Raw genomic sequence first — 144,179 nt, 5'->3', positions numbered from 1 at the left:
TACTCCGACCTTTTCAGCCATATATCTCCCTGTTCAGTTAAATTAATAACCACGCACAGCATTAGAATGTAGATCAGCTTACTATTATTGTGTCATGAGTAAAAGTATGCCTGTTTCACTTGGAAAAACACAAATTACAGGCTCTTAAAACCAAAACAATGAGCTGAAAGATGTTAAAATTCTCTGTACGACTAAGTGGAACTGGATGATAATTCTCTCACTTTTCACAGCTTGGTCAGTGGCCCTTCGCTTTAAACTATGACGCTCTAGTGTCAGTTTTGCCAATTTCTGATTGTTATATATATATATTTATATATATATATAAAATCTCTGCATCTGTTTGTAGAGATCAACTTTCTCAGTTTGTAAAATACATATTAAAGAGTGAGGAATGAACTCAGTACAGCTATGAGACAAACGGATGTCTGCGCTCTCCCTGCTGACCATTGGATCTGAACTACTCAAGGAAATAGACTACGACGATTTTGCATGCACAAAGTCAGGACAGACGATGTTCTGCTCAAGGTAGAGCCATTTGAATCACAGAGCTGTTTTGGATTTGCATCTCTCTCTCTCTTATCCGCGCCGTTTCATCACTGGACAGCGCCGCTGCACCCACACGCAACAAACAACGCTGTCCATGGTCCTGAAACAACACTTTAGCAATGGTCTGGTAGGGCTGTACAGAATGTCATTTTTTACATTAAAGCTTTCTATTATGGATGTTGAATGAAGCTTTGAATGTTTGTCATTATATTTTGTGACATCATCACCCTTAATACAACACTGTTTTTTAATTAAATTAACTTTCTTTAATGAATATAACTTGTTAGTGCTCATACATACATAATGCCAACAAATATGTATTGAAACAGAATATTTTGTGAGATAAAAACGTGAATTTTGAAAATGATTACATCTATCTTTTTATCAATAAATGTTGACTTTTGGACTTTACAGCACTCTGGAGTTACTGGAGATGTTTGGATCACGAGTCACCACACAGTGTTAATACGGGTCTGGTAATCCCCATTACATACAATCAGTAACCTAACCCCGTCTGTCCCACTGGACACTGAACTGACGGATGCGCCTGCTTTCTTTCCTGTCAAATCTGAGGTAGCGCATTATCTCCCTGAAGCCGATTCCTTGACGTTGTTTCACTTGAGAAAGGTATTTCTTTGGACCGCAGTTCGCTTCACATCCACTTTCCTCCCGCTGTGTAAAACCCTTGTGGTCTCAGGGTTTTCCATTGGTGTATAAAATGTCCAGCTGGGTGAAAATATTCCACCAGGTTATTCAGCTCAATGACACTTTAAGTCCCAGTCGCCCTCTCTTCCCCCGGCGTGTGCCTCCGCCGGTTGTGCCTTAACTTCACCCTGTCAAACAAACACATAAAAGCACTCAAAGGGTGCTCCGTATGAAGCCGTGGGTGTGCAGTTGGGCCGGCTGATTTGAGATTGCATTCTCCTGGTAGCTCCCACCCAGTTGGATAGCTTTTTCCTTGTCTCCCGCCTCCTTGCATCAACTTGCAGCGGTTGAGTTTACGCTGAAGAACATGAATACATTTAATTTAATTAGTTTAAGTTGAAGGTGTAGCCACCAGTAACACCAATATGATAGTAACGGCTGCCGAATTAGTATTACCGATCTTGCCCTTTTTGTTTTATGACTCGAATGAGAAATCAAATCTGGATATTACAGGCAACAGACATCGCAGCTTTAACGTCATACAAACATATAGCAAATCGGGCGGAATGCACTCTCCCAAAGGCCAAGTGAGGGCCGTGTGGGTGGATGGTGGTCACTGTATTGATATTGAATACCTAATATGTTTGAATAACTTCACTTACAAATTAGCCTTGAGACCTATGGCAATTGATTTTGCTCATTGCAAAACACGAGAATAATAATTCTGAAGGCAAGACTGACTATAAATCCCCCCCCCCCCCCCCCCCCAAAAAAAAAAGGCTAATCAAAAAAACAAGACGCATAACAATAACTGGAGTGACTCCAGGCTTTTTTTGTACTGGAAATAGTATAAAGGTTAATATGACCTGCATGATAGGCACTTATAGTTATATAGCAGATGAGGGAGGTATATATATATATATATATATATATATATATATATATATATTAATAGATATATCATTATCGTCTAAAAAAGGGTATTATATTTGCTCCACATCATGGTAGAAGTGAGAAACTTGAAAGAGAAAGTGAGCTTTCAACAGTGGTGCAAACTGCTGGCCCAAGAGAGCCAAGTTCTGTCTGTTCCCGAACTCACAAAGAACCCCGTAATTGATCCTACTTTCATCTTGGTACAGGTTAATTTTAATCCTCTGCATGACCAGCTTGAATATATATATATACGTATATATATATATATACATATATATATATATATATATATATATATATATATATATATATATGTATATATGTATATATATATATATATATATATATATATATATATATATATATATATATATATGTATATATATATACATGTATATATATATATGTATATATATATATATATATATATATATATATATATATATATATATATATATATATATATATATATATATATATATATATATATATATATATATATATATACACAGCTCATCCTGTGTTATTATATCAGACGAAAGAAGCACACAAGGTGTGAAAGTAACATCTTGTAGGAGGAGGTAGTCCAAAGGTTAAGGACCAGCTCATGGATCTCAAACATGCGATGGTGGTGGTGAGGGGTGCAGACAGATGGACAAATATACATGTAGATAGATACAAATAGAAAAGATGAGGGGTATTAGCATATGATTCATGAGCTGGAGGACGCCCCCTTCCTCTGCATGCATCCATCATTCAACTCATCAGTCTGTCGCATGGTACAAAAATACTACAACGTGAGGTGAAATGCTTCAGTGACTAATGAATGTTGCATGTCTGAAGGACAATGCTCAATGAAGCTGGATTGTAACAAAAGCCGGGCGCAGACTTTTGGAGTTTTGGAAAATCCTAATCGATTTTGAAACTTCACAGGTGTTCTTCTCTCTAATCGCAAACATGGTCCTCTTTTAACCCTCCGTGGACTGAGGATGTGCTTCTACTGTAGTGATGCTTTTCAATGTGATAAAACAAAAAGATGAGGGTTAAACGAGCCTGGATGAGGAATGGTTGGATGGGAGGGTGGATGGGCGGGTGGGGGTACACAGTCAACAAGGGGTATCTATTCTTCAGCAAGAACTAGAGGTGAGATTTATTGTCGGTCAACATTAGTTGGCTATACTGGCTAATGTTAGCCTCAAGGGCTGGGATGTTTAGCATTGCTCTGGACCAAACATCGATCATGACCAAAGTCCCGGGCCAGATTTCTGCTCTCATTGTCGGCAGGGGTGAATCGAAGATAAATAGGTTCAAAACCGCTGTGGTCTCAGGGTTTTCCACTAGTGTATAAAACATCCAGTTGGGTGAAAATATTCCACCAGGATATTCCAAGCGTCAAACACTTCATTTCCTGCATCCTGATGAATTTGAATGCACTACTTTTAAGGTGGAAATGTCTTTTATGTAAAGGAAAAACACAAAATTCAGGCGCCGGCAGTCAATTCAAAATATAGAAGTATGATCACTGCTTTTTACCTTTATTGTGACATTGGCTTTTCTGTAAATTAAGTTGATAATACACACAGTGAGAGGGATGAAGCAGCAGCGTTTTTATTATCATTTGATTTCATATATATATATATATATGTTTCAAATACATTGTGCAATATTATGTTTTGACTTGATATTTCAAATGTGGGAAACTGCTGAAATATGCTTCTTTCGTGGTTCATTTTGGCCACTCCAAGTACCCGTACCGTAACACCACCAAGAGACAAGCATCAAAATTCAAGCGGAGGTGGTTGACCCGCAGTCAATATGTGGCAGGCGAGTGGCACCCGTCCAATAGTAGCTGCATCCTACAAATTTAATTCAGCGTTCGGTTGTACTAAGCTCCATCCTCTCGTTTTACTTCTGTTTACAATTTACGACAGTTTAGCTTTTGCTTTCATGAATTCTGCTCGTATCAATGGGATGCAAGCACCTTACATCGATAGTGAGAAAGTAGTGGGCTGGAAATATTTTAAGGTCCGGCCTTCCGGAAAACTTACATCTGCTGACAAATGACAGATAGCATAACAGGGTTTGACAAGTTACATTGAGTCTAAGGTGGAACATTTACATGAACACACACTGTTTATCAATCTGAGGACTAATTTGACTGAGACCTGACAGATTTGCCTTTCGGTGATGCAGAAGTTCAGAGGGAGTGCACATGAAGTCACTACAAAGGTGGGTGCAAACAGGAGCACAGTCGCTCTCTCTCGGTGGCACAAATTTAGACGGAGAAGTTTGCACGTGTTGAAAATGTTTTAACTCTGAACTTATTGTGGAGCTCATCCCTGTGGCGTTATGACTGGACCACACAGGCTGCATGCATACAGTTGGCGTGAACCAGGCGGCAACCTTTGGTTCTGCCGAGAGATGCCAAAGTGAAAGTGTCTTAAAACTTGCAGTCTCTCTACTAACCAGCACGGGGCGACTCCACTGGTTTCAAAAAGAAGTCTGATTGTATAAAGTCTATGAGAAAATGACCCTTCTTCTTACTTGATTCATTACCTCAGTAAACATTTATGGTGTCAAGCTCTAGTTTCAAGTCTTCTTCAATACAGCATGATGTTCATTTAGAGTCAAATAAACCATAAATGTCACGGTGGGGCAAAAACACAACAGGGGATGGACCCAAATGCAGATCGACACGGGAAGCATAAGGATGAAAAAAAGTGATTTTATTAAACAAATGTCCAAAATAAACTTACTTAGCAGGGGATTTAAAAAAATTAGCAACTGAAAATCCAACAGGCAAGACAACACGAAACAGGACCAGGTTAACGGACATGTGCACAAGAGAGATTAAAAGGATCATAGCAAGGAATATAGCAGACGAACCAACACAGAGACAGGTGAACACAGGGCTTGAATACACTGGGGAGTTGTGGGTGATTAGACACAGGAGGATTCAATTGGGGGCGGGGCAGACAATTACAAAGGCGGGAAACCATACAAAGGCAGGAAGTGAAGTGAACACAGGACAGAAGAAAGAAAAAAAAACAGGAAACAAACTTAACCAAAACCAAGATTGTGACAATAAAGTGGAGTATGCTTTGGGGCGGGCTTACTGTGATTGACAGGTGGGCAACGCTACGTCTCACTTCTCCGCATTCCAAATATGGTAACTTCCATTCATTGGTTGCAGAAAAAACAACATGGCGATGGTTTTCAATCCAGGATGGCGACAACGGAATCGCCAAACTCAAGGCTTCATAACGGCAGTCCACAAACCAAGGGGTGACATCACCATGACTACGTCCACTTCTGGTATACAGTCTATGGCGTGTACGTTGCTGTACAAAACCTCCCACACAAAAAACAACAGCATAAGTGAGTTCAGCAAAGAAATTATGACTCTTGTTTGATGGGAGAACATGGGGGATGTTGTTAAGTCCTCAGAAGGAGGAGGGACCAACATTAAAGATTTGTTGCTGTAGGGTTTGTATGCTCTCTGCACTCTCCAACGGCATTAAATCTAGCCAACGTTGCACATAATAAATCTTATAACTCGTTAAACAGCATTGCTAGTACGGCTTTAAAAAGTCTTGTTGAAAGTTATAAAGACATGATCAATGTACTGTGTATGATGTGTTTTCATGGCCCCTGTGAATCACGAAGGTCCTCGGTGCTAATAAAGATGATGCTGGAGATTTGAGCATTTTTTCACTGAACGTGGGCAGCCCTGCATCCTCCGACCAGATGGAAAAATGTGACTCAGGGACACAGTCACAAACCAAGCAGCGTACACATTTCTTTTATGTTAAAAACTGTGAAGAAGGCCACAGCTTTTAATTCCAACAATGAGCTGGACACTCCGTGTTCACATACAAAACTGAGAATTTACTCTATTTTTAGGAGTATGATCCCTTTAATGTCTTATGATTCCCAAGGCTCTTACCTCAGGGGGTCTCCCTTTAAAAAAACACCACTGACTCACTCGCAAAAACAAAACCCTGTGACTCATGCTTGGTTGTTATTCTCACTTCACAATCATGTCTTCGTGCACCTAACTAAATATAATTTTCTTTTGCTAAAGTACAAATATTAGACATGTGTAACAATAAGCATAGTTTATTACCTGTACATGTTCTCACTGTGCTCCACACAGTTCTCTTGCCAGCTACTTTACATGGGCCGGTTGCTCCAGTGCATAAGTGTGGAAGTTCAGCAACAAGTGGCAACCTCCGGTGTTGAGAAATGAAAGCCAACGCCGAAGTGCCAAAAAACTGCATTTCCTCCTAAAGCGAGTCAATCTCAAAATCCTGTAGTTTGTTGGACCTATCCGTGACTTTTTCGATATTTATTAATACCTCACCTTCATTGCTCCTAACTGACTCTCCATTGATACTGTTTTCATCCTAAACGCTATGAAAAAAACAATGAAAAGAAACTGAAAGTGTTAGTTAATATACACAAAACCAATAAATTGCATTTTGTGACTATTTCAAGACCTGCCATGATACTCGGCTGGTATACCAGCAGGGTCAGAATATATTTGTTGAAGAGGGATATGAGAAATCATTTGTGTTTAAATCATATTTACGGTAAAGTTGACCATAGCTTCTCGTTACATCCCAGCTCGCTAGGGGGAGGAGAAGCAACACCAAAACAGTTGGAATAGGTCAAATAAAGTTATTTATAACTAATTTCTAAGTGTATGCACTGTCAATCCAAAAAACTATCACCCAGTCTCTAGGTAGTTAACAAATACTAACTTCACCTCAAACGACAAACATCTTCAATGTTTTCGCCATAACAGTCCTATTACAGAACTCTTATCTATTGCATTTGTCATCAACATCATTCATATAACTGTTGTGTTCAACTCTAGTGCTCTGGAATGTGAACAGAGCTCTAACTCCAAGGAACCTGGTTTTATAGTGTGGCAACACTAATCTGCTTCCAACTTTGAGTCAAAACCATTTCATTTCAAGACAAGAATTCCAATAGAAACGCACTGTAAATAATCATACATAATGCAACAAAGCATGAACTATAACAGCAAATATCACAACCAGTCAACAGCCTGACAGCTTCAGCTGGCACGTCACATCGTTTCCTGTGAAAATCGAGTTGTAATCGTTATATCAATCACCTCCTCTTCTCCTTCCTCAACTCTCATTTCCTTTCCGTCCTGTGTGTGCATAATACTATGTTTGGAGTAAACTCTATCTCTCGCTGAGTTTGTTCGAAGTCATTGGTAAGATGACTTTAATTGTATTTCAACGGTTTACGGAGTCATTTGTGTGGCTATTCAATAGTTATAATGGGAAACATTCTCGGAGTAACATTCCCAACCTTGTAGAAGAAGTACAATGATACTGAATGCCCTCATCCATTTTCTTCGCCCGTCGTCTATTTATTCCGTATAATTAGCTTCTGAAACTGTGCATTGTACATGATGTTCCTTTTCAGTGATTCACCCCTTCTCACGAGCTGCGCTGTAGTTGGCCTTGAAGTGTGGGGGAAGACATACCAAGTAGTGTAAATGCAGACGCTGGGTGAGTTTCTCCTGACCAGCGAGGTGAATGATCACCCATGAGAAGTCCTTGTGCTTGGCTAGGCTCTAGCATTATCACTACAAAACACTATGTTTATGTGTGTTGGGGGGTGGGGGGGTAGTCACATGTCACATGCAGCTGGCTGTGCAGATGAAACTGTACCTTTGTCCGACTCAGTCGATTTGAAAACCATTTCTCTCTTCGAAGAAAGTGATCGATACGTATTAGGAAATAGAGGCAGAGTGAAACCGATAGAAAGAGAGTGAGACTGAGGTCTTTTTCTTCTTTATCTCTCTTCCTCTCTCTTTTGCACCAATCAATATTTTCACATTGACAAGGGCTCAGCTAACTGTGGGAAATGTGAATAGGCTCTCTCGTAGTGACAACCCAAAAAAGAGTTTTCAGCCAAACGCTACTGTTCAGCTAAGCTTTAAACATTCTCTATACGATATTCAGAGCATTAATATAGCAGCAAACAACCAATTGCTGTGCTATAATGTAGCGATATAGTGGATGTACTTGAGCAGAGAATGGGAGTGGGACCAGCCAAGGATCACATACACCTGCTTGCGTGCTTTCATGTCACTCATGAGCAGCTCCGTTTCATCAGGAGAAAAACTGCTTGCTTTTCCATTTTGCCGAATCTGCCACTTAAACAGCAATATGTCCAAAATGCACTTGCACCAATGAGGCCCAAAGTGTGCTAAATCTCAGAGTGTGTTTGTAAGTGAGGGGATCGTTTGTGGCGGTTGAGGGAAGGGTTTTGCATTATAATCATGTTTCAATCCATCACTTTATAGGTGCTGTGGAGAATTTCTCCCACCATCTGTATCCAACAATGGCATTTTACTAAACCCAACCAAGGCCGTGAAACATTCAAAACATTGCATAATGCGTATTTTCATCAGAACATTCTAAATATCTAATATAATATATCTAATAATATAAAAGAAAAAGAAATGAGTCAGGTTACTGTTTCTGTATTTATTTCTCTCTGTCATCACCACCCATCCGCTGTCTCCTCCCCCCACCTCCCCCTGTGTCTCTCCCCCTCAATCTCTCCATGTTTTCCAGTTGTCTTTGAAATGAGGACAGACACTGTAGGGTTGTGGGGGTGCGCCAGTGAGCTCCATAGAAAATGTATTAGCGGCTCTGATGTTGGCCAGCCAAAAACTGTGATTGCTTAAGCACTTTTTTCATGGTGAGATGTCAAATTGATGTGTCACGCTTGATGAAAGTAATTTGCACTCAGTTTCCTGTCCCTCTCTGTTCCTGTTATCAGCTGTGCGTGTGTGTGTGTGTGTGTGTGTGTGTGTGTGTGTGTGTGTGTGTGTGTGTTACTTGAACTACCAAGCCATCTGCATCAGTATTTATGCATTGAAGCAAAAATATACTCATATATTCATTCACATCTGGGCATGTGTGCTAGTGTGTGGACATGGCTGTGTGCCATTAATGTCTGTAAATACACACGTATATATATGTTTGTGTCACTGTGTGTGTGTGTGTGTGTGTGTGTGTGTGTGTGTGTGTGTGTGTGTGTGTGTGTGTGTGTGTGTGTGTGTGTGTGTGTGTGTGTGTGTGTGTTGTTTGACTCAGCATCACTTTCATGGTTGAAAAGTCTGAATCAATTTTTCGGAACCCATTTCCAAATCTGCAGAGGACAACTCTTCACAACAACTCCACTTCTCTCTCATGATTAGTGAACACTCAACGAAACATTTGTGATCTCTAACACAGAGACACACAAACATAGGCAACCAGAGAAAAGAAAAAAAAGGGTAAAAAGAGAGGCAAATCAGTGCAGCACAGCCAGTCAATGAGTTACATGAACTCTCATTAGCTCCTGCAGAAGCAGACTTAAGTCAGACTTAATCACTGTGGTAAGGATCCTGCAGCCACTCTGCTGCCGCTGCCACCAGCTAAGCTTGTCTGCATTAAAATGGGAGAGTGGCATTACTATGGATTGCCTCTTCTATTTTAGGTGTTTTTAAGAAAAGTGTTTACATTAAATCCAGGGTTGGTAATCTAGGGTAAAAATCTAGCAATAGTACGCTAGATCAAAAAACAATAAAAATGATCCAACTGAAAACCCAATTCAGTGTTTCAAACTTTTTTCGAATGAAAGTAGCTAGCAGCACTAGCTCTGATTATCGCTGAATCTAGCGAGAAGAAGTTGACAACACTGACAGCCTGTCCCTTCAGGCCTCCTTCCAAAGTCCCTCCCCAAAATGATCTTAATGTAGACAACGAACATACCCGCCCCATTAGGAGACTAGTGGCAGGTCTTGAGTCTATCAACTCCGATGTAAACATAAATTATTATTGTTTCATTCCATAGTAACCAAAGTAAATATTGGACCCAGTTTTCACAAGCCAGATATCTTCCAACCATTCTGACACTAAAAAGGACAAATCCTGGGAAAATGAACTTTGTTCGAGACCTTTCTCTGTCTCAGCAGCACACTTAACGTTGGCGAGCGCCCTAGCTAACTCATTTTCGTAATTCTACATATAGCTGTTAGCTGTGTACTATTTCAAACCATCGCTAGTGCTTGTAATGCGTCATTTGTTATAGAGTATATCAATTAGGTTACAGGGAGGTAGGCAGAAAACCCTTTTTCTTTATGTATCGAAGCATTTGATTTGTTGGTTGCTGTTGTGATGTTTTAGAAGAAGAAGACAACCAACCCAAACTCAAATGTGTACTTTGCAGAGTGTGTTTGGGTTTTTACCTCCACTGCATTACTTTCCTGTTTGATCAAACCTTCAATTCACACATACACAACGAGTGACATCTGTAAGGTTGAGGTGTTCACAGCCTCAACCTTGCAGATGTCACTCGTTTGATTCGATGGGAGTGCTGCCCCCAATAGCTGCCACAGTGATGTCGCATTGTGTCGGTATCAGACGCCGAGGGGCTTGGACGAAGCGTTGTATTTGAGTAGTAGGGAGTGAGAACGGGTTACATTTATCACAAGCATGTTGTATTGGATTGCAATGGACTGTAAATGGTGTCTCATTTGTATTGTCCTCAAGTAACTGGTCATTGTATTTACTTAAATATATTGAACATTACACTAGATCAGGGGTATTCAATTAAAATTCCAAAAGGTCCAGATTGAGAAAATCTCCACGTGCAAAGGTCCGGAACATTACAATAATATCTAATTTGCGCTATTTAGTGCCATATATATATATATATGGCACTAAATAGCGCAAATAGGGCTGAATTAAAGAATAACGGACAACTTTTTTTTTTGTAACTATGCACCGTTTCCTTTTAATAATCGTCACGGTCTCTGAACATATGAGACACACTGGTTTTAAACTGCCCGTGGGAAGAATTAACCTATAAGAGTCTGTAAGTCTGTAGTCTATAACCTGCCCTTCGTTCTCTTTCCCCATTCATCCCCACCAGAGAGTCCAATGAGGGCGATGTCCTCTGCAAACTTGACTGACAGATGACTGGATGTGTGGCTTTTGGTAAACAGGTAGAAGAGTAGAGTGGAAAGGACGCAGCCTTGAGGGGAACCAGTGCTGATTGAGTCAGCTTTAAGAGCTGCTTCCTGTAAGACAGGAAGTCAGTGATCAACCTGCGGGTGGAGTCAGGCACATGCAGCAGGGAGAGCTTGTCCTGGGAAGGTATTGAGGGTGGAGTTGAAATCCACAAACAAGATTCGAGCATAGGTTACTGAGGAGTCCAGGTGCTGGAGGACTAAGTGGTGGTCCATGTTAACTGCATAGTCTACAAACCTGTTATGTTTTTAGGCATACTACAAGGGGTCCAGCAGTGCGTCGTTGAGGGTTATGAGGTGGGACAGGACAATTTGCTCAAAGTACTTTATTACCACAGAGGTCAGGGCAATAAGTCTATAATAGTTAAGACCTGTGGTTCTCTTGTATTGGGGGAAAGGGGAAGATAGTGGATGTCTTGAACTTGGCTGGTACATGGTATGTCTCTAGTGTGGTGTTGAAAATGTCTGAATACCAAAGACGTGGATCAGCGCAGTGCTTTACAGTGGAGGGAGAGACTAAGTCGTGTTGCTTCAACCTTTTGAACAGCCTGTTAATATCCAATTCTAGTATGAAAAGGGTTGTTGTTGTGGTGGAGGAGGAGGGGGCCTCCGACATGGCCAGTATTGGAGAGGCCCAGGCCCCTGATGTAGAGGGGCCAGGCGCAAGTCATTAAAACAGAGGCTGGCTATTGATTTGCATTTACTAATTTGTCTAAGACCCATACAGAAACTGAATAATGTGCTTAGAGCTGATGTTGAAGTATCTCAGAGTGTAATCATAGCTTCTCTCACTGCCTTGTTGAACTCTTTAAACCGACCCTGGCCTCCATGTCCTCTTTTTCCAACCTAAGCTGTCTACGTTTAGCTGTGAACCAGTTTATCTTAGTTCTTCTTAGTTCATGCTCATGCTAGTGTTGTTAATTTGATCTTATTTAGCTAAAAGATCAGATGACAGATGTCTATCTAGGCTTTTGAATTGGAAAAAACAACAACTAGAAGTGTAATGGAAATAAGTACAAGTTGACGGATATCCTTATTTGTGAATGTGGCTTTGTATTTTCGCTGCTTCACTGCCTCAGCAGTCAGCTATTAGAGCAATGAGTCATCGGCTGAAGACAGAGGGACACATGCACACACACTACAATCATTTTTTATAAGAATATGCAAAAATAGCATCTTTCGTCTTCCTTTTTTTGGTGTGCCACTTTATGCTTTCTTTGACAGACGACAGTGCAGAGAAGCATAATTAATGGGGGAAAGACGGATGACATATGATGGGGATCCTGGGCAGATGGCAGGAAGGCATCTTAAATAACATGTTCAAATTCCCCATTGCGATGGCCATGTCCCCTGAATGTATGAATGAATTCATTTTTGAGCCTGTTTATGGCAGCTGCAATAATTGTAGTGTGGGTCTCAAATGCTCACCACTTCAGCACTGATATCCCTTTACATTGTATTCTATAAAATGCTGACGTTTTCGGTTGCGGCTTCCCTTTACCCGTTACTGAATGGGCTATGCCTAACATTAACAAATATCTTTAATATTTATTTATTTTATGTTTTTTCTCTACTTTGAAACATATGTACACTACTGCAACAGTATTATGTTGTACATGTAATGGTCAGTCAGTATTGAAAGAACTGAACTTGTTACTTGGCCTGAGCTCAAGGACTTGTTACTTGACCCATCTCCAAGGACTTGTTACTTGACCCGTCTCCAAGGACTTGCTACTTGACCCGTCCCCAATGACTTGTTATTTGACCCATCCCCAATGACTTGTTACTTGACCTGTCCCCAAGGACTTGTCACTTGACCTCTCCTCAAGAACTCCTGATTTAACTTGTACTCAAGGAAAGGTGATTAGACTTTACTTGATCTCAATGACTTATAACTTGATTAAACTTATCTCTAAAGACTGGTGACTTGACATATCCTCAAGGACTTGTGAGTTGACTTGACTTAAAGGATTTGCGAATTGGATTGACTTGTCCTCAATGACTTATTACTTGACCGGTTCTCAACATCTTGTGACTTGACTTGTCCTTAAGAGGTGACTAGACTCAATCTCAATGACTTGTGACTTGGCTTGACATGTTCTAGGAGTATTGACTTGAATTCCACAACTTGAGAACTTGATCTCAAGGACGTAAGACTTGACTTGTCCTTTAGATCAAGTCAAGGCAAAAGCACTTGGAGACCTGGGACTTGTCTTAACTTGACACATGACTTGTCCTCAATTATAACGACTCTTCTTTCAAAAATAAAGTAAAAAAATACAAATTCTTGTTACAACACATTAGGGTCTCAATAGTTCCCTGTCCTGTAATGCCTTCTAGTTTTAACATATTTGATGGTTTGATTGACAGCTATTTTAGGATATCACACTAATATATTGTGGTTTCAGTTTTGATGTTTTAAAAATTATGGCCTCTGGTTAATATTTTACCGAACCCATTTTACCAACATTTTTGCCAAAGTGGATCTAAATGTCAGAATAGAGTTCCTGCTGATCCTAAAAGCAGCTCCTGCTATTAACAGCGAGATCATTGAATCAATGTACAATATAATCAAACCTCCATTAATCTCTGTCTTTGGAGAGGCTGTGGATGATATAGAGGTGAAATTAATGCCTAAGATGTAGAATACAGAGTGGGCTCCGAAGTAAGGCGCCAAATCCTTGAACAGAGGAAGACATTCATGAGAGAAGAGGAAGAAAAAAATGCCTTTGATGTGCGGTAAATGCATTAACATTCTCCCATTTCTACCAGGAGGTAATTGGAGTGTTGGTTTGCTGAGGTTTAACTTTCAGCTGAGGGTTTTATGGTAATTGATTATTTTTTTAAAATAATAAAATGGTTTAGTGCCTCCCACCGATAAAAAGGCTTAATCCTTAATCCAAATGTAAACAAAACACATTTATCTTCAAAATGTGCGTAAACAGAGGAGGGACATGTATTTTAAGATACGATGGTTTGAAAAAGATGATGAGATATTTCAGTGTCTGAAGAGATGATATGGGAGGGGATGCTATCAAAAAGAAGTTTAATTACATTATTGTGGGATTGACTAATCCTCTCTCTCTCTCTCTCTCTCTCTCTCTCTCTCTCTCTCTCTCTCTCTCTCTCTCTCTCTCTCTCTCTCTCTCTCTCTCTCTCTCTCTCTCTCTCTCTCTCTCTCTCTCTCTCTCTCTCTCTCTCTCTCTCTCTCTCAAAAGCAGAAGCACATACTCAGACATGCAATGATTGTTTCCCTTCTCCTACTTTACTGGTACTAGTCTTTTACTGCAAAGGTCCTTTCCAAAGGTCAAAGGAATACTTTGATAAATTGTGCTATAAACCATTAGACACCAGCTTATTTAACACAGGTTTTACACAGCTGCCCTGAATCTTAATTGGGTTCATATCAGCCTCATATCACGATTGCAGAAAGGCACAATGCCATGTGGCTAATGCTGTAAAACGACTGGTTAACTTTAGGCCAGTTGTGGTTCAGGTCACAGGACTTTTCGTCCAGGATACCGCTGTTCGTGTCTGGTGTGAAAGTCACTCAGCACTCAGTAAAGTTACCAACCCTCTTTTCCTTGACCTAAGTGTTTTGTGTTGACTAAATCTAACTTCCTGTGAAGATGGAGGTCTATTTTGAAAAGACATAAAGTATGTAATTAGGGATTATTGACACGGCAGGTGGTAGAGAGGAACGTGGAGCGAAGTTTGAAAGGTAGGGCCATTGACCAAGCATTGCCAAGTATTTGACGCATTGTGGTGAAAATGTGTTAATTTAGGCAACAAAACTTACTAGACTTTCTTACGTTGCGTAAATTCAACGTTTTCTTTTGGTTTCACACGGGACACAAACAGCATTTTGTGTATTATAACCTTATGTACTTATGTCACTATTATACCATGTAACTGTCAAAAACAAGCGCTCACTATACTACGTCCCTTGCTGTGTACGTCCTTAACTGGTTTTAAGATCAAATATAAATCCATATCAGCACCCAGTTTATGTCTCTAAACTACAATACATCCAGAACTCAGCTGATTGTCTGCTCTCCCACACCAGCACCAGAGACCACATCACCCCAGTCCTTCAAAACCTCTACTGGCTCCCCAAACAGCAAAGAATCCAGTTCAAGATTCTCTTCAATACATGTAAAGCCCTTCATAACCTGCCTCTTCATACCTTTCAGACCTCCTGCACCGACACACTCCCACCCGCAACCTCAGATCCACCGACACCAACTTCCTTACCCTCCCTTACTCGGTCCACGCATCACACCTGGGGGGACAGGGCCTTCTCCATTGCTGCCCCCTCTTTCTGGAACTGCACAAAACAAAACTCTTAAAACTCACCTTTTAAATCTGCTTTAAACCTATGATGTTAGTTATGAATGTTTTTTGTTTATTACTGTTATGTCATCTCTCTGCCTTGCTTGTATCATCATTGCTTTTATTGTTTGTGTTTTTACCATGCAAAGTTCCTGTGAGTATTTTTTAAAGCGCAATACAAATAAAATGTTGGTACCACTTTATAATAACTACATGCTATGAAGCATTAGTTAAGTATGAGTAAACACTTAATTCATGATTTATAAAGCATTGTTCCTACATTAACACTCATTAGTATGCAATTCATAACAGTTATGATTATAGTTATATTATTATTATTATTATTATTATTATTATTATTATTATTATTATATGTAGAATATAGCTCTAACCAAAAGCTTGAAGCAGCAAACATGACACTTTTTGAAGTTAGAGTCATAATTTGGGAGCTCAAATCTACCAAAAATCTAACGTATTAGAACGGATAGAAGTGAAATGGCAGCTAAATTCAGAAAATGGCAGCAGGACAAGTGACCTATCTGAAGGCTAAACTGCCCCCAAAACAACACACACACACACACACACACACACACACACACACACACACACACACACACACACACACACACACACACACACACACACACACACACACAAATCCTGAGCATGGACATTGAAATATATAACCTGCTGCTAATCTTGCTTTCACCCATGATTCAAATTCACCGAGCAGCTCTGATTAGTGTCTGCAGCGGCCACCGCTCTGCCGTGTTCTTAGAACACCGCACAGATACTCACAGGCTTCTCTCTGCTTTGGCCTTATCTTATTTAGCTCGAGGCCGTGTGACACACACACACACACACACACACACACACACACACACACACGCACACACGCAGACTCTACAAACAAGAACACAGCCAATACAAAAAGCCTTGAGAGCATCATTTAAAATGCAGCAGATGGTGCATAGCGATGCTACAGCAGCTGAGCTGAAGGTGTAAGGCGGTGCAGCGCAGAGTGGATGTTGCATCCTCGCTGCCCCGGAGAGTGTAAAGAATGATGTTTACCCCTTTTCCTCGTTCGTTTACTTAACTAATGAGAACTTATTTTGATCTTGCTTTTCTGTTGTGAAGAGGCTCTCTCTCTCCCATAATCACCTGTAACTGCTACTCATCTCTTTATTTGCGGTGCAAAATAATTCAATATTAAAAATGTAAAAAAATACAGCGCTGGGGGAGGGGGGCAATGTCTCTTCAAAGTCCAGATACTTATGATAATATGTTGATTCTGCGCTAAAATCACGAGTCTGTCCTTTTTGCTAAATGCCATTGCAAAGAATAACTTAATGAGACCAAACAAAACAAATATGTTTCAAGTTTTTTTTGTTAATTGCTTGTAAATGTACAGTTTTTAATCTCGGAATATTGCCCTCCTCCACCTTTTTATTTATTGCAAAAGTCCTCTCTTTCCTTTGCTGACCATTTGACGATATGGACGTCAGGATTCACGCAAATATCACATTTAGGCTTGAAATAAAAATCCCTTAATAATTTTTAAATCGTTTTATTATTATCATTATTATGGAAAATTATTTCTTATTGGACTTTTATTTTGAACCCTGTGGATGAAGGAACATATTTTCCTTGTGAAACAGATTTTTTTTTTCTGGTTACACCAATAACCCTAGTTGTTAGCTCTTTAGCTAGTTGTTGTTGTGTTTGACTAGTTTGTTTCTGCCACATTGACTTAGAATGGCAAACCTAGGGCTCCTAAATATACAAGCATTTTATTAATCAAAAGATAATCATGTTACCTTCTTCAATCTGTTGTTTGTAATGATGATTTAATCCACTACCATGCCAGCTGTCATGAAAAACATGGTGCCTGTGTGTGTGTGTGTGTGTGTGTGTGTGTGAGAGAGAACCATACTGAGGTTGTTAATATTTACTTGCTGGAACCATGTGGAGCGGGTTTAAAGCTAATCTAAAAGGTCTACCTCCAACACCGGAGATACGCACTAGGAGCCAAATGGAGATCCTGCTGAGACATATACAGCACACACTCATAGCACAAATACACACACGTACACACACATGCACGCGCACACACACACACACACACACACATCCTAATCCCGTTGGAAGTGAGGTGAGAGCAGTTAAATGGGTGTCATGTGGAGTTATTGGAACGGTAACCTTTCCTTCAGGTATTTATCCAGCTCAGAACCCCTTTAGCCATTATTTATTTTAAAACCTGGTGTGTGTTCCTTCCATTGTGTGACGGGTCTTTGATAAGATTCTTTTATTCTGCTTTCTTGTTGATTTCTTCACTCAAATGAAATATGCTGTTTTTTGTTGTCCCCCCCCCACCTCTTTTGGCACAATTCTAGGTCTAGAGCTTCTTTGCAAAACTAGCTAGTTTAAAAAATATATACTTTGCTATTTTTTATTTTTTTTTGCATAGTATCTTTACGCAGAATGTTCATGTGTGGTTATGCATATTACAGCCTTGTTACAGCGGCCCCCATGTGGTCCAAGACTACATAGTCGCCTCTCCGGAGCGAATGCGGCGATGTAGCTAGTGTCCTATAAACATGCTGAAGCCACATCTGGATAGAGGATCTGACCCACTCGGAAAGCGATTTTGCTGCTGTCCGGTTCTGAACTCCATCGATGAGGCTCTTGCAGCTGTGGCGCTGTCCAGTGCTGATCCCACTGAGACACGAGGCTGCTCCAGCGCTGTCCGATGTAGAGCTGGATTGAGGATGACATTGATCCGTCCAGCGACGTTTTCCAAGGACGGTTAAAAAAATTCGGAAATGTTTTCACTTGATGAGGATGTGGTCAGTTCAATTGAATCTCACGTGTCGCATGTTGTTTAAGGATGTGCAACACGACATTGATGTCGGGTATTTTCCACTAATTAAAGCATGCATGCATTTGTGACTCGCCTTCTTGCAATACACCGTGATGCCATTGGGCGTGCGTAATGCTCCTGGCACATTTCAGACTTTCGTCAATACAGTGTTGTCAGGTTTATCAGCCCGCAAAGATTATTTAGATGACATTGTAGTCTATTACATTTTGTGGGATGGTCACATGAAACAACTTTAAGCAGTGTTTAGTCGGTTGCGTGATGTCAATTTGACACTTAACCTCGCGGAGTTTGAGTTTGGCCAGAATGCGGTGACTTTCTTAGGAAAGGTTGTGGGTCGAGGGCAAGTCAAGTTGATGCATGCCAAAGTCAAAACTATCCTGTTTCTCGACGTTTGGCTATTACAGATGTTTTTGTAAAAAATAATTTTGCTGTTGCTGCTTTTCTCACTGACTTGTTGAGTTCAAAAATGTGTTTTCACTGGTCCCAGAGTCGTTTGAGTGTGTAAAAGCTTTCAGGTTTAAAGTTTCAGTTCTCGTGCTGCCTGATGATGCTAGTGATGCGGGAGCAGGCGCTGTTCTCTTTCGAGAAGGAAATGATTGTTTGGAGCATCGGGGGTTGGGCAGCCTTAAGAAGGTCAAGGTTCAATTAAGTTTAAGGGTCACGACTCAATCCAAGCAATTTATGTTCTGGTACTGTAATTTGCTGGTGGCCTTTAGTGGTTAAGAAGCATAGCATACACTGTAATGGCTAGTCAATTGTTTTATTCCATTTGTTGCATGTCATACCTCCTCTTTATGTCTCAACATTTCCTGTCTGTATTCTGTGACCAAGGAATAAATGGAAACAAATGGGTTAAAAGTCATGTTAAAAAAAACAACATGATTTCAGTAAACATTCACATATTTTGTCAACGATTTCAATTTTTCACAACTTTCTTGTGCCACCATGTGCATATCTGATTCTACATGGGGTCCCGACCCCAAGGTCAGGAAAGTATGTCTGAACTGACAAATTAGTATTCATGGTTGGGTCGCCTGCACCAATGTTTAATTCACATGATGCGACGGTCAAAAGCAAAAAGGCAAACAGTCTGTGTAATGTTTGTGTTTGGGTCCTAGGGTGCATTCACTCCTTTTGGCTTACATCTCTGTTGTCTCCGATTACTTGCCTTCTGGATTAAATGGCATGAACTTTGAATATGTAATCAGATATTAGGTGCATGGACACACACACACACACACACACACACACACACACACACACACACACACACATGAACACAGAGTCACAGATCCCAGAGGGAAGGTCGAGAATATAACAGAGAACCCAGGGGGGCCTGAAACCACAACAAAGACTCAGGAAACAAGATGTGGTATTTTAATCTCTCTCTTTCGCTGTGTTGTGGCAGTACTGATTCCCCAGATTTTTAGCTGATCGGGTAGAAGCCTGTGTCCTAGTTCCCAACCACATAATAAAACAATATTTACATGGAGAAACACATCTCACAAGTGCCCTCACAATGCCTCTTCAATTATGATAGAATGCATCTTCAATAATAGACAAACGCCTCTTTGATATATAGGGCATGTGTATAAAAGGGGTCTTCAATGGAAATAAACTAACTAAATAAGGTTAGGTTATCTTCAGAATGCTCAAAATGACCCTCAATCACAAAAGTTAAGACCTAAAACCAGTTTCTGGCTAAAATGTGGTCTGAATTAAGTCAAGGAAGGATGAATGGTCTGGGTGTGTAATCCTCCACCTCTCTTACACCGTGAAGACAGGGTGTCATCAAACCCTGCCACACTCCCCTGACCGAAATAAAGTAGCCCTATGGAAAAACGAAAAAAAAATTATATATATATTTATTGAACAAGCTAGTTTTATTGAACAAGCTAGTTAAAAAAAGTTGTCCATCTGTCCCATTTAGCGTTCAGTTGCACTTAGCTCGACCTTCTCGTGTCACTTCTGGCTGCAAAAAAATGGCTCATTAAAACGGCAGTCCACAAACCAATGGGTGACTTCACGGTGACTAGGTCGGCTTCTTAAGTACAGTCTATGGATCAAATGCTACAAGGAGGTTTGGTTTGGTTCACATATACATATTCATACATTAATGGCCTCATTTATTAAATGAAATGACATTCTATTTTAGAAAAGACACAACACACACATAAGCAGCTTTGGACTTTTTTTCAAAAGGTGTTTTTTTCACTTTAAAGGAGCTAATTTAGCAGTCTGTTGTACACTAGGCTTCTGTATTCTCTGTACCGGAGGAACAGACATGAAATTGTTGCCGATCTTTTCATCTGACTCTAAGACAATACAAACAGTACCAATACTTCCCCACATGTCAGCCTGATCCTTGAATAGCAATAACTTTCATTACAGTCATTTATCAAAAACAGCTTCACCGCTGCTCCATAACGCTATTATACATGTTATGCACAACAGGGAGCGGATATTGCCAACCTCAGCCTCATGCTATCAGCTCCCTAGCAGCTCGGCTGTAGGTTAAGAGGCTCTGCTGCTGTTGAGGAAGGGCCCGAGCATTACTCATTCCCGCTGCCCACCCAGATTATCGATAGGGCTCTCGAGACATCTTCCCTCCTTAGAGCTCGGGAAACTATCTCATTATTAAAGAATAATTCCTCCAAAGCAACAATGCCTTGTTTAATTGAACGTGTCAGCGGTGGACGGAGGAGGAAGTGAAAGACAGGGGAGAGAGCGCCGGGCGACATGATAGCCTCCAGCAAAGCGCTGGGTCATGCAGCAGAGGAGAGGTTGCTGACTGCGATGCAATTCCCCAACACAAAGAACACCGTTCAATACCAAGGGGCTGGGGAAATTGATCGGCAGTGCTCTCCGAGGAGCCATTGTTATTCGCTTCCTTGTATTAAATGATGGAGAAAATAAGAGGAGATGAGATGGGGATGGGAGAGGAAGCGAGAGGCTGAGAGGAGGGTGGCTGGGTAAGATGGCGGGGGAGGAGAAATTGAAAGGAGTGGGGGAGGAGAAAAGAAATGAGAGGGAGAGCCATCTTTGAGGATAGAGGGATGTCAAGACACTGAGAAGTGAGGATGAAATAGCAATGCTGTTTTTTCAAAAGACTCCTCGTGTGTTGTTATTTCCAAATACATATAAGAACATCACCCGCACCTTTGAAATCAAACTGAAATTAGAATGTATTCTTTGGGACTATTATGGGACTAGGCTTCCACTATCTAAATAGATCCCAAACCTAAGATGTGCACTCCTAAATGTTGAATGTTATGGAGAGACAGACTAAACGGGATAAAAAAACAAAACAGTTTGTTCTAATCTATAGAGAAACCAAGCGGTGACGTCAAGTCCCGGGAAGCCCCTGCTCCTCTAGCTTTTGTAAGTTTAGTTTTTGTCATTGCAGACTCTCATTCAGCCATGTCTTTCTCATTTGTCAGAAGCACATTTTCTTTCCACATTCTAAGACAAATTGGCATCCTCATCCACCCCGTCCTCTTACACCTCGTCACCTGACTTCCACCTTTACTCCCACCATAAACCTTTTTAACCAGGCTGCCGTATTTGACAACTTGGGAGTGAGAACAGGCTTGTTAATATGAACTTCTACACCATGCTTTCTACACTGGTTAGGAAATTTGAGTAATCTAAAAAGGGCTTTGATGCAAGAGAGTTTATTTTTTTAGCAAGAAGTAAAAGCTCCAACACACCAGTGATGGAGGGGCCATGCAAGGTGCGATCGAGCTGCCAACCTTATGACTCAAGAACGACCCGCACCACCCACTGCCACAAAAAATAAAAGTAGACTGACTGAAACGTCCATAACCATGTGTGTGTGTCAAACTCATCGACCTGCCAAAAGATATTTTTCTCTCAGAACACTTTTAATCTGAAAGCTATAAATGTCTTAACAAGACTTGGCGTTGAGGAAATGTATTTCCGTCAGGTTGCAGAACTGTCTCGAGCAGCATGGAGATCATTATGAGATTAGACACTGATACCCTCAGATGTATCTTGGTTTTGGCCCACTGATGACACTATAGAATATTCTGCTGAGCAAGCATCTGCATTTGTTTTTCCTCTCATGTATGTTGTTGTTGTTGTTTTTGTTACCTGTCTGTAGCGTCATGTCTGCTCTCCTTCACCCAGGAGGCCGCAACACTATGATGAAGTAGGCTGAGGTAGAGAACTGAAGGTCATCTCACGTGTCAGCTGAGCTTGCACACTGCCATCACCATTTGGGTGGCTCATTTAAGCTGTCAAACTCATTTTGCTTGTGTTCAGCGCTGCTGGTGTTCATGCGTCTCTCGGCACATCGTCACCGCTCCGGCATCCACCTGTTACCCGTGGCAGAGTGGATTGATTCCTGTCAGCTAGAAATGATGGTGGCAGGGATACAAAAGCTGGATGCGAAAAAAAAAGAAGATCCTTAACAGTACTTGTCTGATATGGTATAGTGTATCACTAAGGGTACCATTCTTGATTAAAGTTGCTGTCTTGGTGTCACCGGTAAAGGTGGAGCAACGGTGCTATACTGTAAATTCAAAATTTGGATAATGCTCGTTTTGGATAAGATTACATTCATTTATTGTCATTTGCAGGTGCTGCAACGTATCCACATACAATGGTTCATGTTACATCCTCATTTTTTTGTGCGTTTTCATACAAAAGCCGGCAACAAGTGTAAATTTGTCAGTCTTTTCAAAATACATTTCAGTCTACATAGAAGTCTACTTAGTTAGGTTTAGGCAAACAGTCCCCTACCCTTGCTGAGGCCAAGGTTGCTTGTGTCATCATGCTATTGTTGTCCCGGCTGGAAACAGAGTCATATGTGTGCAGGGCGTATAGAGTTTGGGGCTGAGGCTGCAGCCCCCTGGTGTTTTTTTCTCCGATTTTGAGCTCAGCAGACACCTTGCTTCCCATTCTCAGTAGCTATAAAAGTAAATATATTGTAGGTATAGTGTGTGTGTGTGTGTGTGTGTGTGTGTGTGTGTGTGTGTGTGTGTGTGTGTGTGTGTGTGTGTGTGTGTGTGTGTGTGTGTGTGTGTGTGTGTGTGTGTGTTAGTGTGCACATTCACAGCTACTAAAGTGAGACACACTTCCTTCTCATTCTCACCCCTCTCTATCTGTAACACACACATTGGGGGAATGGCACTATGTGGTGTAAGCAGTTTCTTCTCTAAGAGTGGTCCAGGCTTTGATGTCACACAGCTATTTTTGTATGTGTGTGTGTGTGTGTGTGTGTGTGTGTGTGTGTGTGTGTGTGTGTGTGTGTGTGTGTGTGTGTGTGTGTGTCTTCAGACAGTGCAAGTCTGAATGCTCTTGTTATTTTGGTCTTCCCAAAGGCGGTACTTCACTTCACACTGACACTGCAGCATGTACACCAGTGCGCCTGGAGATGTACACCCGCTTTGTCCTGTACATATGAGTCCCGAGATGCACACGCACATGCTCAGTAAACAACGAGTGTCCTTGCCTTCGTCGAAAACCGAAGCCAAACAGGAGCTCAATAAACACACCCCGTGGATGATAGATGAAGTAATATTGCAACGAGGTTCCAACTGTGGTTAACAAATCAACAGCAACACACAAAAACAAACCTCAAAGCTATACAGAATGTAGCCGGAAAAGCCTTGGCACACACACAGACAAACGCACTTCTAATAATAAATCCACTCATGGTAATTCATAATGGCATCGAGTGTGCGTGTGTGTAGGAGGGTGAATGTGTGTATACGTGTGTTTCAGAATGTGTAATTAATTAACCTATTCCAGTTGACAACTTTGATTTAAATAATGGGAAAAGCTATATTTTTAGATGAAATGGAATAAGTATCAACCTCTTTTTAATGATTTGTTAATTATGTCATTTTTGCACGTTATAATATATGCTACCACATAACGATATAATACAGTAGGTACCTGATAGTTAAACTGTATAAACGTAGGCCACGTTAACAAACCTTATTTAGTCTGGTTGAACTGAACCCTTGAGCTTTTTCCCCCTTGATGTGGTTTGTTTGTGTTGGTGTGAAGGAACAACTGAAACTCTGGTGCTGACCAAACAACCGCTCTCTGGTCCGCATTAAACAGGCGGTCTCGGTTCATTTGTGGTGTGAACACCATTCAAAACCAATCACAGGAAGCAAAATCATTTGTTTAATATCGTTGGTCAAAAAAGGTAGTAGCCTATTTGCTACCCCTAAATTTGATGAATTTTGCTGTTTATCAGGCCACCAATGTGACAATAATGAACTTGCTAGCACATCCCGCAATCTCTAGGAGACACGTTCGTCATAAGGAGAGCGATGGATGGACCATTTAGACCTGGTGCTGCAGTCCCGCCTATCGGCTCATTTTCTGTAACCAGTCTTGCTAACTAGCCAGCCTGTTAATGAGTCAAATTTAACAACTTAATGCTTCATCAACAAGCTCTTGTCACAGCGCAGGAAAGCACATTTCTATCGCCAGACCGTTTTTCAGCTCATTTTCTGTATGTTAACCAATGTAGCGTGAAAGCATGGTGGAATTAAAAAGCTAGCTAGCTGACTAGCCAGCCGCTAAATGAGAATAGAATAACAACTTTGCTTCATTTACACACTCTTGTCACGGCATCGTAAAGCAGATTGGTATCACCAAATGACTGACAACTTTTTTCCGCTCATTTACTGCACGTTAACCAGCGTAGCATGAACACATGGTGGAATTAGCAAGCTAGCTAACTAGCCAGCTTCTCCTTCAATTCATTGAATCCCTGCATCCATCCGAAGGCAACAGGAATTTGCTGCGTCAGAGCACTGTGCCATAACGCACAGCCTTTCACTGTGTTTACATCATTTAATCATGTGCAAATGACACTAGGAGAGCTAAATGACGGCAATTATAAAAAGTTAAATTCATTCTAAAAATTACAATATATAGCACATATTGAGACAAATTTGTGATTTGTGATATTGGGCTATATAAATAAAATCTGACTTGACCATATATGTCATGCCTAGCTAAAAGATTTGGTATTGTGGGGTGTAATGATTATTGCTAGGAGCTGCAAGCTGGCCTTTATTTTTTTTAGTCATGCTGTGATCAGATTACTGTAATCCCTCATCACACTACATGTAACCCACTGCTTTTCGACCTGCTGTTTTAGTAAATGCTGAGGTCTGGCTCACACTGTAAACATTCAATGTAAGACAGTCATTGAGTCATGACAAAAAAAACACACATCTAGATGCACACACATCCAGAAACCCCATCAAAAATAGGTTACCTAAGAACAGATGCAAAGCTCACAGGAAATACAATTCTGCCACTGAAGCTTTGCTACAGAAACTGTGTTTGAATGTGACTCTGTGGGTATCATGTGCTTTTTTTTTACGACACATGTATGCATGCAAATACATCTGTGTGTGTGTGTGTGTGTGTGTGTGTGTGTGTGTGTGTGTGTGTGTGTGTGTTTCACCAATTTCAATTATTAGTTATGGTGTACTTATCCTGCATAAACAGATGAATGGTTGGCATGCTAGACGTAAAGCCAGAGGGATGAGGATGGCATGTGTTTGGGTGTATTTAGGAGAGAGAGAGGAACATAAACTGTGAGAGAAGGAGATAGTGAGTAGTAGTAGATAAATAGACAAATGCAAAAATAGATAGGGATAATGGTAAAAAAATGCCCCCCCCATGCGTGTGTATGTCTGTAACGCAATTCATCCACCCCAATGAACTGAACTAAAAAGGTGTAAACGCTCTAGATGTTCAAATCAACCGATTTAAACTTTGCTTAAACGCATTGACTGTGATGGTTTTCAAGGTGTATTTAATTGCAACATTTTAAAAAACAATTACATTGTAGTCTGAGATGACATTTTGCAATGAACCCTGAAACTCCAAAATATATTAAAGTGGATGGTTATCTTCAAAAACAATTTGTGTTGTATTTGTTGAAATTCTCTTGACATCAATCAATGAATCAAATGCTCTGACAAAAGAAAAGAAAAGAAAGAAATCCAATATCAGGCCCAATCCCAATGTCCCCCCTAAAGCCTCAAACCCTGAACCCTCAAGGACTTACTGATATCACCTGGTAAGTGGTTGAGTGTGAGAGACTGTGAGGGCTTGAAATGGTGTAAATAGGAATGGGACAGCACTTTGCTGCAACATATCACGTTACTATGCAAACGACAAAAAATGTGATGTATAATTGAGGGTATTTATTTTATATAATTTACTCCCTGTCTTCCAGGCTCTTTCCTCACAAGATGAGGTCATTTCAAATAATCTTTTTACTCTTTTTTTTTTTTAAAACAGCTTCAATGACAAAATCAAATATTTGATGAATAAATAAATAAATATCCTCTGATTTCATTTTTTTGTTCCATATTTAACCCTTAATGTTTGAGTAAATTTAATGTGACAAGCTGAACACACTTTTTAACGTCTCCATGCATCCACTGCTTACTTCGTGTTTAATGTCACATTGCAATGATTTGTGGGTAATTCCCTTAGGCAAAGTCAGCATCCTATTCTGACTTATGGAAAGGGTTCATAAAGGGCTCAAAATGTCTGCCAGAGAGCCTCAAACACTCAACGAATTGACAGTGGGACATCCCTAAACCCTCACGGATTTGCAGGAGTGCGCCTCAAAGTCTGTGAGTCCATAAGGGTGGAGATTGGGATTGGGCCTCAGAGTCTTCAACTAGTTGCTAGCTTGACAGCTGTGAGGACTGACAATAGCCGTGTTTGTTGTTTAGTTTCATTATGGCAATTTTGGGGGACAGGCTGTGTTGCAGAATTGATGACTTTCTTACTAGATTTAGCAAATTTTGGAGCTAGTGCTGCTAGCTAATTTCATTGGAAAAGAGTTGCCAATACTGGGCTAGGATTTTCGGATAATTTTTTAAAATCTATTGTACTCTTGCTAGTTTCTCAGAATTACCAACCCTAGCTTTAAAACTGCTTCCTGTTCTTTTGTTGTTTGTTAGGTTTATCAGAAATCCACTACGATGAAAGACACCTGTGTACTGGAGTGTAATGAACTAATCCCTCTATAAGCTTTCAAACTAGGGATCTACTGTGTCAGGTTGCAGCATTTAAAATGTAAGTTATGACTATAACTATGGATCTATTTCGAGCCTCATTTAGACCTTCACCATGATCTCCACCTTGAATGATGTCATCCCTCTACCTATGCTTGAGACCTAACAGCAACAAAGTTTAAACTTTGGAAAAGCTTGAGCAACTGCCCTCTGAACTGAACTACTTCTAATACTTAATTTCTTTGGTGTCTGATGATTCTCCTTTTTATTTGTCTTGTTTTAACCTCTGTTACAGTATGCATTTATCACTTTGCTCTTATAAAAACGGGCTCTTGCTATATGAGGATAAACTTAGCTCTTTTATTTTCTATAAGTGTTTTTTTTTTTTTATTTAAAACCAATACAAACAATTTTTTCCTCCTGTTGCTGTTCCTTTCAGATAATTGCAGGTGGCATAACGCTGACAAATCTTTTAATTTGAAGACATTGTGAAATGGAAACATTTAAATGTAAACAAGACACTCCATCTTACAATACATCTCACAATTCTGTCTGGTGGGGGGTTTGCACTCAGAAAGCTGTGAAAACGGATGTTGAACAACCTTGTCGGAAAGCAAGAGTAGAGTGCCCAAAAAAAGGCATTTATTAAAAAACGTTTAGGGCAAAAATGAAAGCAGGGAATTTTAATAAAACCCAATACAAGTGACGAAAAACACTGAACAAAAGAAAGCTGCCGACTCTTTTCTGCACCCTACTCCGATGAATGACATCTCACCTTCTCAACCTTACTTTAACCGAGCCTACCACCCGCCCAGGTAAGCACGGGGGTGAGCGAAACAGAGCCGGCATCCAAATCATTCAAAAATAATTAAATTACCATTAATACAAGGTTTCTAAGTTATTGCTGACACCACAATTCATCTATAGGGGCACTCATTACATACCAACGAGCACACCAAATATAACAGTATGCAATCCACTGCAGAACAACCTTACCCATCCCCCTAAAGTTTAACAGAGCCCAGTACCTTCCTGCTAAGAGTAGATACACACACAAAACTGAAACATTAGACTGAAATTAATAATTAAGCAGATGCAATAAAACCCTTTCACTTTTAGGAAATGGGGCCTGGTGAAAAGATAGAACCTTTTCTCCATAGAAATAGACATTTCCATTGAAATCGAGGTAGCAGGATGGTCAGAGTGGCGACATTTTTATGTGCACCGTTGACATTTCTGCCTTTGTAGCAGCCAAATTTCTGTAAAAACTAAATTGACTTAGGCAAGACTCTTAAAAATAAATAAATTAAACAACTTAATGCTTCATCCTGACACTCTTGTCACAGCTCCTTTTATGGCTCATTTTCTGTAACCTGAGTAGCATGAAAACACGATTGAATTAAAAAGCTAACTTGCTAACTAACGGCCAGCTGGCTAGTTTTTTTATTTTTTATTATACTATATGTATCCCCCAGCTCAAGAACACTTCGACTCAGAACACGTCCCAGTCAAGGATCAAACCGTCAACCCTCCGGTTCCCAGACAACCCTCTTAGCCCAGTGAGCAAGCCATTTCCTTTTGCAAGATAAATGACCACGGAAAACAAGTCAATGTCTGTTGTACTCTTATCCTATTTCTATGCTTTGCAAACTCATGATTACATTTGTAAATTCAATTATGAATCTATCACTTAAAGACAGTAAATACTTAAATACGTATATATAAGTATTAGATGGCAATAATTAAAACATATTTTAAAAAAAATGTATACTGTAACTGACAACTTTTTTGAAATATTTATAAATTTATTAATTGGTTATATTTAAACACTCAGTAGACATATGGTACCCTCAGGACTCCATTAAGCTGAAGCTGTCAACCATTGGTGACAGCACATGGCAGCAACACAGGAGGAACTGGAGGGTTACATTTCTCTTGCAAAGTTGATAAAGAAGTGAGTGATTGTCCATCACTTCACCCACAGGGATTTTGTTTGCTGATCCAAGACTCCAAACCTGTTCCCATGTTAACTACAGATGTCCACCTCTCCATCCTCCTCACTAGCTCTGCGGGAAGATTGAAACACACAAGCCGAAACCTGCTCACACAGGGAGAATTTCATTGTTGTAGTCTGGGTTGTAGGGTCTATTTTTGGGAGCCCCAGTCTCCGATTCAGCCCCAGGACTCTTTGTTAACAAGTAAACACAACCTCCGCAACACTACCGCCCACCTCCACAGTCTACTGTGTGAATTAGAGGCACACACATCACTGTATAATTCCAACATGTCCTTATGCAGCCCAAAATATGGCAGTGTACACAGTAGTAGATGGGTAGTTGTGGGAGTACAAATAAAAACAACTTTCAAGACAATCCTTTGAGGAAATGTAGAGGTTCAGAGTCAGTTCTTTTGGATTTCCCCTTTTCCCTGACATGAAAGCGACCTGTTTGGGAACAAACTGCATGCTCCCAAACACTGTGAGGTCTCAGTGCTTTGTAAAATCCAAAGCTGATGTAAAAAGATGCATTATCTCTTTGGCTCCTATTTTAAAGGATGAACTAGAAGGAATATCCTGGGATATGTATTTGTTTGATTTTATTGCCGAAAACAAACCCATACAGTTTTGCAGCTGAGTGCAATTTGCTCTCCTTGTGTTTCATTGCAATTATCCATTAGGCCAAGTATCAATGCAATAGAGGCAAATGCGTCAGTTGCGGGGGGTGAGAGTAATACTGAGCCACAAGCCTGCTGAGTCAATTCTGGCCATTCAGACCGGCCATTGGGTTGAATTTGGGACTTTTTAATCTCAGAGAACATTTTGAATCTTGAAAATTCAGGGTTTTTTCCTCAGAATATCACCGCCCCTAAAACTCTGGCCCTTATACGCCATCTTAAACCGGTCTAATGTTCAGTCCATCATGTATTTTACACTTGCAAATATGCAATTACTGACGGTAACCTTGATGCTGCCTTTCTGTTTTTAACCATAATTACTGGCTGTTTTCCTGTTTCAGATGAATAAGCTGTGAGAGCCCAAATTGGATTTTCAAGTTGAAGCCAGCCTCTCAGAGATTAATGACTTCACAAAAAGCCCTTCCATTATGATTCATATTATGTTGAATAACCTATTTCAGTATTCTATGTAAAGTTTAGCTCCCATCTGTCTGAGGATGAAGTGTTTTATGAACTAAAGTGGATAATGGAGTAATTGGTCTGGTTCCAACGCCTCAGCTGTAACTCTATTTATCCCACCTTTGGAATGTTTGCCATAATGAAAGTTAATGCTGGGTAAAACATGACACATGTTGGTTTCTTAATGGTAGTAAATGATCAGCTGAACACGGGCCGACACATTTTGAAGAAGAAGACGAAGCTTTGTGTTAGTTTGTTCCAGTGTCTGTTAATCTCAAGTAAAGAGCCAATGGATACTTCTCCCCACCACCTGCTTTAGTGTCACAAAGGGAGCTCTTGAGGAGGACTCGGACGCAGAGTAGAGGTTCAGCTGACAATCTTTTATTTCCAACAAAAATACACAGGGAAATCCCTGGAAACAAAAAAATCCTCAGAAGAGGGAAGAACGGGGAAATGCTCTGGCTAAACTAATAGAGCTGGGCAATATTAAATACGGGAAGCCAACAAAAACCTCTCTTAGCAAGAAAGAAGAAAATAACAAAGTAGAACAAAGTAGAACTAAAAATGCTCTGATTTAACTCAAGAGCTGCAAAGTCAAAACGGCAAAAGCCAAACCAAAAATCTCTTCTCGAGGAAGGTATTAAACTACAAGTAAAATGCTCTGATTTAACTCGAAGAGCTGAATAGTCAAAAAGGCAAAATGCAAAACCAAAATCTCTCTTACCAAGGAAACAAGAAAATAATCAGTCACTAACAAAAAGGCTCTGAAATAATTCTAAGGGCTGTGAAGCAATAAACGGCACAAGGCCGACCAAGGACTCTATAACAAGGTTCGGGACAGACAAAACTATGACTTGGACTTGATACTAGCATAGTGTGCAAGACAAAAGGACATGACACACTGGCACAGGACAAGGGGAGACGCAGACTATAAGTACACATGAGGGAAGTGGGGGAACAGGTGGACACAATCAGGAATCAGGGAAGACAATCAGACTGGTGACACATGAGGAAGGGCAAGGAACCTGAAACGAGAGGAGAGTTAATTTCCAAAATAAAACAGGAAGTCACAAAACAAACGTGGAGACAGGACAAAAACCCAGCTTGACATACAGGTGTGACATTTAGTGCCCGATTTGCTGTTTGTCCATTATTCCTGATCCCCAATACTCTAAAAAAAAAGGTTGGACAGAAAGCCCAACACCCCGTTGTCCAAAAACCAAACTGCCATTGTTCAGAAAGCTCAAAAATATGTAGTCTCTATGCAACAAACAAGCACATGGCGAATTATTGGGCAAAATGTCATCATCAGACCTTCCATTTGCATTATTTATGGAAAAGTATGACCTGCCCTACTATTGGTTTGCCAGATATTCTTACTCGAAACCTAACTAATCTTACTCCTAATGCCTAAATCTAACCAACCCAACCAACGAATTCTACATTATAATCAGCCATGTGCTTCTGTTTGTTGCAGGGTGTGCTCACCCTGCAACAAACAATGGGCAATGGGTGTTTGTTTTCAGGATAATGTGCTTCTGGGACAAACAGGCTATAGATCCAATGTTACATTTTTTTGGATGAATGGTCTGTCAGCACAATGGGCAGTCCTCCTTGAAAGCAGGTGCATAGACCGAGAAGCATTGTAGGGAAAAGAATAACTTTGTTTTTGTTTGCATACCTATTACTTCTCATTAATTGATTTCTATTCTACAGTTTACGTTAGAGTATTGTCCCCAACCAGTCCAACCTCATGATCCAATAAGGTCCAGAAGTAGAGCAACATAGCAAGCAGTCAAATGACCTGAAGGCATGAGACGAGGACCGATAGGCTACTTGTATTGTCGAGTTACACGTTATAAAGGCCCAGACATACCAAACTAAAACAAATACCTAGTATTGAATAAGGCTGCGCCCCTCGTCCCCTGTGTATGGGCCAAAAAGTTGAACACGTTTATGGTCTATTTGACTCTAGATGGACCATAATCTACTAAATGAACATCATGCTGTATTGAAGAAGACTTGAAACTAGAGATTGAGACCATAAACTCATGTTTACAATGTTTACTGAGGGAATAAATCAGGAGAGAAGTAGAGTCATTTTCTCATAGTATTCCATACAATCTGACTTATTTTTGCAACCAGGAGTCAGGCTCTGGTTGCAATTAGAAAGAATGCAAGTTTAAGGGACTTCTGCATTGGCTTCGCTTTTCAGACTCGGAGGTTGCCGCCTGCTGGATGTAAAAATGAGGTTGATGAAAGAACAGAGACTGACAATTGCAGTCAAAACAATGACCTCATTGAGGCTAAAAAAAAACACAGAACCAAAGGACATGACATGTGATAATTATTTTTCGGTTCCTCACTACTAGTTAACTATACAACTAAGCCTTATTACATCACACATAGTCATGTCATCTAATTTTGATATCAAAATATTGATGCGTTGTGCAGCTTTAAAGAAACATTTGAGCGGTTATTGCTATTCCGAGTTTAGGCTTCACCCATGTTCTTCTCTTCAGTGCACCTTTAGTACTCAGCCTTGATGAGTGAGCAGATGGAGAGGAATGACTTCTTCTCAATAAATGTTTCTGAGTTTCAGGCCATGGTCAAACAGCTCCTCCAACATGATAGCAAAGTAATATTTCTCAGCAGTATGTGTGTGTCAGGGAGTGTGTGGGAACTTGTGTGAGCTCTGCCAGCCTTGTTGTTAATGCAACAGTGTTGAAGGTCAGTTCAGCGTAGAGGAAAGGAACGTAACTTTAGTAATTAGCACTCCCACAGAGAGCCCTCCATCTGTGTCTAACCACGCTACACGCACCAGCATAGCTCACACGCTTGTAAGACTATACTTGTGAGGTCCTTCACTGACCGTAAACTATAAATCAAACTTTGACACATGGCAAAAGCGAAAAATTGTTAAATGATCTCAATATGGGTTTTCTTCATTTCTGTCAATAAAGAAATTCTCGAACTACACACAAAGTGCAAGCTATTCTAAAAAAAATACATGATGTAATTTAGTTTAGATTTAAATATTCCAACTTTTCAGGAAGACATCGTCTCAGGCAGTCTAGCTGATGTGAGTTTGCTTATTTGTTACTTGTTTGATAGAGCTATAAATAGTAGTTCACAGATATACTCAAGACAGAGAAACATTAGGACAATCAAGATACTTTTGACTTGCAGACATTTGGGGAACTTGTTTGCTGCCTTAACAGGAGTCGATTAGATCCCTGCACATTCATGGAGGAATTGGTTCTAAGACTTGTATTGCTAGCTCATGGGCATGAATAACACAGTACTTGTGTTAGTTTGTGGATATTTGATGACACACAAGAACATACATCAAGTGAGCACTATATAAACTGAACCAATACAATTATTTGAACTAGATTTTGACAGCCACAAAAGCCAATAATGCCGGAATCACCAAAATTGATATTGTTCTTTGGTGGACATCCTAAATTTGCCATCAATTAATTTCCAAAAAACGCATGACATACAGTGAAACCTTGTGCTTTTGGGGCAGTTACCAGCTTTGCCTGGCTGGTATAAACCAGTTTAGGACTAGTAAAGCTCAAAGCAACAAAAATGGGGAAAAAGGGGTGTAATGTTCAGAAATTTCTCAAACAGAAAGGAAGAAGGCCATAGTGGAGAAGAAGGCCACTGAGGAGAAGAAGCAGCAGCCCCCCTTCGCACTCTTTGTTCCATCAGCAAGCAGGGCAGGAGTCAGCAGGTCCAGGTCAAAATCAAAAGTATTTAATATTGTTAACAGAAGCCAAAACAATCACAAACCAAATGACACTACCGATAGTAAAATATTTCAAGAAATATGAGACCCCGTTCATACCACAGGACAGATTGATGTATCTGCCCCATGGTATGAAGGAAGTCTGATTCTCTCAGGGGACAAACAGCTCCTTTGCCCCCCCAGAGTTACATTCCTCAACCTATCGATCAGTTCCACGATTGGCTGAAGTCCAATGAGCTCCTCCTTGGATCCTGACCCATTGTCCTGGGCAGACACCTCTGTGAACTACCCACTTCCCCCGCAGATTTACACCTCCTGGCATTCCTCAAACCCCAATCACAGACACTCAAGATACATTCAATGATCACACTCCTTGGTTTAACACTTCCTAAGTAAACACACTGTGACACATAATAAAATGTCAGCTTTAAAACTTAAACTTCCTCACAGGGGGGATGGGAGGGGTGGAAGCATTCCACAAGGCTGCATGGCTAATTATTAATAAATCCAATAATCATGTTCTGTTATATGACATTGTGCAATGCACGCCACCTTGCAGTGAGGACAAGTTCCTAAGCTAGCTTATAAAACCACCGTGTCTCATTTTCACAGTAATAAGGCTTTTTATTTAACGAACATCCAAGAAGTGGCTTTCTTTCTACATTTTTGACAAATCATGCTCTGGATGAAACGTCTTTCTTTCTGTTTTGATTACAGTCGACTTAGTTATGTTGTAGCGTAAGTGGTAGTATTTCTTGTGTGCTTAATCAGTACAAAAAAAAGAGCCGTAGAAATGATACATTGTGGTATTACAGGGAGGGTATGACTAATTATTGGCTGGGCACAGTAACTTCTTTCCTGGCTCCATAATTAATTTATAATTCCCATATGTATGAGAGTGGTATTGATCTTCCTATCCAACTCTTTGCATAGCATTGCAATATAATGAAAAAAGTAGTGCGATCAACCCTTGCACCTTGTAGAAGTATTTGCCATGTAACAGAAGCAGAACAGAAGGGTGTTCTTGGCACCTTACCCCAGCACAAAACATCAACTTCCACAAAGAAAGACCTCATGTTGGTGTTTGGTAAACAGGGGAACCGAGGAGATAAAATTCTTTTATCAGATGACACACTCCTCACTCCTTTCTGGGTATCGGATCGCTCACCAATGGCTCTGATGTAAAAAATTCAGCCAATGGTCCATCCTGGATCTACACACATTTTAACACCTGTGCTGTAAAACAGTACCCAGAGACTCTTCAGAGACACACTCAAACACTCTCCGCCCTGCTGCATGACATAGAGAGAAGGGATTCGTACAAATGGCAGTGAAGGCTGATTCTTCTGTACCACTGGAGTCATTGCCAGAGGCTGTGAAGGTACAAGTGCTCTTTAGAGATGGGTTCATTTGCAGTCTTTTCTATCATAACAATGGAAGACGCTATAAATCTCTCCTTTTTGAGGCCCATATTATAGTGCATTAAGTTGTGTGTTACAGTAATATTCAATTGAACATTAGAGGAACTTTCATTTTGTGTTGATTTTGCCCCCCTGTGTAAAAAAGTGGTAATGTTTCCATGAAAGCAACCGCCTTATGTCATTAAAATATGCAGCTGCCAGCCAAATCAAAACCAACTCATGAGGAAGTTATCTGCACCTTAATTGCTAAATGTTCACCAGCTTCTTGCCAAATATTTGTTTACTGTGTGTTGCAGTGAGAACAAATTTGCAGGTCAGCGTTTTTTCAGCTGTCATCTTGGCTTTTTTGATACCAATGAACAGAGGTGACGATATTTGGACGGCGGAGGAGTGACGCAGAATCGTGGTATATGGCTCTGGTAGGGACCTGTCAATCACAAGGTAGCCCCATCCTATAGCATGCCCTAGTTTATCATCTATTTGACTCTAAATGTGACCATCAATTAGTAAATGAACATTATGCTGTATTGAAGAAGACTTGAAACTAGAGATTGAGACCATAAACTCATGTTTACAATGTTTACTGAGGTAATAAATCAAGAGAGAAGTAGAGTAATTTTCTCATAGACTTCTATACAACCAGAGGAGTCGCCCTGTGATGGACATTAGAGAGAATGCATGTTTATGCACACTTCTGCATTGGCTTCACTCTTCAGAACTGGAAGTTGCCGCCTGGTTTGTCACTATGAGCGACACTTATTAAACATGGTCCTTTGACTCGTTAATATGAAAATATATTCATTGGGGCAGTTTTAACTCGGCCTCAATACTCCTCTTCACGGACTCCGCTATGTTGCACCGCAATGTTCTAATATGGTCTATATTGTTTCTATTAAATAACTTAGACATTTCAGATGCACTCCTGAACCAGCATACACAGCCTTTAAATACAATAATCAGAACTCTAACTATCATAAGGATTACAGTCAGTGGACTTTTGAAACTGTTACATTGCTACTACTTTTTGATCTGGAGTCAGACGACCAGACGGTGAGATCCCCTCCTCTCAGCAGTGGCAGTGTGGGTAATGCAGTTTGACAGGACGGCCATCTGACACACAGAGGACACTGACAGACTGCCCGTCCAGCTCTGCAAGACAATGCAACCACACCTGTCAAGGCCCATAATGCTTAGCTGCATCTGTCACCCGCCACACCTCTCTCTCTCTTCTTCTCTGTGTCTGAGGATAAAACGATCAGTGACAGAAGGTGAGGGCAAAAAAATTGTGGAAAACAGAAGTTTTCGCGATGGTGAAAAGCAAGAATCAGCTCCCTGGGAAGTGTTCAGATGGCATTAGAGTTGAGAGACAAACTGGGTCAGTGAACAGGACTCAAAGAACAAAAACACACAGTGGATCTTAAAGGGACAGTGTGTAGGATTTGGTGGCATCTAACGGAACTGGATACCCCTCTGCTCACTCCTCCCTTTCCAAGACGGCGGTAGCGTAAGCAGGCAAGTGCATCACCGTGGTAACACCGTTCTCCTCGCTCAGAGACCATACTTAACGTAATACTACTTCAGGAGCTACGTAAGTCAGGCGGCGGCTGGAGGTACTACGGTTTTGATCTCTGTGACTCACTTTACAACAGTTTCACAAGCAGGGCGGACAACCATGGTCGCCTTCAGGAAACGCTAAAATGCAAAAGTCTCTTGCTAGAGCCAGTGTTCGGTTTGTCCGTTCAGGGCTACTGTAGAAACATGGCGGTGCGAAATGGCGGGCTCTGTGGAGAGAACCTACTCCCTATGAACACATGAAGGGCTCATTCTAAGCTCATGAAAACACAACGATTCGTAGTTCTAGATGATAATACACAAATTAAATCATAGTTATGAATATTATATATATAAGATCCCCCTACATAATGGGCCTTTAAACACAAAGTCACAAAACCAAACGATGCTACTGATGTTGTTTTAGTGCAAAGAGGCTGGAGACACTTTCTGAGGCAGTATTAAAAAAGGATTCTACTAATGGTCAACAATCCTACGGTTTATCTGCTTTGTCTTAGTACTGCTAACATTTTGTGTCATCTGGCGGAACCTCTCCGGCAAATAAGCAGTGAACCCTGGGAGCCGGTAACACGGTAGAAGGCTGAATGAATAATTAAATTAAAACATTTTTTTAAATAGTTTTTAACAGAGATTGGAAAGAAGACAATGACCCCTAGCTGCAACCATCTTGCAACCCTGTGTCCAGCCTGGACCTGTGGACAGTCAGCAACGTCTGGTCAGTGAACCTCAGGCTATGAGCCGGAGTGTAGGGAGAGAGGTCATCAGTGAAGGATGGGGCTAGTCCTTATTAAGTAACTGACTAACTGACCCTAACTCGACTCCTAGGCTCAAATGCAAGATAACCTATCATGTGGTTCTCTACTGTAGTTCTTGTAGTAACTGTGAATTTTAATTTCTTACAATCAGAACAGCTCACTATTTGATTTGTTCAACTGAAGCCAGAGAGAAGGGCCTAATAGGCAGAGATTCCTTGAAGGGTCAGGCGCCAACCTTCGGTTCCGAAAAGTGAAGCCAAGTGCCTTGCATTTTCTCTACTGGGCTATCAGGGGGCGACTATTCCGGTTGCAAAAAGAAGTCTGGTTGTGTAGAAGTCTATGAGGAAATGACTCTACTTCTCACTTGATTTATTCCCTCAGTAAACATTGTAAACATGAGTTTATGTTCTCAATCTCTGGTTTCAAGTCTTCTTCAATACAGCCTGATGTTCATTTAGTATATTATGGTCCATTTAGAGCAGGGTATATGCTTTAGGGCGGGGCTACCCTAAGATTGACAGGTCGCTAATACTTCCAGAGCCGTATATGGCATCTTTACGTCATTCCTCCAATGTCCAGATATGGTCACTTCTGTTCACTAGTTGCGAAAAAACCAAGATGGAGACTGCCAAAATCCAAGAACTGAATGCTTCAAAACGTGTGACATCACGACAACTACGTCCACTTCTGCAAGTTTGTGTGTAGCGTTTGGTTAGAATGGAAACCTGCAGAATCTCAGGCCTCGGTGTCCCATGGTAGAAAACCTCTGACCTGGAATAACTACAGCCCTCCTGTGTTCCACGTCAGTCCTGTCCAACAAAAGTTGACTCGCCGGCCTACATTCACAGTTTTTAAAAACAATTTGAACTCTCCACGAGTCTCAGTCACTATTTGTGCTGGCCCAGTTCACATAGAGGAAGTAACCAATATGCATCGGTGAGCTTTGGTCCCACGCAGAGCGAGATTAAGATGGGCTCCCTCGCTGTGAAAAGTGTGAAGAAGCAGAGTTTTTACAGACAATCCTCGGGTTCCAGACCGCTGAGCGCAGCGTGTTAGAGCCGCAGGACAAGAGCTCAATGTCATCTCACAGCTTTAGGAAGAGAGTTGGATGCTGGTGAGTATTTCAGGAGAAGAGAACAGAAATAGAGGGAAGTGAAAAGGTTGATGTACGGGAAGAAAGGATGGGTGGGGGGGGCGCTAATCCAAATACATCACCACCAGTCTGCACACGCACACACAAGTACACACACACACATTAAGAGGGGCCAAAAGGTTAGCAGTGTGTGCCTGGTTTAATTATGATGAAATACATGGCAGTGATGTGGACAGCTCCCAGGTGCATGCTGGGAAGACAAGCTGTCACCAATCTGTCAGCGGCTGTCTGCCTCGGCTCGGACGGACAGACGGACACACACTCGCTCACCTGCACACACTGGCCGATGTGGACCAAAAGGTAACGGCAATACACAATGCACATCTCGTAAAATGTTCAGTCATAAGTCAAAGCCACACGTGAGATGTTCCATTTCTATAGAAACAGATATCATATGACACGGTTGTCACGATTGCAAGAAATACACGAGAAGTGCTTTAATTTCAATAAGTTCAACAATAAAACCGTACTATTTTCAACAATTTGTTGTTCTCATTGTCACTGTCAGGCCAAATTCAATCTTATTGGTAGTTTTGTGGGTTTTTAGAATTCTCAACCAATGAACAGAATTAAAAAAGAGCTTGTGACTACATCTCATAGTTCCATCTGATTCTCAAACTGTTGGTGAACCCTCATTGTGACCCTAGGGGTGACTGTGACTCAGTGGTAGAGCGGGGTCGTCCTTCAATCAGAGGATCAGCGGTCCAAATTGTTCCTGTAGGCTGTGTGTGAATGGATATGAATGGTTAGTTAGAGTCCTGAATATCAGTGTAGGAATGGGGGTGAATGGGTGAATGATGACATGTAGTGTTAAAGCACTTTGGTCCGAAAACTAGAAAAGCTCTATACAAGTACTAATCCATTTACCATCGCTCCACCACCTCCTCCTTGAATGAGGTGCAGCACACAGCAGTGATGAGGCGATTTCATCTGACTTCTCCTGAGGCGGTTTTCCCCGCAGTTTCATAATGAACAAAAATATATTTTTTGACACTTCTTCAACAGCAGTCTGCGGGAAAGATTCAACTGTGCAGGTCGGGGATGGCCGCATGGTGTGGGAGGATCTCATCGTGGGACCCCTCGCATGCGCATTTCCTCTATGAGCCGCTGTGAGGTCAACTTGTAAAGAAACTACTCTTATAACATATGCATCAAACCGTGTCAACACCCTAAAAAGACAAGATTTGACAGTGTTTGAAACACAAACAAAATTTACATTTTAATGGCCTGGAGGGAAAAAAAACAGTGCTGCAGGGATGACATATCTTTGTGGGCCAATACTGGAAATTACCACCAAAAAATGATTTTTCCATTGGATTATGTGTTATTGCAGAAAATTTGATCTGTGGCCAGAGTGTACTTACAGAGTGTTTAGCAAAATAATCGTCACAGATGAACGCCACTTTGATGATTTTTGAAGCAAGAATGCAGTTTTTAAGACACATAAAAAGCTTCAGAATTCACGAGAGCGGTATTAGCGTATATCATATCGTAGAACAAACGTTCAACTTCTCTCTTTTATTATTAAAAGAAATATTACCTGACTTTGCGGTTTCCTCTCAGCTATGAGGAGCCTTTTTTTCTGTCTTTATGATCATTGTTTGGGTTTTCCAGCCTACAACTTTCCAGTTTGGGGTTCGTCTCACCTCTATCATCGTCATTTTAGCTACATAAGGCTATTTTTTTCAGTGAATGGATTCACTGAACACTTTCTGTCCAGCACCAAAAAATAAAGAGACAAAGTAAGTGACTAGCTGGTGAAATAAAAAAGAGAGTGAATACTTGACTTCAAATTAATGCTAATGTTGCATTGTTGTTTGCTAGATAAACATTTGCTAGGTAAATGGGCGACTGTTTGCTAACAACTTGGTTATGGCTCGTCAGTGTTGTATTTGCAGCTTTTAAGGTTGCCCCCATGTCGCTAAAGAATTCATTAATGCAGATTTAAGCCAAAAAAACCTGGATATCTGCTCCACCATTGTGTCCAGCTCAAAGCTGTGTACTACTTTGATTTGTGTTCTGTGCTGTCAAGTGTGTTGTAAAGCCAAATGGCTTATGTTTTGCCTCATTTAATGTGCTTAAATGTTTACAGATGGTTAATACTTTTTATGACGCCCAATGTCCATCATGCATTCTAAACATATGTATAATATTGACAGCACTGTATATCTATGGTACAAAGCATTTTATTATGACTTACATGGTTGAGTATCAGAATTCTTCATTGATATACATTAACAGTCAAATACACCTCCACCTTCTTCTTCCCATGTTCCCCTTGTAGTTATTATGCAGCTCCCGCACAAGAAGCATGTTATAACACAATGAAAAAGCATGATGACTGGAAGTAAATCTTTGATTTTAAAATACTTTATTTCATAAACAATATCTAAATTCAACTCCGTCGGGCACATACACAGTAAGGATAGAAAATGCTTGAATTGGAATAAGAGAAAACAACAATAATTGGGCATTCCTATCTGCTATCCTCGAGTGGCAGCTTACAAAGTGAGCTCCCTGTGTGAAGACGATGGTGAAGATCTAAAGAATGGCCTGGTGGTTAGAAAACTGTGCTACACATGGAAGATGCAGGTTTCAAGCTCCTGCCCTGCTGAAGTGTCTCAGAGCAAGACACTGAGTTCGTTCCAGCTGCAGGGACGATGACCTGTATACTGAACGGAGAAACTTTCTTTCTGGGAATCATTATACAGTAGTACCTCAATATTCTCAGACAGATCTCATAAATATGCAAATTATTCTTTTTTCCAAGGTCGTCAAATATGGCTGCTTGGTCAATGGCTGCGCCTCCAAACTGTGACTGTTGTCACTATAGTTGTGGCCGTAGTTATGGTGGAGGAGTCAGTCAGGAAAAGTGGTACAAAGACTGATAAAGTCTGCGTAGCGAGGGAGGTTGTGGTGTATGGCAGGGTGAAAAAACACCAAAAGTCAACGTTGGCTTGTTTAAAGTTACCTGTTTAAGTTAACTTACGTAACGTTACGTAAGTTAAGTTATTTTATATATGACCATAGTTATGTTACACAACATGACATAACATCGGGGTTAATGGCAGGGTCAGAAAGCACCAAAAGTAAACATTGACTTGTTTAAAGTTAAGTCCGTTACGCAACAGTACATACTCATATATCTCTATGCATCACTATGCAACAAGCCTACTTTATTTACCCAGACCAGGATCTTTTCCTATACCTAACCATGTAGTGTTGTTGTCTAAACCCCAATGTTGCTTCAAGTGAACATGAAAGTTTATTTCGAAAAGACGCAAAACTGACACTAGAGGGGCACGTAGCGCGTCGTAGTTTGAAGCGTAGGGCCACTGACCAAGCTGCCATGTTTGACGAGTAGTGAGTGAGAAAGTGTTGCATGTGTGTCTTACATCATCTGCTACAGTTGCTTTTATTCAAATTACAGAGAAAAACGGATCCACGATCGGCACCTTTCTGATCTTCTGCTTTCTTTACTACTTGTGCTGTCTTATCATGGTGTGGTTACATTTGGAAAAAAATATTTTGTTTAAGGTAGAGCATGGAGGCAAGCCTTTGGAATTTCACAAATAGACATAAATAAAATCAATTTCAATACCAAAAAGACAACATTTTGGTCCATGGTGTAAATCGAACTAGAAAAGATTCACATTGTCTCCCCGTCCTCAAACGGGGCTGTATAGTTCTTTTCATGTTGGAAGACCTTCACCTGTGTGGCTAGACTATCATAAATTACCTCTAATATATAGCCAAATATTGCAAATACTGTGCAAGATCAAATACACATATCTGTGCAAATAATGTGTGCTCCTTCTACTATAAAAGCTCGGACAGGTGTCAGTTTTTAGTTTGGAGTTTTTAGAAAAGTTTCCCACAGTAGAACGACACTAAGGACAACATTAAGAAGGCATTTGCTGTATAGAATACCTTTTTTTGCTCTAGATCATAATTCAATTGGAAATGCCTTTTGTTAAAGAATACACCAAAATGCACACGTCACAAAAGCCATAATGTTAGAAAGATGAACCCACAGGCCATGGACTGTGTGTGCCGTCCCGGGGAGAGGGGGGAAATATTGAGAACTGGCTGCTCTGGTGTGTCCCCCCCCCACCCAGAGCGTTCTCTTTTCTGTACAGTGTTATCCGTCCATCCACTTGTTCCCATCTGTCCCTCACCGCTCACCACTGAAGCTACGAGTTGGTGAGGCGTCGAGGGGGGGGGTTTGTGTGTGACTGAGAGTCGGTGAGCTGTGCCGTGCTGGACGCAGTGCTCCACCATGCTGTGCCTGAGACAAACTGTGCAAACGCTACTGTGCTCTTCTGTCCTCCGGGGCTACCGGCGCTGCTACCGTGCAGTAAGTATACGGTACCACTCCGGAGGAGGCTGTGGATGTGTGTGTGTGTGTGTGTGTGTGTGTGTGTGTGTGTGTGTGCGGTACAAACGTTGGCCAGGCAGTGATTAACTCGGGTCTTCGCTACGACCAGTCAAACTGTAAACAGGACTTTTAGTCTTCAGTTTTTATATACAGACGAAGCAAAAAAGAAGCTTCGACCCCCCCCACCCGCCCCATCATTGTTTGGCTTCACAGCGAAAAAAAAACAAAAAAGAAAAGTTAATCTTCTTTACTTTTTAATAACCGGTCTCTCAGTTCTAGACCCGAGACAGTGGCAGTCCGTGTATCCCGGAGGCTTCTTTCTCTCTCTCCAGTTGCTGATAAATCAGTTGTTATGAGGTAACCAAGGAGTAGATCATACTGGAACACAAGAGGAAGAAACAGGAAACGGTCAGCGAGTCAACACTGGCAGGCTGGATGTGACAAAGTGAGAACGAACAATAATCTGATGGCCTGCTTGGAGCATTCGGCGTGTTTGTGCGTGTGTCAAACATTTCATTGATCCATAGTTAGTATTTCTGCTGATTCATGTCCGTGCTGCTGTCTCATCTGCTCGCAGATTTAATGGAAAGTCTGTTTGTGTCCTTGGAAGTGAGAGGCTCAGAAGTGGACTTATTTATCTTAGTTGCTGACAGCAAACTTTCATGTTCGACGTCCCTTTGAAGCTTTTTCTGTCGTGATCTGCATAATTCAGAGTAACGCTGCTTCTCGGTCAAGATCGGGCCTGCATTAAAACAACACAAGGGGCTGCTGCATTGGGGGGGGGATGCAAAATGCTGTTCAATGTTCTATTATACTTGAACACAGGGTTTCTCAACTCTTGGAAGCTTTCACAGCAGCAACAATTTGATCTTATCAAGGGGAAACAGCATAAATTCCTTGTTCCCGTAATCTACCAGCTATATGCATCCACGTTGTCTTTGTATATTCCATTTGCCAATGCAACATCTTGCTGGATGGAGTTGCATTGCGCATCCCAGCTACGGCGATATATACTGGCTTCATCCAAACGAATCAGCGGGCTGCATTTCAAACAGAGCTCGAGGCGGTCTGGACGCAGCTTTTTGAATGTGTGCAGGCCGACATGAGCATGGCATGAAAAATGTCAGCTCCGTCATTTATTCATTTCTTTTTAAATGTTTTTTTAATTTTTAGGCAGCCTTCGAACATCTGGCCGGGGACAGCAGATGAAAACTAGCCTCTCGGGCTAACTCTGGCTCACCTACAGTTTCACTGTCGATTGGTGTGCATTGTCCCTGCAAAATAAATAAACAAATAAATAAAAAATACATTTTTTGACCAATTTTGTATTCATTTTAATTTGCACAAGGTCTGCAGGTGTGCATTAACAAATAACTTCTGTCATTTTGAAATAACATACAGCCATACCATTATGACTAAGACAGTAGAGGATACAGAAAAGCCCCTGGAACTTTGATCACTGTTTAACTCTGACCTACACCCTTCCCCATTTCTCTGGATTCCATCGGGGAATGCCGCAGACGGCAGGCGCGAAACAGGCTTCAATGTAGTTGGGCAACACTCTTCACCGTCAATGTACGTTCACTAAAGTGTATGACAACATTATGGAAAGGACACTATAGAGAAATAAAACATTTTTTCTTTACCTTTCACCTTTCTTTTCGTTATTGTGTCATGTGACAACGTTAGAAGCGTGAGTGAGAGTTAGAGAGAGGATGGCCGGTGTTGTCAGAGTTTGTTACTTTGGAGGACAGAAAGCGTAGCTTGGTGTTATGCAAGAGATTTTTGCTGTTGTGTTATGCACAGCTGTTGTTTTATTTGACGGTGAAGAGTTGCCTAACTACATTGAAGCCTGTTTCGCACCTGCCGTCTGCGGCATTCCCCAATGGAATCCAGAGAAATGGGGAAGGGGGTAGGTCAGAGTTAAACAGTGATCAAATGTCATGGCATTTAGCTAATTTCGACAATCTGGACGGGATGCGAGATTTCAGAACAAGACTTCTCCTTGAGCAAGACTTGGTTAGACACAATACTAAACAGACCGTAAAGAATTATGTTTCATTTCTCAGTCAGGTCCTTTCCATAAGGGGGATATGGGGCGACCGTGGCACACTGGATTAAGAGGGTCGTTGGTAACCGCAAGGTCGATGGATCGACCCTTGGCTGGGCTGTGTCCTGTGTCGAAGTGTCCCTGAGCAAAACACTGAACCCCTAATGGCTCCCCGGGTGTCTCTCACCAGCCCACTGTTCCCAAAAAGTTGGTGATGGGTTAAAAGCAGAGGCAAAATTTCATATATGTGTAAAAATGTATATGACAATATAATAAAATTTCATTTGATTTCATAATGTTGTCGTACACAATCTGAGCCTATCAGTGGCAAAAACAAGTATGTATGTATTTTGACGGTGAGGAGTTGCCCGAGTGACTACATTGCAGCCCGTTTAGCAGCTTACATCAGCAGCGTTCTCCCTCAGTACTGGACCAATTTTCAAAAGTTGTTCCCATTAGTTATTTAGATTAGAGGGCAACCTCCAGGTCAGAAAAGTGAAGCCAATGCAGAAGTGCCTGGGTCCTGGATTCCTTCTAATAGCCATCAGGGGGCGACTCCTCTGGTCGCTTGTATAGAAATCTATGAGAAAATGACCCTACTTCTAAACATAAGTTTATGGTCTAAATAGCTTCAAGTTATCTTAAATAAAGCATGATTTAGTAAATTATGGTCCCATAGAGTAAAATAGAAGATAAAGCAGAGTGCTTTAGGGCGGGGCTACCTTGTGATTGACAGGTCGCTACCGTAGCGTTTTCCCGTCTAGGAGTTGTACATGTTTTTGTCTTAGAACGTTTTCAGTTCAAGACAGTTAATTGTAACATTTTGATCGCGTAAAAATGTTTTTTAATCTCTCACCCTAACAGCATATTTAACACAGTAGGACTATCGACTGGGGTCCCTGTTGACCGCAGAAATAAATGTCATGCTGCAACAAAACCCCATCTACAAAGCCCCTTCCATTTGTTGTTAGCAAAAATGTCGTTTTTGGACCCCTTTACACTATGTGTTACCAATATTCTGGGATTACACTTTTAACCAAGCGGCAGCTTTAACATCTAGACAGAGAAGCAACAGCCTATTTTACAGAGCAAACAATGGGAACTGGCCTCAAAGTACCCAGAATGCAGCTGCCCTTAAGCTTTTTGTCGGAGCAGAGAGCCTCCCAAATGGAGAGAAGAGTTCAGCTCAAAAATAATGAGTGGAGTAAACTGCTTTTTTTTTACACCAACCAATCAAAAAAGGAGGCTATGTTTTTCACAACACAGAAGCTAAAATGAACAACTCTGCATTCAGCTTCATGGCTGTGTTCACACGCACAGTTTTACTGCAGAACAAATCATTGTGGAAAGCTTTATGTGAGAAGCAAAGTATAGAGCCTTTTTAGATTATGAGAAGTCCATGCACTTGTGTGCATGAGAGGCGCCAACTGAGGCAAAGTCTGCTTGAGTTGAAAATGTTCATGTCTGCAGATTTCTGTACTGTCTAAATCCCCTCACTGTCTGTGGCTGCCGGAATGCTCCAAAATTAAATCTAATTAAATCTGAATATGCCATAACAGACTTTACCATGGAAATAATTAATCATTAATCACTGAATGATATATAATGAGTAAAAGCATTAGATCTAACTTCATTTTTGGGGGGTTTTATGAATGAAGCCAACGTAGAGGTGCCAAAAATTGCAGTTCCTCGAACGGCCACTTGAGGCCGACTCCAAAACGGAGTCAAATCCCAATAAACCGCCATGTTAAAATGCTGAAATAAACAAGTTTACTGAAAAACAGTAATGGTCTCTAGAGCTCACATCCCCGTTTATGACAACTGTATGGGGGGAGAATTTGTAAATAACTCACCCGCTTCAATTCTATTAAGGGTTAAGGTTATGCATAATTAAGGGCGTGGCCACTTTGAGTGACGGGTGGGTGTCGTCTCCTTCGCTGCGTCACCCTTTTAATGAGGTATCATACAAATTGAAGATACCCTTTTTTTGCCTAAACATAACCAGGTATTTTTTTTTAAATTCACAACGTAACTGCATTAAAAAGTGACGTCAAGGAGTCCCGACCAAGTGTCCGTTTGTGAAGTGTTGGGAATGAGACCGGGTTGAATTATTACAACAGTGGATTTTCCCTATTTCAAATATTATTGCATTATTATCTACATCTTATCTTTTTGAATTTTTAGGTTTACACCATGACATAAAAAATGTAAAAACAACAATCCTTCCTGGCACGATTGTACTGTTGTTTTTTCATTTATGGGAAAGTTGCTACTGAATGCAAAAAGGAAGAGCAAAAGCTGATGAGCATCATGTAATGCAATGAGCATGTACAAAAACAAGCTGTAAAGCACACAGCGCTGCAGTGATTTCACATTTTTTTCTTCTAAAAGTAAACCATTGACCATGAGATGAGCCTTTGCTCCCAATTTGCTCAACATACTATAATTGACTTGATGAGAAACACAACGATCTGTGATGTTTATCTGAAAAAAAAATAATTGGAAAAGATTGCATGAAACAATAACCAAGCAGCCAAAAATCACAGATCGGGGATTCAACACTTGTCTCACTGAGCTGTGACTTGACAAGAACAGATCAGCACCTCACTGACAGTAACTAACGATTCCAAACGCTTGTGTTCATCCCAGAGGCCTTTCCGAGCTCCTAACACCTCCGTTAATCTCTGCTGGTGAGAGGACTGCAAATTCACAAGTATCCATGGCCAGAGAGAGAGACAGGAGAGGATACATGTGAAGGGAGAGACAGACAGATCAAGAGTGCAAGGCTGGCTCCTCCTCCGAGACTTGACCGCCTCCTGTTAACTCCTCAGAGAACCGGCTTCTTCATTAATAGATGGACTTGTAGCTCTTTAAATTACAGCTCCTTCGCTTACACAGCCTAATTAGACATTAACTAAACATAATGTATGCTAAAATATGACTTGTTATGTGAGAGGCTGCAGCAAAAAGGAATACTGACACTTTGGGAAGAAACATAATGCTGCTTAAGTTGCGAAATATTTATAAATATTTCAACTTGTTTGCTTATAATTTCACTGTAGTGTCTATTGGTTTTTAAAAAAGAATATAATAATAATTCCTTTTCTAAGCCTTATGTAGTTATGTTCATGTTCATATGTATACCAAAGGGAATAAGAACAATAGTAGAACCTCTGTCTTTGTTTAATTATGCATATTGAGTTGGGTTGAATGTTGTTCTCGTTAACCCACTCTTAGCTAACTCATTACATACTGAATCTTGGTCAGTTCTTCTCGATACAACTTCAATTAACTCCAATGTAAACCCATCCGCGTTGTTATTAGACGGTCAGAGCCAGTGACGGACGACAAAGAGTGAGAAAGTCTACTAAGGGGGAAGGTCGGGGTGGATGGACTTTCACCCAGGAGACCACTGTCCTTTGTGAAACCAAGTCAACGTTGTCTTATTTTACCTTAGTTTGTTACATAATGCACGCAGGACATTTAACTAAAGCCGTGTATGCTAAGTTGCGTAACAAGCATACTTATCTTTACCCAAACCACAATCTTTTTCTAAGCCTCAACAAGTAAACCAAAACAAAAAAAACGTAAGTTGGAAGTTTATTTTGAAGCAAAGCATATAATGAGCGGAAAGTGTATGTTTCCTGTGTACATGGCAGTCTATTCTGAAAGACACTATGAATGTAACGAACAAAAATGATGCTAGAGGGGAATCCGGAGCATCATAGTTTGTTATAGCATGTTCTAAAAATAGTCACCATGGAGCTCCGTCTAAAATTTTTAGTTGCTGTTCATTTTGAATGAAAAACGCTTGCATTAATGTAAATTTTAAAATGACAATCTTTCTTGTCATAGAAGAGTTGGGTACCCGGAGGCGCACGGTGGACAGCCAGGACCGCACTAGGTTTTCAGGTTCCGAATGGCGCGCCCCGTTGTCAGGTCCGTCAGTCATCGGAACAGGCCGTGGGACAACAACTCGTGGGTGGTGGGGGTAGAGGCGAGACAACGCAGTCCGACCGAAAAGGCCCGGACTAGAGGTTTGACTGCGGGCACGACACGCGAGGGTTGGATCCCCCCCTCGGTTATAGACGAGACTCTTTATTAGTTTCTTCGTGGAGAAAAAGGTTCCATTAGAAAGCTGGTGTCGGTGACAACAGACGGGGCTCCCGCCATGACGGGCCGGCATGCAGGCTTCATTATGCAAAGGTGACCCAGACTTCGACATTACCACTGCGTCATTCACCAGCAGGCGCTATGTGCAAAAGTAACCGGCTTGATCATGTGATGATACAAAAATATCAGAGGTGTGATACCTCTGACTTTCAAATGTTGAAACAGATTAACAGAAACAAATGTTGTATGTTTAAATATATCTGTGTTTCCTACCATCATTGTTGTGGAAATAATTATTAATATTTATTGTGAGGAATAATTAACATTGACATGTGATCAGACAGTCTCTTCACATATATTATTATTATTATTATTAAAAGGTGATCTGTGCAACTTTGTTATTCAGGAAGTTTGTATCAAACAAGTAGCCCTTCGTACTACTCAGTACCCTTGAAGTAGCTCTCAGTTTCAAAAAGGTTGGTGACCCCTGATCTAGACAATTGATCAAACATAGGTCTCCATCATCTTCCCCCCACACGGGAGGTCCTCTCCAGAGAAAACCCAGCATTCCCTGATGTTGCTGCTTCAAATTAAAAGCTTCAAAATAACAAAATAGCCAGGGACTTTTATTGTGAATAATTTATAGGAAATGAAATGTGTTCATCACGGAATTATCAGAGCTTTGTAAGTGGCTATTCTTTAACAAAACATCACTAATACTTCAGGGAGGAAGTGTAAGCAGGAGTGAAGAATTTATAGGAAATTAAATGTGATTATCCACTGTTTTCTCAGCGGCTTCTTATACCCAATCAATATCTGATCAGGAAGGTCGCATTGAATAGACAAGTGTGGACACATATGCGGTTACAGCTGAGTTCCGAACCAGCAGCCACGATCACAAAAAAATTATATTGAAAAGACGAGTGTAACCACAACGAGAGTTTTTTTTTTTTCAACCATTTCTGGTTGTTTTGCCATTGAAGGCTTTGCCACTCTATTGATCATGATTGAATTACAAATACAAACAACCTACTACCAACCGTCCAGTGGTGCTGGACAGCTACTTTTTGCAAGTTTATTGCTTCAGTAATGTTAACTATATAATATAATCTGCTACTGGAGGTGTTAATCTTTTTTAGTCAGCCAATGCAAGGGACTAAAAACATGGACATCATAAAAACATGCAACTCAAGTGTGCAAAGTTATTGTGTTTCTGCAATAACAGTTTTTTGCCAAAACCAAAAGTGTCTTCCCCTACCAACCTAGTAATGCCAACGGCGGCGTACATTTCAAATCCAATCTGGTCCATTGGCAAACACTCACACTTCATTGAACATTGTGATACAAGCGAAAACAATGCATGAACGCATTTGTTTCTGCTTCGCTGAAAAATGCCACATACTGGTCCACACCACAGCGTCTACACCAGTGGAGAACACAATATTCATGACAGACAGATTATCTGACTTTTAATGAATAATAATGTTAGAAATACACTCTTCATGTTATTTTTTTTTATCTTGATATTGTAAATTATTAAAGGTGTATGTCATAATTCCCTATGTGTGCAAAAAACCCCATTTCATATCAAACGCTTTCTTTTTAGTGGCAGATGTCACTTTTTTCATGTTCCATAAAATTTCAACATCTGTCCAGTTAATGAGCCGAGGTTAACCTTGAGTGTCTACGTGTATGAGCAAATAGAAAGGCCAGATTTTTTATGCCCGGTGAGACGGTAAGAAAGACAAGTACGATGAAAAAGGTTAGACCTGAAACCCTACAACGGGATAGCACGCAGGTAGTATCACACAACATGCTAAGACCATTATTTTAAGACCACCGGGGTTGGACAGGATGCATCTTGCAGGCGAAAAAGTACTCGTCACTGGAGTGCATTACGTTTGACACAGCATCTTCGTGTCAAAACACGATGAGTCCAAGAGTAGACAAAGGTAAAAGGTTGGATGGTAGAGGTCTCATTCTGAGGAAACATCCATCAGTCAGGCAAGGCTTTATTATCACCCAGTATCAGTGGAGCAACAGCTGGGGGAGGGTGAGACAGCACAGAGCTCACCTGGGGCCAAGGTAGAATAGAAACTGTGCAGACATGGGCAAACTAGCAGGGAGGTTCCCTTCTAGTATTTTAATTAAAAACAAATGTGTGCACTGGTCCTTTATTCACAATTTTTTGGGGATTATTTGTTGAGGAATTTAATTTATTCATCTCAGTACACAACATGTGTCGAATGGGTGAAATCATAGACAATGTATAAAGATGGACGTTATGCAGGGGCGTAAATATAGACAGTGCAGGCAGTGTGGTAACACTGGGGCCCTTTTGGGTTGGGGGGCTCTCCAACAATGTGTGTTGGGGGGGGGGTGTAAGTAAAAGTAACTAATTCGACTGTGAAATCCAACAAAATCCAATTGTTGGTCAAATATATATATATACGGCTTTCATAATATGGGCCCGCCGTAACTACCTTACACCGCTGAAGACGGGACAGCTCCTCAAAAGTGTAGTCAAAACATCTCCATCTCCCCCTGGTGGCTGGCTACAGTATAGGTCATAAACCCCGCCCACTCCATGTTAGCGGAACTGTCCGAGAGGAGATGTAACTTTAACTTTACATAACTGTGTTATCTGTTTCAACCACAGACGGTATATGAAGATCTTAATGCAGTCTATTGTTCATTCAGTCACTGACTTAGCAACATTTCCACTGACTTAGTAAGGTTAGCCACTGAGTAAGTGGACATGTTGGACCATTGTGTGTGTTCATATCCTAAAAATGTGTCAATTTGATCTTAAATTAATTCATAGAGATATTATAATTAGTTGTGTCTTCGATGGCGACTAGGTGGCGGGTGTATGGGCAGCACCTTTATACCGTGGCCCCACCCCTCTATCACTATGCGTAGACTCTGACTCCAAATGACATTACCAGCGCAAGCTGCCAGCACCCATATCCGGAATATTTTGGCTTGATTTTTGTACAGTGGGCGGAAGTGGAGAGGCGTCGTCCATCTTTATATACAGTCTATGGGTGAGAGTATGAATACATAGATTCAACCCAGGTCTGCGGGACGCCCTTTGAGCCTGTGCTTCTGTCCTCCTGCCGTGCCCAGATTGACAAAATCAATAGTGATAGAGTAATTCCAGTGGTTCATCTGCACCAGATAAGCTCCACTGAGCCAAACCAAAAAGGGGGTTTTAAAATCAACCATCACCCAGGTGTGGAGGCGAGCGCTCAGGTGGAGCTGTGTGTTCATCGTCTGTGAGGGCATGCACAATTTCATCATGTGCATGCATGGGGGTTTGGCGCCTGTTTGTGTGTGTTGGTGCGTGCAGTAGGATTTATAGTGGAGGTGTGAAGGGTCTTAAGGTCAGAGATAGGGAGAGGAGTGTGTTTGGTCTTGGGGAGCCGTGAAGAAGGGTCAGTGTGACAAAGGTAAGGAAACATAAAGCAGGTTTCAGGCCACTTCACTTCCAGTTCAAGTTTAGTTGAGTTCTTTACATACACCTACTGTATATATGTATATATCCACCATTTAATATTGGCTCACTGTTTATACTGACCGTCAACATCTATAAAAAAATGAATTGTTGCTTTTCAGCCAATGCATGACATTAGAATGGTCCAGTCAAGCCTGGTTATAAAAACCTTAATTTCAGCAAACAACTACAAATGTGTTACTGCTTATTGTTATTGTTTAAAGATATTCTACAACCTGAGATGTGATTGTCCAAGTTGTCTTTTAGTTATGATAATTAAAATTGCCAATATAAATGCTGAAATCTGGTTATGAGGCAACATCTCTAGAAGCCCATCTAGGAAATGAATAGAAAAGATATGAACAAAAAAATGCTTTATTGTAAAAGGCACCAAAGTTATTTGACCTGACCAATTAACCAGCTGATGGCCAGGGAGCCTTCGTTTAAACAAGCTAACATCATTATGCAACGTAAACATCACACCATGGTTAATATCTTGAAAGTGTTTTAACACTTAAATAGGAATGCCCTCTTGAACTTGATGGAATTGAGAGTGAATGGACCATCGCCCGGCTTTGTAGAGAAGTACCTCTCTGCTGCTGCTGCTGCCAGCGGTCTCTAACACAGCATGAGCTGGAGCAGGGCGGGATGGAGAAGCAATGGTATGAGTTCAAGATGAATCATGGTTTACCACATACCCCACATGGAGTGTTGAAGGGGAGACACTACCGGTCAATAGGATACAAAAAATAACTAATAGATATCACCATGAAATTATTGACAATAATATTTTTGAATTACACGTTTAAATTCTATGGTTAAATATATAAATCATATCATATGTGCTGATTTTCATACATTTACAGAACAGTAATCCGAAGAGTGGTTCGAATTGCTTTTGGTCCAATTATTGTTTAATTTTGTTGACATATTAAGAGTCAAAGGTTTTTACAAAGGGGATTTTGGATTTCTCATTCAATAAATCAGAAAATTATGTCAACAGCCATAAAATATATATTTTCTCCATGTTTTAATAAAATGTGTAAATCAGGCTATAAATGAGTATAGAGAGGAATGAAACTGAATGGTTTACTGAAAGTAAGATCTACTGAAATTCACATTTCTGATTACTTAAAGTAATATTCTTTTTTGTATTGCAAGTTTTTTTAAATGTTATGTTTAAATATTCAAATTAAGTATTATTGAATGCAAAATTTTGTCAATTAAAAAAATAGTATTTTCTTTCAACAATTCACGTAAGTATTGAAAATATATCATCACCCTGACAATATGTTGATTTTAAGATGTAATGCTAATGCTACTTTTATCAACATCAAAGAAATACACCCAACGTTGTCTCTTGTGTTATTTAATTATTATTTAAAGTATATTTAGCTTTTCTACTTGTGTGATATTGCTGTGATAAACATATTAACATCACTCCACCTACTGCCTAACAAGACATTGCATCACCAAACTGTTGTCAAATGTTTACTTGTAGCATTATCACACATGTACAAGAACAACTCAATGTTGAAGCTGCAATCCTTTTTGGGTAATAGACTAATATGTCAGCAAAAACCCTCTTGTGTGCTAACGCTGCCATGTCTGGCTACAGTTCAGAACCCACATTGGCTCCACAGAGTTGTCAAGATCAGTTTAAAGCTAAAATCCATGTAGTCACAACAGTCCTTCAAGACACATTCAGAGCAAACTTGACCTTTATACAGATCGAGATCAACTGTGGTGGCCCTATGGAATACCATTAGGGTCAAATTTTCTTAAAGTTACGACAAGGAACTTTCATTTTGTTTTGAATATGGTGCCCCCTGTGGACACAAGCGGTAGTGTTTCCATGAGCACAAGCGCCCCTTGTCATAAATATCAGGAGCTGCCAGACCCCCCTTTAGAAAACTTCCTCTCATTTTACTGCAGTAGGATCTGAAAGTCAGCCCAGCTTTGTCCTTGTTCTGGTACTACCGTGCTTCCCTTCCCTCAGGCTCAGCAATACGGCCCGGGCCTCCAGCAGCGTGGTGTTGGTGTCGGCTCTCATTGAGGCGGGCGGTGAGCTCAAGGTTCTGCAGCCACTGACTGACTCCGCTGTAGCTTCTCTCCATACCCCGGGAATCGGCACACAGTGGAACTTCCAGTCGATGTACAGGTCGTCCTGGATCAAGGGAAAAATTCCATAAACACCGCTTTGTCTTTGGCTGGTCCCATCTGGATCATCTGGAGGCCGGTGGAGCAGCAAGGTCGAAGCCCTTCTCCTGGATAGAAGAGGAGCTGCTGCCGCTGGGCAAAGGAGTCGGGTCGAAGTAGGCAGCGAAGCCGGATCTGGGTCTGTTTGTGGTGGGCTGGTCGCTGCTGGAGGCCCCGCTTGAGTGTGAGCAGAAGGAGTTTAAATCGTTTCACCTGATATCACGGGGAATCGGACCAGATGACAGGCATTAAGAATAACTATATAGAAATAGTCAATCATCTTGCTGATGCTCTTGTTTACTTATTTAGGTCATAAAGAGGCATCAGTATTAATTTAGATTGTTTCATAACCAGTTAAATGTTCCTTGTAGTAACTTTAAGAATAACGCTATTCTGTTTTCATTTACTATCATAGAATAAAAGGTGTAAAAAAAAAAAAAAAAAAGGATTGTACCTTTATGTGTTTCCATTGATAAGACCTATTAGAGGGATATATCCAGGTTCCACACACTGCAGCCCCCACATGACATGGAACAAGAATCCGGAGTGATTAATAACAGCATTATTAGAGAAGGACAGGAACATTGTGTGCAGTATTATCATGTAACAACATAGGACAAACAGTAAAACATTGCACAGGCAAATAACTATGTGCAATTTATAAAAAAACACCATAATTTACAGAATTGCATTATTCTGTAAAAAGTACACAGAATGATGAACATGTATCAATGTGTACCAGTTGTATCCCTCAGCTATCCACCTAAGCATTCTGGTAGTGCTTGTCAATGAAGTAAAGAGTCAAATTCTCTCAACATCACATGCATTAGCAGTAGTGGGCCTAACGGTAAACCTAGGTAACTGACAGATCAATATGTGTGAGAACTTGCATGTGATTGTCTGAGAAATGGTTACTTTATTCAGTGATTTGCACTCACACCGTTTTATGGGAGCTGAGAAATCAAACCTAGTGAAATAACCATGTGATAGAAATAGGGTCGAGCAACATTTTTCAAAATGTCAGAGTTTTACATTTTCACCATTTCCCTTCAAATACTGGTCTAATATCGTAATGTCTTCACATGTATTCCAATTATCGTCCCACAACTCCTGCCACATGCTCACCAGTAGAGATAGTAGAAGAAGGAGAGGACGAAGAAGGACAGCTTGCACCAGGCCTCCTTCAGGCAGAACTTGAGCGTGTCACCGTTCATCACCGATGCCGGGTCGTAGAGCAGCTCCTTAGTGTCCGTTGGGGAATGGAAGTACCTACCACAGAGGGCAAAGACCACATCGCGGGTAGTTGACCCGTTCCAGACCCCGGGAGGGGCGGAGATAGGCGGGGGGAGATGATGGGAGGAAATGGGGAAGAAGATAGTATGGAAAAAGATGGCATGATGAGTTGGGGGACACCATCATGCAGCAGACATGGGTGAAATAGTTGAATATGTTTGTGGAAATTCACCGTTTGCTAAACTGCTTTCCTGACCAGTTGTTCAATTGTTTGCTTAGTAAAAGTGTAAGGAATGGATTAAATAGTGTCTATATTTGCCCTAATGTTGGCTGCAAATGTTTGCATACCACCTTCTTTACATGTTACCTGCCACCAACATGGGACTTTCACCCAAGAGACCGGTGTTGGTGTCCCAAATGAACCTAAAAGTCAAAGTTCAGTTATATTAAATGACGTATAGGCTACACAGGAAGCTACTTTCTTTACTAAACCTAATTAGTTTTGTTGCCTTAAACCTTTTTTTGTTTTGTTTCCATGGTGGCATGTAATTTTACACTTTACGTGAAACTGCCATGTAATGTGTTATTTGTAGGCTGTGGTTATTTCACGCATTTATGTGAGATCACGTGAATCTAACCTGTGCATTGCTTGTCCAAGAATGTTTTTGTCAAGTTTGCATCAAAAAACTGTTATACTAAAACAAAATCCCAATCCAACCTCACATTTTTCTCAACATACTGTAGACTTCAAGCTAAACAGCTACTGCTACTCTTTATTTCCTAGCCCCAACTGTGAAACCTGCAATCTTTGAGGAGTACTGTGATTCGGTCGGACAGCGATGGAACGTTAACAATGTTTGTCTGTGCAGAGAACAGAGTTGAATACCATATTTCCACAGACTGCCACAGCTTGCTCAGGTGCCTAGGCTGTGGAGATGTGGAATTATATCTTTAGTATTTCAATCATTATGGGTAAACTGTAGACATCTGTGGCATTATGGAAGTGGAAAACAGAGGAAAAGTAAAGGTAAGATTTCCCCCTAAAGTTTGTGTAGGAAAAACTGACTGAATCACAAAATAACGCAAGGAGTGCTGAGGTCACAGATGGGGCTAATTATTTTCATGTCTTCATGGATCATCAACCAGTGAGGATCCTGAGTTCTTAGTAGCGACATGTTGCTTCGGCCTCAGTTTTTACAGCAGAATAATGTAAGCCTATTCCGATGGTTTGACTTATCTTGTGTCTGATTAAGTGTCTGAATGCATATTCAAATATATTTTCACCCAGGTCACGTATGTGGTTCTAATGGTATCAGGGCTGGGGTGTATTCATCTAAATCCAGTCAGCTCAGTAAGTGAATCACACCTCCAACTGCTGTGCATGAGTCAAACTATGATTTTCAATAACTCTTTATGATGAATTTCCAATGAAATGTTTTCTCCCGTTTCCAATTACAACCATTTATCACCTGGTGACTGATTTAAAACACGTAGAGAAAATCCACCCTATAATCGAATCAGCATTTGTTATTGCTATGCTCTTAGCATAATAAATATTTGTAAACACAAAAAGCTCTCTCATAAAGCTGTGTAAAATGAAGCTGTGCACTGTCACCCGAAGAGAAAAACCTGGCGGTGATTAATAACAGAGTGGGTTTGGGGAATTGTAAGATGTTTCCTGGAGCTTTTACATCCCAGCGAGACTTCTCACTGTGGGGCTGTTAGAATTCCGAAACGGAAAATATAACGTACGCAAAATGATCACTCAAGGAAAGTCACCATGAGAAAACAGGAAGAGGGAATTGCTACTGCTGCCTGTTGCTTTGAGAGAGAGAGCTGTTTTGTAATGATACACGAATGCCTCGTTACTTTTTATAGGGGGAATGGTCTTTTATGGACCCCAGAGCTGACACAAATGAACACGATGTTGTATTAATGGATAATTGTATATCAATGAAACAGACCAGTTGCATTGAGATAGTGGGAGCCTTTAGTCCACATAGGCCCATCACAGAAAATTTCACTCATTTAAACATTCAGATTATGTTTTGCAGGGTATGATGGGTAATGCAGTTCAACTACGAAGCTGCCACCATTATGCATGTGGTCTGTATGGTCATGAAACTTGCCAACAGGTGGTTTATGCATGTTCATACATGTACATTGGTTTTTCCACAAGTGTGAAATGATCATACATTTGGTTGCCATAAATGAATTATAATGTACATTTACTAATTCAGTTGGTCAATTAGATGACTCATGCATGTATGAAATCCTCAACAATGCACTTGAAAATGAATATCGATGTACTCTGAATGTGACAAAAGGGCTTTGTTGAATATAACTCCCATGTATTTCTACAGTAGATACATGCACATGTGACTGATGATGAGGTAAACAAAGTTAGCTAATGGTTAACAAACAGCGATACAATTAATATATTAACAATAGCAAAGCACTATTGACACCATTTGTTTCACAATTACACTGAGCAAAGCCAACAGAGATGTTTTAATGTTTTACCGGACCAATTGTCCCCATTAGTCAGTTGAACACAAAAACATGCAAAAATAGGGTCCAGGTTGAAAAATACTGAAGTTACCCTGAGCTGTGCGTCACATGCAGCCACTGCTGTTGCTGCTACTGCTGATCGTGTTGGTGAGCGATCCCAATCAGAGCTCCACACTGCAATAACTAGCTGCCTGTTGTTTCTAGAACAGCGACATGCACTTTCCCCTCACACATTACTCCCCCTTCATCACTCCCGGCACTTCGTATTTTGGAAACCTCTGTTCTGGACCTCACAGTGAACATGTCCTTTTGTGAAAATACTTTATGATGAACAAATAGTTGCTTTGAAAACTGTGAACTTAGTAACCAGGACATTCTTTCTGGAAAGACACATTTTTAATGTCATTTTTCAGTTGGTCAAGGACCACAAACTAAACATCAAAGAGATTGAATATCTTGGGCACTAAATACCAGACATGTCTGCATGGCTTCATAACGACATAGCACCAGAGTGAAGTGAGGAAGCCTTTGAGCACCACTTAACTCGAAAAGCTGTCATGGCCCTATAACCTTTCAAAAGAGTCATTAAAGTAGTGGTTTTCCACCTAACAAGACATCCTTCATAACAAGTTCATAACGCACATCTCTCAAGCTTTTCTCACCGTTGTGAATCTGGCCTCTTAAAGCAGCAACATCCAGAACCCTGCAGAGCATCACATGGACGTGTGGACTTACAAGCGAGTAGTCGTGCACATATACACACACCCATACATACATCTGTCACTCTCCTCTGAATCACCTTGTCAAAATTAGATTTCTCTCCTATCACTCACTCCTGACTCACCGTCTTGCCTCCCGCCATTTCCTCCTTCACTTTCCACCCTCCTCCATCTCTGTCTTTTCCCCTCTCTCTCTTCTTTCTCTCAGCTGTACAGGAAGCAACATCTGTAGCCGCTGGGCAACTGGCGCAGTCTCCAATTAATGAGACAGCGAGATATTTTTTCCCCCGTTTTTTTTGCTCTCTCCTCTCAGCCTGTAACTTCAACCAGCTGAACACATGAGCTTAAACCAATCAGACTGCCAGCAGTCTGTCTAACCCCAAAACCAGTGGAAAGAACAGCAACAAAGAGGAAAAGAGACAAAGAAGGAACAGCAAAGGAAATCTGGAGATCACTGACTGGTGACCCATTTTTCAGACATTGCCTTAAGATGTGTTAGAACACTGATATACTGGCTTTTAACCATGTATTTTCTTCAGAACATTGGTTGTGTACATCCTCAGGAATTAATGGAAAACACCTGCCTGCAAGGTTCAATTAGACATGTGCATGGCATATATCCCAGTCCTGATATATCTTTTCCCCCCCGTGCCAGAGAGCTCCTTGGTTGACCAAAAGTTATTTAAAAGACATCAATGCTGTTGCACTGGGTCACAAACAAATTTCTCCTGTCTGAGTAATGTTTGCTCGGAACTAAAGTGCTCAGTTGTTTCGGAAATTATTATCCTTTTTAAAATGAAACTATACAGAATATTTGTATTTCTGTCTTCACAACAATGGACTTAGGGCTGAGAGCCTCAAAAAAAGGTAGAAAAGTCGTAATATATTGAGAGACGGGTGTATTGTTTTTGTTCTTTTTATGGGATTTGTTGACACAGTAAGAGAAATACAGTATAAGTCGAGCTTTACCGTTTGAAATTAACAATAGAGTAACTTCCTTGAGATTTGCCAATTTTGGTTACATTTTCCATCTTTAGTTACATTTTACAGTGTCAGGTAGGGCAACCCTGTCTCTTACAAAATTTCATTCCCATACAACTAAATTGCATTCTCAATTACTATTGAACAGAAACACATTTTCTCCTGGATAACGGTCACAGTTTTAAACACAATTTAAAAATAAATAAACAACATTTGCAAATTGAAACACAACAAAAAGGCAAAAAAACTACTTGATTAGGTTGAGTAAAACATCGTGGTTGGGCTTGAAATACGTATTGGTTGTTTTATTTTGTTTGTCTGTAACATTATTCAGGTTACGAAAGTAAATTTAATGATGTCACCACTGACTTTTGATTTCACACGGGACTCAAACTTCTCCCGGGAGAAAGTAGTGTTTGTGACCCATCCATCCACACAAACTTCCCCACAATGGAGACCTCCGTTGAATATGATTAGAAACATATTTGTGACATGTCAAAAAAAATGTAACCTGGGGAAAAAAAGTTTCCATCCAATTAAATTGTTTTTCTGTTGTATGGGATCGTAATTTTTTAAGAGACCAGGCTGTCTAAGAATGATTCTGCCCTTCCTTTCAACATAATGGATATATTTTTTGATGTGAACAATGCTGCTTACTACCCTGTCTGTCGCTGTCTGACCCAAGCCCATTCATTCCAACTGGAGACAAAATTCTTTTAAAGTGTCATGGATATAAAGCTTCATTTTTAAAAAAGGCTACGCAATTTTACAGGTGAGCACTGTACATCTTTAGCAACTTTATCTCAAACTGGGACTATTTTTGCATGTGGATTAATACACGCTTGTTGCACCAGAGATTATCTAAAGCAGCTGAAAGCTGCATGGGAAACAGTCTTGGAAAACCTGTGTATGGGACTGCACACACACACACACACACACACACACAAACACACACACACACAAAAACCTGTACTTTTATCTTTTGGAGGACCCTCGTTGACCTTTACCCTAACCCTAACCTGAACTTAATTCTAACTTGAACATTAAAACCAAATCTTAACCCTCAAACAGGGCTTTGAAGAAGCTGCGACCGACCAAAATGCCCTCACTTTTCAAAAAAGTCCTCACTCTGCTGGTTAAAAACTTGTGGTCCTCACTATGTAGTAAGCACAAGAACACATACGCACACACACACACACATTACAATGGATTGCATAGTCACCTCCATGTGTTGTAGAAGAGCAGGGGGATGTTGAGACCCACCGTCAGCCACTCCTGGGCACACAGGAACATGATGCAGAAGAGTCCATGGATGGAGTACTCTGGTAGCACCAACTACAAAGAGACGCAGAACAGCAAAAGACAGAAGAGGAATGAGGATGAGTCAGAATGAAGAAAGTGGAGCAAAGAGCAACTGCTTATTCTGACTTAAATCACTGATGGAGCAAAATAACTTCATTTTTTTATGAGCAGAGAGTGAGGCACCAACACTTCTTCTTCTGCTTCTTTATTGCATTGGTGGTGAATAGTGTTACTAAATGCTGATACTGCTTGAATGGCATTTGCACTAATAAAAGAACTGCATGAATGAACCAACGCTATTTTAAACTTAACTAAAGGGCGTGTTGGTTAGCAGATGCCACATTACCATTTGCAATGCCCACTGGTAAAACATCTCAAGTATCATCATTAGCATTCAAATCCTTAACCTAGCCTATATTTAGCCACTGCAAATCTGTCTATCTGCAAGCATTCCAAATGGCTAAATGCCCCCCCCCCCCCCCCAACAAAAAAATCTACATTATGGAGAGCTTAGCTTCACAATGAACTGCACACACCGATGGCAGGGCTTCATCGTTATCATAATAACTGTAGGGCTCGGCCCTCAGAATGCAGGAAGCAAGGCTACCTCCTGGCAAACCGCAAGGGTGAGAATGTGTGTGAGACCAGTGACGCCTTCCCCCCCTCAAGCAACAAGGCCTGCTTTTGTTCTCCAAAATAAAAAGTTAAAGTTAAAAGAAGTTTATATTTGTGCTGTTTCATAATGATCCATAACAAAAGTTGGAACTTCATACACTTGCAGCCAGTTCGGCAATTACAAAGCTGTCTTTCCATTTCCAACTGAAATGTACTTTGAAAGGAGTTCAATGCCTTCTTCATTGACCATGATTTAAACATTTTATTTTTGGAATGGCTGCATACCCGTTACCTTTGCCCGTAGTCTGTGGCATGAAATGAGAGGTTCGTCATTCTTTAGGAACATTATGCGATGCTCTGATATGATTGCCATGCAAAAAATAAAGTTATACATTACAGCTGCACAAAGTGCTTAATTCCAGAATAGAAGTATTTTATTATTGACCAGAAGGTTTGTGGAGGCTACATGTTAGCAAAAACTGACGTTAGAATAACATTTTTATCAAAGCTTTTTTGCAGAAAAAATCTTTTGGCTGCTGGACACAAGGTTGATAAGAGCTGAAACAAAACGGCAAACATGCAAGCCATAAAACTAAAACACATTTTAAAGTATAGTAAGTATATTCTTGATTTAAGTGCTTGGACATGATGCTACTTCATGTCAAGGGTAAAACACAGATGTGCATGCATTGGAATCTAATCCCTACTTCATATTTTGATTCTTAGGCAGAAGCCCCCGGAATCGAAGCCAGCCCGTTGCGTTACATAATGACGCAGAAGGTAAGCACTTAAAATGTTGTGAAATGTCACAGTTCAGCACAGGCAACAAAACTACTTGGTGAGGGTATGAAAAAACATTGTGGTTTGAGTTAAAATAACACATAATTACAGAGACATAACCTCATTTGATTAACATCGGCAGTAAAAAATAATTCCACTTTTGGGTTTACCCGGGACACGGACACAGAAAAGCTTCACAGACGCTAAAGGTTGCCTTGCATGTCGGTATTAAGACGCCAAGGGCCTCTGACCAAGCGTTGGTATTTGGCGTCCTTGGAATGAGACCAGGCTGGCTCAAGCACCCCCACCCTCACCCCTCCGCCTTTTGTTGCTTTAATTCCCCTTCTTGTCTTGAGCATTGTTGAGAAATCCATGCAAAAGAAGCATTTCAATTCCTTATCACTATGAAAGTACACTTTTGAAGAAAAGCACGCATTACAGCGAAAAGAGAAAGCTTTTGAACTGCTGGGAGCGAGAAGATAGGAAGATGCAAGAAATGTAGATAAATAGTTTTCCTGACGCACAAAAAGAAAGTGAGGAAGCACACTTAAAAGCATATTCATCACTGGCGAGGTCTGCTGCTTATTATCATGCAAAATGCACTTATCACATTTACCTCTATATGAGGTATTTACTGTTCTCAAAAACTGTTCGTAGCTCTACCTATGAGAAGTAATGCATTACAATTTCTACCCAGGTAGTTGGATATGTCTTGTTGCGGTTGTAGGAAAATGCACACATTTTTGTATGAGGATGACATTGCTTATTTTCACTAAATCGTATCAGTTGCCTGGTTTAAGACTTTTGTTTAATAAGGCAGCGTCCACTGTGTTTCAGACATTCAGGTTAAAATCAGTTCAAGAGGCTTTAACATTTGCTCTAACACCAAATATTTGATTTTACATTTCTACCACCAGCAAAAGTCTCTTTAGAATCTTAAAAAAGAAGAGACGAGTGAATAGATAAGAGCGTGAAAAGCTGAGTCCAACTGTCTTCTATGAATTATGTCGCCAAAAGAACATGCTACACTATCTGCCCCTGGTAGAAAAATTGTCTTTATTAAATTAAAAAAAGAAAGTATGTTTCAAGCCAAACTTGGCTCTGTGTCTTGAATGGCGCAATCAGGAAGATACACCACTCTTATCTGCACAGAGAAAGAAGTGTCATCTACAGTGTCATCTACAAAAAGCTGTTTCATCAGAAAAGAGGCAAAGAGAGGCTATGTGTGCAGTTAGTTCTCAACTTCTGCTTCCTTTCAAATCTCACTGTTTTGTTCAACAACACAGTTTTTTTCTTACCGATCTACTATATTATATAAAAAGGGATCTATCATGAAAAACTCACTTCTTCACTGCTTGTGCACACATATCAAACTGTGAAATTAGACAACCCAGTCTAATTTCAGTTATTTGTGGGCTGCCTCCATCAGAAAACATGGGATTCTAATGAGCCAATCAGATGTGGCTCCCCTTGTTTTATTGTTTTTTTAACATTAAAGCATGTAAAAATGTTCTTGTAGAAACCCCAAAAATACCAAATATGAACCTGAATATGAGCATAAAATGCAAACTTTAAAGCTGCGCAAATCAATGTTCCATATAAATAAGGGATCAAAAGACCATGTGGAGTATGAACAGGGTCAATCTTAGTGACAAACCAACAGAGAATTGTTACCTGACTCTGCACTTTCACTCAGCTCTACAAAGCATTCGCCTTTCAACTCATTGCTCCAGGTTTTACAGCCCGCAGCTCTCATCAAACTCATTTCCAGCAGCAGCAGCAGGCAGCTGTTGTCAGAGAAAGAGCTCTGACAAACCCACTGTGCACTACCTGCCCAGCAGCAAACAGACAGACACAGTGTGAGACTTGCTGGTAGTGGACTTTAAATCGCCAGGTAGAAAGATACATGATTCCAAATGAATGCTTTCTCTGCGTCTGCTGGATGTGTTAAAAGACAACTGTTTGCTGCATTATAAGGTGAAAATGTGTCAATTTTGTCAAGAAGTCAAATGAATGAAAATGCAAAAATAAGCAGTAATTTTTATAATTCACACCATATAATAATCACGATAAAACCGTTAAGACGTTGAACAAATTTAGTTTAAAAGGACAATTTGAATGACAATACATAGTATTTTGTATTTAGTAAAAAAGAAAGAAATTATGTAGCGATATCTAAAAAAAGGGGGAAAAGCATTTTATTTTAAGTTTCCGGTTACTGAGCACCAGGGGCCTGAATTATACACGATACCGCACGCATACTTCAGACAAGGTTGTACACACCTCTTCAGCAGAGATATGATGAGTATGATGAGGAGATTGAATAAAGGATAACATTGTATTTAGGCTTAGATTTCATAAGCAGGATACACAGTGTTCTATAAAGGCCCATTCATAAACTTGATTTCAAATGATTTGAGACCATCATCTCCCTGAATTGTGAAGCTCTTTGTAAAGTCACATTCAATATGACTTCTATGAATGAGTCATTGATCATCCTCCTGACGTTTAACAATAATGACGATCGAGATGGTGTGCAGAAACGTGATGCATTAAGTGGTACGGACACTACAAATAGCCACAGCCGTGTAAAATGACTGCTGTGAAGATGCATTTCTTCTTTGCTGTATTGACAGGTCTAATGAGTGATGGACCGGGTACAAGTATCGATATGCAAACAGACTTTCAATGGCGTTTCTCATCCAGTCATGCCTTCCACATTGATTGAGATTCATAAACACAATCTGCACTTTTCTGTCTTTGTGCACACGCACAGCTTGAGAGAGTTTTATTCATCAAACCCCAGATGAGGCTCCTTAAAAGACTGAAGACTGTTACTTCACATCAGCCGAAAAACATGTACATTTTTGGCGACCACAGGAGTCGGCACGCAACCAATAAAACCCTGCTCGCCAGCCTACATGGGTCTTTGGCCAATCGGACATCGCAGTCGAAACTGCTTGCCGTGCAAATCCCTGCGACACCTGCGCGCTCCGCTGAAATCCCCCAGCAGTTTCTCACCGCTGTAGTTAATGTCATTCACGAAGAAAGCCACTTCACTACTCATGTATATTTAACGGCGTGCGGGGCGACGCATTACGGTGGCCTTCTGGACCGCCTGGCCTTGGAACATTACTGCACACGCTGCCATAACAAGGCGGTGTTCGGGATGCATTATTCAGACGGCCACATGCCTCCTAATAACAGAAACACACATTTTCAACGAATAGCTCTTCAACAGCGGGAGACGAGGAAACTGCTGCTAAGATGAAACCTAAATATATCCATTTGCTTTCACACATACAGCAGGGAAGCTGCGCTCACACACATACACACGCTAATGCAGCATGCATGCAGTTCATGGACGCGAATACACACGCAGACTAAAGCTCATTAAAAACAAATAGCCACACTGAGCTTTACATTCTCCGTCTTCTGTCCCCGTCTTGTTCAAATCCTTAATGCATGTTGGTCGCCAGCACTCAGAGGAAGGTACAAGCATGACGTGTCACTCCAGCAGCCAAGCAACACTAACAAGTACATAAAACTTTACTGACAACAGCATGACAAAAACGTGAAAACAGCCTTGTGTCCCCAAGCGGCCTTGTTGAAGAATGTAAAATAACTGCATCAATGTTACATACGTTAACATGGAAGCATGTACAATACAAATGCCAGTCTTATGTAATGTGCAGGGTTTTGAGCATTGACATTTCATGTCTTGAACAATTATCCATTCATAGTTGACACAAGAAAATTAAAGCGTAAAGTGAAAAGCTAGCATTATTGTGGCTGAAGAAATCGCCTGAGCTTCCAAGTGCTTTTCAGAGGATACATTTTTGAAGGAGTGTATGCTAAAGGTTTGTGTGCATGTGTACCCTGACCAGATACAAACTTTAAAAAATGTCAATTTGTCAAAGAACACCATCGCAGACCGAGTTAAAGAACTAGCAGGCAATCTGACAACACAGCTAGCTGAAGAGACGAGCAGGTACTTGTCTTCTTCATTAGCTGTTGATGAAAGCACAGACAACACGGACACAGCGCAACTGTCAATTTTTGTAAGCGGCTTGAAGGCAGACTTAACTGTCAGTGAGGAGCTCTTGGATGTAGCTCCCATGCATGGGACGACAACGAGGAGGGATGCAATGGAGAGGTCCGTAAGCCCCACCAACTTTTACCCTGGGAAAAGTTGGTGGGGCTAACTAACGATGGCGCGCCTGCAATGTGCGGACAATAAACAGGCTTGGTTGGACTTGTGAAGGAGAAAATGCAAAAAAGTAACTGCCACACACCTCTGATAACATATCATTGCATTATCCACCAAGAAGCTCTGTGTGGGAAGGTTCTGGAACCGGATAATATAATGACCACGGTCATGAAAACAGTGAACTTCATTCGGGCCTGAATCCCCACCAGTTCCAGCTGTTTTTGAAGGAGTTGGGCTCGGAGCATGGAGATGTGCTGTACCATACAGAAGTAAGGTGGCTGAGTAGGAACGCAGAGCTGAGGGAAGACATTGCTGTTTTCATGCAAAGTAAAGGAAAACTCTTGCCTGAACTGTCAGATCCAAACTGGCTGTGTGATTTTGCTATGTTGTGTAACATAACGAAGCATCTTGCCCAACTGAATCAGAGGCTGCAAACAAGTCATCACAAAGATGTCCGACATGATCACAGCTTTCCAGCGTAAACTGCAGCTATGGAAGTCCCAACTGGAACAGGACAATCTTGTACACTTTCCTGTCTGCCAGGAAATCTCAGTTCCTGGTGCTTTTTTATGTGCTCGATTGGCTACCAAAGTGAACCGGTTAATGACTGAATTTGATCGGCACTTCTCTCACTTCAGAAAACAGCACATTGACTTTGCCATCTTTGCCAATCCTTTCACCGCCGACGTCGACAGTGCGCCTCATCTCCTTCAGATGGAGTTAATAGAGCTTCAAAGCGATAGTGACCTGAGCGCAAAGTTCCAGGAAGCTTCAATCGAGGATTTTTACCATCTCCTGCCTCCTGCTTTGATTCCACAGCTCCGACTTCAAGCTGCCAGTGTTCTGTCCATGTTTGGGAGCACCTATCTCTACGAACAGATGTTTTCAATAATGAATCTAAACAACACAAAGCACAGATCAAGCATCACCGAAGACCTAAAGCCAGACATTGACGGACTGACCACGGGAAAACGGTGTCAGACATCCGGCCGGAAGTATTTTTAAAAACATGAATTGAATTAAAAATATAATAAAATGTATTTCAAACAAGAATAAGTACAGTGTAATATGTGTGAAATTGAATGGCTGTTGTTTGCATTTTGTTTTGTTTGTTATTATTTTCAGAACCTGATCAATGGATGAGGATGGGGTGTGATATGGTGTCCTAGGGGGAGGAAGGATCTACTTGATGTGTTCACGGCCATGCTGCATCACCTCATCAACTTCACCCAGAAGACATGTGACATGTCTTATGTCTTATTGATATTTTGAGTTAATTAAATATACTACTTTGTATGTATAGCAATGTATTCAGTGTGTTTAAGTGTATGTGTTCATACAGACAAATGTTTACTGTAATCAAAACCATCTCTCATTAGTGTGCCCTCTACAAGGCTGTCTGTTTGAGTTAGATGCCACATCTGTCACAATTATTTGTTGTACCATAGTTATGACAAAATGCTTTGAACAGAGTTAATGTAATAACTAACTTGAGTTTGATATTTGTTTTTGTTATTTTCTTTAAAATGTTGATCTTTGATTTATGTTATAATAACAGAGAAATGTGCTTAAATATATTTTTACATTTATATAAATGCATGTACAATATGTTAAAACTTGAATAAACAATAATCAAATGCAGAGAGAGTTATTTAACAATGTTAGGGAGTAGTTACATTAATACAGTCTTACAGATACAACCGGTCCTTTGAGGGTAACCATGATGCTGATGTGGCCCAGAGTGAAGATGAGTTTGACACCCCTGATCTAAACTAAAAATAAATCTGGTTTGAATTCAAATATAACGTTTCAAACACTTATTATGCTTGTTTACAAGATATTTAGTCAACACTAATCTATGTAAGAAATACATAAATAGATTCCCTCCCTTACTATTATGGGTAAGTGTTAAGCATCTGGTAGGTGCGGCGTAGACTTTACTTGAACTTGTGACTTGACTTGGAGTCTATAGCTTAAAGACTTGAGACTTGACTTGGAACTAAAGACTTGAGACTTGAAATGGACTCTATAGCTCAAAAACTTAAGGCTTGTCTTGGACTTGTTAACCAACAACTTGTGACTTGGATGCATGACCAAAGACTCGAGATTTGACTATTACTTGCGACCAAAGATTAAGACTTTAATTGAACTTGCAAAAAAGGACTTGTGAGCGTCCTTGGCTGCAGCAAGTGGACATTAGAGGTAAAGCAATAACAAGATTGTGTCCCTTGAAAATAGTCTTCAACAACCAATTGTCGAGTGCAATAATTATAAAACATTTAAAGGCATGTGCTGGATCCATGGGCAAGCCATGGTATTTGAAGTTCCGAAGGTACAAAAGCCACGAAGAGGACTTCATAGGAAGGCTGTCCACACCCTTCAAGGTCAGCTGTAGAGTCTATTTACAGAGCAGGAAGCAGGAAGTGCTATTAGCATTTTCATTCCAATGGTCTGACCACAAACTATACAGGTCAAGGTCCAGTCAGCAGTTGGGCCAATTTGTGTGAACAGCTGTGTTGTAGTTTGTTACAGTTTATCACTTTCTAATGAATTAAGTGTGGCTGTGTTTACTGTTTACTGTCACGAACAACCTGTATTTTTTCAGTCCACCATTTTAAAAACCTCTGCCACGTCCAAACCAAACCCTGCAATCCTCCTGAGCATTCTGTTTTTTTTTATTTATTTCATGGCTCAGTTAGTGTGGCATAATTGTAGCTGGGACAGAATGCAAGCACACACATGCATAATGCAAATTACTTACATTGTGCACTGCTGGCGACCCTGCTGACTACAGGAAATGTGTGTGTTTCTGTGTGTGTATTGGGATGTATTGGAGCATATGTATAAATGCTAATGGTTAACAAACTATTTTCTTTCTTCAATCACAGACTGTGTATGTTGTGTGTATGTGTGTGTGTGTGTGTGTGTGTGTGTGTGCTTGTGTTCACAGAGGGACCCATCTGGGAATGTGCCCGGCTGGGACTGGAGGTCTGTTTCTCTGGGTGCGTTGCCCGGGGGCGGCCCCTTCGCCCATCTGATCCAACCCAGCGGCAACATTTACAAGGATGCATTCACGTGGGGGGGGATCTATATTTTCACCACTGCAAGTATACGACGATACGCAGCATCCTTGCACTTTGGAAAACTTTGAACAGCTGCGACCACGCTGTCCGGCGCACTGACAGAAGTCACAACACTGCGCGCATGCATGTTGGAACGCTGAGCGTGTACATTGATGATTTCATAAATGTGTGCAACACGTTCATTTGTATGTGAAACTATTACACAACACTACAAACCAGAGCCTCTGAGATTACCGTAAAAATGAGTCCCAACAAAAAGAAACAAACATCTTTGCAAGGCCGGATTGCTTAAATTAACACCTAGTTTTCCAACACGTTCGTCAAGTACCAACACTTGGAAAGTGGCCCGTTGGCATCTGATTACTTCTCTAATTGTTTTATCCGGTTCAGCTTTTCCGTTTAACTGCCGCCTGAAAGAAGCGGGGATGAGGAGTTGGGCTCCGGTTTTGCTTGTTTCTAGTCCCACTAATCTGAAAATCTGGGCGACACCGTCGACGGTGCGCTGCTGTGCATGTTGGATGTGTTTCCACGCACACCGTACAACGATGGAGCAACGCTCACAACACAATCTCCCTCCACTGCGCTCACCGTATCTCCAACGTTAATCCGCTTGATATGCCAACCTCAGCAGATGTTGCTTGTGGCGTACGGGTAAACGTTTTCCAGCAGAAGGTGTGCTTGCGGATTTTGGTTCCACATTTCATGTATCTTTTTTTTTTTAACGTTAGCGGTAAAAAATAAACAAATGATGACATAAATAATTTACTTTAGACAGCGATCTGTCTGTAGACGGAGCTTTTGCCCCCACGTTCGATAGATAGTATGCAGCATTGCGTGACAGGAGCAATTACAGCGAAGGGTAGAGGCGACACCTACGAACCAGATCCAAATCCACAAAAATGAGAATTTAAATTTGCCTTCTTAGTTTGCTGAGCTACCAGTGCTCCCTGCGAGATCCAATATTTCTGCATGAATTATGTATGAATTGCATATGACCTACACTGTGAGAAAGGAGTGAAAAAAGAAAGGAGGGGATGAATGTGGAAATGAGGGAAAAGGAGAGAGCAAAAACTTCCAGCATTTATAGTGGGTAGTTTATTTGGGACTTCAGGTAGTCGCTGTTGATTCATATGGACCGAAATATGGAAAAGTCACAGTAAAATATGTAAAAAAAAAATCGTTTGAAAATTAAGTCATAATAGAGGTGGTGAGAAGCACAGCAACACTGAATTATTATCTAGTTTTTACAAACAATGTTGTGGAATTAACTCATTCGCTTTCACCAAGAGTTGGATGACATGATCGATAGCACTGCCAGATACGTTAAGTACGACGCTAAAGTCAGGAGTTGATTAGCTTAGCTTAAAGAGGCAGAACTGGATGCAGATTGTTTATGTGTCTTTTCTTGGTGATAAACAATTCATAAACATAATTGTTTCAGCACTAAAACACCAGACATTTGTTACCACTAGGGCACACAGATATCTCAGGCATGCATTTAGCTCAGCCCAAACCAGGAGTCCTCCAAATGAATGGATCAATAAAGCAATCCATTACGAACAGCTCATGACGGCGTGTTGTTGCTCCTGTTTCAGCTCTACAAATTGCAGCGCTACAGTTTCAAATGAAAAGCACATTTAGACCTGCCATTGACGATGTAACATCTCCATCATCTCCCTCCTTCTCCTTTGATTTACTTCGTTAACGATGCCTCGAGACAAATTCATCATCTCTCTAACCCCAACCAGTGCTTCCTCTGAAGTCCTCTTGAGTCCTCCAGTTTCCATCGACTGGCAAAATGTGGAAAAACTTGCTTGTTGTCTACTTAAGATGCGTACCTAACATGGCCTACTTCACTTACACAATTTGGCGTACTTAACTACATTATAAAAGTACTTATTTTAACCCAAACCAATCCTAAACCTAACCTAAAAACTAGACTGAAATTACTCACATTTGACTGAAACTAATATGCACTTTTGTAAAAAATAAATTTTATATCAGCTTGCAACATTTTCTAAGCCGAACCACCATGGAAATGATTCCAACATGTCAAAACTGTAAAGACGTACTGTTACTTTGTTTATTACCAATGAAAGCAAGAATATTGTACACATTAGATCCATACATTTCTGTGTGAAATTGTCTTTTTTTTCCCTCCATCCACCGTCACTCTCTCCAGAAGAAGTGTGTCTGCTTATCTACTTTAATTTGCTCTTTTTTCCTCCATTACGCCCGCGCTGAGGCTCCCAGACCTCTTACAGCAAACTACCATCCAACACGGTAAAGGAGAAGCTCCTGCCCACGCTCCAGGTTGAGCCTGACAGGTCCGCCTCAACCTCTCCAGGCCCAATTAGCAAGGCCACCCGCCACGGAGCATGCTCACTCACAGCTGCAACGAGGCTGGAGAGGCTCTCAAAATGTGACTCTCCACCATGTGGGCCGTGCTCTAAAGGGATGCAGGATACGAACCCCCGGGTCACAGAGCAAATCTCGCAACTAATGAGGGAAATAAGGAAATGGAGAATATAAGAGACGGGAATGGGACAGAGAAAAAATGGGCAAGCACAAGGATTACCCAGCCTTCGTTTCTCACTCATCATCTCAGCCCGGTCACGCTGACTCCTGGCTCTGTCACCCACCTGCCGTGTAGCTTGTAGAGCAGCAGCAGGTATGAAAGCCCAGACTCAGTGCAGGGTGGCTTCATGAGACATAGATGTACACCCTTACTGAGCTTTTTGATTTGCCTATCTGACACCTTTAGAAATCCGTGTTGAAACCTCTCGGATGGGTGAGTAGAACAGAGACACAGCCTCTGATATATAATTCATACAGGATTTGCATGTGAAAGCCCACCAGATAGAAGCCTAGATCATTAACCACCCCAATTACCACCACAAGCGGTATCTCAATCAATGGGCGTTGTAACAGCGACCCTACGCTTCAAACGATGATGCTTTTGGAACCCCTCTAGTGTCAGTTCTGGGCATGTTAACTTTACGCTTGTCACAGGCGTAGTCTCAAATAAACTTCCAACAAAGACTTACTTAGTTTCTGGGTTACTGACGCGACAAAACAACTTGTCAAAGACCAACGCTTGGTGACTGGCCCAAAGCTTCAAACTATGTTGCTCTAGGTTTCCCTCTAGTGTCACGTTTGAACGTTTCAGGGACAATGTGTCACTTTCCTCTCATTATATATGCGTAGTGTCTTTTCAAAATAAGGAAACGTGCAGTTTCTGCTCCGTACATGCATACAGTGTGTTTTCAAAATAAACTTCAAATGCAGGTTGACTTAGTTTTTAGACTTACCCAACAAAAGTACAAAGAATAACAAAAGTTGTTTTGGGTAAAAAAAATGTTACGGAAAATATCTACGCCAGTCACATAATAACACATTAGTAAAGTACGTAATTTACGGAACAAAACTACGGCGAAATCTGTCTGTATTGACTTGGTTTCACACGGGACATGAACAGTGGTCGCCTTGGTGAATGCGCTGTTTGTTTGACCCAATCCAACCTTGACTTCCACCCAAACCACAAGGACTTTATCAGTCTTAATACTATGCCGGTTACTCCTAACATCTAATAATGATTCAGATGTGTTCAGAAGACCGGTGGGTGACATTCAGAAGCTCATTGAACCACATGATTATCTAATAGACAAAATGAAACTCAGGGACCCCTAGGGGATCCATACATTACAGGCATTCTACAGAGTAGCTTAAAACCCCTGACCAACTTGTTTTTGCTGACCTCCACTGGTTTTATTTCTCACATTTTTGCAGTGATGTACATGTCGACTGCAGGACTCTTTTGAAAAAGAAAAAAATCTAATTCAGTCATAGTGGTGCCACGTCTACGACCTACATAATGCACAACCTCTATTCAATCGAGTGGGTCTTAAAAGGGCTTTCAAACAGCATTCAGTACATCACCATGCAAATTAATTCTCATAGGGAATGTGAAAAAAAAGATGATCTGCAGTGGTAGTAACAACATACAAACCTGAACACAACATACAGCATGTAGAGCTAACCGCCTAAAACTTTGGCAAACACGCAAATATATGTCAATGTGGAAAGGCAACAAGCCAACCGCCGATGAAAGGGCAGATGTACAGGAGCTACCTTGCCAACCAGGAAACATACGGTCCTCCCCTCCTTCAATCTCCCACATTCAACCTCATCAAGTACACCACACTTTTCTCCACCTAAATCATTTGGGTCCACTCCTTCACCCTGAATGTAGCTTGGCAGTTCCTTTTAGGTGCAGCCGCTTTTCCTCCCCTGTTTAAGATTTTTTTTTAAAAGACCCAGTTGCCAATTACCATCTCAAATCCCTTCAGAACAGGCAACTGTAATTAAGCTTGGCAAAAAGTAATTGTAAATATTTTATGAGCTTTTAATGATTCATGTTCCTCTGATATGCCATGCAGCAGGGGCCCACATGGTTCATTTAGTTGTTCAAATACAATTCAGATGAAACAAGGGCATAATAAGAGGGTGTCTGTTAGGTGGGAAACATTATATTCATTACCTTGACAGAACTGAAACTGAATTTGAACTTGCTGCAAGTGCACAACACTAGACTGGTCGGCAAACACCAACTTCTCTAATTTAGAGCCCCAATGCGTATGATATGGAATTTCTTACTTAAGCAACTCGTAGTGGAAGTATAGAATATGTGCACACAGATGAGAGATCTGGCCTGGGTACACTGGGAAGAATGGGCTGACAGCATCAGACAGACTGTACTCATTTTTGGAAAACATTTTTCCTTTTTGTATAACCCAAAACTCATGACATCAGAACCATTTCAAAAATCCAATAAACACATAACCATTATACAAATCAACGCTTTAGAGACCCTATGTCATTTAAACAGCTGAACAGTATGCCACAGGAGGAAACTATGGGATAATGCTAAAACATAGGGCAACATTAGCGCAAGCAGCTCCTCATTGGCTACTGACCGACTGAACAATGAAAATTAAACCAGAGTGTAAACAAACCCATAATTATGCTTTAATCTATAAGCTATGTTTTCCGTTCAAATATCAACCTAGCTGCGAAATTACTAAAATATTGATATTTTAAAGATATAAGGATCTGACACAACAGCAGTGACATATCGCATACTCCAGTACTGCTTTCATTGATTGCCAAGCTGCTGAAAGACCACTTTCCCTTGAGCTGAAACATCAAAGGCTGCTCTTATTCGTCTCAGTCTTCAGCACTCGCTGCTGATACCCTTTCACCCTGAGGGCAGGAGTGATAAGCATGAAATTGGAAATTTTTGCAATTGAGTTGATGAAATTCTCTTTCCACGTGAGTTGGTGAGGGCAGCTGCCCCAGGCCAATGTATATTCCAAAAGCCCTGATGCATTCGAATTTTGAGACTGGCGATGTGTGCAGTTTTTGCCTTCAGCTGGGATAAAACGATGCCCACCGGGACACACTGCATATGGAGAAATACATTCAGGGATTTATTCAAATCATTAAAGATCATTTTGAGATTTCACCTGGAAAACTGAATGGGCTTATGAATGCTAATTAAAATAATTTCCAGTCACTGTTTTATAATTTAGTGGTCAGTCTGTGAGAGTAGATTTCAATTAAATCAAATGTGGGACGTCTGGTTTGGAAATGAAAGGCTGTCAAAGTAAGAATTGTCAAGTGCTGGAATATCTTTCTGACTTTAACACATAAAAGCTACACTCCAACCTAGTGCTGGGCGATATGACCAAAAATGTGTATCACAGTATTTTTTAAGATGCTACCGGTTTCACGGTATATCACGTTATTTATTTTTTCACGTTAACACATTAACTAATTAACGCCGAAAATATATTTTAGCGCGTTTAATTATTAAGCGGACATTTTTAAGAACCGAGAAATTACGAGAGAAATAAGACGTTGACTTCTGGATTTCACACAGGACACAAACAGCGGTTTCCTGGGTGAAAGTCTGCTGGTTTGAGACCCTCCCTGCCACGACAGCTGTCCTACCAACTTTAGCACTCTTTATATCTGGTCACCCTTCATTGCTCACAATTATGTGGATTAATTATGAGTAGATTATGTGGGTTATACACACATTATAGTGCATTGCTTTTTGTAGGTAAAGCTACACAAGTAGTGCATGAGAGCAGCCTGCTCTCAGTGGTGTTTCCCCCAGTTAGCGCTCTAGCCTTTTCTCTTCCTTCTTTCCTTTTCCTGCCTGGGCACAGACCCTCTGACAAGACTACGAGTACTCTTCTTCCACCCTTTCCTCAGCAGCCCCTCATCTTTGGGAGGCCTTGCCGTTTGATTATACCCGGTCCTATTTTGGAAAAACGAGTACGCTGGTCAGTGTTGCCAACTCCTCAGTAGGAAAGTAGCTTTTGGTTGTCCTAAAAGTCGCTAGAAGTCGCTAGAAGTCGCTAAATGACGTCATTGCCTAATTTGCATGATTGTAAAAAGTTAGTAAAAAACACCCTAAATATGTTTAGAACTACAAATGTACTTTCTTCTGTTAATTCTTTTTTTTTATTTTGCCATTGAAATAGACCATCACTTCTTATGGACCCCATTGTTAATCACCGCATTGTCAGTCTGTATACCCAGGAGTTTCTCTGTTTTTAAAAATGTTCTCTGTTACATCCCGCTCAGAAAACTATGGCGGCCATGCACATGCGCGATTCAATTGCAGTCGGACGCGGCGAGCGCCACCTCTCTGCTCTGACTGCAGCTGGTACTGCTGCGCGAGCCTGTGAGCGCTTTAGGGCGGCCCACGGTAACATCCGCTGCTCACTCACCACAGTAACTGTAGAATGGTATGAGCTTTCACGTCAGAGTCAAAACACCAGAAAAGTCTCCAACAACACCAGAAAAAGTCACTAGATTTGTCGCTGGTAGCTTTTGACAACAACAGTCACCAAGAGGGTTTGGACGCTGGTGGCCACTGGGGTTGCTCTGGCACTAAAAAGAACACCCTTGTTTTTTCATTGGCTCTCTCACTGAGTAGTCACTACATCAACACTCATTTCATTCCGATGTTTTGGTGATATTATTCACAATCTTTCATATTATTGACAATGGATCCTGGTAGTGACCTATCTGCTAGCGCCATCCACTGGACAAACTTGATATTTTTAGCCCCAACATTCTCTTTTAGTTATTCAAGACAAAGACTCGACACCATAACAACATCAAGATCCATTCATTATTTGTGTATGCGAATAAATAACAAAACATCCTACAGGTTCTCATTATGCTCACTGAGCCCATTGCTTGTCGCTAATGTGGTAAAAAGTGATAATGATTATAGGGATGCGGTGCTGAAGACAGTCTATAAAAATGTGCTAATTAAAGCAATTGAGTGACCACCATTTCTTCAGATAGGCACGGATATCCCGACTGTGCCCATGCTTGTGTCTTGCTTTAGTCATCTAGTAATAGTTATCTTTATAAGGTCACTGACTGCTGACTACTCGCTCCTCTTAACCGGCCAGTAGGGGCAGTGATCAACAACTGCTTCAGTTTGGACTCTCGTTTCCGTTACGGATCATGAATTGTTCCATTCTTGATTTACAAACCAAGGTAAACCTAGCTGCTGGACAAAAGCGACGGGATAATCTGTGGGATTACAAAGTGGTCTCTGGAATGAGTTGGAGAGCAGGTGGCAAAATGTAGATAAATATATTAATTCAGCGTCCTTTTAATGGGTCAACGAGTTTTAGCACATATTTTCAAAAGAAATAGAATTGATGCGTAACATGCTTCAGGACGCGGCAACAACGAGAGCTTTTGTGTTCCGTGAGATATGTGAATAAAAAACGTCTCATGCACTTCCGGTCTACACAAATGTGGTTTGACATGACAGCAGTGGTCATTGCAGACACACTTGGCAGAGCTCTGCACTCTACCGAGTGCACTTTCCTGGTTTTACTTGTGTTCATCTTATTTCATAATACAAAAAACATTATATATACATCACACCACAACCACGTTATGATGCAACACTCTTGGAACCCCCGCTACAAAGATGAAGTTGGAAAGAATCCGAGGTCTCAAGCGAACTTCAGCAAGCAGACATTTGCAAATACAAGATATATATATATATATATATATAGAGATATAAAACTAAATCTTACTCTTTCCATACACAGGTATTCGCAAATACCAGGTGTCAGCTCTGACATACAGACAAACACACACACTGTCTGAGAATATGAATAACTCTGGCTATGACACTACTATCCTATAATGCACTGTATATATACACAGGACAGCTTCTGGCTAAATATGATTTCAGATAGCGAGCCAACTTAGATAGATAGATAGATAGATAGATAGATAGATAGATAGATAGATAGATAGATAGATAGATAGATACTTTATTCATCCCCAGGGGGAAATTTGTCAAAAAAAAACAACACCTTCAGTGCTTCCGAAGTAAACGTGATGGCGGTTTTGCCCCTAAGGTCAACAGTAGCGGTGGCAAAGGGGCAGATGCCATTCCTGTGCACGATTATTTGCCACTTGAGGCTGTAGCATTACTGGTAGTAATTCTATATAAATAAGGAATTTCTGTGTGGCAGTGAGTTGAAAAAAAATTGAGGAATGTCTCAGGAGGCAGAAGTCCATGCAAATTGTATTAAACAAATATCACAATGGAACGGAGCAGAAGAACAAAAGTCCCAGGACAAATAAAAAAAGAGCAAATGAGCTGAAAAAATAAAGAAAATAACAGAGCCTCAGCAAGCTGCAACCAAAAACAAGACAGAGAGAAAGGACAGAGGGACAGAATGTAGTCATTTGATGTGTGGGGGGGAAGACATATTTACCTTATAAACACCGTCTTTTCACGTTTTTTGCATCAAATAATCTATTCCCAGCTAGGCAGGCTGGCTAAGAAGAATAGTCCCCGAATCACATTAGGTTATCTACATTTTACAACAATAATCATTCTGTTTCACCACGCAAACACAACCGATGAGTTGACTCAACCATATGCATTGTCACCTCGTCAACATCAGTTACATCAAATGTTTTCATGACCCCAGATATTCCAAGAGGATTTCAGCAACTGCTCCAGTGATTAATACTGTATTTCAGTATCCAATTGATTGTTTTGGTACCAGTAATACTAAAACCTGTAATTGAAACAGTCCTTTTTCGGCAACAACTGGGATAATTTCTAGAGTGTTCAGTTACTGTGAAATCAAATCCCTGATCGAGGGGATCCCTAAAAGACCCCTCTAGGACCCCAGGAGGGCCCCAGAAACCACTTAGAGACTCCCTGAACTAAACAACGCTACTACTGAGATGAACATTTACATTTCACATTCGTAGTATCTGCTGATGTTGTGACTGAACAAAAGGAAAGAGGTCCCTCTTATTCTCTCCAAGCTGCCACTGAACAAAAAAACATTTAGCAACACTTTTGTTTTTGCACCTTTTTTCACGAAATAAAATACTTTCTATATGAACATAAAAAGACTTAGCTATCTCAAGTTGTGGTCACAAATGTGTTAATATCTGTGACAGCGCGCACTTTGACAAGATAATTCATCCTGCTGACAGGTGAGGCAGACGAAGATCCTGATCAGAACAGCATGATTGTGATGCAGGTGTGCCTTGAACTGGTCACAATAAAGGATCATAGCAGGACTATCCACCAGAGCTGTAACTGAATGAGCTTTCCTGAGACGCTTCCTAACAGTTTATGCTGAAATCATTTGCTTGTGCAAATCAAATGTTTCGTCAGCTGTGCCGGGGGAGGAAGCTAGATGTGAAGATCTATGGACTGGTTTTGTAACACGTGTTCTACAGCTGTGAGGCCGGTTGGATGTGCTGCCTGGTGGACAGTCCTGCAGTCAGCATGCCAATGGCACGCTCCCTCAAAACCTGCGACATCTCTGGCAATGTGTTGTGTGATAAAAATGCACATTTTTAGAGTGGCCTTTAATTGCAACATAATCTCACAGATATACGTTAAATGACCATGACTTCTTAAAAGCGCAATACGTGGGGATGGTAAGAAAATGTGTAAAATGACGTGCCGCCACCACGTAAACAATTAAACGTTTGGTTTAGGCACCAGAACTGACATGATGTTTAGGCAACAAGACCACTTAGTTAGCTTTACGCCACAAACGCAACTTGGCAATGACTCAATATCACCGGTCTCCTGGTTCAAAGTCCTGTTTGACCCAACTGTTTATACTACACCACAAGCTCTGAGCGTTTCATATTCACATGGATGTGTGCAATTTGTGTGTCCACCACCACAAAGGATCCTGATTGACTTTCCATTGGCGTTGTGTTTGTGGTGCCGACATGTAATTTTAACAAATTTAGTGCCACCACAGCACAATGCTCTGTTAAGAGGTAATAGTCATTTCACGTATATTTCTCTGAAATTAGGCTTGTCATTGGGACCAGTCCAAAGCACACCTGCATCTTGGTATACCACACCTGTCAGGTGGCTGGAATATCTGGAAGTGCTCACTAGATTTCACATAAATAAGCCTTTTTATGTGCATAGAAAAAGTCTTAGATCTTTTATTTCAAAATCTTAATAAATGGGAGCTAAAACAAAAGTGTTGCGTTTGTATTTTTATTCCGCGTGAAATTTATTCAACACTGAAAATGACAACGACAAAAAAAAGTATCCACCAACACAGGCGCTTCGTGTGTCTGTCCGTCACGCACTCTCACTCAGGGCTACACTTCCACAAACAGGGCCGGTGCAGCCAGCTTCCCTTTGCGTCCTGTATCTTGGCAAACTTCACAGAGTTTCATCAAAGTATGCAGGACAGGCCCTCAGTGGCCCCACATCAGACAATACACTTCACACAGACTACATCACCTGCCTGCATGCCCAGCTGCTGGCTTATATGCATTGTGTATATAAAAAGCATGTGTGCGTGCTTGTGCATGTCCGCACACAAGAGGGAAGATAAAAGACAAAGAGCAGGGAGAGATGGATGTGACCCACGTGACGGACGTGGCGAATGGGAACGAGTCGGAGAGTGAGATTGGGGGGGGGGGGGGGGGGGGGATACAACCTTTTGTACTGAAACTTCAAAAGCTACATGGGAGCCACAGGGGAACCCACCCTCGTCTCCCATCTCTCCTTGCCCCGACTCCTCTGCATCCTCAAATCTGATTGGCTGTGACTGGAATATAGAGCAAGCTTCACCTTGACATCAGCAACATGTAGGAGGGAATGGAGGTGGGAAGCAACCAGGAGCCTGAAGAAATGAATTTCAAATTGCGGAGATGCTATGCCAAACAAATCCGCTTGATTGATGCGGTTATTTTGTGTTAAATTAGGACCAGTCTCCAAGGTGTGGGGGGGAAAGTTCCTTATAGCAACTTCACTGACAGGGTCTTTTTAGACAAGCTAAAGTTATTACAATGACAGCAGCAGAGACAACTGACCCGCGGCGACTCCGGGGAAGGTAAGAGTGATGAGTGGGAAAGAGACGGGAGCTGAGTCTGAGAAGCAGGTCAGAGTGGGTGTCCAACTGAACTCCTCAACTATATTTCAGCTTCACAGCTCCCTGGCCATATTTCAATGGGTTGGAAATATTTTGAGTTGTGTTTAATATATCGGTATTAAGGCTCGGTGACAAAAAACAGTGAAAAAACAGTGATATTTTTTGCAGCAAAAGATCTGATTCATGTAATGTTCAACTCTAGTGAGTTTTGAACTTCGTTCAAATAGTCGCTGCATCACCCGACAGCCTGGCTCAAGCAGACACAGGACTTTTATTTATTACGTTAAACAGTTGTCATGACATCCGTAACTTAAGTTATGTACTTATACTATACTTATTTAAAAGCTAGAGTGGGGGGATTATATATTCATACATTTATAAAATAATATAAAAAGCCTAACGACTATTTGGACAGACCTTAACTCCTCTCCTTTGAAGAGAGTCGCCAATGAAATTAGTTAACTTTACCATTTGAGCTTTATTTATTCTCAAAAGACACAATCTACGAGCCTTTTACAAGAGTGAGTATATTTAAGGGCCATGATTTTACAGATGTGCGTTGTCCAACAACATATAAACTCTTCTCAAGCCGGCTTCAGCCACCTACCACTGAGAACGTTTCTGTGAATTGGCAGAAGTGATAACATGTAAAAAGATGGCCTGTTGACCCAGTTACGATTAGATCCATCCTCATTCATAATGATTTCTTACATTCAAGTTCCTGAGGTAACTTTTCATGACATATGGTGGGTGTGAACTGTCAAAGTTGTCCCACCACACGTCAACCAAGCGGTTAACCGAGCAATCCTCGTTATTATTTATGACGCGTTCACAATGCGTCAGGTGCTGTTTTGCCCTCGGGCTTGAATCCGGCTGATTTGGTATTCAGAGTTGAAACCACCATACTGCAGTGCTCCAGGTTGGAAATATAGTATTCTATACCGCTAGTTCTATGAAATGCCCTTATAATTTTAATATATAGAGATGGATATTAAAATGTTAACAGATGGTTGGATGGATGTAGCACCTTACGCAGTGTTTGTACAGCTTTTTATTACGTGCCATATTTCAAGGCAAACCACTGCTGTGCATATATTAGTATTTTTATCCCTCTTGTGTTGCTGAACACACGCTCTTATAAAATCAGCGAGGTGTCGTCGCATTGAGCGTATGCTGTGTGCTGCCTTTTCTGTTATGTGTGAGAGCTACAAATTATCACAATTTTCTGATGTCAAAATGTGAAAAAAGTGTTAAACATTTTATGTTTTCCTTTAAAAAAATGTACAGGGCTGAAAATGAAGTCTGAGGCAAAATGACGACGAGGACTCATTTTGAGCCAAGAGGTGAATTCAAAGAAGAATTTGAGCCAAAGGCAGTGACTGTGATTTGTCATCGTTGAGTCACTAAGCAGTAGACTATGCTTGACCATTGCAGGACTTTTAACAACATAAGACAAACAGTTTGCCGTCTAGTGGACAAATTGTGCAATGTTAAAAAAGAAATTTACAAAAAAAAGTTTAAAGGTTGTTTTGCAATGAATTAATAGCATGTTCTGAGAAGATTACAACCGTTAATATTACTTTGTAGCTCACTCAGTGGCCACTGTACAGTCTGTTGTAATTGAATACAACAGCGCTGTCATATCATCTGCCTTTCCAAAGTTTGTGATTTTAGTGACATTATCTGAAATGTGTTAATTCAATTAAATGTTTATTAAAGGTGGTGTTGAACTGGACTACGCTATTTCATTTTGTCTTCCTATTAACATACACAAGGGGGATAGAACATTTTGAAACACTTCTGAATGTGCAACACCATCACTAACTATGACAGCGTTAACAGGACAGGGTTTCTAGAGCAGACAAAGCTTTGTTAAGTTTGGGTTTAGTTTGATATAGTTTTCACCAAAACAAGTCCCAAACCAGCTTCCTCCAGGGCTTCACCTTTTGAACAACATCTCAGAAACAGTACAGTATGTACTTGATGACTACAACCATGGAAATCTAGGTTGTTTCCAGTGTAAGTCATGCAGCACTATTAATATTCATTTCCTGCTGAGCCTAACAGCGGTTGTTATTTTCTTGTCAAAGAGGAGTTCCCCTCGCTCTCTTCTTCCTCTCCTATTTCTCCCTCTTAATTTCTCTCTCCTTCACTCCCCCCCCCCCTTCTCTCTCTGTTATCTCTCTCACGTCCTCCACATCCCTGTCTCCACCTCTCAGGTCTTCTCTCTACTGGTAACAGCGTGTGGTATCAAGGAAGCGCCGCGGTTTTGCATATAAGCTCATTATTCTGACTGACAGAGAATTTACACTGTTCCTGCGTGAGGGATCGCAGAGAAGTAATCGCATACATGCCGTCTTTTCTTTTCTCCGCAGCAGGGAGGGTGGCATTGTTGTTGTTTTTGGTTCGCTTACTGTCTGGCAGTTGCATCATTTTCCTTTATAATCTGATGCACTTGTACACATGTTTCTCTGTGTTGTGTATGCTGTATGTGTTTGTGCATTTGGTCCGTTTAAAGCTAAGCTTCATTAGCTATGTGTAGTGTATGTGTACTAGCTGTGTGTTATTATCTCTGCCAGGCGTAAGATTATGTGTTCAGTGTTGTGTGTAAGTTTGTGTCTGTCTGTCCACAGCTAATTTCTCATACTACTGGACTCATCAGCCTGATATTGTTTGCGTGCATTCATGACCGTATGCTCAAAGATCTCTCAAAACTATTCGATTGACGATATTTATACCATCATTGACTGCTGACTCTTCGCTCCTCTTTACCTGCTGGTAGAGGAAGGGGCAAGTTATCAACAGCTACTCCAGTTGCAAAAAAAGCATTTCCCATTCAATCCGCTGAGCTGAAAACAAGCCTAACCCGGTCTGTTGCTGGATAGATTTTGGCCTTTGTTGTCAACATATTCAAGTTAGTCCTCATACTTTGTGCATTTCCCTAGAAAAGCCTACAACAAGTGTCAATTTCCGCTCATTACATGCATACAGTATTTTCTTCTCGGGAAACAACCTAGTTAGGTCAAATACTAAATTAGGTTCAGGAATTGATTTTGAAATACTTAGTTAGGTTTAGGCAACAAAACCACTTAGTTAGGTTTAGAAACCGATCGTTGTGGGGGTTAAAATAACTACATTACGCTAGTTAAATGATTAAAACATCAACGTTGACGTCTTTTATTTAGCAAGAATTGAATTTGTGTGAGAAAACCTGACATTATGACTTATGAAGTCGAGTCACATTCATTTGTCCTTAACAATACACTTAAGCCGCTGAAAGCTGATAATATATTGGCTCTGAACAACCTTAAATACCACAGACTTAACTTCCTTACTTCTGACCTTGATTAAGAGGTGATAGTGACACAAATCTTTAAATCTCATGGTATGAATGACACAATATACGAGGATAAATATGTCCTTTGTCCAAATTTATCCTTGTATATTGTGGCATTCATCAACTGCCGGAAAAAGGGTTCTTATTTGCCCCCCCAGTCTTTTCATCCTTTCCCTAACTGGGAATACTGGTATATAAAAATGTTGTTTTTTCCACAACTAGTGAACGGAAGTTACTATATTTGGAATGACGTAGAGGCTGTAATCATGCTGCATTGAAGAAGACTTGAAACTAGAGATTGAGACCATAAACTCATGTTTACTATGTTTACTGATAAATCAAGAGAGAAGTAGAGTCATTTTCTCATAGACTTCTATACAACCCAACTTCTTTTTGTCATCAAAGAGAATGCAAGTTTAAGACACTTCCGCATTCTCTCGGCAGAACCGGAGGTTGCCGTCTGGTTCACACTAAGAAGTGGGCTATACAGCTGACTTGCACATTTTGAAGTGCTTTGGGGGCATCTTGTTAGTTATTGTGTGGGTACAACAAGTAATAATTGTAAAATAATTCAATACTTTTCATAGCTAAACATAATACATCTATAGCTGTTTTGGGGACCTTTTAGTTGGGGTCCCCAAGGCCCATGTGGCCTACCTTGCCAGTAAGTGTCTACTTGTGGTGTTTTTTCCCTATGAACCTGCCTATTTCCGTGATGTTTGGGACCGGGAGTGTGATGCAATTATGTCATGGGAGGTGTATTGCTGAGGACCCAAGAAAGCACAGCGTTGCGTGTAAAGCAGCAACAATGTTCTGAACAGGCATGTTTTCAAAGGGGACTGCACTAGTGAGTCCTAAAACCCAGAAATTAATCATAATTTTTTTGCACCTTCAGTTCCCTCGTCTCAAAGTCAACAGGATTTTTTAACAGGTTTTTGGGTCGATGCCTCAAATAAGGTATGTGGTTAACACAAGGTATGTGGTCATCCCGCCTTAAGCTTAGTTGTGATGACGTGAAGTCAAGTGACCAACATTAGGTTTTTACAAAACGTGCAAGTACCATAAACGTTTGTTTGCCACAGAGCGTATTTTCTGCAATAATCTAGAAAAAAATATCCCCTTGGCTTTATGGGTTGGCATACAAAAAGAAAATGTCTTCCCTGCAGCACTCTTACTCTATTAAGTGACGCTCAATAGCCTGACAATGATGTGAGTAAGTACCTGTACATTTAACCTCCGTCTGTTACCTCGGTGATGAAAAGAATGTGCACATGATATACAAACATTACTCCATCGCGTTATTAGAAGTCAGCGAGGATACAGACAGACTGAAAGTGACTAACACCAATTTGCTTTTCAATTATGCTGTCCGCTCAAATGCAGTTTACTGCTCGGTTCCACTGTTGTTGCAACTTAGCGTTCACAAATAATTGACATCTGAGCCAACTTTTATTTTTGTCAATTTACGTACAGTAAATGCACAGCTGCCAGGCGTGCCATGATTTCCCACACCTTTCAGGTCACAGGTTTCTCTTCACGAGTGGCTTGTTGATTTAGTTTTTTCGCCTAGCTCACTGCTTTCAGCCTGGCCACGCTCAGTGGGCTATCACTTATGAGAGAAAAAGTCAGTCAAATGGGACAGGGCAGGATTGTTAAAAAAATGTGAGATGGTTTTGTTGGTTGTACATTTTAGTTACAAAGACTTAGTACTGTTCTCCGAGACGTTCAAACCCCCATTTTGTGAAATCTTCGAATCACAAAAACTCACGGCAGTGCCTCTGAGTCATTAAAAAGCAGCCCGAGTCAAACGGACATTATCAATGTTTAGCAAATAAAACCCACTTTCATCACACTGCGCTTCTGCTTTAATCAAATCAAGCGTTTTTTAATCAAAGCATTTATGTTGTTCGTCAAAACGAGGTCGCATTGAGTGCAGCCAATTTTGATCATACTTTCTTCAGCACAGTTTTCTTAATTAGTTTACTTAATGAGTTCAGTCCCTTTAGTGTGCAGCCGCCTGAGGAGCTGTGCTCTGACGGACAGGGTCCCACGGGGTTTAACTTGAGCCTTCCAGCACACTTCCATGAAAAGCGTACAGACTTGTCCTGGCGTGATCGGATGACAAGTCGCATTGATGAAGGCAGGTGTAACCATGGCCAATGAGACGAACCGGGCTTTCAACTAACTAAGTAAACACATTCACGTCCTTCGGTGGTCAGAGCAACTGATGTAGAATTAAGAGCGAGAAAAGCTGGGCAGGAGGGGAGTACAGATGGTTCAAACAAACACATGACTTTAACCAAGGAGACCGCTGTCCGTGTCCTGTGTAAAACCAAGTTAATGTTGCTTTATTTAACCATACTTTTGTTATGTAACTTACATACTTAACACCTAACCGAGTACTTTTGTATGCGTGATTAAACCTAGATTGGATGTTCATTTTGAAAAGACACTAAGCAGAAACTGACACTCTGTCCCTGCCACGTCCAGAGTTGTCACTAAAGGGTACTTAGAGCTTCGTGGTTTGAAAGGTAGGACCACTGACCACACGTCAACATTTGACGACTTGGGAGTGAGGCTGATAGCAATTCTAAGGTGTTAGCAAGTGTTCACACAATATCAGCGACATTTGACTGCAATCAACATTGCATTGCAACTGCGCCGCAACAATGGGCACAAACACGTGCACTTCCACCAACACACTGTGCCGAACAGAGGCAGAGATCACAGCTCAGCACAGCACCACTTCATTTCTGACTGCTCTCTCATCTCTTTCCAATGCGAGGAGGCGCACACACACAAAGCTGTGTGTGTGTGTGTGTGTGTGTGTGTGTGTGTGTGTGTGTGTGTGTGTGTGTGGGGGGGGGAATACAAAGCCCAGTGAGAGTAATGAGGGCGCAAGAGGGGTGGGCAGTCAGAAGAGCCTCAGAAGTGGGGAGAGCAGGGTGCGAAGAGGGGAGGTGGGAGGGAGACCAATTTGTCAGGAGGACTTACTCAGGAGGGACGGAAGCAGTTCTATCTCGTCTCCTCCATGATGTCATATTTTTGAAGCGCAGATTTCAGAATTATTAACGCAACAACCACAAAAGTCGTAGACCATCGGATACATGAGATAGATGCTTTCAAATTTTCAAAGTGAATGGAACATTAGGTGACATCTATGATGCATGTCATGAGATGATTCATTCTTCTAGTCTATGATGAATTCCACCCCAGTATACACTCACTTTATTTTTACTGTTGTATTGGATTGCGTTAGAAAGTCAGCGTCGACTTATTTTATGTTATGTAAATTACACACTCAACTGACATGACAAGAGTACTTATTTTAAACCAAAACAAGTGCTTTTACTGTATGCATATAACAAGCAGAAACTCTTAGTTTCCTGTGAACACGGACGTTTATTTAAAAAGACGCTACGCATGCAAGGAGCGTCACGTCGCCGCCTACACGTCCAAAACGGATGGTAGCAACATAGTTCAAAGTGCCGGGCCGCTGACCAAGCGTCGGTATTTGACGATATTGGGAGTAAGAATGAGTTGTCAAGCAGAAAACCATCTCAAGCTGTACGTTTTCATTCTCACTGCTTTGGTGCCCGCGAAATTCCTCCTCCTTCAGGAGATCACAGCCACCTTTGACCACCAAATTCTAGTCAGTTCATCCTTGAGTCCAAGTGGACGTTTGTGCTAAATTTGAGGAAATTCCCTCAAGGTGTTCCTGAGATATCGCGTTCACGAAAATGATACGGACGTACGTACTTACCGATGGACAACTCAAAAACATAACGTTGCCGGCCTTCATGGCATAAAAATACCCTTGGCACCTCAAGAATTACACTAAGGAAGTGTATAGAGAGGGATGGATGGAGAGAAAGAGAGAGAGGGAGGGAAAGAGATGCTGAAATTGAGGAGGAGAGGGAGGAAAAGGGGCAAGACAGGTCCAAAAATAAAGGCAGGAAGAGCGCTAATGAGTACACTCAGGTTTGCTTAGTTGCTGTGACAACGCGCCGCCTCATTGCTTCAAGCCGACTGCATATCTAATGAATAACACACTCACACACACACACACACACACACACACACACACACACACACACACACAGACACACAGTTGAGAGTAAAGAACACAGTATTTCCCCTCAAGCTATTTTCATCTGCATGGGTTTTTCCAGCATCCAAAACCCATCAGAACACAACGCAGTCTATTGAGAACATAGTGTGGCCCGTGTCCAGACGCATGCATGTGTGTCTGCGGTGAAAACTATGAAGTAAGTGTGCCAACGTGAAGAAAACACGGCCAAAGCTTTTAACCAAATCAATCAGGACCACCGTGCGGCGACTGTGCCAGTTGGATTGAGCTGAATAGTTTTAGCAGAGGGAAGAAGAGCTCTGGAGAAAAGAGGAAAAAAATATAGAAAAACCTTCACAATTCAGCAGATCCTCTTGCATCGGGACCTCGGGCATTCACACTGACAGGCACAGTGTGCAACAGAGTCGAAATATAGCCCGTGAATTGTGTTTGCGCAGTTCGTAAACTGCGAGGGGATGTATGAATTTGACTGGATGTATGAATTTGACTGGATGTATGAATTTGACTGGATGTATGGAAAAGGGAAATTGTCACTCGAGGTGCTTGGCGGGCACATCTTCCCTTTCCGCTTCTCTCTGCTTTCATTGAGTCACAAGCTCTTCGTCAATCACCTCATACATTAAAGAAAGGTTAGACAATATGATGCTATATATATATATATACTCTGAGATGATGGATATTTTGTTTGCCCATTTAGCAGTGCTGTAAATCAATGAGCAGGGTTTAGAAGATTGTTTGCATCAATTCGATTAAGTACCTTGATTTCTCAGTTATTTAATCTACTGGATTAGCCCAAAAAACAATCACATCTGGTTATTTATTCTCAGCTGAGTTCTTGCCTTGCAATGCAAATGTGCTGAATATTTTCAATATGTTTGTGTCGACCAATGTCCAGTACTAGGAATAAAGCAGTTAAGTTTTAACTGTTTTATCTAACCAAGACTACAGTTTTAGGGTGCATACACACCTGTAGTTGGGTTCATTTGGTTCGCACTAGGAAGACAAAATTATACATTCTTGCATTTTAATTCTGGTTCCTGTTCACACTGACTTTTTACAAATGAGCCAGGACGGCAAAACATGAAGTTAAACAGGCTGACAGTAAGTCGTTGATTGGAAGGTTTTGATGATGCTGGGGAAATTCCAGAAGCTTATGCAGCAGTTCAAAGCTTCTGATCTATATATTTATGTTCACTAAGAAATAACTGATTTGAAGCATTTTTAGCATCATTAGACTGCCAAGACAGGACAAAAAGGAGGCGTCTTGTACAGTAATGATTCAGGGCTTATTACTGTGAGATGGCTTTTAATGGACTTAATGAACTGACAAAGAATACAGAATCTGATATGAGCACAGCAGTTTGAACAGCTTTTGACCTGTTAATCTGGTAATTATTATTATTATTATTATTATTATTATTATTAATTATTACGTGCTCATATAAATGGCCTAAAACAGGTGTATTCAATTAAAATTCAACAAGGTCCAGTCAGAGAGAATGTCCTCATGCAAAGGTCCAGCACATCACAGTAATGTGTAACTGCCGTTATGATTTAGTCCCATATATATTGAAGTAGCCTACAGTTGTATTAACGTCTATATGTAGTCAACAACTGACTGTCAATTCAAATATAGAAAGTTCAATTGAATAATATCTCAACAATGAGTATTGTCAGATTTCAAATTGAACTGGATGAATTATAAATAATACATAATCTAATAATAAATACATGTTCTTGCTTCAAGTAAAATAAGGGCTGGATTAAAGAATAAATTACTTAACAGAAAGCTTTTTAAAAATGTGCATCTTAAAATAAAGTATTTAATATAAAATAAAAAAATCCACTGAATTGTCCTGCAGCTTTAAATTCAATTCATTCAAGTGAATGAACGTGTTAGGATTTTGATCTTAGATTGTTCATTATCTGTGACTTCATTTTGGATTTGAGTGGGTACGTTTGCTAAGAAGAGTTAGCGGTGCTTCACATTATAATTATCGCCACGGTCTTTGAACATATGAGACATACTGGTTTTAAACTGCTTGTGGGAAGACTGAACAGATAAGAGTCTGTCCATTCTTGGTTAAAGGTTCTGGTCTCTCTGGTCTCGCTGACCACTTTTCTCTTTTTGGAGAATGTCATGTGAAATAAGTTCTCTGACTCACCTAATTCTCCTACTCTTCGTTCTCTATCCTTGTCTGTCTCGAGTCAAAAAACTCATCAGAATACACATATTTGATTGGCTGAGCAGCATGATGTGATGTGATTCACAGCGCATGTAATTGGTCGGTGTGTTTCCTGGACCGCTGACCGAGTGCCGTAAAGGCTGGAAAAGCTGCGCCGGTTAAAATAGAAGCGCTCCTTCAAAATGTAATAATTCACAATTTTCTATCAGATTTAGGTCCAGTATCTGGATACAACGGCGTCTGGGTCCGGAACGCGGCCCGCCTATTAGTGACCCTTGGCCTAAAATAAAGATCGATAAATGCCTTCCTGAATGCAGATGGATTCATTCAGCTTTTGAAAACCTGCTAAAATCACAAATCTGCTATCAGAAAATCCTATGGTATGTTTATTTGATTTCACACCACAAACCGCACCAGGATGTGCTTCGAAGCGGACAGGGACCCACCTTTTCAAGCGACTGACAGCTTTCACACCAGCCCCAAAAAAAAGAACTAACCGGGCAAACGGACCTGAGTTTGTTTTAATCGAACCTGTTTAACAAACACAAGCCCATGCTTACTTTCACACACATGCTCGCACACACTCATCACAATTACATTATTTTTTTTCTTTTCTTTCTTTCTTTCTTTTGTTGTTTGTAACGTAATGTCTTATGCATATTTTACTTTATGTTGTTTGTAATTTTGTAACATTTTAATATTATATAGGTGGAGGCTTCAAATAAGCCCAGTTGGCTTTCTGCATCTTCCTGCACTATAATATTAATGTATTTCTCTTATGTTTGTTTATTTTTAATGTTATTGTTTGAATCGTGCAAAATAAATGAAATGAAAATGAACCAAAAGCGTTCGGTTGTGAAAGAACTGTATGCTACCAACCGGTAAAATACTAGTGAACTATTAGAAGTTCCCTAGAGGGTTCATTGACAGCAACCACAAAATAAATCAGTGTGGAACTGCTAAAACTGCAAAACCCAAACTTTATGATCTGCCAGAAATCCTTTTGATCGTCCAAGTGCGAGATCATTGATCACTCAGGCAATTAATCCGCCGTTGTGATCCCCCGTCCCCCGTCAAACTGAACATCAAAATGATAACTGATCCGGCTCTAAAATCAGTCAGTCCGATGAATGATTGACTTCACAGGTTTAGTAAGTCTCTGATCTCTGCATTGAAAAAGTATTTCTTTTCATGGAAACACTTATTGATTGGAACATATACTAAACATAAACTGGGTGGTATTCTGCTTTGTCGCACATCTGCAGCTACCCACAGGGATCAGTGCACATGTAGGTCACGGCTAGGACGGTGCATATGGATGTGTGCATGTACTGTAAGTGGCCTTGCCCCGCGTTCATGTCTCAATGCATGTGCGTGTTTGTTTTCCTCACAAGCACTGCGGGGACAACGTCCTCCCCCGGGAGCCAAGTGTAAGGCCCGAGGGCTTGAGCTGAAAACACTGATAACCGAGATCAGCTGTTCAACCGATGAACCTCCAGCATGAAACGGACTCAAACACGCTCGCACGCGCATGAGGCGCAGTGCGAGTTTCCGAGAGGTGGAGGGAGAAACAGATGTCACACTGAAGCTGGGAGGAGGCCTCTTCTAATCCTCGTACTGACTCCTCGAGGCAAACTGTCTGCGCGCACACACAGAGAAACAGACAGCATGGCTCTGCAGAGCACAGCGCAGAACCTCTCAATCTCTGTCTCCCCTTTGATGTCAGTGCAACATGAGGCAAGAAGACAAAGGAAGCATCGCTGCGCAAATCAAAAATTCATTAAAACAGCACTAACCAGACCTGTGGAATACTGATAAGCAGCTCGCAATACTTACATAACTCAAAAATCAAATACTAAATTGTCAAGCAGAGGCCTTGCATTTCTAAAAAAGTGACAAGGAATTTGTGTAACGCTGCATTTAGAAGTATCGTATATCAGGTGAAAGCACGGTGTCATCTGCGTATTGATTTGTTTTTTTTCACTTCATTTTATTAACTTTCTCATTGGAGCACACATTCTTGAAGCGTTAATATTATCAGGCAGTTTACCCATCAGCATCTGAACACCACTAACAAGATAGCATTTGTCCCTCTCTGCTCACCTTCCTCAGCAAGTTGCAGATCCTCTCGATGTTCCGCAGTCTCTCCCTCTGTGAGGAGACAAACAGGGAAAAGGTAAGTTCATAGCTTGCAAGGATACACAGAATATTTTCTGATTCATGACTCAGTCCAATCGAGTAAAGATGAAACAGAATCGAAATGGAACAAGTTTGTCCTTGTGCTGAAAGTAGGTGGAAATACATTTACAGTAAGCTGTTCAAAATATATATTCTAGAAGAAACAGCAAACATTACATTAATACATCTTGCAACTCATTTCGATGTTATGTGAGAGGTTTGAAGTCCAAGTCGTGACTCAAGTCAGACAAAGAGGTCGAGGCAATTTTCACAAAGTTACCGTGGATGAGTGAGCAACAGTATTGCCAGTTGGATTAATAGCGGCATTCATAGTGCTAAAAAGGTTGTTGATGTGAAATCGGAGAGGCATTCCACCCTCGCTCCTTTATCTACGTCCTGGTAATGAATCAGCTACTTTTTTAACATCTCATATGAGATATGAAGCTTGTAAATGGTCTGTACAGCGCTTTTCTATTCTTCCGACCACTCAAAGCGCTTTAACACTACATGTCATCATTCACACCCGTTCATACACTGATGACAGGGGCTACCATGCACGGTGCCACCTGTCCTTTAGGACTCTAAATAACATTCACACACCGCAGGCACAGCTATGGGAGCAATGTAATGGTTAATTGTCTTTTAAATGCCTTTCTACATTTTTGTTCGGCCATCATGCATCACTGTCTAAAAAGGCGAGTAGTGTCATTAAGCCAGGGCTGAGATTTACATTGAGCTCCTCTGGTCTTAAGAGTATAGAGTATATTAATGCAGGTGGAATTACATAATGAGAGTGAATGATGGATTATTTTATGATGGTGTGGGGGTTGACAGGGGAACAGGGCAGTGGTCAGATATAACAGCTTCCTCGAGAATAAGAGAGTTGACAATCAGGCCCAGAGTAAAAACTAAATCTAAGTTTCCATATTTATGAGTTTGTCCAGACACATGCTGAGCAATTTAGAAATAATCTGTATTGTTTAAAAACTCAATGGCATGTCTGTTTTGTTGATAACCAAAGATGAGGGACAAGTTCAGGTGGGAATTCAACGTTTGAGTAAAGGGGTTGGTAGACATTTGTACAATTCATTTTGAACATGAGGGTCTGAAGACCTCTCTCGACCACTTTAAGACGTCAGTCTTTTGGATAGCCTCAACATTAGTGGTGTAGTTTGTCAGCAAGAAATTCACTAGAGTTTTTGGGGGAGAGATTAAGGGAGCTTTCTCTTCAAGCAGTAACAGTAGTTGTCATTGTGTTTATATAAGTGACCATATTTCAATATTTGAGTATTCTCAGCTTGTGTAATAAACTGTGAAGTGCTTAAATCAGCCACAATGCTGACTCTAACAGCCACCATTTCACCAGAGCTTTTAACACCATCATCAAATATTAACTGATTCCTATAGAGACGCATTCCGGACTTGACTGGGCTCCACAGGAGGCGCCGCACAACTCTGGCTGCTTATGAATCATATATTGATCTGAGCGTCACGCTGTTTGCGCTTGTGGACAGTCAGTTTGACTTTATCTCTTGCTCCTCATGAGCTCGTTGCAAACGTCAACAGCGAAGGCTCCATGGGAACTATGAAGTCAATAAAAAAGTTTTTGCACTTATACAGAACATCAAAGCCTGCATGTCTTGAGCTCAACAGATCTTTAGTCACTGCATGAGAAAAACAGGATTAAAATGGTGGAAAATGTGTTTAGTCTGCTTATGGCAATTTACATTTTCATACACTGAAAACTACAGGCACTATCTGCATCTACATACTAAATTTAACTTAATTGTGCATTTTTTATATCATATGTTTAATGCTGGCAAGTGTGAGAAAGAAAGAATCAGAGACAGAAGCAGAAACTTGCGTCTGCCCATCCATATATTTCCCATGAAATATGATTTTTATACCAAAGGGCTGGCTTAACTTTGACTCGTAAATTCACTGCAACTTGTTTGAAGTATTGGATGTTTTTTTTTACTTTCAGGGGTGGTTCCAGAGATTGTTTTGATGCAAGATGCCTAGTTTTTCAGATATCGGGCGTAGAGATTTCTTCATTTTAATGAAACTAGATGGCATTAGACTTGTGGTATCAAAGTGCACAAAAACCCGCTATGCTTCTCTCCAGAAATTCTGACCTGGTTATTCAAGATAATCCAATTATCAATTTTGTTGTGAGCAGTTTCATGTTGTTGTTTCTTTTTTGGCACTTTGCCATCTAGTTCCATTACATTGAAGAGAAGGCAGATATCTCTGCGGGCAATTGATCTAAACTGATACAAGAATATAGATTACATATTAGTCAGTGTACTTATAAGCTGCACTTATTAAAACCCTTGCACATACCGACAACGCAAAAAAAGACTCCCAACCCCTGGACTGCTTTGCATTCTCACTGACAGGATCTCTGAAGTTCTTCCAGAAGACTTTGAGACCCTGCATAGACTGTGTATAAGAAGTGGACTAGTCATGGTGACGTCACCCGTTGGTTTGTGGACTGCTGTTTTGAAGCCTAGAGTTCGTCGATTTCGCCGTCACCATCTTGGATTGCGGCCGTCGCCATGTTGTTTTTTTCACAACCACTGAACAGAAGTTATCATATTTGGAATGCGGAGGAGTGACGTTAAGACACAGACGGCTCTGGTAGCAGCAGCGACCTGTCAATCAAGGTAAGCCCCGCCCTAAAGCATACCCTGCTTTATGGTCTGTTTGACTCTAAATGGACCATAATTTACTAAATGAACATCAAGCTGTACTGAAGAAGACTTGAAACTAGAGATTGAGACCATAAACTCAACTTTACAATGTTTACTGAGGGAATAAATCAAGAGAGAAGTAGAGTCATTTTCTCATAGACTTCTATACAATCAGAGGAGTCGCCCCCTGATGGACACTAGAGAGAATGCAGGTTTTAAGTCAGTTTTGCATTGGCTTCACTTGGCAGAACCGGAGGTTGCCGCCTACTCTATCATATGAACTATGGTTAGTTTCTACATGAAGCTTCTCAAAAGAAGGTTTGTGGATTATCTGGAGTAACCGGGTAATAATTTCTTGAAAGAAACATTGCTGTTCAGTTTTTCAAATTCATTTTGAGTGCGATCTGGTTCAATTACATTCGTGAGAAGGTCAAAATCTCCACTCTGCTTTTTTTGTGATACGTCAGAAACAAACACAATCAAAGTTGGTTTCCCATAAACTAATTGACAATGCAGTTTTGTTGCGTGGGGACGTAATTCTTTAGGCGACCTGGTTGGTCATTTCTTATTTCACTCTCAAAATAGAAAGCAAATGAGCGTATTCTCAAAGATGTTGAAGTGTTCCTTTCAGGCAACAGTATTGGTTGCATTCTAAAATGATCCTTTTGATGTATTCAAAAGGTTGGATGCCAATACGTTCTCCGTGTGTGCTTTCCTAAAATATGCATTGATGAGGATGTAAACATGCATATTTGATTGCTATTTTTAAGAAGTGCAGGCTGCGACAGAGGTTTCTCCTAGCAAAATGTTTAATTTATGCCTGTGCTCTAAATAATGAAACCAGAGGTTCCTGAGTAGGAGGCTGAGGGAACACCACGGTAACAATGGAGAGAGATGGAGAAAGTAAGTGAAAGGTAATAAAATATGAGGGTGACCACTGTATCCTTTTGTAGCATTAACTCATTCCTTATGTATGTAGTACTGTGTGTGTGTGTGTGTGTGTGTGTGTGTGTGTGTGTGTGTGTGTGTGTGTGTGTGTGTGTGTGTTTAGACTTGCAGACTACAGTATAACAACTTACACTCTCATCTCCCCATAATGCCTCATGGGACTTTACCTCATTTCACAAGAAACAGCTGAAGGAAGCGTGGGAAAAACAAATGTGGGAAATATATTGCACTGCCTTTTAACTTTTCATTATTTCAAATGTTTCAAAGCACAAAGAGAAGCCGTTTCAGCTGGAAAAAAAGAGTGAAGACTTTGAAATGCAATGTACGGGCAGCAGCATGATGGGCAAAAAAGGGAATCCGTGATCGGGAGGAGGAACGGAGGAAAAAGAAAAAATTTGTATTCATAGTGGTGGATTACAGATTGCTCCAGCCTGTACAGGGAGTCTTTCATGTTCTTCAAAAACGCAGAATTTGAACCCTCCCTCTGTCCTTGCTATGACCTCATCCGTTGCACACACGTATACCCACATCCTCATACAGTATGCTCATGTACGCACACACCACAACAGCCATGAAAGGCCCAGTCAGATTGCCAATTATCTCTACTGCGAGTGTCTATTTCTGGTTGAGACACCTTATCAAGGGCCGCGCCCAGATCGCTCCCGCATGACACCATCTCCCCTTGCCTCCGCGTCCCGCCGGGTTTGAAAGAGGCCTCGTAAATACATTCCACTCAAACGGCATTGTGTGTGTGTGTGTGTCTGTTGGTGTACGTGTGTGCACACATGCCCGCAACTGCCTGCTCATTAGCAAGCAATTAGGCTGATGTCTCTTTGAAATGTTACTCAGCGAGAATTTGCTTGACAAGCGAGAGCGGCACGGAAGTATAAACAAGTGTCGGGGGGGGGTTAGAAAATGAGAAGTGGAGGGTGGAGGGTGGAAGGTCTTTGAATTGACCTTTGTTTATTTAAGCCGGCAGACCTCATTCAGAGCAAATTCTCATTCACGGGAGGTGCGTCGTCGGACAATAAACCCCTGAAGATGAAGTGGTGGAGGGTTGTTCATGGCACTAATGTCCCTCCAGTGCAAAGTGTGTGTTTAAACGCTGTGAAATGAATTTCCCCCTCTTGACTCAAGTAAGACTTGAACTCAAGCGGGGGAGACAGGCGTGGAGCGGCGAGGGAGATGGAGTGATACGGGGGGGGGGGGCATTTAAACTGTGTGAAGGGGCTACAGAAGCTGTCGTCGCTTGTGTCCTCAGTGGGATGAACATCAATCAGTCGCGCTAATGAAACCTACAATTCATATTCATAAAACATTTCTATGGAAAAAAAACACATTTTTTTACTGTTTTTCCTTCGTCTCTGTCCTCACTCTGATTTCAGACTCATAAGATAAGATAATATCATCATTGCTACCGGCTACAGCTTAATTCTTTCATGACAAAGCAAGCATGTGAATGTGTACTGTGTACCTGCAGGGTGTGTGTGTGTGCAACAGTGACACAGGCAACTCATCACAGACATGTACAGCAAATTTCAGACAGTGTATAGAATAGAGCGTGTGGGTGCGTGTGGACATGAACCGCGTGTGTTTTCTTTGTTTACAGATACGCCTGTTTGCATCTTGTAATGCCTAAGTTAATTCACACATACTCATGAAACGGGTTGTGCAAACAGCTTGGTGGTGTAGTGACTGCTTGCAGGACTACTGTAGCTGACCAGCTAATGGATAACCTGTAGTATGCCAGGAACATGCTAGTGCTGGTTAGTCACGGTGACATTCCTTGTAATTTCTCTGTACTGGACTGTTTACTCCTCCTTTGTATTTTTGTCCTCGGGATTGGACATAATATTAATAATTATAGAGACATTGAAGGGGGGAAATGTGCAAGTTCTTTAAGCTTGATCAAGCTAGAAATATCAAAAAGGGAGAAAAAATGTATTGAGTTCATCAGGGTGTATCCACAAATTTTAAGTTAAAGGTGCAATCTGTGAGATCTGGCCCAAATTTTTGTTTAAAACATTTAAAAAATGACATTGTCAACCAATTGACAATTGAAAGAGAGATGAGAGTGTTGACGGTATGTCAAAAGACGTCTAAGTATTGTGCTGCAAAGAAATTTACTGAAATGAGCATGCTAACCAGCTAGCCCCGGCCCGTTCTGTCAGCCTGAGAGTGATGCTAGTGGTATTACACTAGCACCACTCTGCCCATTCTGTCCTCAGTCCAACATGAGAGGACGAACAAGTAGAGCTGACCCGAGGGCTTGTCAATCACTTTTGCGTTTTGATAGTTTGTTCTTTGAAATTAAATCCAGAGTGGCATAAACAAGAGAGCAACAATTATTTTAATTTCCTCGCCCCCACCGCCGAGGGGAGAGCGGAGCGGTGGCTCCGGGTGACAGACATCACGGTTAGCAGTAGCGGGAGTCACAGCGGGCTGGTGGAGCACTGGGGATAACCTGTATAACGGCTGCAACAGAAAGTTTGCCAATCCAGCAGAGAGTCGGCTACTCTAGCGGGATCGGACCCCGGGCACAGAGATCCAGGGGGAGTTGCTCCAGCTAAATGCTTATTGGAGGTATTTCCTGGAGCCGCTGCCCGCCCTCTTTCCCGCAAATTAGAAATTAGTCTTCTGGTGGCGGGGAGGAAGAAATAAAGGTACAAGTTTTCCATATTGTTGCTCTGATATTAGTAGTTGGTTCTATTTTTTTAGAACTGATGTCTGTGAATTTAGATTGTCTGGACTCAGTAGTAGAGGTGAAACGCAACCCCCTATTTGTCTGGAGCACGTTACCAGATCTTAATGTTTAAACTGGTAACGGAATTCCATGTTAGTAAATGATCCTAGGATGGCAGTGCTGGCAATCACACACAAGGATGCAATGAATACATCCAAAAAAAATGAATGAGCACGCAAACTATCAAAGAGTTTTTGAATACATCAACAACCAGATCCTCAGCTCCTCCAACAACAGCGGCCCTCCTTCTCTTGGAATCGACTACGTTTTTGAAGGCAAAAACATCTCTCCAGTGACAGTATTCACTATAATGTATTATTTCCTCTATGCTGGCTGACATAGAATGGAACATGAATGTGTATGTGTTTTTATTCTTGTACTTGCTACATAGTGAGGACCAAAACAAAAGTAAGGACATCCTCGGAAAGTGAGGACATTTTGGCCAGTCTTCACTTCTGCAAAGGCCTGTTTGAGGGTTAAGACTTTGTTTTATGGTTCAGTTTAGAATTAAGTCTAAGACTTGGGGGTTAGGCATTTTGCTGTGATGGTTTATGCTAGGGTAATTGGCTAGGGAATGAATTATGTCAATGAGAGTCCTCACAAAGATGGAAGTACAGGGGATGTGTGTGTTTGTGTGTGTGTGAAGGGTCCGCACAATGCGAGGTCCCTCCCCGAGGGGGCACACTGACACAAACTGCTAATTAAACCGCCTGGTTTCAAGAAAGAGAGACAGCAACAGAAAGAGACCAAGGAGGGAAGGCTGGGTGGGAGACATTATGCAGGAGTAAATGAGAGACGGATCATATGGATCATGTCTGTAAGTGTGTGAGTGTGTGAGAGAGAAGAAAGGAGAATAATGGTTGGTTAATGTATTTTAGGACAAAGTAATCAACTTGTTGGATTAAAGGGAAGAGATGGAAAATGGAAGATAAAGTTGGGATTTAAAAATTCTATTTCAAAACTAAATGCAACTTCAATGAAAGAAACAATGAATGGTAACCGCTGATAAGACTAATGTAAATGTCAAATGTAACAAAGGCAAGAATGTAAAAATGTTGTACAATCAACTACACAAAGACAGACCTAACTTTGCCTCCTGAATAACTGGATGTTCCATTAGATATCTGTATACACTCAGGGCAATGCATTTAACTGAAACTGCATCAGAAATGTCAGCAGTGGTTTAGTTATATTTCCTTACACTTGCAGTGAGGAGAGGTTCTGTTCCACTTTGATCCCCAACTCCAAAATCAGAAATGCAATGGACAAAAGTGTATATGAGAGGTATATATTGAGTTTTCTATTTTATTACCCCAACCTAAGCTCCTTTTGCCTTTAGGGGAACCAGAAAGTTCACAAGATGTATAAAGTGGGAGATATTTTCTCTTAAGCACATGCAGATCAAAAAACACCACAGCAATGACCACTTGAAAGACTGAATAAATGTGCATTTTCTTTCTGTTACTTCAAAATGTTTTGTGAAATGCAAGCACTTAAAGAATAGTTCAACATTTTGGAAAATACGCATATTTTCTGTTTACTGTTTTTAGAGAGAGTGAGATGATTAAAGATGTCATGACGTGGTTAGCCTGGCTTAGCTAGCTGGCCTTGCTTTATACTCCAAGGTAAGAAAACAAGAACAAAAAAACACCTTAACGCCTCTAAAGCTATTGACGTACATCTTATTATTTAATCGACACACAAACAGCTTAAAAATGAGAACTTGTGGGTTTAGAGTAAGTCAAGTGCTACTCGTCTTTGTGCTAAGCTAGGCTAACTGCTTTTTTTCATATCAATGTGTGACTCAAGTAACTTTAATATATCAAAGTACATTTTCGTCAACGGCCATCAAAGAAATTCTATCCATCAATTGTCATCCACACACTTGCGGTAACCCAGCCAAAAACTTTACCCGTCATGAAAACTTTAAGAGCAACAACAGCTTTGAGAATGTTTTTAACTAATGTCTTTGAAAGAGAAATTGTGCATTTTAGGTCCACGTTTTCGTCTGGAATTGGGCAGCAGTGACGCATTCCATGTGAGAAGCAGGAGTCAAAAGGGGAAAGAAAGGGTTAAGGAAACATGGGAGGCTGATAGAAGAAATAAAAATAAAGAGAACATTAGATGGAACCTTTTGTACCCATTCCCCCGCTGGATTCCTTGATACGTTCTGCATTGCATAATGATATGCAAATATGACAAAAATATGAAAGACGTACTGAGTGGGGAAATCTGGTCCAATGCACTGTTTTCATTGTCTTGAAAAAGTCTTTCAAGCTGAAAAATTATTTTCATTTGCCTCTCAAGAAATCCTCATTCAACCGTCTGTCCGTATCCATCTCCAACTCTCCTCTTTCACCCACTTTGCAATGTTTTCATCAATCTGTCCCCCCACCCCCGCTTACTTCTGCTCATGTATGGAAGTCAATACTCCAGAGAAGCCATACAGTCCAGAGCTCTTAAGTCAAAGTCACCTCCAAACTAAATGCTCGTGCTGTGCCGTACCGCCATGCATTATTAAGAGCCAACTGCGTTAGTAAAAGCCCAAAAGACTCGAGGGAAAGGGATTTAGAGGGCTGGAGCAAATCCTAAAACAACTTCACCGGGGGCGTCTTCCCCATGCTGGCCAACGCAAGAGTACTTTTTTTTTCTCCACAACTTCACAACTTCTCCTGATTGCTGCCGTGGCAATTTTGAGAAGTGATGAAGCAGAACACATTTGCCTGTTTCTTCACTGTGAGAATTTTTGAGAGAGACAAAGTAGTGAAAGGAAAAAAAAAGGGGGGGGGGGGGGGGGGGGGTTGGAGGAAAAAAGCTGGCCAAGGCTAAAAGACTCTTGCAGTTTGTCAATGTAGCGCTCACACTGCACTTGCATATATTGCAAGTGCAATACAGCATGATGTTCATATTTATATATTAACATGTATAAAATCCATTAATGCAGATCGTCACAGTTCAAAGCACAGCATTAATTTATGTATTCATCGTCTGCACGTCCGATTTGTTTACCAGACAGCCTAGGAGAGTAAAGGATGTATAATCCAGTGTATTAACCTGTGAATTGACTATTGTTAAGAATTAATATTCAGTAAGCCGAAATAAATAAATGTTCCCCATTTAAATAGCACTCTGGATACACAGAACCACCAAAAGCCTAAATCCCTGCATTAACCTGAAAAAGCCTTTAAATAGGGATAAACTGAAGTGAACACTATGAGCTGTTGGCACCCTGCTCTCCTAATGATAACGTTGCAATCCAACGAAACTGTATGACGTTTCGTGGGAAAAGTATTTTCTTCCACATGACGTTTGTTTTTGACATAGCACAAATATGTTTCTTTCGTGTTAAACTAAATCAAACTTAAATAACGTAACAAACTTTTTTTAAGTCAAACCATGATGTTTTTACTCAACATAACCAAGTAGTTTTGTTGCATTTTTGTTTTGTAATGTTTCTATTCACAACATTGACAACGTGTTTAAAACTGCGAAGAAGCTATTTTTTTTAAGAGACAAGCTTTAAGAATATATTTTTCTAGAACTGATTGTAGAAATAAAGTTGTGATGGTTGAGATGGTTCGGTTTCAGGAGAACGTTAGAAACGGCTGGCTTTGGGACCGATAACTATTTGTAGATTCCATGTTTATCTTCGGATGTGGCTTGTTGCTTTTATTTTATTCATATTTGGATTCAGGAATTTGTTTGTTAAAAAGATGATCATTCATACTTGATGGTTTGGCCCCAAGTCCTACGATAAGAGTCTGCTTTTGAGCCAGGAAGTGAGGAGAGGAGGGCGTACGGAACTGATATGTTGCCAACTTGCTTGATTAAAAGTTAATGGAGAAAGAGAGGAGAGGGAATAGAGACAGGAAAAGACAGAGAGTGAGAGATCATAAATGACGACGATGATGATGATAAAATAATATAAAGAACATTTTTACAGAAGGGAGAGCAAACCTACCGCATGAAGTGGATTGCCCTGATCAATCGGCACCTTGAAGTCAGTCTGGAGCTCATCGAAAGCCGTTATCTGAGAGGCAGAGAGGGAAAGACGTGAACACTGTAATCAGTAAAATAGAGGCACAGTACAGAATGAAATGTCTCACTCTGAAAGCACCACATCATCATTATCATCATCATCATCACCAGCCTCCTGTGTGTCACACGACCAGCAACGCAGCATTGAGAATGCATGCAGGGCTGCATGTTATTACAGTTATCTCTACCCAACCCCTTCTCTAAGAAATTACATTCCATACAACTTAACTGCATTCTCAATTGTATATTTTCTTTCCGATTACGGTCAAATTGTAAATTGAAATGCAACAAAACCACTTGGTTAGGATTTAAATAAAAGATATTGGTTTGGCTTAAAATAAGTACGCCATGTGCTGTAAATGACGGACGTAGGTAAAAAATAAGTCAGCATTTTGGTTTTACTTGTATTACTTAGTATTATTATATAATACTCTATATTTGTGACCCATCACTGAATCTTTGGTAGGAACCAATGCGTTTTGGTTGGAGTAGAAAAGTCAGGAAGCAGTGAGAGAGAGCGCTCACACAGGTTTTGGTCTTTTTGGGGGATTTGTTGACAATGTATGATCTATGATCCATGTTCTATGCGTGCATGTGGATTGTGAGGCTGGCACGTGTTTTGTGTGATGCAGCGGCTTGGAGCCCGAGACAAATTTCCTTGCAGGGCGATAAAGTATAACTTATCTTATCTTAAGATGGCAGCCGTATCCTTTAATGTTGTACAGACAGATTGATGGAACATTCCAGTTCTTGTTATTTAACTGTTTCCTCCAATCTGTTGCCCTGTGCCTTCAGGTTCAACATATCTCAATTTGACTGCAGTGTTATTACGTCGTTAAAACATTAAAAGTCTACCTTTTTTCATTTGTTGAAAAAAAGGTAGACCAATCATTTTCAAAATGCACAACAAGTTCTTATCGAACGAAATATGTATTCTTTCTTGGCGTTTAGACTTTCAAACAAGCCGGTCTTTGTCAACAATTTTCCGAAAGGAATGCAGATAATAAAGAATATTTGGAGCGCTGCGGAACGTACAGCTCTGTGAGCGAGGGGCGTAAAGTCTAGCCGCACCACTCCGCTCACTTGCCCTGGTAACAGTATATCAGCAGCGTCTGCTGAATAAACCAATCCACACGCTGCACTGTCAGGAAGAAGAAAAAACAGCCCATGATGTGGACATACGTAGCTGGAGATTTCTCTAAGTTGCTCTGTACCCACACCCTCCATTTTAGAATCAGCTCCTCACCCTCGTCGTCATTAACATGATCCGCTCCAATTAAAATGTTGGACGAAATCTGCCCAGAGGCACAACATTTGCATGCAAGAGACTTCGAAATCACAACCTCTTGAATTGGCTGTCATTTGATCCTGCCGCCCACCCACTGCTGCATTGTGGGACAGCTCTAAGCAATAACAACGGCGAAGTAATGATGAACAGTGGATAGAATACGCAACAGTTCCATTGGTGTTGCAATGGAGGCAATTGCACTACAAAGACAGCTGTCATTGCTTGACTAGTTAGGCCTCATGAGGGAAATGTGTGTGCGTGTGTGTGTGTGTGTGTGTGTGTGTGTGTGTGTGCGCGTGTGTGTGTGTGTGTGTGCGTGTGTGTGAGTGAGACTGCACGAAGAGATACAAGTGTATCAGTCAGTGCAGCCGCATATGAGCTACGCTGTGTGTCTCTAGTATGTGTGCACCATGGGGGAACTGTACAATGTGAGAGCAGCATGAGGATATCACTGTGTGTATGTGTGTGTGTGTGTGTGTGTGTGTGTGTGTGTGTGTGTGTGTGTGTGTGCTCAAAGTAAGAAAAATGGATTATTGTTTGAGTGGTACAAAAATGTTATCCATGCATTGTGTGCTATGTGAGGTAGAAACAGAGGAGGCAGTGGCATATGCGTTAGTACATTTGAATGTGTGTGTTAGCCCCAGTGTGGGGAATAAACATCAGAGAGACGGCAGAGGTTCGCACCAATCCCGGGTTATTTCCCTGGGCTCGCCCCCACACTGACAGGCAGCTCTTTACATGTTATTTCCCAATGGATCGTAACAGTGATCCTGGCTCATTGCCTCGCTCTGTTACAGTGTGTTAGCCTCCCTCGGGCTGCTCCTCATGGGCGGTGGGAGCACACACACACACACACACACACACACACACACACACACACACACACACACACACACACACCACACACACACACACACACACACACACACACACACACAAAAACACAAAAAGTCTTCATGGGTGCATAAATCCTAGCAAAGGCTATACTCATGCACAGGAACACACTCCATAGAGACACGCGCACATAAAGGTGCAGTAGAAATACTCCACCTATACATCCTTATGTGCAGCCCACGAGAATAACATTATAGACTGGATATCAAAGCTTAAAGGATCATTCAAATGAGTATGACTGGTGCTTTAGTCTTTTTCAGTTCCCTCACTTACAGTATGATAGTGCTCAAAAGTAACTGTGTCTTCTCTGTGTCATAATTGCTGAGTAGGCATGGGACGATAGGAAAATATCATGTCACCATTATCCTGGCCAAAAAAATCATCAAATAGGACATACCTTTTTTTACTGAACACCCTATTTATTGAAAAACTGAAAATCAATCAATCTTAAATAAGGTAATTACAAATCACATGGTCCCCGCCTAAATAAAGAATATAAAAATAGCCATATTCCATGGGTCTGTTCTTTCTTACATGATAATTATTGTATTGTTTTCTCTAATTTTCACCTGTCTGCCACAATAGAGAGATAGACAGCTGTTTCAAGTCACTCATGTGACAACATTCATAATTACCAAGAAAGTCACCACGATCGGCCTATTGTGCTTGTTATAAACGCTCTTCGTGGTGATATCCTAAATTATCTCTACTGCTGAGCTGTGAAAACATGACAAAATTACAAAAATAAAGTTTGATGACGCAATAAACAATGAGTGCTAAGACAATATGACCGGTTGTAACAGTTTATCCAAATAACATAAACTACCTCATTCATTCATCAGCCCATCCTTTTTCCGCTTCTTACCCGGGACTCCATCGAACAGGCAGCAGATTAAGCATGTTAGACCAAACATACTTCTACATCCACTAGCTTTTCCCGGGACCAGAGGCCAGTTTACGACTCCACCCTTTTTCTGGGTCGACCATGGGTTCTTGTCCCAGTTATGCTCATATTCAGAGTACCTCCAGGAGGTAACATAATCAGATGTCTGAATTGCCTCAACTGGCGAACTTGAGGAAGAAGAAACAGTGGTCGTACCCCTAGATCCTTGTCTGAGGGTGAGCCCAGGCATCCTGCGAAGGAAACTAATTTCAGCCCATTATCTGTGATCTCATTCTTTCATTCACAGTCCAAAGCCACTGGCCATGGATAAGCGTTGGGATGTTGATTGACTTGTTCATTTGGAACTTCACTTGTAGGCCCTACTTCGAAGATTCACAACCTTATCAGAGGGGAGGGCTCAGAACAAGAGTAATCAAGGAACCTGTAAGTGGAAACTACATAATGAAACCAGCTTGCTTCTCCTAAAACCAGGGCCAGAAAGGGAACTCGTCCTAGGCAAAATGATCCTGGGAAACGGCTCAGAACAAGAGTGACTTAAGAACCCTATCAGAGTGGGAACTTCTGAATGAAATCACTTTGCTTTGATTAGGAAACTGGGTTCTCCTAAAGCCGGGGTCGATAAAGGAACTCGTCCAAAGGCAAATTGGAACCTGGGAAGTGGTCAAATAGGAGTTATGCAAGAACGCCTATGGAGTGGAAACTTCAAAATAAAGTTTACTGTCTTGGATAAGGGAAAGTCAGGACCATCTCCTGAAGCACGGCATGGGAGGGCTGCTCAGGCATACCCATGGGGCTCTGGCTACAAAAGCTAGCTAAATAAACCTGATAATGGCAAAAGTGGGTAAACATCTCTCATTGCACAGGAAAACAACAGTAAGTTGAATCACCAACATTCGGTTGAAAGTTTAACCATGAAGTCGGTATTCTTTATTCCCTGTTCCAAATATGAGCAACCAGTTCAATGTTTTTATTACCAATTGATGGCTAAAATGACGAAAATAATCTTTCCTAAACAGAATGTAATCCTGTTGATATTTGGCAGTTAAGTCAGTCATGATCAGAAGCAATATTTTGCTGACCAGGGGCCCAAAACTCAAATCTGTGACGCGCTCAGAGGGTGATTCCTGCTGCAGATCTGCTGGCAATGACTATGGGTTCTGTTTTTGCAAATCCAGTTCTATTTTGATGTGGCAGTTCCCTTTAACAGACTGCTTTGAAATCAAGGTTGGCTGGAAGCAACAGCAAACCAACTGGCACCCTCTGCTCCTCGCTTGGAATGCCAAATTCAGCACAAACAGTGTGTTTTAATGCAGACTGTGGCTGCTGGAGGACTGACACCTTGCTGTGTGTGTGTGTGTCTGTAAGGGAAAGAGAGATGGATGTAGCCTAATTAGTTGGGTTTCATGTTGATGTGAATATGCGCTCATTGTCACCGTCTTTCAGTCAGTTGAAGCTATGACCAACCAAAAACATGCTTTTCCCTCCATGCAGCCTTCAAGACATTCATATGGAAATAACCAGATTGAAAACAACGGCAGCAATCAGAGGAACCTACACTCTAATGTGAAAGACTACAAGGTCCACTTTAATTATTTAAAATCTTGTTTCAATTATTCATTGGTATTTTAAACCCACTCACCATGGGTTGATTTTCGGAACAACCATTCCTCATCAACCTCTTATACACACGGCACCAAACCCTCCGCCTAAAATACAGGCAGCCTATTAAGATGTGAACAATGCTGGACTTCATGCAATCTGTCGGTTTCCCTGCATTAACCAACAGACAATTATATAATTTTAGTAATCAATATTTAACCATTTGAAAATAAACTGCGGGAGATCATTGTTTGCATTAAAATAAAAACCATAATAGCAGCAACATTCATTCATTATTTGCATTGGAAAGCCTAGATAGTAATCTTATTTACAAAAACGTCAAAAACTTTTTTTTTCATTAATTATCGTGATTCTTTGACTTACAGAAGATAAGATAAGATAAAATAATCCTTTATTAGTCCTGCAGTGGGGACTGATCCTTTTAGCTTAGGTTGTAGGCCACAGATTTTAGGGATATGAGGCATTTAAAGAAATGACATAACAATAAGCAAAAGTAAAAATGCTTAAGGGGTGAATAATCATATGTTAGGGACACAAAAAAATCGAAACGGCTATAGTTTGGATACCTTACAGACAAATCCATATGCAAGGATTCTCGCTCAGGTACGGATTGCTTGCTTCAGATACATTATTTTAGGAAGAGCTCAAGGGAAACCTCAGTTTCTAGGAACAGTTCCATTGTTGACTGTAAAACAACACTGCACATACTAAACTTCTCTGTCTCTGCATTTTATTATCCGTTTTATCCATCTAAGACTTTATAAGGAGAATCTAAATATCCTCTATTGCATACTGCCCATACTACTGGCTCTCATGCACTGAGAATTGGCTTGTGTTTTAATCGCTAACATGCTCTAGTCAGTGTCGGCCTGTATCTGTGCTGAACACCTTGGCAGGGGGAGACAGCTGGAGAGGGCACTTTCCCCGATGCTAATAAACACTGCCGGCACCGTTAACCCCTTCCTTCGCTGTGCTGGGATCAAATGAAACAAATCTCTTCCTTCCAGAAAATTCTGTTCGCACAAATTCCGCTGTCAGGACTTTCTGTGAGGCACCGATGCCGAATGATAAGCACGTGTGCCGCCACAGTGATGTTAAATATTTGACAGAATATCAACTGAGCATCAAAACATAGTCCAAAAACATTATGCTGCAGTGACATTACAGCAGGACAGAAACATTGATTCCAACCTCAGAGGCAATGTTGTGAAGGTCCATATTCCATGGTCCATGTTCATACCTACAAACTGGAGGTCACCAAAGGACAGTAAGCATAACAAACTTAAAGGGCCGGTGTGCAGCATTTCAGGGGATCTATTTGCAGAAATGGAATACAATATGAATATATTATATAATAATATATAATATTATATAATTTTATAATATTATAATTTTAATTCCATTTTATTTGAAATTTTGTAATTTTTAGGCAGCCTTCGAACATCTGGCTGGGGACAGCAGATGACAACTAGCCTCTCTGGCTAACTCTGGCTCACCTACAGTTTCACTGTCGATTGGTGTGCATTGTCCCTGCAAAATAAATAAACAAATAAATAAATAAATAAATAATAATATAATCATAACTATGTTTTCATTGGTGTATAATTGGCTGAAACTAAGAATCTTTGTGTTTTTGTTCGCTTAGAATGTATATATATCTACATAAGGAGTGGGTCCTCGTTATGGAGTCCACCATGTGCAGATTTAGTCATTAATTGATATTACATCATGTAAGGAAGTGGCACTCAACGTCAGCTATCAGAGGCTTAATTTAGGATGCAGTCCAAAACTTAATATTAATAGATAAACTGTTACTATCTCAGGGTAGCTACGGAGTTCTTGTCATAGTGTACAGCGAATGATCATTTCAATTCAAGTTTTTTATAATTGTAATATGTATTGATCCATTAATTAACAATCCATCACACTAAACTATTAAACAGACCCATAAATGGATACATGAGGAATAGAATGAAGTGAATAAGGATGAATGAATGAGGAGAATGAATTAGGATGAAATGACAAGGATGATGTGAGCAGGTTGAATCAGTGTCTCATATCATTGATGAATGTTAGACAATTAAATTTGTCCTTTGACGTTTTTCAATTCAGATAAGCAGTTTACCGGTAAGCAGTTATAGTTAATCAAGCACCGGGAAGATTGTGAAAAAATGTCATCTCAATTTGAATTTAAGGGAGATTTACTCCCTTAGACTACATTCGGTCTAAAGCGTATTGATCTATTTATTAATTTCTGGATTAATCTGGCCTCTAGTTTCTGAAGTTAACTTATTAACTGACATAACTTATTAGCTGAGATCAAATTTATTTAGGTTTAGTAACATCAATGGTTGCAATTTCTCTTCGGGCATCTCGTCATTTTCTATCTGGCTGGGTTTATTTGGATCGTACTCTTCCATCTCTTTTCCTCTAAACTCTGTCCATTTTTTCATTTCACCTTATTTTTAATAATTAATACTAATTAACTTACAGTACAAATCACTTGGCTGAGAAACAGATGGGAGTTTAAAGGCACCGCTCCTCCCTCGTGGAACCTCTGTGAGCCGCTAGAGGCCACCAAATTCTCCACACCGTTCCTTTAAGTGACAAACCAATGAACTAGTGAAAGCAATTCAACCATTACATGGCTATTCCTACCTTGGTATCATGACTAGAGTATGAACATACAAGGTCGAAAATAGATCGAAAGAATAAATGCTTTCACAACTTAGATCTATATATTCCTGCTTATTTACACCGACCTGCTTATGATCAGTGCTGCTATTCCTTTGGCACAACCGTATATGAAAAGGAGACTATGGATTTCTCCAGCAGTCTTTACATGGAAGTAAAATCAATGCAAATCCAGTTGATTCTAAATCCATGAATCCTCAAAGACTTTACCTTGTCAATTGTGATCACTTGGCCCAGAAACCAAACATACCCACAAAGAAAAAGCTGGAATAGCGATTTGTCTGATGTTGCAAGCAATGTGAAGAGCTAGTGAGGTGACAGTTGATGTAAGAAGAAAGAAGAGGGAAAAGCAGGGATGACGACGATCTATCGCACAACCCTACAGTGTACGCACCGTGCCGCGGAACAACAGAAAACAGTGGAGTCAGAATGATGGATGAGGAGCCAGCGGAGGTTAATGAACATGTGGATCGATGCAGAGCCAACCGAGCTATACACTGAACGCCACCTCTATTACAGCCTCCAGTGCCTGGTGCCAGAAAGCCCTGTTGACTGTTTGCTTCATTGAGATTACGATCAATTTGTATCACCTATGCATTTCTTCCCCCTGATGTCTTACTAGGGCACATTGGGCCCCAGCTACTTCCTCATTTGTACAGTTCAGGGAGCGAGGTGGAAAATCACTGTGGCTCTGCATGTTAAGTGCTAGCTGAAACCCAGAGGGCATGAATTCACCTCTTTTTGTATTGTCGTTAACAGGCGTGTCTTCACCTTTTAGCTCACATCTTTTACTTTATACTCTCTTGGGTTTTCTCTTATGCTGACACTGTGCGTTAAGGTGCTCAGAATTAAGCTTTTGGGCTTTTATTAAACATCATTACCGCTTTCCCTCACATCGTTCCTGTCCTTTCAAAATAACATTTAACAGACATTATGGCATTTTCAAAGCCACAGAGGTGCTTTTTTCAAAGTAATGCAAGAAGTACTCTTTAATTCATTACATTACAGTCATTTAGCAGACTCTTCTATCCAAAGTGACTTACATTTCAGTTTCTATCTACACACTGTAGATGCAGCTATGGAAGACATTTTGGGGTTAAGTGTCTTGCTCAAGGACACATTGACATGAGACTAGGGGATTTGAACCGCCAACCCTCTGATTGAAAGGCGGCCCTGCTCTCCACTTGGCCACGGCCACCCTATTTGGAATGCAAAGCAAACTTTATGCTGGGCCCGACTACACACAAGAGATTGAGACCATAAACTCATGTTTACAGGGTTTACTGAGGTAATAAATCAAGAGAGAAGTAGAGTCATTTTTTCATAGACTTCTAAACAACCAGAGGAGTCGCCCCCTGATGGACACTAGAGAGAATGCAGGTTTAAGCCACTTCTGCATTGGCATCACTTTTCAAACCTGGAGGTTGCTGCCTGTCTGACACACTATATGATTCTCTCCATTGAATTTCCCCTTTAGTGTTTAGTAAATATTGAATGAGTGACTTATTTTGGATACAGCCAGAAACAGTAACAATAACAAGTGGAAAGCTCAATGTACTTCATCTTTATTTCGTTGCTGTTATTAAAACATGAATTATCCAGATGAAGATAGTACAAACTTTGAGTGCCCTCCCCACATGAAAAGCATTACTCGCTGTGACTGAAGTGGTCTGTTCTTCTGTCTCCAGTTAATTATTTCACTCTTGATCTCTTTATCTATTTTTGCGTTCGCATCCCATGCTGTCAACCTTGTCTCCTAGAAAAGCTTGATCCACCTCAGGTTGTTTCTCTCACCCTAGCAGGAAACTTCAGCCCCTCTACACACAACTTTAATTTTCCTTTTATCGCTCCTGTCGTCCTTTGATCTCTCCATCTGTATTGCTGGCCAGTTCCGCATCTGCCTTTTCCTTCCTTTTCATGTCTGATCATCATTTTGTATTCTACTCCAGTCATCCATCCAGCAGTCCAATCTGCCCTGGTCTGAACTCCCAATAAGCAAAATCCGTAGTCTTTCTGGTCCTTCCCCCCTTTTCCTCCCCATCATACCAAAACTTCTCCTGCAGCAGACACTGCCTCGTCCCTCTTACATCTATTTCCCTGTGACTTTGACTTGACCAGTCTATCCCCAGCGGACCTCCACAGTAGATGTCTGAGGCGTTGCAGATCCTGAGAACAAGCTCCGGCCTCCGGGCACACTGAGGAAAGTAGCACAGAGCATGCTTGGCTAAATACCTCTCTTGGATTCAATCTTTCTTCCACACTATCACATCTGTGTCTGAAGCCAAATCAACCTTTTGAAATATGATCCCTCACACTTCATCTCCTTTATAAATGCATTGCTTCAAAGTCCGTCTCCACTGTCCCACACCCTCCCTCCTGCACATAGCAACCCATGCTCCATCACCAGAACACCATGGCGACAGTAACAGACGACGGACAGTGACGGTTGTTGAGCGTGAATGATTATTTGCACGACACCTCCGTTGAACCCGGGAATGCCCTGTACTTGTCAAAATCTCAGTCTGATGCAAAGTCCCCGAATCCATCCTGAACCACGCGTGAAACCCTCATGTGCGATGTCGCCTCAGCTCTTGCTTTGTGAGTTAATTCTTTGTGGATAAAGGGAACACAGGTAGAAGGGACAGGGTGAAGAGAAAAGAGGAATAACAGCATTCCTCCCTCGCTGCCAGGGCCATACAGAGGATCCAGTTGGCCTCCAAAATCTATATATGTATCCTGTTGCCTTAAAGTGACAATTGGCAATGGTGGAGGAAGTATTCAAATCATTTACTCAATGATAAGGTTCGTAATTTTCTTCAATATAATTTTTGTTATATTTGGTAAAATTCTTACATCCCGACAGCAATCAATGATTCAAACGCTCTGACAAAAAAAAGAAACAAATCTGGTATTTCTGGCTGTCGCAGGACTGCAATAAGCCCAGGTCTTCCTGCCTAGCTGTCAACGGATTGCACTCTGACCGTCCACTCATTGCTCGCCACCGGTTCTTCTGAAAGCCTTTCTATTGCTAACAATAGCCATGTTCGTTTTTTACGTTCATAGTGATGTAATTTGGAGAAGTGACTTTGGAGGGAGGCCTGAAGGGACGGTCTGTCAGTTTTGCCACTTTCTCACTTGATTTAGCAGCTTTTGGAGCTAGTGCTGCTAGCTGCCTTCATTGCAAACGAGTTGGCAACATTGGACTTGGTTTTACAGTTGAGTCATTTTTTTATTTTTTTTTTATCTAGCGTACTCTTGCAAGTTTGTCAAGATAACCAACCCTACCTTTAAGTAAACATAGAGATACTACTACTGAAAAAATATATAGAGAATTTCTTTTTTTTTTTTAAAAGGTGGTACCATCGAAACTAATCAAATTACTACAAACCAGACCCCTTAGTGGTCCTGGTGGTTCGGGAATACTGGGGACGTAGCCCACTTTGCTTTCTGCTTTGTGGGGAATTCAGTCGTACTTGTTGCTTCATCCGTGTGGAATAAGCTTTCACACCTCACCGCACCTTACATGTACTAAATACCACTGGCACATTACAATGGAAACCCCGACTGGGAGTGTAAATGATACTTTGACATCCTGCCCTCTGTCCCACTGCCAGGACAGACCTCTGCATCATATCTGCACCACGGGGCTTTCCCATCTGTCAGAGGAGCGCCGGAGGAGTGTGTGGCTGGCTCCCGGCTTTAATGACACTTAGAGCACATTAGGGGCTGTGGTTACATGGGAGGAGAGGCGCTGAGCCGTAGAGCTCGGGGGGGAGGTCACAGTTCACAATGTATGTTAATTAAAATGGCTTCGTAATCGCTTACGTGAGCTCTCCCACGGGTGACTGATTTTATGTTATGAACAGAAAAATTATGCCAATCGCTGCAGCTTGTGTGAAGCGAACCGTCAACCATCATTGTGCTTATCATCAATAATACATTTATCGTCTATAATGGACATGTATGTCTTGCACAGTCACTTAAGGAGTTACAGCCTTAAACCTGTCAGATGGATGGATGGATGTAAGGAAAGAAAGAAAGTATAACATATTAATGCTCACATTTGAATTCATACAATCAGGGGTTTAGCTCCTACAGGTTCACTTGGTCTGGTATGACCATTAGCTCATGTTGGCTAATGTTCATACCACGACCGTACTTGAAAGTTGGGTGGTATAGTGACGGTATTGAAAGGGGTCAAGCAAACATAACTTTCATCATGGAGTCGGCTGTTAGTGTCCTGTGTGAAACCAAAGTCATCGTTGACTTGAGGCAAGTTACACGTTACTTAAGAAAGTCTGCTAAGGGCGGTTATTTATTTACACTAGTTACGTTCTTACGTTATATTTTTGTGTTACATCGTTCCGTTATGTCGCTGCATTACGTTATTGCATTACGTTATTGCATTACGTTGTTGCATTACGTTATTGCATTACGTTGTTGCATTACGTTATTGCATTACGTCGTTGCATAACGTTATTGCATTACGTCGTTGCATAACGTTACTGCATTACGTCGTTGCATTACGTTATTGCCTTACGTTGTTGCCTTACGTTGTTGCATTACGTTATCAAGTTACGCTGTTATATTATGTTGTTACGTTACTTTGCCACGTTAAGTAACTGTTAATTGTTGTCTAAACCTAACCAATCGTTTTACAACGTTAACCACGTGGCATTGTGTGTTTCTGGAAGTGTGATACAAGACTGCTATGAAACATGCATTTTTGTTTCAGAAACCTCGACTTTCAGCGTATCCTGTGCTTTGCAGAAATATACATTGTCAAAATTTTTACGGTTTATGGGTTGCTCGTCAAATGTGCATGTCGTTCCACCTATTCACCTCAGAGATACATTATATAATCTTAATTCATTTGTAAACCTATGGACTTAAATAGTTCATTTGTGTTTCATCAAAATTTCTGCTCTTGTTCAAATCTTTCTGCACATTCAAAATACAACCCACACACTTCTCTGAGAAGTCATAATATTTTGAGGAATCTGTAATGTTATGACAATAATGTCAGAATAAAAAAGAAGAAAAAGATCCAAGTGGATCTTTGAGACGTAGCCTCTGCAAGGGCCTGTCAGAATTAGCTAACAAATGACTTCACTCCAAAGATAATGCAAACGAGTTCGCTCAAATATTGGTAGGCACAACTCTGTCTTCCCAAAATATCCACATGCAAATATACGTCCTTGGTTCCCCCCTCATTACCCGACCTGTTCTTACTTCACACCTTAGCCCGCCATGAGTCCAGGGATGGTCAGAGAGAAAACAGATTCACTATAATAGATATTCCAAAGAAAGCCAACACGTCGTCCCTTTATTTACAAGAGTCTTAACTGAATGGCCTCACAAACAAGTGGAACAGAAGAGGAATCAGTTACATCCTTCAAAACAAGTTAAACAAGAAATGTATTTGCTCCTTAAAATGGGTGGAGTAGTAGATAATGAGCTAATTAACTTGGCAGTATATGGTTTGATTTATTATGTCCAATTAGTGACAGAAGTCCTTCTGTGTGCAGTCATTTCTCATTCCCTGACTTGGATGACTCAGGCGCTGGTGCTACCTGCTGACAGGTCTGGCAATATGTTTGAGTCAGAGCAGTCCATTATTCATTTTCTCCCATCATCTTTTCTCTGTGGCCTGGCTGTTTCATAGCCTCATTCATTTTATGTTTATTTACACTTAGTCACTTTATTTATAGCTTGATTTTTTACCCTGGGTAGTTTAGCTCAGCACACTTGTTCACCGACCAGCAGCTGGTCGGTGCGTTGCAATGTAACCTTTTAGGTCAAGTGGCCGCTGTGGCAGCAGGGTTCAGTGGTTTCAGCAGTTCTTTGAAACAAGAGTTCTTGGAATTCAAGAAACTAAAATTACCGCTTTGTCAGTTGTTTGCCTCCGCCAACCAGTGGAGTTGCAGTTTACGTCCATGTTTGTGCAAAATGTCTTTATTTCATCTATAAGACATTTGTGTGAAATTGAGTTATGGACAACAATTAGTTTTGTGCGTTTACATGACCGTGACCTTCAACCACCAAATTCAAAACAGTTTTTTAGACCTTTGACCCAAGTTTGAAAAAATTCCCTCAAGGAGTTTCTGGTATATTGCAATCACGTACAGAAACCTTGCACACTTTGACACGTTTTATAATTTTTTTTGTAGTAAAATTCCGCAATACGAATTAAAACAAAATAACTAACAATACGTGGGTGGAGTGGATAGCGCTAGTTGCAAATGGGGCTAATGGATGAATGACGTTAGCAACGAGCTATCGTTTAGCTGCCTAGAGCACATCACTACTGTCTAATCTTTACTACATCCTTTTCTTTTGCGACCGTCTCCGATTCCAAGCTCTTCTTCAATCACCTGCCACAATATACCTTTAAGTTCCACGTCTCTGTATCGTTTATACTTTGTCGCAAAGTGCTTTGTGCCTGGAGACAAATTAACGAAGTGAATCAGCTCATCAGATCCCATTATACATGATGACGTTTGCATGTACAGTAGCTCTGAGTGGTCAAACGACTCTTGATGGTTGGCGATCGAAGAAATCGAACCTTGTTCCGAAATCTTTAATGGCGGTCGAAAGTCGTTGTGTAACCGTGATTGACACATTTTGGATGAAAAATAAGAATTTTGTGTGCAGACATCTTTACAGTGCAGCCTCGGCTCCGCCGAACGCTTCCACCTGCTCCACACATTCCCACCTCAGCCGTCTCCGTAGTCATGTCTCCTCACAGCGAGGAGCTGCCGGCTTATTGCAGCACGTCTACGCGTCGCCTCGAACCGGGAATCAGTGGAGGAGGCATCTCTGCCGTTTCTGCCGTCTTAAGCAGAATGCAAAATGAAGCCTGGTGCGATGGATGTGTGGATTATTGCTGAAGCTACAGAAATAGCGTGTTTCTGTTGTGATCCTTCCAACCGGCGCTGAATACATCACAGACTGAACTGAAGGCGCCGTCGTGGTTTCTGTTCCTCTATAGTATCTTTCCGTATCAGCTTAGTAGTAGCTAGCATCATAAAGGTGCTTTCATTTGGCCTTTTTGGCTTTTTTTTTTTTTTGCATGCCCACTACAGTTTTAACTACACTATCACGGGTGTCTGCACTCTCACTGCCCTGGTCTCTTTATTTCTGCCCTGCGAGCAGGCACATGGGTCCACTCTCTGACGGACGGGCAGACCCGACTGTTGGGCGTAATTGCCGGAGGATCAGTCATCCCAAGTGCATCAGGTCTGTCGCTGTTCCCATGCAAAAAGGCATATTCGGGACAATAGGCTGGAAGACCTGACCCAAATCTGTCTTTACATAAGGCCCCTTTCTGCATGATGGAGATGTGGCTCAGGGAGCAAATAATTAGATTATTCAAATATAATAACACAGTCGGTCACATTGGACGCTGGTGTGTATCGCTGAGCAGTGGGTTGATTAAAGGCAGAGGAAGCAGAGCAGGGTGGATGCGAGAAGGGGGGGTCACTACAATATATTCCCTAATTGATGTGGAAGGAAGGCCATTTAATTCATCTAGGATGCTGCGCAGGGTTGCAAGCGTTTCTGCATATAGCGAATTAGGTCAGCAAAGTATAGCCACATATTAGGGAAGTGGTGAAGACGATGGACGCATGCATGAAGGTACAGGTGCGCACCTGTCGTATCATTGAGGGAAACGTCTTCCAAATAAATCCTGCCAGTGTTTACCAGCGTGAAATCCAAAAAAAAAATACACACTTGAAGAGGAAAGGGGCTGTGGGGCTTTTCTGACTCCGTTACGCACAAATGTCACACCTGCGCGTTCAATAAGGAAGCGATGATCGGATCCATCCGCGGGTTATTAAACACAGAAAAAAGCCATATGATGCTCATTCTGAGGTACTTACGTGCCATATTGCGAAGAAGATCAGGGACACACAGAGGACCAGAGACAGCATGTAGCAGAAGGCAGCAAAAGTGAACATAATTGAAAGGGGAAACGGCGGATAATTTCCCAAAGAAGCACGATCCCGCTGGCAAACATCTAAAACAACAACAACAAAAAGAGAGGAGGAAAATAAAGGAGGAGGAAGGGGAGGGAGAGACAGGAAGAAAGTTCTCACGGTGCCATGAGACGCCGATGCGTTGCCGGCACCATGACTTCGTCCCCCTTTTGCAACGTTTGCAACAAATTGTTGCAGGAAAAAACAAACCCTCCTCTCCAGACGGATCGTTCCGCGCGTCCAGGCGGCGGCGGCGGCGATGTGACTTCGGAGTCAGAGCTGGTCTCAAATCAGTGAGCTCGGCACGATCGGCGTCGTTGAGGTGTAATCATAGAAAGAAAAAAAGAAAAGGCTCGCGCTCTTCTCCGAGATGGAGGTTATTAATGTGAGGAGGTTTGTGCGCAAAGCCGTGCAGGTAATCCATTCAGCAAGCAGCAGCTCTGTGCTCTGTGTCTGTGCTGTGGTGATGGTGTGATGAGGAGAACTCCCCCCGCCACCTCGTGCGTAAAAAAAAATAAAAAATATAGTGTTTTCTCTCCCTGACAAACCTATCAGCAGCAGCGGGGGGGGGGGGGGGGGGGGGGGGGGCGTGAACAGGTGGATTTAAAAGCGCCGCAAACCCCGGTGCGCTCGCGTGCGTGTGCTCGTGTAGCTGATGCGTGCTGTGGTTATAATCCACTGTGACTTTCATCATTTCTGAGCGTTTGGAACTGAATTGCGCATGTTTCTGGGTTGAGTGATGGATGCACCCTGTTAGAAAGACAGCCCTCTCTTTTTTATTTTTGTGACTTTAACCTGATCAATACCACGTGATTTGCAATGTACAACATTATTAGATTGGCCACTTCATGCATTGTACTGTGCATGCCTCAGAGGGAAAGCAGACAGTCCAGAATTACTACACACAAAATGATCCACACCACAAGAAACACAGTTTCATTAATGATTTCAAAGAAACAGAACCCTCTGCTTGGATTAAAGCATGCATTTTTTCTGAACTGTGAAGCTGGCGCCATCGCCTGACGCTTTTGTAAATTGCAAGTGCAGTAGAGCAATGGTTTAAATTTCACAGAGGCATAATGCTGCGTCGAGACACGTGGGGAACGTGAGTGCCTGCTCTGCAAAATCAATAACACCCTTTGAGTTTATCATATCCTTGTGAGCTGCAGTGTCTTCACAGTATTACTGTTACAGTGTGTGTATAGTGAGGGTTGAAAGCAGCTGACTTCAGAAGTAAGTTAAGAGATGGATAAGTGACACAGGTAGAGAACTAGAAAATGCATTTCCTGCAGAAAATGCATGTGAATCCTGACAGATGACGTTAATTGCAAGGCGCTGTTGAGAATACTTTAATAAATTAAAGCGCAAAGCATTGCACTGTCCTGTTGATATACGTAATTGTAATACTGCCCAGGGTGAAATGAATGAACGTAATATACAGAAAGGTTGGAATAAACCCTCAAAACTATGAGTTGTTAGACAAAAAGCAATATTTGGCTAAAATAAACGTCAGACAGTCGTCAGACAGAAAGTATAGTATTTGAGTGGAATGAACCTTTAAATCTATAAGTTGTTGGACCAATGCAGCCAATGAAGGGAAGCTAAAATGGTTGGAAAAAGGCCCTTTCACAGCAGTTATTCAAACACATGTCGTTTTAGGGTAAACACAGGTGTGATTAATGACATTAATTATGGCATTATGGCACATGTTAGTTCACAGGAATGACTGTGACACACAAATACGTATGGGACCATCATTCATTTCATCAATCACGCCTGTGTTTACCCTGCTGGAACATGCCAAAATGTGCTGGGATTCTCGCTGCAGCGTTCTGCACCATTTGAAGTCTTTTAGTACTTTTGCTGGCTTTTTATATTGTAAAAAAAATATGTGGAATATTGCAGTATTTTTTCTAACGACATCGATAAGCAGAGAAAAGCGGGAAATTGGACGAGTCCTGATTGCTCCGAGTGTGATCCGGCCCATCTCTCATACCCCAGGGGAAATTTTTTTTAACTCCTATCAATTAAATCTTTTTCACGTGAGGAGTGAGGACCCTCTGTTGAATATATTGTGTGGAAATGTTTGTGTGAATTGTCAAAAAAATGTATCATGTGACAAGGTTAGAAAACTTGTACCGTTTGTTTTCCTCAAAGTCGGCATATATGCTTTGACTTGAGCGTAGATGGTTTCAAGAGCTCAACGTGTTGTTTTTGAGATCGTCTGCACATGTTGGTCAAAGAGGCAATGTGTTCCGAAAGACTGCGGCTCAGCGGTAGAGCAGGATCATCCTTCAATCTGACATAAGCTCATGTTGAGACAGTAAAAAAATGCATTTATTGTTTGTCATGGATACAGTGCAAACGCACTAGATTAGAGAACAAGACAACATATCTTTTGTTCTATATATCAACCAGCTGACCCCCTGTCATCCACAAGGTTATCTACACAAGTCTTGCTGTTTAAGTAAACAGCAGATGGTCCGAGGTGTGTAGACAGGAACGATGCCCAGTTACCGCTTCGCTCTCCTGGGCAAGCTATGCAGGATGAGGGTGGTACCCTACCTGGGAGGCACTCAACCAAGAAGTGGTGCACATGGGGTTCCGTGGAGTTCATGTGCGAAGACTGACCCTTCTGTAGCTGTCTTGGGCGTCAGATGGACGACCTGATGATACCTTTGAGCGAGGGAACTCCTCCTGTTGCTGACAGGTTGAAACTGAGCGAATGCCTCTCTCCCCAGTATATACAGTAAATACAATGTGTCTGGAGCTGCAAAAGCTATTTGATATTACAGCTTATAAAGTTGTATACATAGTTATATTATAGAAACAAAAACTATAGTTTGTTGTATTCATGAAATTATAGAACAAAAATAAAGACAGTTATTGACATCTTTTTGCTATTTTACCTGTTATAACAATATCAAACTCTGATGAAGAGGAGAGTTTGCTGCAGCAGTTGAGAAATCGCTCTTTTTCGCTCATCTCCAGCGTGATACTTTTCAGTAAATGCTGTGTTTGTTCTAGAAGTGTCTTTCAACATTACATTTTTTGTTGTTTGTAAATTTCTCGCCACATATCAATCATACAGTCCATGCAGAATTAAACAATCTATTTTCCTCCGTGACTTTTCTTTTTTTTGGATTTATCCATTGATAGTTTACCGAGGGCGGGGGTCTGCAATCATGATTAGCCACCTGCAGGGAAAGGGGCTCGACAGGCGTTATAGGATGTGACGCACATTTTAGCTGACAAAATATAAAAATAATATATATGTTCAGTGACACAGTATCACCTCAAACTCCAAGACAAGAGGTCTTCCCTTTGAAAGATTGTCCACTGTGCAAAAAATAAAATAAAAATAACTGTTATTTATTTCCATGTTCTTTTTTGTCAAAGCCTGAGGCCATGTCCACACGACTACGTTTACACTGAGCGTCCACACTACGCCGGAGTTTTTTCGAGCACCGAAAACGGAGGAGTTTGAAAACGGAGGGGTTACCTCTTTGTGTGGATGGTTGAAAACGTCTAGAAGTTTAGAAACGATGACGTAGACGCCCGCGTTCACTACTTGATTGGTTCTTAGCAGTCACGACGTGTCCTTCCCTGATTCGTCACACCCCTATCATGTGACCCTTACCCGGAAGCTCACAAACGACAACAGCATTGATTACCGATCGACTACCAGGACAACGTGGACAACTGATTACAGGTGTTGCTGACCTTGTTGTCTTTACTAGCAGCTGTTGTGCAGTAAAAGTCTGCATGTTTGTGGAGGAAGCAGCTGTTAATGGAGCGATTAGTGAGCGGCGTGTCCAGCGGAGCGAACGTCTGAAGTCAAGGTTAGCAGCTTTGAGGACGACGGACACCAAACCGAGGACTTTCCTTTTCTTAATAATACTTATTTTGTTCTGCACAACTATTGTGAAGTCCACAGATAAAATGTAAAGGAACAAAAGCAGTAAATGCTCTCCAGTAGGACAGATAGTTAAGCCTCCAGCAGAGCTACGAGTGAGAACAGACGACAACGAAACCGAGAGGGAACGACTGAGAGACGAGTGTTGACCACATTTATGGATCATAATCTAGTAAACTTTTATGTGTAAGTGTTGATTTTAAAGTAAATATTTGATGTGTGTGTGAGAGAGAGAGAGAGAGAGAGAGAGAGAGAGAGAGAGAGAGCAAGACCTGCAGCACTATAACTAAGTCTGAAAAATAAAACTTTCCATGAAATGTCTGTTTGAGTTTATAGAGGAAGATTTTAGAGAAGATCTTAAGTATCAAAGACAACCTTTCATTATTAAAGACTACTTTATTACTCTGTCATATTTTTTTAACTCACCAACCAATCTACTTCCTGTTAACATCGTCACCATCATGCCCAGTGTACGTGAATAGTCACATGATATTGGTTTTCAGATGTAGTTTGGACGGCGATCATTTCTAAAACGATGCTGAAACGCTGTGTGGACGGAGATCGTTTTTGTTTGTTAAAACTCTGTTTTAAAACAAAAACGTATTAGTGTGGATGTAGACTCAGGGAGCCGCAATAGAGGGTCTGTAGAGCCGCACGCAGCTCCGGAGCCGCAGGTTGTCGACCCCTGGTTTAGAACATTATGGTCCATTTGGATCAGGGGTCACCAACCTTTTTGAAACTGAGAGCTACTTCAAGGGTACTGAGTAGTACGAAGGGCTACTTGTTTGATACAAACTTCCTGAATAACAAAGTTGCACAGATCACCTTTTAATATTAATAATATATGTGAAGAGACCGTCTGATCACATGTCAATTATTCCTCAAAATAATTAATAATTCCACAACAATGATGGTAGGAAACACAGATATATTTAAACATGCAGCATTTATTTCTGTTAATCTGTTTCAACATTTGAAAGTCAGAGGTATCACATCTCTGATATTTTTGTAAATATCTTTACATATACACATTTGTAGCATTTGGTTCAAAATCACACCTGTTATATATTTGTACAAATTAACACTTTTATTAGTGAATAATTATCATTAACTGTCATATCTTCAAATCATGTCTTGTTTGTACAAACCACTTTTGTAACATTTTTGAACAAATCATGAACTCTGTCCCATGTTTATACAAATGATCAGTTATGAATGTCCTGTGTTGTTTGGCTTTGGAGCGGATGTCATTTATGATCTTCACGGCAGGAGTCATCCCATGATCAAACCCGGTTACTTTTGCACATAGCGCCTGCTGGTGAATGACGCAGTGGTAATGTGGAAGTCTTGTCACGGAGGGAACTCTTGATGAGGACTCGGACGCAGGGTTGAGGTTCAACTGAACTCAAGGAGCAGTAAAGTTAAAACAGCAAAAGCCAAACCAAAAATCACTTCACAAGGAAGGTATAAAACTACAAATAAAAAAGCTCTGATTCAACTCAGAGCTGAATGATCAAAATGGCAAAATGCAAAACAAAATCGCTCTTACAGAGGAAACAAGAAACAAGAACGGGACAGACAATACTATGGCTTGGACTTGCTGATAGCATAAGGCGGGTGTGCAAGGCGAAAGGACATGACACACTGGCACAGGACAAGGGGAGACGCAGACTATAAGTACACATGAGGGAAGTGGGGGAACAGGTGGAGACAATCAGGAATCAGGGAAGACAATCAGACTGGTGACACATGAGGAAGGGCAAGGAACCTGAAATGAGAGGAGAGTTAATTTCCAAAATAAAACAGGAAGTCACAAAACAAACGTGGAGACAGGACAAAAACCCAACTTGACATACAGGTGTGACATTAACCCCCCCCCCCCCAAGGCCGAATACCAGACGGCCTTGGAATGTCCGGGTGATCTCTATAAAAGTCCCGAATGAGATCCGGGTCGACTATGAGGCTAGGAGAAACCCATTGTAGTTCCTCTGGGCCGTATCCCTCCCAGTCCACGAGGAACTGCCTGCCCCGGCCCCGCTTACGTACTGCCAACAATTTCTTCACCGTGTAGACAGCCCCCCCTTCGATCATTCGAGGGGGCGGGGGTGGCTTGGGGTTCGCATCATGGCGCTCTCCCTGACTGGCTTGATCTTGCTGACGTGAAATGTGGGATGTACCCTGAGGGACCGGGGCAGGCGGAGGCGCACAGCTGCTGGGTTGATGATCCTCGAGATGGGGAACGGGCCGACAAAACGTGGAGCCAGCTTCCGTGATTCTACCTGTAAGGGTAGTTCCTTGGCCGCGAGCCATACTCGCTGGCCGGGCTGATATGCAGGCGCCTGTCTCCTCCTGCGGTCTGCTGCTCTCTTTACTCTGTCCCCCTGTCGGATTAGTGTCTGGCGTGCTGCTGCCCAGATGCGGCGGCAGCAGCGACGGACTAAGGCATGGGCGGAGGGCACAGACACCTCTGGTTCGGACTCGGGAAAAACAGGGGGTTGGTAACCAAACACACAATGGAAGGGAGACATACCAGTGGCGAAGGTGGGAAGGGAGTTATGGGCATACTCGACCCATGTCAGGTGTTGGCTCCATGACGCAGGATTCTGGGCCACCAGGCACCGAAGGCCGGTTTCCAGCTGTTGATTGAGGCGCTCCGTCTGGCCGTTAGCCTCAGGATGGTACCCAGATGTGAGGCTAGCGGTGGCTCCAATGAGCTTACAGAACTCCTTCCAGAACCGTGAGACGAATTGGGGCCCCCGATCCGACACAATGTCTTGGGGGAATCCGTGGATCCTAAACACATTGTTCATCATAATATCAGCCGTCTCTTTAGCTGACGGCAACTTGGGCAAGGCTAGAAAATGTGCCATTTTAGAGAATCTGTCCACCACGGTCAAAACCGTGGTGTTACCCTTGGAGATCGGGAGCCCCGTGACAAAGTCCATAGAGATTTCTGCCCACGGCCGGGACGGAATGGGCAGCGGCTGCAGCAAGCCTACACGGGTTCTGGAGGAGTTCTTGTTCCTGGCGCAGACAGAACATGCCTCAACGTACTCCCGGACCTCCGGCTCCATGGACGGCCACCAGAACCTCTGCGTGAAGGCGAACATGGTCCGACGCACGCCCGGATGGCAGGTGAGCAAAGACGAGTGAGCCCAGTGGATCACCTGTGGGCGCAGATTAACGGGGACAAACAGACGATTATCTGGGCACCCACGAGGTGGAGGGGTCTCACCGTTAGCCTGCTTCACCTCAGTTTCTATAGGCCAGGTAACCGCTCCAACCACACAGTTAAGTGGAAGGATGGGCTCAGGTTCCATGGCCACAGGCTCGGGGCTGAAAAGACGGGACAGGGCGTCAGGCTTGGTATTCTTTGACCCCGGTCTGTAGGATAGGGAAAAATCAAAACGATTAAAAAACAAAGACCAGCGGGCTTGACGGGAATTTAAACGTTTAGCTTTCTTAATATACTGCAGGTTCTTGTGGTCTGTCCAAACCAGAAATGGGTGCTGTGCCCCCTCAAGCCAGTGCCGCCACTCCTCCAGCGCCACCTTCACCGCCAGCAGCTCACGATCTCCCACATCGTAGTTCCGTTCCGCTGCCGTCAGTCGTCGTGATAAGAAAGCACAGGGGTGAAGCTTGTTATCCAACTCTGCTCGCTGGGAGAGAATGGCCCCGATCCCGTCATTAGAGGCGTCCACCTCCACCACGAACTGGCGAGCGGGATCAGGGAGCGTGAGGATGGGTGCTGTGGTGAACCGCCGCTTAAGCTCTCGGAAGGCTGCGTCCGCGTCGGCGGACCAGTGAAACGGTACCTGCGGAGAAGTGAGAGCATGGAGCGGAGCTGCTGTCGCACTGAAGCCTCTGATAAACCGCCTGTAAAAGTTGGCAAAACCGAGGAATTGCTGCACTTTTTTGCGGTTATCAGGTGTTGGCCATTCGGCTACAGCGCTTACTTTAGCCGGGTCCATCTGAACCCTTCCAGGGGCTACGATAAAGCCCAGGAAGGAGACAGTATTGGCATGAAATTCACTCTTTTCTGCTTTAACGTATAACCCATGGTCTAGGAGACGTTGCAAGACGAGTTCAACATGATTTTTATGAGTGTCTAGGTTGGGGGAATAAATCAGAATGTCATCAATATAAACATATACAAAATGATCTAAGAATTCTCTCAACACGTCGTTTATCATCGTCTGGAAAACTGCTGGGGCGTTGGTGAGACCAAAAGGCATGACCAGATATTCATAATGTCCAGATGGCGTGTTGAATCCTGTCTTCCACTCATCTCCTTCCCTAATGCGAACCAGATGATAAGCGTTGCGCAAGTCCAGTTTGGTGAAAATCTGTGCCTGTTGAAGCTGGTCGAATACTGTAGACATGAGGGGAAGGGGATATCTGTTCTTAACTGTGATTTCGTTGAGTGGGCTATAGTCAATGCAGGGGCGAAGAGTTCCATCCTTTTTTCCCACAAAGAAGAAACCAGCCCCTGCTGGGGATGAGGAAGGTCGGATCAAACCTGCTCTCAGAGACGACTCGATATAGTCTTTCATGGCCTGCCTCTCAAGCCCAGAAACCGAATAAAGACGGCCCTTCGGGATGGTGGAACCGGGCAGGAGATCAATGGCGCAGTCAAATGCGCGATGAGGCGGTAGGGCTGTGGCTTTGCTTTTACTAAAAACCTCTGCGAGATGATGGTAGCAGCTTGGAACCTTGGTCAGATCGGTGGTCTCCGAGTCTGTGATAGAGTGAGTGAAAACACTGTTAAGAGTAGGGTTCTTCTCTTGGGGCTGTGATTCCCGACATTGGTTCCTACAACTCTCCCCCCACGCCAGAATGTCCCCGGTGAGCCAATCTATGTGTGGGTTGTGGCGAATTAGCCACGGAAACCCGAGGATGAGATGGTGCAGAGGTGAGTGTATAAGGTACAGCCTTATGCGCTCCCAATGATCGGCGATGCGAAGATCTACTGGTTCGGTAACATGTGTTATAGTGAACAATGCGCTTCCATTGAGCGCGCTCGCCTTAACAGGCTTACTCAGTGGGTTAACCCGAAGCCTCAGTCTCCGCGCTAAACCCCAGTCGATTAGACTCTCATCTGCCCCTGAGTCAATCAGTGCTCCCAGCTCGAGGTCTTTATTGTGGTGTTTAATCTTCACTGTGGTTAATCGTCGTGGGGTGAGAGTAACTGTTGTGACATGACTCACCAACAGGTTGGCCTTCACTGGGCAAGCGGTGATGAGGTGGCCATGTTCGCCACAGTAAAAGCACCTGCCCTCCTGATAGCGCCGCTGCCGCTCCTCCTGAGAGAGCCGGGCCCTTCCCATCTGCATGGGCTCCTCTTCTCCTCCGGCGGGAGGTCGTGAACGTTGCTCAGGAGAGGTCCGACGTGATGCGGCGTGCCAGAGAGCCGCTGAAGAATCAGGTGCCGTGGCTGTCGACCTGGACCCGCGCTGCCGCCTCCGTTCCCACAGCCGGTTGTCTGTGCGGATGGCGAGGGCGATGAGGGAATCGAGGTCCGGAGGGAGGTCCAATGGGACCAAAAGGTCCTGGATCGGATCTGAAAGTCCTTTCAGAAAAACATCGTATAGGGCCGTGGTGTTCCACCCGCTCTCCGTCGCCAGGGTGCGAAAGCGAATGGCGTAATCACAAACAGGCTCGCCTCCCTGTTTTATCCGGCTGAGCTCCCGAGCCCTTTCTCGGTCTGTCGCCACAGGGTCAAAGACGAGTTTGAGAGCGTCGGCAAACCTCTTAGGCGAAGCACAGATTGCCGAATTCCTGGCCCACTCAGCGGTGGCCCACGCCTTGGCCCTTCCCGTGAGATGAGACATCATGAAGGCGACCTTGGATCTTTCTGTGTGAAAGTGAAGAGGAGAGTGCTCAAAGTGCATTTTGCATTCAATAATGAATGACCTACTTTGTCCGATGGTCCCAGAGTATCGTTCCGGGGGTGCCAGCCTGGTGCATGCATCAGCATGTGTGGCTACGGGGGAGGGCTCAGAAGGCGTGGGAGGTTGCTCGGGAGCAGCGGCTGGGTTTGTGGAGAGGAGGGTGAGGATCTGTTCCACACGGGTGCTGAGAAGTCCCACCTGCGTGGTTATGGTGGCCTTAAACCCCTCCTGGCTTTGAGCTAGTCCCCTGACTCCTCGATCGAGGCCAGCCACCAGATCCTCATGCTGCGCCAGCCTTGAGGCTTGAGTGCGCAGCGCCGCAGTCAGCTGGTCCTTATCTGCCGAGTCCATTCTGGCCAGTGTGTACTGTCACGGAGGGAACTCTTGGTGAGGACTCGGACGCAGGGTTGAGGTTCAACTGACAATCTTTTATATCCAACAAAAAGGCTCAGGGAAATCCCTGGAAACAAAACCTCTTTTAGCGAGGCAGGAAAAAAAAAATAACAAAGCAGAACTAAAAACTCTGATTTAACTCAAGGAGCAGTAAAGTTAAAACGGCAAAAGCCAAACCAAAAATCACTTCGCAAGGAAGGTATAAAACTACAAATAAAAAAGCTCTGATTCAACTCAAAGAGCTGAATGATCAAAATGGCAAAATGCAAAACAAAATCGCTCTTACAGAGGAAACAAGAAACAAGAACGGGACAGACAATACTATGGCTTGGACTTGCTGATAGCATAAGGCGGGTGTGCAAGGCGAAAGGACATGACACACTGGCACAGGACAAGGGGAGACGCAGACTATAAGTACACATGAGGGAAGTGGGGGAACAGGTGGAGACAATCAGGAATCAGGGAAGACAATCAGACTGGTGACACATGAGGAAGGGCAAGGAACCTGAAACGAGAGGAGAGTTAATTTCCAAAATAAAACAGGAAGTCACAAAACAAACGTGGAGACAGGACAAAAACCCAACTTGACATACAGGTGTGACAAGTCTGGGTCACATTGCGCAATGAAGCCTGCATGCCGGCCCGTCATGGCAGGAGCCCCGTCTGTTGTCACCGACACCAGCTTGTCTAGTGGAACCTTTTTCTCCACGAAGAAACTAGTAAAAAGTCTCGTCTATAACCGAGGGGGGGGATCCAACCCTCCGAGGCACGCAAGCGCGAGCTAGTCTGGGCCTTTTCGGTCGGACTGCGTTGCCTCACCTCTACCCCCGCAACCCACGAGTTGTTGCCCCGCGGCCTGTTCCGAGGACTGACGGACCTGACAACGAGGTGCGCTCGCGGCGTGCGTCCAGCAGAACCTGAAAACCTAGTGCGGTGTGGCGGCCTCGTCCTGGCTGTGCGCCTCCGGGTACCCAACTCTCTTATGACAAGAAAGATTGTCATTTTAAAATCTACATTAATGCAAGCATTTTTGATTCAAAATTAACAGCAACTAAAATGTTTAGGCGGAGCTCCATGGTGACTAGTGCTATTTTTAGAACATGCCTTGCGGGCGACTCACATGGTCCCTGCGGGCAACCAGGTGCCCGCGGGCTACCCGTTGGCTACCTCTGATTTAGAGTCAAATAGACTATAAAACAGAGTATGCTTTAGGGCCGGCTTACTGTGATTGACAGGTCGCTGCCGAGATGGCATAGCGAAATAGCCGAACTCAAGGCTTCAAAACATCAGTTCACAAACCAATGGGGGACGTCACGATAATTACGCCCACTTCTTATATACGGTCTATGGTTGCACACATGTATTAATAAAAAGAGTATAATGTATCACAACTATGGTAATTATAATAAAATGTAATCCGTGCAAAAAAAAAGCAATTATGATACTGGACCTAAAAATATATGCATGATTATAACACATTGTAATTGTTTATATTAATTATGTTTCCATTTATTGTTTCGGCAGGTTACACTTCTTGGAATGACACAATATGTGGCACTGTCTACTACTCCATCCATCATTGGGCGAGGTAGGCAGGTACTACTGTACTAATAATAAAAATGATTATAATTCATTAAAGTTGCACATTTCTAGAAGCAGCAAAATATAGACAGTGACAGTATATAATGCCCTTTAAAACAACAGATGGTAGAAAGAGCAGCACGCAGTCTTTAGGAGCCACTTAACGTGGCCTATGTAGTAACGATTGTTAGCTCCTCTGAGACAGATATGCCATTATAGGTTGTTATGCCGGTAATTTACTAAAAGAAAGTTCAGAATGAGGCTTGTTTTTCACCTAAATACTATACTTTTAGTTCTTCGCTTTCATTTCCACCTCTTTCACCGTGTCTTCAGTCGTACCGCTGCCACATTTTCAAACCGCAAATTAATTTTCTTGATTTCTCATCTGTCACATTATTTTGAAACTGGCTTCCTGGTCACACTGAGCAAACACAATCGTGAACATGGTAGCGTAGTTTACGGCAGTCGATAGATGCGTTAAAAACAAGAATATTGAATATAAAGTGTGGATTATAAAACTTGCATTTACCTTTTTTTATTGCATTTATTGTAGTAGAATTATTTTAGGAATTGTGCATGACTGATACTTTTTTAATTAACTTTTTAATATTCTCACATACTGTACCTCTTGCAGTATTCCCACAAGGGTACTGGTACCCCCATTTGAGACCAGAGGTTCCACTGACGCTGTCTGACCCCAAATTCCTGCAGCACTGAAAGTATGCTCAGCCCAGTAAGGCGAATGAAGGAACGTTCATTCTGAAAGAACTTGTCGGGTTTGTGCCCACACCGGTGTTTGTGAGCAGTGGACCGTGAGTATCAGCTGCCGTGGGGACTCATGTTTAGCACTGACAAGTTATATGTGTCAGAGTTGGCCTTTTTTCAGGTCTTTTGTGAAAACAGCATTGCCAGAAATTGGCATGGGCACTGATTTCTTTTTTTTTTGTTGGGAACGGGGCCAAGGCCATAATGTACTCAATTCCCAGCAAGCATTTTACAAATGGTGTTGCGTAGCAACTAATAATCCTTTTTTTAAATCCAATCAAGAAGTGTTGTTTTTCTCCTGTTTTTTAATGGTTATTCATCCGAGGGAGACCATTAGTCCACAGGAGCAGCCGTCTGATATGCACTTACAGAAGGTTCTAGCCACACCTGGGAGCTCTTCAGTAAAAGTGTGTGATTTGAACATCTCCTAGGTCAGTTCAGAGTAGGCTTACCCCTTTAGTTACGAGCAGTTTGGGTGTACATGGATTATATTACTTGCCCACTGCCGTTCAAATGTTTTTAAATATAGAAATAAAAAAGAATTTAGTTCATTTTTGGCGTATCAGCAACCATTTTCAACAATTAAAATAACTATTTTGTAAAACACTATGGGTGTTATCAATGCATAGTCGGACAACGGATGCTGCATCATAAACTGAGAGCATCTCCTCCATACAGCAGCAGTGTCACAGCACGGAGTAGCAAGAGAGAGATTTTGGCTATTACACTGCGAGAGTAAAGGATTTGATGACAAAGCGAAAAACAAAAGCGCCTGTATTTCAGCGCCCAATGTTAATGACGTTAATTAGAGTGCTTGGGTGGCCACAAAGACTGTATATAAAAAAGGTGGACGACATGACGGCACCCCAAAATTTAAGCCAAAACATCTCTAGTCTATTTCTGGTCACTGATCCAGGTGGAACCGGCCACAGAGGATGGTTGAGAGGATCTGTCGCGTGGTCCAGGACGGCCTGTACATCGACTTTAGTGAGAGGACCTGGAGCTCACCCCCCAGTTCCTGGGAGCCAACACAGACACCACGCTGCTGGAGGCTTAGGCCGTATTGTTGACTGTCAGATCCTGCTGCAGTAAAACAAGGGGTTTTCTAAAGGGAGTTTGGCATCTGCAGATCTTTCCGACACCAGTAGATTGTTTCCTATAGCCAGTGACCGTGAAGTTAGGAGACAGAACAGGAAATGGAACAAACATAATGTGAAGCACTATGTCAAGTTTATGATATTAGGTCATGTGGCAGCAATATGTATATGGAGGGACCAAAGTGGCTCTCAGTCCCTGTGTGCCCTTTGTAAACCCAGTAGGAGTAAAAACCCCACACCAGAACGATATTGTGCAATTGTTACAAGATGAATTGAAGACATTTGGCCAGCAGATGGTGCCACTTTCCTTTTAGTTTTTTGCATTGAAGTGGAGACGAGCTGAAGGAAAGGGTGTAACATCACATATGACATGAGTGTTAAGTGACAGTTTCACACGCAAACTACTTAGACTGAACTGATCCTTTTTTGTCCAGCACAATGTCACATATCAAGGCGGATAACTTCATCGCTCTGCAGCCTATACATTTGCTCATTTGTCCCATATTGTGCAACTAAACTAAGGTTTTGGTGGCTGTTCTTGTATTTGTACATTGTTTTTGCATTTAAATATACTTACAATCTTAAGATAACAATTCAACATTTTGGGAAACATGCTTATTCACTTTATTTCCAAGGTCCACCAGGAAATTTAAATTCCTGCTTTCTGGTGAATGTTTATGAAGCAATTTATGGTGGAAATGTTTTTATTCATATAGAGTAAAACACAACATTTGGGCTAAAGGTGACATTCAAAATATAAAAAAAATAATGGAATATAATAAGTAAGTAAGGCTCTGTAGTAAGTAATATTTCTTTTCTCCTGTACATCAAGTTTTCTCATTTAATGTTATCTCTGCTGAGTCAGCTCACATGCAGGCATGATTTACTCCTCCATCCTCTTTTATGTCTTTAACCTCTTTCAATGTTCACGTGGTACCTATTCACTTCAATGATACATAAATTAATTTTAATTAATTTAGTAGCTCATACAGGATTCTGCGAGATCTCTGCTCACGTTCAACACTTTCTGCACATTCAAAACATTTAATAATTGTGTCTTCTCTGAGGAGTCAAGAATAAAATCTTAATATTTACGAGAAAATTGTCATTTAATGAGAATAAAGTGGCAATAATTACAAAAATAAAGTTGTAATTGAATGAGTATAAAAGTCATAATACTTTTGAGAAAATAGTCGAACCAGTTCCAGTTAATTCACAATATAAGAGTTCAACAAACCACTAAGATATTCAAGGGTATATTTAGAGAAGCATACAGATAAAAACAAAATGCTGAATACAGAATACAACCTATATCCAATTAATTAATGTTTCATTTTGAGCGTGGGAGGAAACCAAATGTATGTAATATATATATATATATATATATATATATATATATATATATATATATATATATATATATATATATATATATTACAGTGGTGGGCCATCAGGGCCAGCTAAGCCTTCTCTGCTGGCCTAAACAGAATCAAAAAGTTATAGCTATTTAATAATTTAATAGTTTTTCACAAATACACTACAAGTATTATACTTTTTTTCCCCATGAGCTTATTTTGTCATTTCACACCTACTGTCTTCCTCAGTTGCTCTGCAGCACTGCTTCCAGTGCAGGTTGTTTTAAGTAGAGCTTTTTTCCAATTAGATTCAGCCTCTATGTCTCTATGTAAGGAGAGAGGCCCTAGGTCCTCTAGGTAGACTTTGCAGATTAAAGTATATAGGAACGATATTGTTGATTGTCAATCAACAACATGAACAAAGCAGTTTGACATGTCTTTAGTTTGACATGTTGGGCGTATTCTTTGACGTGACACTGCTACCCAGGTAGCCTGCTAAGTACGTCAGCATTAAGGTGCGCCGTGATTGGTCAGTGGGCCAGCGTGACTTTTGTCAAACAGAAAGCTAGCTAGCAGATCTTAATGTTTAGTAAGAGTTCAAGTTGAAACATATGTAAGAAGTTATGACATTGACATATTGACACATTTTGAGCGTTTTTAAATTAATTTCTGGAGAAGGACATTTCCAGAAAAACTGGACATCATATCAAAGGGTCAAGCCCACAGCTAGCAGCCCTGACCCAGCATGGAAAAGGATTTGTATGAACGGTATTTCTAGCTGACAGCGGCGGGGAAGCGTTGCACATTTTATGGCTAAGAATGCGTTTCATTTGCAACTGAGCTCTTGGTGTTTGGAGCTGTTTGGAGCTGTTTGGAGCTACGCTACGCTAACCAAGGCAGCTACACGACAGGACACACACAAGCTACGTGCTTTTGAAAACTTATGGAGAGACCTGAGTGGACTTTTAAAGTGAAGAGCAGCTGTGGTAAGTTAACTGATTTTGCGTCTTTACATCTGCAGTAGTGTTTCTACTGTGTTCGTTTGTCTATCTTGTCGTTTTTATGAATAATATGAATGGCTCGTGCTCTAGCGCTGCAGTGTTGCTAGATTGATTTGTTGCTTTGTTGTCATATAAATGTCATATAAATATATGTGACTGGTTCTTGTGAGTTTTTCTTGTCATTGTGTTAATTACATTGATTTGGACTATATGCATTGTCCGTTAATTACGAAGCATCCTGTCATGCGCGGGGTTACTGTCCGGACAATTGAATCCGTTTGGGCTGTTGTTTCCCCGCTAAGCTAGTTAGCTTAACCCCCCTGAAGACTGACCTTATAGTCAGTACAGAGGAGGGCAACCGGCCTCCAGTTCCTGAGTAACGCCAGGTATAGGTTTCTTTGGCAGCAGGGAAAGCACCGTTCACTGACAGGAGACAGGAAGAGATCCTGTTCCGAAACACTCCAAAAGAACACTATGCAAGTCATGTCCAAGGGTATTCCAGAAGTGTTTGTAAAGTTGAGTCGAGACTTCAGATATTAAAGCCCGTTTTTGACGATCTCTTCCACCGTTAATGCGACCCTATTTTGAGGCTTTGCATTGAATGGTCAGAGAAGAGAAACAGTGGTGGTGTCACTGAGGTAATCGCTTACTTTGACCGATTTTTTTAAAAGTTTGATCTAGAAATTAGTTTATTTCTTCCAGCGAGTATAGATCTGTGTTTCTACTGGGGGTTCCACTAACAGATTTTGTATGACTTGTCATAATCCATGTCCTCTCCACATGACACTTGACTATTAACACTATGTTCTTCATTTCTGCCTGTAACACAGAAGCCTGTTGATCCTCAGGTTGGCTCTGCTCTTTCTTATCCTTGTCCTTATTTTTGAACTGTGAGCCAGCGGTATCAGCCGACGTGCCCGCAATACCGCAATTTTCTACCAGCCACGGGTCAGGTCCGCCGGCCGTAGATTCGAACACAGGTCCGTCGTCCGCGGGAGTAGAGCCCGCGCCGGTAACTGTGTCAGCAGAGCCGGCCTGCTTTCTATGCGGACAGGCAAGATGTTTGTGTCCCACATCTTCACACTCAAAACATTTGAGCTGTCCTGAGCTGGCATACACCACGAAAGAGCCGTCACCGTGCTTCACTCTGAAGGACACCTCCAGTGTTTGAGTCGGTGAGTCCAGAAGCATGAACAGCTGCCGCCTCAGAGACTGAACGTGCTTCAGTTTTGGATCTTTACATCCCAAACTCACTGTTTTTAATCCACTGGCAAATTTCCCAAACTTTCTCTAACAACCGGACATGGTGATCCGCGTGGAGGGAGCTGACAGCGGGGAGACCTTCTTTCAGGAACACCACCACTGCTTTGTTCATTCTCGATGCAAAGGAGAGTTTATTGTGTCCTACCTGCTCACCGACAGCCAACAAAACCTCCTCCATGGTGACGCTATTATCCGGCGGGACTATCCTCACTCCCTGCCGGAGAGAGACAGAGGTGGCGTCTCGGAAGATGCCATTCCTCCCGAAAACACCTCGACAAAGCTTTGATCACTCAACACACAAACTAATAAAACAGTTAAAGAGACTTACCTGATCAAGCACATAAACAGATGTTGAAACACAGTTAATGACCCGAAGATCAGGGACAGAAAACAATTCAAACTCAGCGCCACTCGCACCTCCACCGTCTCATGCAGAGACAGAGATAGTTCTGGCGTCATAATTGTTCAGAGCCATTCCTTTTAATTAAACAATCAGCTAAATACTAATTTAAGTCAGCTAAATACAATTGAAGTCCCCCTTTCATAATATGTGGTCACAGTAATAGTTCCAGCTGAGTGCTGTGCTGGTTGTTTTCTGTGATCCGGACTGATCAATGTTGTGATAATGACTTAATCGATAAGCCCCAAAGCTCTCAACCAAGCAAATAAAACATAATTACCGGCTTCTGTCTTGGACACCATGCTGCTGCTTGTACTGTTACCTCCCACGAGTCAGCGGGTTTTTGCTGGTTTGGTTAAATGTCCATTAGGATTTTAATTAAACGCTTAAAGGGCCTACAGATAAAAGCCATAACTCGAATAGTGTGCGCCTCTTCCACCCATTCTTTTCTCTACTTTGCATTCAAACGGATGGGACTTTTTTCAGCAAACCTTGGTTTTTGAAATTTGAGATCGAGCCAAAGTCAAGCAGTAGTTCAACAAGCATGACAAAGAATCATCCTGCCACTCCCGTCTGCCCCTCAATCACCTCATTGCCCTTACCTGAGCTACCTCGCCCATCTTTGCACCTGCGACTAGGGATGGGAATCGTTTGGATTTTTTCCGATACCGGTGCTAAAACGATACTTTTAAAACGATATCGGTGCCTAAATGGTGCCTGAACCGATACTTAAAAAAAAAAAAAAAAAAAAGGACAAAACGACGTTTGACGACATTAAAGAAAGGCTTTTTTTATTGTTTTCCTCAAATTTAATATATTAACTGTTTAAAGCATACTATAAATAAATACTAAACACTTCAAACTACAGCTTCAAACTTTTTAACTTCAAACTATGAACAATATATTAACTGTTAACAACAGAATGCTATTTATCTCGTCTGCCACCACCAGGCCTGTCTGTGACTCATACACAGCTTTGGTGTTTAGCACCTTCTGCTTAATATGGCCATGACTGGTGCAGTGTACAGTAACTGTTAAATAGTGGTCCTGTGCCACACTGGTCCACCCATCACATGTAATAGCAGCCTTATTAACTTGTGCTAACTCCTGAATAACATTTTGTTTCTCAACAGAGTACCATGCAGGAATTAATGTATTGGACAGATCATCCCTGGATTTATACAAATATTGTTTAAACGCCTAATTTATCATTTGTTATTAGGCCTACTTTTATAAATGCAAGATTTGCAATCAACGTTACATTACTAACCTGAGGTAAGGCTGCTGTTGTCATCATCGGTCTCCACTTTTTCAGGGTTGGGACCAGTCTCCCCATCGCCGGGGCCAGGGAGGCCCACACTGCCCACTGATGTGCTTGGCATGGGCTCACGCAGGCAGTCGTGAGTGGCTGTTATGCGTTGCCAGATGTTTCATGAGATTTGATGTGTTACCCCCTTTACACGGGATTGTTTTTGTTGCATTTGCTGCAAGTTGCGTTGTTTGAATCTTTTTGTGTGAAATACAGCCACACTTTTGACCGTTTACCTTTCGGCATTTTCTCTGTTAAAAGGTTGATGGCTAGCTAGCTACTGTAGCTATACAACGGTAGGCTATCGCTACCTGCTGCCAGGACAGAGTCATCAGAGTAGGGTAACGTTAACTAGCACAAGTGAGGTGATGCTTATGTTGGCTGTAACGTCCGTGTTAGGCCACCAGTGGCAGTATTTCAATCGGCTCAGGCACCGAAAGGAAGCACCGAAAGGAAGCACCGAAATCTGCGTTGCGTTTCGGTCCGGTAGGCATATTGGCACCGGTTTTCGGTACCCAACCCTAGTTGTAGCTGCAACGTTTAGTCGATCAAAAGAAGAAAAAAATTATCGGCAATGATTTTAATTTGTATCCATCGTCTGTGTAATGTCAATCAAATGTCAATCAAATATGGCAAATATTCACTTGTTATGGCTTCCCGAATGTGAATCTCTTCTAGTTTTCTTAGTCTTTGACAAAAGATCATTGAATATCTTTGACTTTTGGGCTGAAGATCATTGAATAACAAGTCATTTCATGACACCATTTTGGCTTCTGGGATCTTGCGATGGGCTTTTTTTTGCACGGCAGCCAGAATCTCGCAATATCACGATAACACTGTGAGGAGCTACTGGCAGCTAGGGGCGTGGCTTATGTCTGTGGCGGGAAGACACAGAGAGGTTTGTTCTAAACAGCAATGGCGGCTCCTGAAGAAGTTAGTGTACGTGCAATAGCATCAGTTCTATCAGAACTGGAGAGCATTTCATTTAAAGAAGAGCAAAGAACGGGGGTGAAGGCTTTTCTCCATGGAAAAGATGTTTTCACTCTTCTCCCGACTGGCTTTGACAACACTTTGATTGACAGATGGTTCAACCAATCACCTGCAAAGTTAGTCACAGCTCTATAAAGACATATTTATATCTATTTCTCTGCTTCATAACACACCTGTAAAATGTTTGCATATATGTATTTTTTAGATGCCATTACACACATTTCAGCAGGTGTCTGCTAGTCAACTATGAAACACAATCCACTGAGGGAAGCAATTAATCCTGCACAGAAAAAGCAGGTGGATCACAATCAACAAAAGCATTTGCACACAGAGAGAACAAGCGACTCAAACAGGAGGCGGACTCAAACACTTACCAGTTTATGTGGAAACAATTCCCCCCCAACCTGCCCATGGCTATTGTTCCAGAGCAAGAACTATTACCACAAAATAACTGCTTTTCTGCCTCCACATACAATGGAAGAGGCGGATTCACCATGTGGAAAGTGATATGCAGATTACATAGTGTGGTGTATATTGCCAGAGCAAATCAAAGCCACCATATCCTATCTTGAATAATGATTTCGCTGCGGTCCGATAACAATGAAATTGCAAGTGCAGTCCTTTAAAATTGCATTGCACATAAAGGTGCTGACGGTGCTTAGTTTTTTAGAGTGTTGCCCGCAGAGTGGAGTGAAACCTGAGAGGAAGATCTGTTTTTTTATTCAGGCTTAACTTTATTAACTTTATGTCCCTTTCCGGCCAAAGGATTCCCCGAAAAGCTACACACTGTTACTTTAATAGTTGATGTCATAGTGATGAAAGAGATGAATGAGGCATACACTACTTTTAGTGAATTTCTGAATTATACATACACAAATAAATCTATGAGTCCCATTTGTTTATAACATTGCAATTTTGGACATATAATTCAGATTGTTTTCATCCCAAAAAAAACAAGGTAAAAACAAAGTTAGCAACTAGCCACAGACATGACAACAAGAGGGCGTTCAAGCATTTGTATGAAAGTGAATCCAACAAAAATATTTCATATTAGAATTGTAGTAATTTCATGCAAAATCGACCCCAGAGTGACCTCATGCAGATTAACTTACTCAGCAGCTGGATTTCTGGCTATGTCACAGGATCACATATCACATGAAAAGCCATCTTATCAGGCTTCAAGTGACGCGTTTGGGCCCAGCGAGCATGAGCACGGACCAATCGGTGTCCCGTGAGGAGCTGCTGGCAGCTACGGACATAGCTTAGGTGTGCGTGTGTGTGAGACGAGGAGACTGTACCTTTAAAACAACAATGGCGGCTCCCAAAGAGGTTAGCGTGAACGCTATTGCAGCATTTGCGCTAACCTCTTCCATCAGAACTGGAAATCATTTCTTCATTAAATAGAAAGAAGGCTTTTCGCCAATGAAATTTTTTTTTTTTTTCGCTTTTTTCCCCCGACTGGCTTTGGGCAAGAGTTTGATTGACAGATGGTTCATCCAATCACCTGCCAAGTCCTTTTTTAAAGTGCCTGACCATTTTTCAAACGTCCATTTTTCCATTGACGTCCATGCTTCAAAGAGAAAAGTTTGGCTCTACTGGCCAATTTTGGAACATTTAGCTAACCTACATGTCAGCCAAGAGTATAAATGTTAGCGCTGTGGCTGTGTGGGTGTTATGTTATGGCTCAATATTGTTTTCCGTAAAAACGAGCAAGGGAGGATATTGACAGTGATGCGGAAAGAATGTCACAACATCATGGAGTAAACAACGAGAATCTTTCTGCTAAACTTCACCCGGCAAATCGCCACATTGCTTTAACACATGACCGCTCATGCCGACCATATCCGTTATTTCCCCTCAAGAGGTCTTGGCTCCAATTTGTTTCGCCATCCATCCCAGGTAGCACGTCAATACATATCACCAGGATAAATTAGGTGTCTAGTATTCTGCGATTTCATTTTTTGGGGCACCAAAAAAGCAGATTTGCTTGCTGAAAAAAAAGGTACTTCTGTAACTGATCTCCGTTCTACTCAGACCCTGGTCCTTATAACATGTTGGAGTTTATTTGTGATGGAGGATTGATCATTGAGTTTGAGTATATTTCCATTTTATTGCAACCCAAGTTGTAATCTTGTCACAGCCTCTTGGCTTTTTTTTACTTGCTTATAAAGTATTATTAACATTATATAACCCATTTCTTAAAACATATAATATAAGAAATAGCGTAAGCGATTGCAAATCAACATTTAGTTACTATTCCCAGTATTGCTCCATTATATAAATGTCTGCTTGTTTGTAAGCTCTCCCAGACTTTGGGTGGTTTAGTTGATATCCACTTCATCTTTGTGTGGTTTTCTTTGTGATCTTATGTGGCTTGTTAGGAATTCCGGCATTTCAGGTTCAGTGTTTTAATGCACGGGTGGAAAACTAAAATAAGTTGGGAAAATTAACATCCGACTTGCCAAACTATTGTTGCACAAAGCGTAACACTACCATGTCTTCTAGTGTAATTTCTGTCCTAATTTCATCACCACAAGTGAATAAAATGTTACATGAGAGGTAGTGGCAGACCCAACCCAACTTAATGTACCCTAAAGTGATCAGCAACCTGTTTAATTTCACTGATTATAATTATCCAAAGTGATTGTTACTTAGCAAAGCAACTGTATGAATCTGCTGATTTGCAGTTTAAAAAGCGTTGACTGCTTTTTATACTGTTCATTTTTCTTTGTCTTATCATTTCTGTGTCTTTCTCTGCCTCCTAAATGCAGCATTTAATCCTGACAAAGCTAAAAAGAGAAGTTTGAACACGTAAAAAGTAACCCAGCCAACATTTTGCTCTCCATCCAGTTAGTGTTCACTAAAGTTCATGTCATGTCATTCCAAGAGGTAATTTCCCAGCATCACCACTAGATGACAGTCTTTAATTTCCTTTCTCTCGTGGATTTATCATAACGTTTTGTTCTCTCAGCATGCTGCCTCCTTCACAAGCATGTTCAGCTGTCCAGCATAGAGGATGAAAAACTGACCACTTATTACTGATGCAGAGCATGTGTGCGCATTCGTGCTGCACGGCGCCACAACAAAGCACATGTTGCACAAAAAGCCCACACAGGATTCCTTGACACTGTATGTTTAAGATGAATCACAGATTGATGCACCGCTGTGCAAACATCCTGTTTGGCTCTTACTCCCCGTGTAAAAATGATGGCCTACGGTTCCCACGCTGCTGTAGAGCAGTGACCTTTGACCAAGTTTTTCCCTTTCAGTTTATTTTAGACTCTGCCTGTAACAAAACAAGAAATGAATAAATTCCATCTGATGATGTAGGCCACCAAACGTGGGTAAAAGCTCCAGAAGAAATGTATTTACAGCTTGTAAATAATGGTAATTAATGGTCAGGGTAATTACAAAATCACTACTGTGTGAAGCAAAAAAGCAGAAGACGCAAAGACGTACCACGCCGAGCATGTAAATGACTCTTTGCACCATGTAATTCCAGTGCATCCCCGTATCTCCGGTGTATCACCCGCAGCATCGCTTGTTTGTACACATCGTGACAGACTATAGAGAACTCGATTAGGGCCCTGGCAGAGGGGAGCAGTGATCTGCCGAAAGCGTCGCCTGGGCGAGCGAGCTTTGCTGCAAAGTCACAGCATCCCCCCTCTCTCTTCAGCAGAGCGAATCAGAGAGAGGCACAGAGACAACGCGCCACAATTTGTTGCATCCATCCGAATATATCCATCAGTTTAGCTCTTCAGAGCTCTGCTGTATTTCTCATCAAGCACTGCTACAGTTTTTTATGGCTGCGAGTGTGCGAGGTTGCAGCGTGACAAAGACGAGGCGTAGCACATGGTGCCTTCCTGAATGTGCCGGGGCCTATCTGTGGTAGGGCACAGACTGCTGGATCAGCATTTTGCTCAAAGAGATTGAGAGGGAAAACTCTATTCTCGGGTTATGTGGCTCGTGAGGGGCCGAAGGGAGCTGGGGGCTATATGCTATAGCATGCTACATCTCTCCCCTTTGGGATTTAGTTTTTCTTTCCTCATTTCATTTTGTCTGTTTTTTGTCATTGTATTCTCTACTTTCCCCATTACACTGATGGTAGCGGCTACCATGCAAGGTGTCACCTGCCCATCAGGACTACATCTAATACACAATCACATTCAGATGCTGATGGAACAGCTTTAAGGAGTGATTTGGGATTAATTGTTTTGCTCAAGGACACATCAACATGGACT

At 41.6% G+C, this 144,179-nt stretch overlaps 1 protein-coding gene across 6 annotated transcripts; it reads right to left on the bottom strand.

Annotated features, from left to right (window-relative positions):
* Positions 1-43,338: 43,338 nt before the first annotated feature.
* On the bottom strand, positions 43,339-120,052 carry cnih3 (cornichon family AMPA receptor auxiliary protein 3). 6 transcript variants are annotated; one of them, XM_068708752.1, is made up of 7 exons: positions 119,882-120,052; positions 104,522-104,590; positions 94,102-94,149; positions 62,126-62,238; positions 56,585-56,728; positions 55,914-55,969; positions 43,339-43,979 (listed from the first exon to the last, which is right to left on the bottom strand). In XM_068708752.1, exons 1-6 carry the CDS (start codon positions 119,957-119,959, stop codon positions 55,942-55,944), a joined length of 480 nt encoding a protein of 159 aa, XP_068564853.1. In that variant the 5' UTR covers positions 119,960-120,052; the 3' UTR covers positions 43,339-43,979; positions 55,914-55,941. The 6 variants fall into 6 exon arrangements, with proteins under 6 accessions (XP_068564853.1, XP_068564850.1, XP_068564852.1 ...); XM_068708749.1 differs by having other exon boundaries at positions 56,585-56,732; positions 62,127-62,238; XM_068708751.1 differs by lacking the exon at positions 43,339-43,979 and adding an exon at positions 53,916-53,985 and having other exon boundaries at positions 56,585-56,732; positions 62,127-62,238.
* Positions 120,053-144,179: the final 24,127 nt, after the last annotated feature.

This window comes from Cebidichthys violaceus, unplaced genomic scaffold (assembly GCF_023349555.1).
Source record: "Cebidichthys violaceus isolate CVI_PGR_0920_01 unplaced genomic scaffold, fCebVio1.0.p SCAF_14, whole genome shotgun sequence".
In the NCBI taxonomy this organism is placed as follows: domain Eukaryota; kingdom Metazoa; phylum Chordata; class Actinopteri; order Perciformes; family Stichaeidae; genus Cebidichthys; species Cebidichthys violaceus.
Note: the sequence above shows the minus strand (reverse complement) of the source record. Positions and strands in the feature narration are given on the sequence as shown.

Excerpts from the sequence above, each read along its gene's own strand:
- cnih3 (XM_068708749.1), bottom strand. The coding sequence starts at position 119,959 with ATGTTCACTTTTGCTGCCTTCTGCTACATGCTGTCTCTGGTCCTCTGT. Across the intron at positions 94,150-104,521 it reads AGGGCAATCCACTTCATGCG|AGGGAGAGACTGCGGAACAT; the intron begins GTAGGTTTGCTC and ends GTCTCCTCACAG. Across the intron at positions 56,733-62,126 it reads GCTCTTCTACAACACATGGA|GTAGGTACTTCCATTCCCCA; the intron begins GGTGACTATGCA and ends TTGCCCTCTGTG.